The sequence below is a fragment of the Salvia splendens genome, chromosome 2 (assembly GCF_004379255.2).
Source record: "Salvia splendens isolate huo1 chromosome 2, SspV2, whole genome shotgun sequence".
NCBI classification, from domain to species: Eukaryota; Viridiplantae; Streptophyta; class Magnoliopsida; order Lamiales; family Lamiaceae; genus Salvia; species Salvia splendens.
Genome location: NC_056033.1, coordinates 5,207,822 through 5,350,645, shown reverse-complemented (window position 1 = coordinate 5,350,645; position 142,824 = coordinate 5,207,822). Strand labels below are relative to the sequence as shown.

Sequence of the window (142,824 nt, the reverse complement as noted above, 5' to 3'; positions counted from 1 at the left end):
TTCATATTTTGTTTAGATCCTTTTTCTATTATTATTATTATTATTATTATTATTATTATTATTATTTTGTTTAGATATATTAGGGATTTGCATATCTATTTCTATATCTTTATTTTCTTGTTCATTAAGTTAGTAGCATTATAAATAGGAGTTATTGTTATTACTTTATTCATTCAATGAATATATTATTTTCCACAAACTTGTCTTGAGTAACAAGAATATCATATTTCGTTTCCCAATTGTTGCTCGTCGGAGAACGTCCGAAAATCAGCAATCCGTGGTCTATCTTTCGAGAACGTCGAAGGTTCGATCACCTTATCTCTCCGAGAAGTTAGCCATCCGGCCTCGTTACGGAGGACGTCCGTAACATATTCATGCCATTATTTTCATTCTTAACTATTCCTCTAGTAATTTATAGTAACATAAATAAGAAATATTCAAAAGTTTAGATGCTAAGATCTTTCTCTATGGCTTTATTGCCAATCAAAGAGACGAGAGATAGAGAAAAATTCAAAATAATTATGGAAACCAAGCATCAAAATAGGAACCATGACTAATTTTGCAACATAAAATTTGTAACCTTTTGCTTTTAAATTAATAATAGTATTTATTGTTATGTGTTAAATATCTATTAGATCTACAAATTCAATAATTAAAAAATTACTCCGTATAATAAGTTTAGTTTATGATTTAATTATTAATTTTGTATGACAAGTTCTTTTAAATCTGAAAATTTTCAAAATTGTGTGTAAGGGCATCCATAACCTCATTCCAGGGTCAGGCTCCAAGGCCCTATTCACGTCATCACCCCCTTTTTCTGCGTCGGGTCACAACTCTCACAACCCTACGAGCCGTATGCAGGCCACAAATATTAAATTGCATTATTCAAACTACTTACTATTTTAGTCGTAAAATTAAAAATCGGGAACAATTTCAACATGAAAATTTAATTGTTCATTCAGAAATTAAAAATTACAAACCCTAGAAATTAAAATTTACAAGTCCTAAAAAATCCAAAAATTACAATTCCTAAAAAGTTAAAGAAACGAAAAAAATACTTGTTCTTCCTCATACTTTAGGGAATGTAGTCAATCATCTCGTTGTGCAACTTGAGATGAATTGTGAAGGATAGGAATGATGTAGAATAGAAATGAAAATGTTATGGAATAATATGATACTTTATAGCCAAAAATTCAAATTTTATATAAAAAGGGACTTGGGGTCTGGTCTGTGCGCCCGCAACGCCGAGACGGAACGCAAACGGGCGTGTCCCCAGCCCCCTCCACCGTCCCTAGTTGTGGCCTACCCCGCCCATGCCACCTCTAATGCCGTGAGCCTCGGGCCGAACCCCAAGTGCAGTTGGGCCCATCCTCCCAATTGTGGATGGCATGACCAAAACGTGGAACCAAATATTTTAGCATAGCATGTTAGCATTTTTTCCATCTTGTTTATCTCCTATATATCATAAACCACCATGTAACAATCAGTTTACAAATACTTCAAAGGGAAAGTAGAAAGTAGTACTAACTTGTATATAGGGTAGTGATAAAATGTAAACTCATATATTGTACAAACTCCAAAATTTTTAACACAATGTCAAAACAATGTAAAATTTCAAGATTTTTATGTCAACACAATTTCAACATAACATCAACCATTGACATTGTGTTGATATTTTTTATTGCTATCATTTTATCATCTGTTGATATTTTCTAACGGTCCATATCATAGTTTGGAGTTTATACAATATTTAGAGTTAGCATTTGATCACATCCCTAATTTGATATGTATAAAAAATTAAAATAAAAAGTGTTTAACTGTCTAATTTGATATGTATAAAAAATTAAAATAAAAAGTGTTTGCATCTAGGGGTGAGCAAAAAAAACCGGAAACCGAATATCTGAACCGAATCAAACTGAAATTTTGAAATTCGGTTCGGTTATTTCGATTTTTCGGTTCGGTTCGGTTCGGGCGAAGAAAAAAAACGAATAACCGAATTTATTTAATATAAATATAATAAAATATATATATATAACTCTAACCATAAAAAATTTCTGCATCCATTCCCAATCTACCTCTTCGCCTCCATTCTCAATTTCTCCACCTCCATTCTCAATTCTCAATCTCTCTTCCTCCACTCTCAACTCCGGTTTCCACTCTAAGTCTCTAACCCTAAAGGCTAAATCTCACGAGCTCTAAGCCTCTAACCCGTCGCCTATCTCTGTTCCAACCCATCGTCTCCAACCATCCACGCTGTCTCCGCCTTCCAATAGTGCAGCTGTGCTTCAGCCATCCGCGCCGCCTTTGGCCGTGCTCCAGCCATCCACGTTGTCTTTAGAAGAAGGAAAAATCTCAAACTTATCTATTTCTTCACGGCTCTCAAATTAGTGTTCAAAATTAAAATACTTCTAATGTTATTGTGTTTAGGCATTAATGTGTTCTTCACACGATAAGTATTTAGATCTGTTCTTTTAGGAACCATAAAAGAAGATAAGACAGATAAACTTTGATATTTAAAAATGAATATTGCAAGTATTGAAGCTGAATTCATATGCTTAAATTAAGTGTTATGATATTTAAAAATTGGATGCTCCCTTAATCATCCAGATCTGCTGCCCCAGATTCAATTTTTTTTTATTCTTATTTTCTCAACCTATCTACTGTTAGTAGCATTTCCAGTTTCCTTATACATTCATATATTCTATGCTTCATTGTACATAACTTATGGCATTATTTTATATTTCAGATTTTACAAAGTTGATTCAAAGCTTATGATAAAAATTATGGCCAAAAGATATGGCCAAAGCTCATCCCGTGGAACGAAGAAGATTGAAGACTTGGGAATGGATTTACATTGTTAATTTGTTATAATATGTTGTAAATTAATTAGATATCATGAAACTTTATTTTTTATTATGTTTTGGTGGATGTTATTTATGTTACTATGATTTTTTGTGTTATTTTCGATTTTAAGTTTTTAGGCTTTTTAAAATTGCACAAAATTTCGGTTTTTCAGTTTATTTCGGTTTTTTAAGTTCGGTTTTCGGTTTTTCGGTTTTCGGTTTCGGTTCGGTTTTGATTTTAGCCTAAATTCGGTTTTTCGATTTTGGCTCGGTTTGGATGAAAAACCGAACCGAAACCCGAATGCACGTCAATTAAACATATATTGTGTACTATATGAATTTTGATAGATGACATAGTAATAATATTAGTACGTGTGTAAACACTACATAAAATAAATACTTTTGATAAATAAATAATTAAACGGGATTATTTTATTGTGAAATGTGAATAAGTGTACTTGGCGGTGAATATTGACTTTGACTATATTAATTACATAGTTGTACTACTATAATTTATAAATATATACTCCATAATATATGTATAGTAAATAGGGAGCGAGAGCGTGTGATTTTTGGACACCGTCGCGAGGGGCCACCCTTAATGATGGAGGAGATAGTGGCGGCGCCGCCACTATAGAGAGGCAGAATAGCATGAACGTATGTATCTCGGGAGTTAAAAAGGTCGTAGTTTTTTATATAGAAAATATGGAAAATATAACTTTTTGAAATTATCAACCACGACGGCGTCGCCGGATAAACGGGATATGTCGGCCGAAAATGGTCACTCACACCGCTCCCCACCTTTTAAAAATTCTTGATATTTTTTAGTAAATGAATATTACTTCATTCCAATATAATTGAGGCATTTTTTTAGATACAAGATATAAAAAATTGATATGGTAAAGTTTAAAATGAAGATAGTAAATTAAGAAATAATCAAGTAAAAAAGATAAAGAGATAGAAAAGTATGAAAGAGAAAAAAGTTTTTCCAAAAAAAGAAAAACTCAACTACCTTGGGACAATCTAAAAAGAAATACTGACTCAATTACCTTGGAACATATGGAGTATAATATATTGTGTCAACTAGATATAAGAGCACCCACAATGGGGTGCCCGATGGCGTCTATCGTCCTCGGCGCGGACGATGGCACCATTGTGGGTGCCTGGCATCGGGCGCGCCCGATGCTCACGGCCGATACATCGTCCGCGGCGTATAGCGCAGACGATAACCTATCGTTCGCGCCATCGTCCGCCGCATTGTGGGCTCCGCGGACGATGACACGCGGTTTTATTTTTTTTTTAATAAATACCCTTCATTTTTAACATTTCATTTTGCGATTCCACTCTCGAAACTCACATTTTTTATTACTACGAAATGGATTCATCAAGTCCCAACAGTCCGTTGTTCAGTGGTGAGGCGCGTTGGCCGGGTACAGAACCCGGCGAATATCGATTATTCGCCGCCAACTGGGAGGATCCGATATTCGCAAACAACCAAAGGCAGATCGCGTATTGAGAGCGCATAGCCGAGCGCTACAATGAGGCGAAGCCGCCGAGAGCGTACAAGCGCCAACAGGAGCAGCTCCGCAAGCACTGGGACCAGGTGAAGAAGCAAATCAACCTGTTCTCGTCGGAGTACGAGAAGTGCGCGCGGGGGCAGGGGAGCGGCGAGAGCTTGAGCGACGTGCGCTCCAAAGCGCTGTTGTCGTACCAGTCCCTGTACGACGAGTTCAAGCACGAGGCCATCTGGGCGCTCTTGAAGGACAAGCAGAAGTTCCAAGGCGGGATTGTGCACACGGGGGGGGAAAGAGGTCAAAGGCCACCGAAGCTGGTGGCGGCACGAGCAGCGACTGCGGGAATCGTCCGGTATACCTCAACCGGACGTACATGGATGACGATAGTACCGGCACACCGATGTCCTCCCTGCGTCCCATAGGCGTCAAGGCTGCGAAGGCCTAGGGGAAGGCTACAGCGACATCATCCTCGACCGCCGCAACCCCATCGTCGTTCCCGTCCCCGGCCCCGACCCCGAAAGCCGCCGCCTTTGAGTCGTTGGCAACAGCCTCGATGGCGAGGACGTTGTTGCAGACGCACAAGGCCCTCAAGAAGTGTACGGACCCCGACGAAGCCGAATATCTCCGGGCGTTGATCGATGAGCTGCGCCGGAAGTTAGGAATTGCGTAATCAATATTCGCCGGTTTTTCTGTAATCAATATTCGCCGGTTTTTAATTACTCGTTCTTTTTTTGTTAATTTTCGTTTGCATACTATATTTGAAAACATTTAAATTAATTAAACAAAGCAATAGTACAACTGATGACGCGGCGCGCCTTAGGGCGCCCCACTGCAGGTGAAGGGTAGGAGGATAAAACTGATGACGTGGCGCGCCTTAGGGCGCCCCACTGCTAATGGTCTAATACTTAGTTTTTACAGTTACGCACATGCATTGCATATGACTTGAAACCCCGATGCATTGATTGAAATCAGAGACTATCTTAGGTGAGGTTGGATGGGATGGACTGACACTACTATTGGTCGTTAATTCAATAGACAATAGTATATAATAAAACTTCATTAATCGATCTCCGACCTCACAACATCTCTGCCTCCGCCTTAAATCTAAAATCTTAAAATAAGATACGCTTGGAAGTTTTAAAAATTAATGATCGGACCAATTTAAAACATTCATGGTCTGCCGTGTATAATTAGTCAAAATTCAATGTTAAAAAAATTCAAACTTTTTTTCTCTTGTTCTAAAAGTGAATTCATATCCATGCGACGATCAGGTGTATCCACAACACGGAAGAGAAACAACGATTGGCTTTTGAACCATCAACCGAAGGTTCCGATTTTGATCCAAAATTATTGGTTTTGACTGAAATCTAACAGCTTTTGCAAGCAACCCCTATTAACCCCTACATCGAACCACCAAAGTGGTAGTTAATCATCAGAATCGCCAGTTCAATATTATCGGGTTCGGTTTGACACCACATTGAACTATAATTGGTCCAGATAAATCGAGATCATAATTATGGTTGAACGTGAGAGCCCGATTCCGGTTCCGGTTCTGATCTAAAACCGAAGATTAATAGTTGGTCCGGTTATAATCATGCACGTCTAGCTACGGGCAAGGATAAGATATATAGATGTTGAGAATCATAGAAAACATATCTACTCAAAAATGTAGAGACATAACTCGTAATCTTAATTAAACATCCACCAAATATGATTTGGGCATGCAAACCACACATAAAAGAGACAAAATATACATAATAGGTAAGGCCACTAGAAAATGTTTAAATGGTATTGAATGGGATTAGTGGGAGTTGTAATGATTTAAGGAAATGAATTTTAGGGCACGAGGGAGGGTGGATCAAACTTCGGAATTGTGTTTCCTTAGTTGCTACTCTAATGGCCCCCCACTCCCAATATCATATTTACTTTCACTTCATTTCATCTACCAAGATAATGGCTTTCCTTTTCCCATGCATCCCATTTTCTCGTGATTATTGTTTTTCAAGAAATTAATTAATTGTTGCATATTTGGCTAATCATCATTACTAGTGTGTTTCGAGTTTCGTGGAAGGATTTGTTATTGGGCGTTTTGATGTGATTCGAATAATTTCACTCCTTGTTTTCATTATTTTTTGCATTTTCTTGATAGTTTAAGAATGACTCGTACATAATGTTGCCAAAATATAATCATAAGATTAAGATATTAAATTTTTAGAACAAAGAATTAAGATATAATTATATTTGAAGAATTCTTTTTTGTTGATTAATAGCTATTTGAATCATGAAATTTGGTAAAATTATAGTTAGTCTCATGAAGTTTGAAATCGAAATATTAAATCACAAACTTTCATTTTTTCTCAATTGTTCGGTTATATACAAAATGCCAATGATGCTCAGAACGACATGTTTCACTAAAATCAATATTCTCTCTGTCTCTGAATAGTATGCACTATTTCATTTTTCGTCCGTTCCCAAAGAGTATGAACTTTCAATTTTGGAAACTCTCTTCTCTCGTATCTAATGAGGTGAGACTCATTCTCCACTAACAATACTTAAAAAACTTTCTCTATCTATCTCTCTCTTATTTTACCAATAATGTATTAAAACTCATGCCGAACCCAAAGTTCATACTCTTTGGGGACGGAGGGAGTATTTTTTTCTTTTTTTTATTGAAACAATATTGTTTTGAACATAATTGAAAAATGACATTTTGTATATAAATGAGATAAAATTAAAAGTTTGTAATTTGATATTTTGATCCTAATTAAACTTCATGGGAATGGCTGAAATTTTATCAAACTTAGTCATTTTAATGACTATTAATCCTTAACTTTTTTTTCTTACTACTTATTATATGAAAGAACTTGTATGTAGGATGTCACAACTTAATTAAACTCACTTTTAGAAAATCTCCCCCAAAAATAAAATCATCACCAGAAAACGGAACTCGTGAGATCAATATTTTCTTCTAACCTTATACAACCAAGATGATATGCTATATGCAATGTATAGTATAACTTTACCACCTCTCCCTCATATCACACAATTTATCAACAAAAACCTATGAATCTTGCAGTTCATTTCATTCCAACACTAACCAACAACCTCCAATACGTAAATACATTCTATCCAATTCAAAAGGTTTATCTCCCAAAAATGCATCGTCTTTACACAAAACAAAGTTGAGAAAAATAATTTAAAATTCTGAAAAATGGAAAACATCTACTATATTTTTTTTTGCAACAATAATCCGCATAAGAAACTTTTTATAATTATAATCAGTTAAATGAAATAAAAGGTTTGCAATAAAACGAAAAAATCAAGGGGACAAATTTGAATCCCGATTCAATAGACAATTATGTGTCGATCTAATTAGAAATTTATAATTTTAAATATCTGTAAAATATTTGCATCATATATGTCCCTTAATGAAATATAGAAATCTATATCAACAGGTAAATAGGCTCGAATTTGTTATCGAAACGTCTTTCCCAATTCAAAAATAAATATTTAATGCAAACATGAAGGATTGAAGCGATGTCAAAACTATCACAAATTCGAAAATGGAACTGATATAGATCGTGATGTCAATTATTAGTGAATTTTACGATGACACGCATTGTTGTATTTGACTCATGGACAACCCCACTACTCATCACTTAAATAAATACTATAGCTCGTATGGCCGGGGAAAAATATCGAAAAAATGATATATCGCTCGTATCGTATTGAAAAATATCGAAAAATTATCGAATTTTTGATATATAGTAATTTTCGATACGATACGATACCGTATCGTAAGTTTTCGATACAATAACGATATGAATTTCCTTATATCGCGATATATCGTTTTATATCGAATATATGATATATATCGTATATATCGAAACATATTGAAATTCAATACATATTAAAATTTAAAATTATAAATATATATAAATCCATTCAATTGTACTTGGTTGTGTTGTATTTTGATTATGGAGATAAGAACACTATTAATTTTATTGTGTTGAAGTTTTATTAATTTTTGTGTGAATTTTAAGTTTTGAAATTATAATTTTCGATATACAGGTATTTGATACGATATCGACATTTCAATATATCGTACCGAAATTCGATATATCGATATATCGAAATATCGATACGATAACGATATTGATATTATCCATATAGAAGGTTCTATATATCAAAATTCGATATATCGAAACTATTCCTTATAAAAAAAAATGACAACTATTCCTTATAAAAAAAATTCGTATGATTAAAATGAGTGAAAGTACTACTTATAAGTGTATCATATTATATATTGCAAGACAACTGAATATATTTATCATTTTCTCCCAATAATTGCAAGAATTAGAATTTTTTCTTTAAGACCAAGAATAAATTGAAAGTATCCTTGGACAACAACTTAACATGGTACACGTCTCTTAAATGGAACAATATATGGTTCTAAATTATGAGCCAAACCAAAGTAAGAAGAGCATTAGATTTGGGCAATATATGTGCTTATGATTTTAAAGTGCATATACAAAATTGACAAATGCCACATTTTAAAAAAAAATAGTCAAAAGCATTTGATTCTTATTCCACCTCATCTGCATCATTTTCTCTTTAAGCTAGACATTATTAACTCACCTACTGTTGAGATAGAGGACCTAACTTTCATAGGTGATGACATTTTATTAGTGTTACTTTGAACTACTCGAGTGAATAAAATCATAGTAGTAGTATTTTACACTATGAAATTGAAGAAATATATGTTTAACATTGCCGGTGTTTGGTCTTCATCAGCATTTTTTTTATTGTGACCCACGAATTGAACATCGCCTATCGAAACATGATAGATCATACTGTAAGTGTAGGAATCGCCTTCCCAAACATATGAAGAAAATTAAAGAGGACAGATAAAAATTAAACTACAAGTCTAAATTGCATCAATCGATAATTTTCTAGAATTGAAATGTGCCTCTTATGTTGTATTAGTAAACAACTCGTTTAAAAGCAAGCATGATATAGCCGATTTAGTAAAGTGATATTTAAGATTGTAAGATCATCACATATCTCAGGTGTGTGTAATCCAGATATAGGTCTACAACCAAATTTCCAAGTATAACTAGATTGAAAAATGTATGTTGTTAGATCCTCCATACATATATGTCCGTATATATACTTCCATTGAAAAAACTTCATAAATACTACTATGTCTTTATCCAATTTAAAAGTACATTTTTTTTAACAATATGGAACCTATTTGGCTGCTTTATACCTCTGAAGGTCAAGAACATGATTAGCAGTATCTAAACAAGCTCAAACAATCATCAAAATCAATGATTAACCATCACAAAAGAAACTAATTCTATTCAAATTCCTTTTTTTATGGGGATTGCTTTTTTTTCTCTTCTCCCTTTATTGATATATGCAACAACTTGCACATGTTTTAGCCAAAGAATATTCATCGTTCAATCATAAATAAAGTATGGAGTACAACTCAAAACAAATAAAATAGGATTACATAACTTTCTATTCATAATATTTTAGCCAATTTAACAGATAAAAACACTTCGCTTCAATCCATAAATCATGAATTAGAGTTACTATAACAATAGGGTTAATGGAGAACCAAATAAAAACCCAAAAAATCATATAATCATACAAACAATTCATATTCAATACTCGATTAAACAATGTAATTAAAATTTTATAATATAAATATAACAGATGTGAAGGTTCAAACAAGCCTCTTAATTTTTTTAAGGATAAATGATTTAAATTTAAGGGTCATGTCACGGAGTATTCGAACCTGAAACCTTTGACATTAAGCATTAAGCTTTCTACCCCTTTTTTAATTCACACACAATTACAAGCCTTTTAATCTTAGGGACAAAAGGTGATTCGCTCACCCCAGGCGCCCCCATAACCCGGCCCGACATCGCTATGGAGGGGTTCAAACACGGTACCTCAGCGGCCCATTAGGTGGGAGGAGGTGATTCGCTCACCCCAGGCGCCCCCATAACCCGGCCCGACATCGCTATGGAGGGGTTCAAACACGGTACCTCAGCGGCCCATTAGGTGGGAGGAACTTACACTGGTAACCAGCACACAAGGAGCCACCACAGTGGTGAAACTCCCACACTGCGGCTGCCAGCATTCGATCCTGTCTGCTTAGGGACAATCTACCACCCAGGAACCAACTGAGTTAAGCCCGTGCGGGCATTTAACACTAGAATAATGTAAAAGAAAAGTAAATAAAAGTTTTAATAAAAGTTGTGAAGGTTTGTTCAACAAGTCGTTTAACCTTTAATACGACGTCACGTTAATATTTCACATGCCATTTAATTAACACTATAATAACGTAAAAAAATTAGAAAAGCAAGGTTGTTTTGTTTTTATTAGTGTGTCACAATCTCAAGATTGCCCTGCCCCCTTCAAATGTTACTGTTCTACTCCCTATAATTATGGTCCTCGTCCTAAAAATTACTTACTTTGTCCCATCCATGTTATTCGCATGTTTTAATTTCGACTCGTTACAAACTACTCACACTCTATCTATTTTAAGTAAAAATTAGAATATTTAATTAATATATTAGAGTTAATTAAGTGCTTTCTTATTAAGTGATCTCCCATTACACTTAAAATACTAGTAATTTAATTATATTAAAAAATTAATCCCAAATTTACGAACTAAAAAGAAAAATGCGAGTAACATGAGACGGATGGAGTACCACTGCATATTTATTCCCTCTCTTTCGAATTTCATTAATTGCTCCCTAATCATTGATTAACTAATAAAATTTTTATTTTAGCTTGAGTATTTTAATAGAATAACTTTTTTTTCATTTTATATAATACTCCATATTTAAAATTGGGGAAAAAGATTACTCCTATTAGAGGTACTATTATTGTGACAAATGACAAGTCGGATGATGAGATTTGGGATAAGTGGTGGATTTGGACCGCCCATATATGAAATGGACCTTGCATGCGGATCCGAATATTTACCAAACTGTCGAATTCGGACCCTACTATATAGGATCCGTATCAATCAAGCCCTATATTGCAACATAACCCAATATATTTGATGCCACTAATCTTCTTTCATAAAATTCTCTCCATTTTATTCCCCTCTTTAATATTATTCTTCAATATTGTTGATGGAATCGAATTTCAGTTCCGATGCCCAATTTGGATAGAGTCATAGATTCATTTTAATAGTTGGTTGTGTTTTGATTCATCTCATTTAGATAGACTTGTCTTCTCATTGATGTGTTAAACAGACTTAAATTATTGAGCACTTTAGTTTCTAGGCACCCTAGGAAGACATATATTCAAAGATTATGTAATTTATTGTGCGAGTTAATTACAACATATTGTATTGAGATTTGAAATGATTGAGAATAATTTGTAATGATATCCAATGACGAAAATATATTGTTGTTGCTTGACTGTTGTATGATTGTTATTTCGAATTTGGTGATTGAGTTAGACATTTTAGCTAGTTAATTCTTGATTTTAGAGACTGTTTTTTGCATCGAAGAAGAAAGATATGACTAAATTTAATGACGATTGCATCATTTTAACTTTTAACCTATATGTAATCAATTCCACCAAAAACATGAGCGTCCGCCTGTTGTCCGCCACTGTAGCCATGCGGACGATGCCTGATGCATCGTCCGTGGACGATAGGTGTTGGAGCACGCATCGTCCGCGGTATCGTCCGCCCCACCGCGGGCGACGCGGACGATACCGCGGATGATGCAACGCGCTTTACATTTTTTTTAATTCTTCAAAATTTATATATATAAACTCTTCCATTTTTCTTCCTTTTATAATGGCCTATTCTCTCCTTTCTTTGTTATACTAACGATGTGGGATAATGGTAAACATAAACTAAAATGGCTTATTCTCTCCTTTCTTTGTTATACTAACGATGTGGGACAATGGTAAACATAAACTAGCTTAATTATTTTTTATATATAGTTATTTAATAGCTACTCTATATAGGAACTTCTAAAAATACTATTTAATAGTTGTAATCTATTAATCTCGGATAAATTTGTAGTTGACAAAGAACTCTATTAAGATTTATTTAATCTCAACTTTATATCTACTGTACTAATATTTATAGAATCTAGGATTTTATGGAAATATTATTCTAAGAAAATAAAAAACGAAATTTAAACATGAAAAAGAAATTAACAAGCTAGGCTCAAACTATTTGCCAACATCTCATAAAATAAAATAAAAATTAATTTTATAAACTATGTAAAACAATCATATTAATCTATTTGTATTGTTTAAATTTAAATTTAAATTATGTCTCACCTTCAAGTTCACCTTCATTATTATTGATTTAAAATAGAGTTTTAAATCAATAATAACGCAAGTTGGGAATGATGTAGAGTATGCCTTTTTTATCTGTAGTGAACTTGTTTTTTATTTCTAAGTCTTGTAACTTTTTTTAATTAAGTAATATAGGACTTGCCTTTAAATCGTGGTGCTTTTTTTTATTATTATTTTGCATGACATATTTGAAAACATAAAATTAATTAACAAAACAATAGTGAAAACTATATGGCGAACTTTAGGGCGTCCCACTGCAGATGGAAGGGTAGAAGGATAGAATGATGATGTGACGGAGCATAGGGCGGACTATAGGGCGCCCCATTGGGATGACCTTATGTCGTCCGGGATGAAATTTCACTGTTCGTCTCCTACCGGTATCTACTTTGTGGAGCCACCGTTTTTATTCGAATTCTCTAATATTTGTTGGCCGGTTCCGGCCTCTTCCTCTTTAGAGCTACAAAAGGAGACCAAAAATAATTGGTTCACAATTTTGGACAGTAAACAAAAACCAGCCTGGGGCAACTGGCTATGAAAATTCATGATAGATGGAGAAACTAACCAAAAAGAATCATCAAAATTATTAAAAAAATCCATAAGATCAAATTCTTTCTACAAATTCAAAATTGAAATTGACATTGACATTGATTTTGTTATTATTTTAAAATATCAATAAGTTTAGATATAAATCATTCATATGGATGGTACGTATCAAAAGCAATCAATTCAAAATTGAACACGATACAAATAATTATTTGACTAAAAGATTGGACCGGAGATTTAAAATACGAGGATTTCATACAGGTTGGTCGATTTTTTAGATACAATCACTTTCCATGAATTAAATTCATTCTCATAAATAATAGCATTACCTTCGTATAGTCATATTTTTTCCATTTTCATTATTCATCAAATTACTAATATCTATCTACTTTTAGCATTTTTATTGTTTAATGAGATATGTCTTATTTTTTATTAATAATATTTTAATTATTTTTTCTTTATATTTCTTTCATTTTACTAATTTTACATTAAAATTCATATAGTATTACAAATATATCACGTTGGCTTTATTATATTTAAAAATGTTAGGCATATCACATATACATTCATGATCAACAATTACAAAATCATGTATTTCCATAATTATTTGAGAATATTAATAACAATGGCGTTTAAAACACAATGAAAGCAATCTTAAATTTGTAGAGTAATATTATCATCGTATTATTAAAATTAATACATTAAACTAACTCCCAGTCATTCAACATAATTGTTCCAAACAAATACCAATTCAACTAGGCGATTGGAAAGCTGCTCGTCAATGAGAAATAGTAGAATAAATAAATCTAAAGAATGGAAACAGGTAGAATTAATAATTTAAAATAATACACTTAGGGGATGTAATCAATTGCAAACTCTAAATAGTATCCAAACTTGAAACTATGATTTGGACCGTTAGAAAATGTCAATAGATGACAAAATACCAGCAATAAAAAATGTCAACACAGTATCAACGGGTGATATTGTTTTGAAATTGTGTTGACACAGTATTGGTATTTTTTATTGTTATAATTTTGTCATTTATTGGCATTTCAAACGGTCCAGATCATAATTTTGAGTTTGTACAATATTTAGAATTGACATTTTAACAATATCTTATTTTAGAAATTTAAAGCTGCTCTCAACTCAAAGATGAGATCATGAGATGCCTCTTCTTATTTTATTAGTGATTATGAATAGTATTATCTAAAAAAATCAGTTTGCTTTAATAGATCAAGATAGTTGGTCATCGTGTTCGGATAAATCAAGAAGAATCTATATGTGCTGCTATTTCATTCAATCATCATTTAATAATTGATCTCTTTGTCAAGATCATGGAGAATAAAATGTCAATCAACATAAAAAATTCTCACACAAAATTTATTGTCATAAAATAATATATAAGCTATGATCTTAACATAACATCATATTAATGTGATTCACATTATGTCGACAATATAAATATATTGTATAAAGATTAACGATTAGAATTACTTCTACAAATTCAATCTACATCGACTATAGAATATCGAACCACATGCCATGCATATTCTTCATTTTTTTTTCAGCTAGATTTCTCGAACTGAACGAATCAATAAATGCAAATTTTCTTTTGCACCTAGTGCCCAATATGAACAGACTACTTAATAACTTTTAATTTATTTAACGTGGAAGGGAAAATATGCGAGTTAATATCACCATATAATATAAGCTAGAATTAATAAGATTTAAATAATTGATTTTGCGTAATTATCTTTATTTTTTGATGGTTTAATAAACATAAACATAAATTTAAAAACCGTGACACGGAGGACTCGAACCCAAGACCTTTGACCTTAGTCATTAGTAACTTTTTTACCGCTTTGTCAACTCACACACACAAACAATTATTAATCTCTTTAGTCGCTTGGTCAACTCAACACAAAAACAATTCGTATTCTATAAGAGCATCTCCAATGGAGGCTAGCGGACCGACTAGCTGATTCCCGGCGCTGGCAGGTCTGCTAGTCGAACCATTGTAGGCGGCAAGCGGAAAAACGACGAGAATTTCAGCGAGCGCACGCCGATTTTTGAGCCCTGGTCAATGCGCTCGCCGATCGGCTGGTCGCCATTGTAGGCAGGCGATCGGCGAGCGATCGGCCAACACTTTTTTTCGAAACACTATATATATGCGATTTGCACGTCATTTTCATTCACACCGCTTGTTTTAACGAGTTATCTCTCTCACTTAATTTCTGTACAAGAGCAATAAAGCAAAATGTAGAACAACAACGAGTCTACTCCACTGACGAGCGGGTCTCAAACTCCCACGGTACCCGTGGGAGGTGGATGGGGTCCGATGGCCGGGTACTATAACATGTACCCTTGGCAGCAGATGATGCCCGGGATGGCAGCTGGGGGTAGTATGTCGGGATGGCAGGGCGGGCAGGGGGTACCGGGGATGCAACCCGGGATGCAGATGATGTCGGGGTGGCAGCCGGGGATGCAGCCCGGGATGTAGGGGACGCCGGGGGGAGGACAATGTCTATCGCCCCAGTCTTGATTTTTTGACTGCTTCTTCGCACACATCGACCCAATCGGAGACGCAGTTCACTGGGTGTGATACTTTCTCCTTAGAGGAGTTGGGGATAGATCTCGAGGATGCGGACACTCCCGTTCAAACGGGGGGAGTAGGGCGGGGTCGGGGCGCACCAAAGAAGAAGAAGGGCAAGGGGAAGGGCAAAAGGGTGGTCGGCGAGTCGTCGCATCCGGCTGATGACGACAGCCCGGCACGGAGGAAGTGGACGGATGCAGAGAACGTCGCGCTGTCCAAGGCTTGGGTGAGTGTTTGCGATGATCCCCTCCATTCGAACAATCAGAGGATCGTCAACTTGTGGGCTAAAATATCAGCAGCCTACAAGGCATTTTGCCCAGAGGGGAGGCCACATAGCGGGGAGGAGTGCCGGAAGGGGTGGGACCGAATCAGGGCTGCGGTCTCCCAATTTTCGGGCTTGTATACCAACGCCCTCCGCATGCAGACCAGTGGCCAAACTGACGAGGACTGCAGGAGGATAGCAGAGAAAGCCTTCCCCGTGCCCGGCCTTTATAAGGAGTTCATCTACTGGAACTGCTATGAGGTGCTGATGGACTCCGAGAAGTTTCGGGCAGGTGTCGATGCTGGCTGGCCGAAGAAGCAGCGACTGAACTATACCGGTGATTACAGCGGCAGCAGCGGTGGTTCCCACGACCTCCCCGAGGATGTTCAGGAGTTCCTGTCCCCTCCATCGTTTACTCGCCGCACTCGCCCGGTTGGTCAAAGGCGGGCGCAACGGGTAGCGAGGGGGGTCGCCCAGGGGTCCCAGGAGGTCCAGTCGGCATCCCCCCTGTTGGCAAGTCGCCAACCGAGCTCGCCTTCTTCGCGCGTCAACAAACGCAAGCTCAGATGCACAAGATCTTAGCTGAATGGAGGGCGACAACTGACCCCGTGGAGAAGAGGTTTCTTCACTCAATGCTTGAGAGTATGCGGGTCGATTTGGATGCCGCATCGGCACAGTTGGGGGGCTCAGAAGCGGGCTCAGATGCCGCAGATTTGGAGGTCCCGGATAGCGGCGACAACGGCGGTGACGACGGCGACGGCCATGAGGAGTGAGGCGGAGGCGGGGGCTCGTGTGTGGAAGAGGGTTGTTTTTTAAAAATTAATGTAAATTTTTTAATTAATGTACTTTTTTAAATTTTACTATTATTATTGAATTTTCACGTATCTGTGTCGTAAATTTAATTCTATATTTTGTGTGATTGTTAATTATTTGTTTTTTATAATTTTGTTTATTGTGGCTAGCCTATTGCTTGTCCAGTTGCTTGTGCTGATGATGTGACAAGAGGAGTTTTTAGTGTTGATGATTTGACATGAGAAGTTTATGGCTAGTCTATAGCTGGCCTATTATCATTGGAGATGCTCTAATTGGTAGTAGTAATATTTTTAACATTAAGTGTTGAGATCCGATATTACTAAAATTGTCCGACATTAGATTTTGTTGACGTTACAAATTATCAAGTCATGGGAAGCAAAAAATACATGCTTAAGGAGTAATATTTGGTAATTAATTAACAGTTGGGAACAGTGCCACCAACCGCGGCGGCGCCACCGATGTTTTCGGCGTTAACCACCAAGTTTATCAAGAATCTCAAAAATACCAATTTTCGTATTTTCCCAATTGGAAGAAATCCATATTCTAATCCAAATCTAGCCTCTCAACACTAAGCTCTCTAGAAATTTAAAATATACTCCTACGTACTCCGTAGTATTCTTTTATTGAAGATATTTCGCATATTACTATGACAAATTGCTAAAAAAATTATTGATTTGATCAAACTTTGTAGTAATTTTTATGGATGATTTTAAAAGTTGCATAACATACTATAATTTCACCAAACTTTATTGTATTTCTAGCAATTTATGTATCACAAATAAAAGTGATATTTTTAGTTTGAGGGCGTCTTAATATTTACAAGTAATAAAATCATATAGATGTAACTACATTTTATTACATAAAAAATTATCAATTTCGCATCACGTCTTCGTGTCGCTAAATTGATGCATCTCTAGTAGACTATTTTATTCTAGAATAAAGATAACTTGTAATCAAGGCGACCTTCCAGTTTAATGTTATGATTATTTTGGACCAAGAATATTATTGCAAGCCACTATGACATTTTTGCATGCTCGAATAATAATCTTGAGTGTCCTAGATTTAATTTTTATTTTTCATATTAAAATCAACAATTAGTTACTCCGATCGAGATCATATATAAGAAATTAAGTAGTGTCCCCCTAGCAACATCCTTGTCTGTGTAAAATATAGTACTACTACATTATAGTATTTCTTGTAATTATACCATATGATTTCTAACACCTATGTTTTAAATGTGTCAATTGTAACTATTTGACACTGTATTAAATGGTTTGATCGAATAGCATCTACAAAGTGTAATATTATTTTTTTAATAGTAATTCGATTACAAAAAATAATAAGGATACATTATATGGCGATTCATTATAATTGAATAATATTTTCCTTTTCTTTCTGTATAAGATAAAACAAAACAATACTAATATATAATCATTACATAACCATCAAATTCGAGTTAGATAAAAAAGTAAAAAACATACATTGAATTTAGTAGAGAATCTACATCAATCAATTGTTGCTTTGTCTTTATGATGGTAATTACTTGTTGTCTTCTCTCTCTTGTTAAAACTTTCTACATGGAGTATTAGTTAAATAAAGTTGCATCTAAATAAGGAATGGTACTACTAACTTTAAAATAATGAAATATCTACGGGTGATTTTTGTAGGTTTAAAAAAACTGGAGCTAAATATGCCTAAACATATGAAGAATCTTTGTTGAATAAGCATTAGATAAATATGCCCTAACTAGCTTTAAGTCTGCCTCGATACAATGTATTCATCTGTAAATTGAACAATATAAAAAAAATTGCGTAATTGTTTTTGGATTTTGAGAAATTTCCTAACTCATTATTTTCTTATTATGTACTCCACTATGTCCATATTAAGGAGTATCATATTAGGAGATGACAGCAATTTTATTTTCAAATGAATATATTTTCGTTTCAAGAAGTTTATGATGAAATTTGGAGGCTTGTCTATCTATTGTTTACACACTTTTAAGAAGATTTGACAAGAAAATTTGGAGCTCTCTTCTCTATGTAATCTCTTGGTCCATCTAGTTGTTCATAAAACCAACATGGGATGTCGAGAAAAACTCATTCCTTTAAAGCTTAGTTCATGAATTAAAGGGTGGTGTCCAGATTTTCCTTATTCACCTGAATAATTGTGCGAGAATTTACCTAAAGTTAGAAGATGGTCCTATTAAAGAGACAATTCCATGCTTATTGTTTAACGTAAGAATAGTTTATGCTGGATGTGTTTGCTTTTGTGTTCTAGTAGTAATTTTTTTTTGTTTTGGTGATTTTATTTTGTTTGTTTTAAATTGTGTAATCCTTTGCTTCCCATCTTTTGAGAGGTTTGAGTCTTTCTTTTATTGAAAAATCAAGTTATGCTATAATAATTTCTAGATTCACATTTTACTCGTCATTAACACAGTATATTTTTTTATCAAAAAAATTAACACATATACTTATTCATTTCAATTTTTTATGCAATAATTAGGCCTAAAATTGGGAAATTTGCACACTTGTCGAACTCTCCTGCTCGTCACTCTTTTTTGGCTTTGATCATTTTCTTTTACGTCTAAAAAAGTAAAATCATAAATGTGATAATGTTACTGTGTATGTCGAAATCTCCTACTCATCACTACAATTTGAATTTGAGCATTTATTTATAATCGAAAAGTTAATCGTACATGTAATATGATGGTTATCTGAATCCTGAAGCCACGCCGAAAAATATGCTTCCAATAGGCCAAACAACACCAAATTTGATATTCAAAAAAATGTCATTAATTCAATTTCCAATGGTCTTATATATTGACGTGGAAACGTAGATTTTGAGTGATCAGATTTTGTCTTCCGATTTTTGTTTATTTTTTTGTAAGTTACAACTTGCTTATTTTCCCCTTTATTTTGTCTAATAATACTTGTAAGTTATACTTAGTTATTTAGTAGTACTATATTTCATTAGATCCCTTGCCAAATCCATAGGTATACCAAAAATGCACGTAAACATAAGTAATGAATAATCAAATGAAATACCATCTCGTACGAGCTTATACTAACTGGAAAAAAAAAGTTTTCACCATTTATACAAGCCTCATCGAACCTAAAGATATAAGAGTGCTTTGTTCGATTTCTCAGTCCGTTTCCCAATTCAGATATGAATATCAAGTCATCCCGAGACTTTGACATCTCCAGCTTCATCGATTATAACTGGACCAAGATTGAATAAGGGAATTCATATCATCGAAAAAAGATAGATGGTTAGATATTTTGTTGTCTAGGATGTTTGATAAGTCTTATCTACGTTATTCTCTCTCGTATTTTACTATTTCTCAACTTTAATTATTTATTATCATTTTTATCAAACGAGTGCTTGAAAGTGACTAGGACTGCTAAAGCTGGACGGAGGGAGTATCTTTTTAGAGCATCCAAATGGATGCCCGATCTCACGCCCGATCGCTCGAGATCGGGCTCGGGCGCCGTCGGACATCCATTGCAGACATCGGTCGTCGTAAGGCCGAATGCCGAAGATTGCCAGTTCCTGATGGGGATGCATGATAGGGTGCACGGCTTTCCTGGAATGTTAGGGAGCGTTGATTGTATGCACTGAGAGTGGAAGAATTGTCCGGCAGCGTGGAGAGGCCAATTCACCAGTGGGTATAAGGGTATCCACCCGACGATGATCGTTGAAGCCATCGTTGACCACCGTCTTTGGATTTGGCATGCTCACTTTGGCGTGGCGGGGTCAAACAACGACATCAACGTGTTGAACACATTGAGTATCTTCACCGAGCAATGCAATGGCAACGGTCCGGTTATCCAGTTCACTGCCAACGGACGGGAGCATCATATGGGGTACTACTTAGCCGATGGCATATACCCGAGATGGCTAGTTTTCTTGAAGACGGTCTCCTGCCCAACGGATGCGAGGAGAGAGCTTTTTGCAGCGCGACAAGAGTCTGCGCGGAAGGACGTGGAGCGAGGATTTGGTGTGCTTCAAGCACGTTGGGCAATAATGAAAGGCACGGCTCATTCCTGGTACATGCATCATATCGCCAATGTCATGTACGTGTGCATCATCTTGCACAACATGATTATTCACGATAAAGGTCGAAGAGCTAGCGATTGGTCCGACGATGAAGTCGGTCCTAGCGCAGATCATGCAACTTCGCCGGTCGCTCGAGGCCTACCCTATGGAGTCAGCGAGAGATTACAAGCTCAGGAGAGCATGCACAACCAACAAGCTCATCTTCAACTCATGAACGACATGATTGAAGAAGTTTGGACACGTAATTGTTGTTGAAATTGTACCTCTTTTAAGTATTTTCGTTGTATTTTTTTTAAATTAAGTAATGTATGTCTTTTGCTAGTTCTTTAATTTAGAGTCTAATTTTGCTATTTATAATGGGTAACCATAAAAAATAAATATTAAAATTGAAATGAAAAATGGATAATCGATATAACAGCCACTAGAGCCAAACCATTGCAGAAAGAAGGGGCATGATGATGTGGCAACCACTAGGGCTCCCACTGAGGCATCTATTGTGGATGCTCCTACTCCATTTAGCTCGTTTTGTATTAAAAAATTATAGTATTGGAGTTTTCAAACAAAGAATCAGAGACACACATGCAGAGACTATGGGCTTAAACAATTTGTGGGCCCATTTAGATTTTGGAGTAAGTGTTCCCCAACCCTACTACTTAACTACCCATGTCTTTTTGTATTATTTTAATTTTGCTTACCTGTAAGGGCCCAAGCCCAGGCCCAATATCACTTCAGTGGGTCCCATTTTAATTATGTTCACAAGAAATTTGTAAGTTCGATATAAATATAGTGTGGGTTCAAAGTACTAGTTTTAAGGAGTGTAGTCCACATGGTGGAGAATGTACTTAGCCGAATCGAGTCGTATGGAATTGAACAACTCGAATTGAGTATAAGGGTATGTTTGGTACAATGAATTTGTAATTGTGTTATAATTACAATTTTTTTAATTTAATTTGAAATTATAATACTCTAATTCCATTTTAAATCTTTTGTTCCACAGAATTAAATAATTGATATAAATTTGTAGTTGTAAATTTGAAAAGGGAAAAGTAAATCTAAATTTATAATGCACGGAGTACCATTGAAAATAAAAATGAAAAGCCAAAAAACGAGAGGCAAAAATTCAAATCCGGGGAAGAGGCCTATGTGAGTTTTACTTTTATTATGTGAGTGTGCTACATGTTTTATGTGTGTAATTTGTGTGCTCGAGCCCAATATTCAACTTCCGACCTAAGCTCGAGCTCCTACATATAGTTTTGCAAAGCGAGCTCTCTAGCTCGTGGGAACTAGGCTCAACACATGTATAGTTGTGCTCGTAGCGCTATAAATTTTAACTTGTGCCATATTTAGAATACATTTCAATTTTATTAAAAGAGGGGTAATTTTTCAAAACATTTTTAAAGTTGAACCACAATAAGGGTCCGTTAATACTTAACAGACAAACTAGATCAAAATATAATTTAGGGGCCCAAAAATATTTAATAAAAACTTGACGTTAAACTACATACTAGTGTTAATATCTCAAACATTAAATAAGCTATTCCAAATTTGCAAAAGAAGCCCAAATTGAACTTAATAAAGTTGGAAAAAGTTTGGTACAGTTCAAATTATTCACGTTATAGGAAAAAGTTTGGCCCAATTCAAATAATTCACCATAATATAAAAGTCCAAGCACTCTAATAGAATTAGGACGTACCATGGTATTATCATGGAAATAAATTTATTGCACCTCTAACAAGGACAATAAATTATAAATTTTGAGGGAAAAGGAAATAAATAACGAGCTATCAATCTTATGTTGAGTTTGAAATAGCTAATTAAAATGTATGCACTAAATACAAACATAAAAGAAGTGAGAACATTTAATTATTGAAAAATAAATATGCACAGGACATCTATCTGTACCCAACATATACTACTAATATACTCCATACATTAATATAGTGAAATTACCTTAGATGACATACTATGCAACAAAACTCCCAGACTCACAGACATATAAATTTTAACTTATGTGAATTGTAAAATTACTGTGACTTGTCAGACTTTTCATTCTTTTTTTTGGTGAAGCTTTTAATTGGTAGCAAGAAAAATAGGAGACAACATGAGCTGTGCCAACGAATTTATTTTGAGCAACATAACATTATTAATCGATGCCAATAAATTTACCCCTTTTTAGGCATTTAACATGTTTACTGTTTTTCTCGAAATTTTGAATTATGACCTTAAATATTTAATTACAATATAATTATGGCTTTGTAGACTTTATTTTCTAGAGTCAGAGTCATGTTTCTCGATCATCAACAATATTTAGCATACTGCGAATCAAATATTGACTCATTATTTTTTTTCAGAATCACTGAAAAAAAACATGCTTTATCACCAACAACTTAATATTATTGTTAATTACCGACAAAATCATGATATTTTTCCAACAGCATATCATCAGTGATATTGTAAAGCCCGATATTGACGATGATTTGCCGACGGCATTTTCTGTCGATGATTTTCTAACGCCGATATCTGTTGGTAATATTTTTCATTGGAAGATGAAATACATCGGTAATCCGTCGGTAACATGATCCATCGACGAATTTGTCTCTTGGTAAGTAGTAGTTTTTAAACAGTGAACCATGGTAAATCATGTGTTTAAACATTGGTAAATCACCCCAAAGGATTCAAAATAGGAAAAAATTTACATATTCATAATATGCATAAAAATAGAAAAAAAACACACTTTATTTTAGATTCTCTCTCTCAACCACATGCCAAACCCTAGTCTTAATGCCACCAACTACTTTAGTGAGCCCATGTTGGCCAACTCTATTTAAATCCCTTCTTAGCTACACAACAACCTCACACATATTGATCCAAACAATCAAACTCCTCAACCACACTCTCCCCACCAAAAAATAAAATAAAAAATGCATGCTCGTCGGCATTTCGACCCAACGTCGAAATACACGACGAAGGGTCGACCAAACGACACCGTGGTGGCAACCCTAGACGGCACCCTCCTGCGGTCTAGGGATGCCTTCCCCTACTTCATGCTCATGGCCCTCGAGGCCGGAAGTGTCCTCCGCGCCCTAATCCTACTCGCATCCGTCCCAGTTGTGTACCTCGTCAATCTCTTCATCTCCGAATCGGTTGCCATCCGCATCTTCATCTTCATCTCGTTCGCGGGGCTGAGGATCCGAGACGTTGAGCTCGTTTCCAAGTCCGTCCCCCCCAAATTCTACGCGGGGGACGTGAATTCGGAGACGTGGGAGGTGTTCAATTCGTTTGGAAAGAGGTACATCCTTACATCCACTCCAAGAATCATGGTTGAACACTTTTGCAAGAACTATTTTGGGGCAGATAAGATTGTTGGAACAGAGTTGGATATCACAAAATGGGGCCGTGCCTCGGGACTTGTTAAGAAACCGGGAGTTATTGTAGGAAAATTTAAGGAAATGGCTCTTGTCCAAGAATTTGGTTCAAATTTGCCTGATTTGGGACTTGGAGACAGGGAGAGTGATCGCCATTTCATGTCCAAATGCAAGGTAGCAATAATCACTTCATTTTATATATTACACAATTGTTATTTGCACGTGTAGATTGGTTTTCCGATCTTTCGTGTATTTTCGTTGTTTTTGTGTGATTTACCTTTGCGTGTATGACTGGTGAATGCTTGGTCGTGTATTTTGTAATTGTAAATTTATCGGCTTAAAACTATTTCTATTTTCAACCTGATATTTTGCTACTCAATAGGAGTATTTATTTGGGTTAAGCATTTTGTAACACGTAAAAAATGTGTTCGATGTATATTTATATGTGATATAAAATAATGTTTATTTGAATTTGATAAATTGGCTATTCTAACTAGCTATATGAATTGTGAAGTTAGGCTAGTGGTTGAAAAGCATTTGATTTTAATTCCATTTAAATCTTCCTTGCTGTCAATACCTAGTGGTAAATTATTATAATTGTATTTATATCTTTTGGCTAAAAAGGGATGGTATGTAATTAATATACACCAATCATATTTACTTCAACTTTTTATCCAAAAGTAATATCTTTCCTATAACCCACATAATTCGGACCCATGTTCATTAATTGTACACCAAAGTAGTGATAGAGATTCAATTCATTTTCGTATCATTAAAAGATTTAAGCGAACCCCATGTCCATGTGTATATTTTTCAATGTGCATAGGCAATTTGTTATAGAAATGTAACAAAATATCTTGTAATAGAATTTCAATTTTGATTTAATAATTTTGTGTGAATTATGCAGGAGGCATACATGGTGCCAAGGACTAGAACCGAACCCCTACCAAGAGAGAAGCTTCTATCTCCGGTCATTTTTCACGAGGGCCGCCTAGTCCAGCGGCCGACGCCACTCGTCGCACTTGTCACATTTCTTTGGTTGCCGATTAGCTTCGTCTTGTCTCTTATGAGAGTTTATCTCACTATCCCTCTTCCCGAAAAAATTGTGTGGTACATCTACAAGCTTCTAGGTATCAAGCTCATTGTGAAGGGAAACCCACCCCCGCCACCCACACCAGGTAACGGTGGTGGGGTCCTTTTTGTCTGCAATCACCGGACCATCCTTGATCCGGTGGTCGTTGCAGTGGCACTTGGCCGTAAGATTAGTTGTGTAACTTATAGCATAAGTAAGTTCTCTGAGTTCATTTCACCCATCAAAGCAGTCGCATTGTCGCGAGAGCGCCAAAAGGACGCCGATAACATAAAGCGTTTGTTGGAGGAGGGAGATTTAGTGATTTGCCCCGAGGGAACCACTTGTAGAGAGTCTTTCCTCTTGCGGTTCAGCGCACTATTTGCCGAATTGAGTGACAGAATCGTGCCCGTTGCAATTAACGTGAAGCAAAGCGTGTTTTATGGGACAACGACACGGGGATTCAAGTTACTTGACCCGTATTTCGTTTACATGAACCCTAGACCTAGTTTTGAGATCACGTTTTTGAACCAATTGCCTCCGGAGCTCACAATTAGAGGCGGGAGGTCGGCAATTGAGGTTGCGAATTATATTCAAAGGGTTTTGGGTGGTGCGCTCGGGTTCGAGTGCACCAGTTTGACCCGAAAGGATAAGTATTTGATGATGGCCGGAACAGATGGGAGGGTCCGTTCCGACAAGGAAAAAGATTCGAAAGAAAATAAGTGAATGATATGTATTTGAATTGTTTAGTTGTGGAGTTTCTTAGTTTATTATTTAAAGAACCATGTACTCGAACACAAATTACGATAGATTGACAAATATGCAAATGGATGTTCGAGCTCTAGGTTCTTAGCAAAGTTTGTTGTAATTTGTTTAATTTACTTTATACTATATTTCAATAATATTCGTGTATATGCTCCTCCATGTATGTATGGTATACGTTCTAATTGTAAATTACAGTTTTATACAAAGAATTGTAAATAGCACATAGAGTTATAATCGTAATAATAGGTGGAGTATTATACATTAGCAATATAGAAAAAATTATTTGTTAAAAAAATTAGATTGATTTATTAAATGAATAGCAACATAGTGTATTCAACTTCCTCAACAACTCTCTCAGCTACATTATTGTGCGTTTGCAACACTTTACTAACTTATATTTAAAAGAGAAATGTCATTTCGGTGCATGATTTTTTCAAAAAATTATTTAATTGTCCTATTATTTACTATCATTTGTATCTCTATTCACTGCATCTATGTCACGTGAAAATATAAGTACTTAACACTATTTATATTCATTAGCTTTATTGGAAAATAGTTGTGCTACTTTTGAAAATATATTGAATGGGAAGATAGACCAAATGATATAGATTGCGTGGATCAACTTCAAGACTTTGAATATGATTTTTGAATTATTTTTTATATTCTTTGGGATCCATTGAAAGATAAAATTGAAAGAATAGAAAGAGTAAAGAAAGATTAAGAATAAAATGTAGAAGTGCGGTTGAAAGTGTGTGAAGTAGGTATATTTATGCGTAAGAAATGAATTTAATAATAAAAATCCAACTAGCCGTTTAAGGCCGTCGTGCATAAGTACGCCACTGCCCGTCGACTGACCATGCGTTGATGCTAAGTACGCAGAATCGTGCTTTGGTAGACGCTAAGTACAACCTTATTCTTATAATAGATGAACTTCGAATATTATGTCTTAAATTATTTTTTACTTTTCCAATAGTAGGGGTTGTTAGACTTGGTATAAATGCTAATATAATTTAATTGTATCGACTAAAGAATTGAGGCTGTCACGCGTTGTAGGCGTTAGTGCAATTAATTACGTAATAGTGATCTCTCGCAATTTATTTATCCACATTAATTAGTTACGCAATGTACAATTAGTGTACCAATTTAAAAGGAAAAATTCCATAATTGCACTTTGTATAGTGTTAAACTTAAACCTACTTAATTATTGTTTGTTAATTGATATCACTGTTACCCGATCAAGGTAGATTAATGTTCTTAATGTTTCCTATCTTCATGACACACACGTATATGTTTTTAGTTTGATATTTTGGTTTTGATCTATGTCCACTACTCACATATTATATGGATGATGTATATAGTGATGCATAGAATATTAGTATTTTAAATTTCAATTTTTTTTTGAATTAAAAGGTTTTGATTTATAAAGTTATATTAAATTATAATTATTGCACTTTAACCAAAAAAGTTAGAACTATAGAAAATACTATCGGTTAAATTATACGGACTAGAATATATTTAGCTAAAGTGTTTTTTTTTGTGATGTTTTTGATGAATTGTCTGTCCATGACTTTAATTGACATTTTTTTTATAATTCATGAGAATTTCTGTAGTGAATATATTTATTTTCTTGAAACATATATAGGCATTAACTTTTCTAAAATTATTCGTTACACTTACAATATATGCTCTCACTAATAAATCAGAATGAATAGTTAGTTGCAACAAATTCCAGGGTGTGTGCATTAATGTCTCTATAAATTAAATATAACATTTATTTGTCACATGTATGGTCAATTAATCTATTTTGAGAAAATCTTTATTAATTCGGTTCAATGGTTGAATGTGAAATGCTATCAATTTTGGAGACTAATAATTGAAATAATGTCCTTTAATCATACTGGGGAGAATAATTCATGTGTTGAAAACATCATGAATTAACTAAAAATAGTTAGAATTTTTTTTACGAGTCTTTATTTATAATTTTAATAACTACAATTTAATTTGTTAAAATCAACAATTCAAAATCCAACATGAAAACCGTTTCCAAACCCATACCAAAAAATTCGTGCAACATAATACTTGCTAGTATTTTTTTTATTAACTGATCTAAGTCGATAATTCAAAAATATAGGCATAGTTCTTGATGACTATCCATTCTTAAAAAAACAAACACTCCAATAATAAAATAAGAAAAAACTAAGATTTTTGAATATACGTTGGTAAATACTTTAAGCATATTAATGTATCGCTCAACCAATCCAAAAAAAAATCTCACAAAAATGAATTATTTACATAGGTTATTAATGAATCCCACGTGGTTCGCCAACTATTCGATGAATTGATTACCTAATTTCAGCCATACATTTTCTTCTTTGTTTTCCAGCCTCAAAGCTTAAACACCATGAATTCATGACTTGTATCAATCATACATCAAACGGGTCAGGGTCTTCCAATCGGGTCAAGCATTCGGATTCAAGTTCATAGCCATATCCGATGACAAATTGGGAATTCGTGAATCTCACTCTCATTGGATCCGAATATTTAACCTTTGTATATTTTGTAATTAAACTTTATTTTTGGATCTGAGTTATGGTTTGAAGTAATTTAGGATTACGGCATCACGTGTTGAAATTTTATGCTTGTAAGATCACATTTTAAATGGAACCAAATATTTTTTTTAAGAAAAATGAAAATGTATATTAAGTACACCATATTAACTACTCCACAATATTTATTATCTTTCGATTATGCCACGAAAATCCTAGTCCAAGCCTTCCGGCTTAGGCATGTGCATTGTGCAACTAATAAATGTAACTAATAAATGTGAAGAAACACAAGAGATGTAATTGATGACATTGACTTCTCCATAATTAATCATATTTTATAGGTTCAATCAATTTGAATCAGTAAATCACCGAAAAGATGAGTTATTGGACTGCTAATAGCATACTTCCGATTCTTTATTAAAAAAAAAACAGAATAAACGTGAAGAAAAAAAAAATGAAGAGTGCTAAATCTTATTTTGTTTGCATTTTAGAAAAAATAAAATAATGAGGCTTGGTCCCTAAACATATTCTTCTAATTTTTTCAATTTATCTCATTCTCACATGCTTCACCATTTTCGCATTAAAACAAAACACATATCGTCCACCAATAAAATTATTTTTGGTATGTGGTGGATGAATGAAGTACTTGTTCACAAATATTATGCCCAAAATCGATAATTACACAATTCAAACAAAATATTTCACAGTTGTTTCATATTGGTACTACATAAGTATAAGTATGCATAACTTATACAAAAAGTTTCATCCACAGTTTCAATTTAATACATTCCGTCAATATTTGTTTGAGCGTCAAGCGTTTACCTATATGATGTAGTATAAAATATGAAACAATGATGAAAATTTTTGTACCAAAATAAGATCTATTGTACTCCACGTAGACAAAGAATTAACGAGGTTTAAATATATATAAAAAAATATATTGAAATAAAATAATTATGAAACATTTTTTGTATTAATTATGTAATTTTCCCCAAAATGTTAATATCCTAAAATTTATCACAAATTTAGTGGCCTAAAAATAAGGCCCATTTTCATTTCATACCGGGCTTAAAAATTTCGGCCCAAGAAAAGTATTACATTATACTAGTACTGTCTTTAAGGCTGTTTCTGTCTCGCCTCCATCCCGTCTCCGTCGCTCGGAATTTCTCGCCGCCATCGTCGTCCACGTCCAAAACTTCTAGGTTATCTGCGACTTGACAATTGAGAGCTTCTCGTTAGAAGTTTTTTTTTCCGAATTTGGATGCTTGTATATTATACATGTAAATGGCAATTTTATGATACTACAAAGCAATTGAGTTTTACTTGCAATGAGATTTAGGTTTGTTGGGTATATTTGTGGTTGATCTGGAAGGCATACGTGGCTTCTGAGCTAAAGGAAACATAACTGAATGAATTTGTTCTGTATGCGCATAAACTGTTTGAAAAAATTACTGACTTAAAAAAAGCTTCAATTTTGATTTGTTTTTGTTTTCCTGCTTTTATTCAGGAAATCCTAGTTTCAGGAGTGAAGTTCTCAGCTTTTATTCAGGAAGTTTTGCTGCCAGGAAATAGCTCAATTGAAAGCAATGGGGAAAGCGTCGAGAGATAAAAGGGTAAATTCAGTTCCTATCCATTTTCTTGCTAACGTTTCTCTTTTTTTTTTTTCTTTTTTTTCTTTTTTAATACTACTATATAATATAAGTGATGCGTTGCCTATCTTGGATTTTGTTTGATTGGGTTGATTGGATTTTTTTCAGGATATTTACTATAGGAAAGCCAAAGAGGAAGGATGGCGTGCTCGGAGCGCCTTCAAACTGCTACAGATTGATGAGGAATTTAACATATTCGAAGGTTTGTAGGCACTGGATTGATCTTTCAATACATTCGGCATGTTCACTTATCTTTGTTTGATTAACTGGTGCAGTTTCATAAATACTTCGTCCGTCCACGAATAGGAGTCCCATTTAGTTTTTTGCACTTGTTTTATAAAAATGATAATAAATAGTTAAAGTGTAGAAATGGAAAAGTAAGAGAGAGAATAATGTAGACAAGAGTCTCGTGGACGGAGGGAGTATGTTATATCCAAGTAAATGATAATGTGATGTTAATATACAGGGGTGAAGCGAGTAGTAGATTTGTGCGCAGCACCAGGGAGCTGGAGTCAGGTATCTGTAACTCGCTGATGAGTTTATTAAAAGTTAGATGCTGATGGGATATATGAATTTCTTAGTGCTGGTAGCACTCATATATGTTGAGAGAAAATATAAAGACGTTTGTGCTTGCCATATTTGTGATGCTGTTACGTCTATTCAAAAGTTGTTCAAATGGTGATTTATCAGAGGCTTAAAGTTCAAACTATTTGTTCTGGAACTACATAACTCCCAAGGGTATGGATGAGTTTACTCTGAGTGGGACTGGGAATGCTTTGACAGAGAATTTGTGTTCGTGTGCATTTGTTGTTCATTTCTTTGATATGATATGTAAGTTGTTTGAAATTTTTCTCTTTCGTTAATATGATTTGTGTTCTGAAGTTATGCTGATGCGATATCTTTTATTTTGCTTACTTATTTAATACGACTTCAAAAGCTTCCTTCTTCCCCAACTTCTCAAGGCTATTGAATTCTATCAAAACTATACAATCCTAAGCATTATCTATCAACGATTTACACTTTATTGAATGTGTATTGTAGTTTATTTTCAGTAGATCTTATAATTGCTTTACTTTCCTTTTGTTTTTTTTTCTGGGCGATTCTTGCATTTTTATTCCCTTTCACTGAACCTTGCATGCCTTGTCTTCTGTCCAGGTTTTGAGTCGAAATCTTTATCTTCCAGCAAAGCTCTCACCTAATTCCAAGTATGCCTGAACAGTGTATTTTCTTACTATTGCGCTCATTTTTGTGTTGGGATGATTTAATCAATATTTTACACATATTAGTTCTGTATAGACACTGTGCTCATAAAACTCACCCTCCGTGTTTGTAGTCCCACTGATCCTTGATTCAACTCTCAATATGTAATTCGAATATCTAATCAACTGCTTTAACTGGTGTCTAACGATGAGTATTTTGTCGTCTTAATAACTTTGCAGTGATAGTGATCTACCACTTATTGTCGCAATCGATCTCCAGCCTATGGCTCCAATAGAAGGTGTTATTCAAGTTCAAGGGGATATTACCAATGCTCGCACTGCTGAAACGGTGTGCATTTTCTTCCTGATCTATCGGACTATATGTTGTTGAGCTTGTGCATGAGATTAATCTTTACTTCTTTTGTGATTGCTATTTCTCGAGGCCATCCATAGATTATTCCTTACTTTGAATCATGAATAGTTATGGGATTCAACTTTTAAATTTCGCTTTCCTAACTAATGATAAAATGCAAATTGGAATTCGGGGAATAACAAATATTTGCAAGGTCTGATTAAGCAAGAAGTAGGAACTACCAGTCAAAGTAGCCTTGTGCAATGGCCTCACCCACATAACTTATAAATCTTACTTTTTTCAATTTTTTTTATCATCCATGTAGATGTTATCTCAAATATTCCTGCTTATAGTCCTTGAGAAGCATAGAAACTTAATGCACTTATTCATTGTTTTTCTTGTTCATTTCTGCTATCACATGAACAATATGAATTTACTTGGTCTATTTGTATGGGTCCTAAACCCCAAAATCTAAAGTTCTATATTAATAGTATTTTTGTCATATTAATATGCCCATTATAGCATTAAGATTCTTCATTTTTCAATCACATCACATGCATGTAGGACCTCATTCCAACATTCCATTGTTTCTCAATCTTAGGTCATCAGACATTTTGATGGAGGCAAGGCCGATCTTGTCGTGTGTGATGGAGCACCTGATGGTTGGTCGAACGATCAACTTAGACTTCCTTCTACACATATTCCGCTATTATGATTATCATCCATCAATAAACCTGTTTCCTCTCCATATTTCAGTAACTGGCCTACATGACATGGATGAATTTGTTCAGTCCCAACTCATATTGGCGGTTAGTATTATTATCTTTTGTTTGCTATACTGGAGATTTTGGCATGCATTTCTTTCTGAAACAGCAGTATTTGTGTTTATTTGCAAATTGAAATCCTATGAATTTTATTGTTAGTAAATATGAACAATATTTGTGATGGGAAGCTTAATTTGAATAGTAATCATGAAAAATGGAACAAATGCGTTTAGTCAGTTTTCCTTTTCACTTGCAATGTATTCTACATGTTTACTATAATATGGTGTATGCAAGTTCCTTAATGTCTCTTTGCTCGTAAACTCTTCTATACATAAGATTTTTATTTTCAAGCCATACTCTGATGTGAGGATTCCCAAACATACTCGCAGGCGTTGACAATAGTTACACACATACTTAAGAGAGGTGGAAAGTTTATCGCAAAAGTATTTCGAGGGAAAGATACTAGTCTCCTTTACTGTCAGGTGGGTTATACTTGTATAGCTCACAAATCTATTGTGTTAGTTTATTAGTAATCTGTTCTCCTGATTCCTTTACTGACGTCCGATCCTTTAATTTTCTTTTTCATATTTTTCAGCTCTACTCTGACCTTCCTATCAATTGTCATTATGGAATCTGGAATTGTTAACATTTCAGAGAATAATGATGTCCAGCATGTTAACTATTATCTATGATACAATTTTTGTTTCATTTTTTTTAAATGAATAGCTTTTTATGTAAACGGTAAACCATGTGGCATGCTAAATAATTCTCCTCTGTTTTGCCCCTTCCTGACAGTTGAAATTATTTTTCACGGAAGTAACATTTGCAAAGCCAAAAAGCAGTCGCAATTCAAGCATAGGTAATTGAAATAGACTCCATATGTATAAGCATAATTCGTGCATCTTCGTGCTATTTGAATGCCTTACTCGTTTCCTTGTACAGAGGCTTTTGTGGTATGTGAGAATTACTCGCCTCCTGATGGATTCAACCACAAAGATTTGCATCTTCTCCTGGAGAAAATTGGTAGTCCTTCTGGTGCTGACGATCTAGGTAATTCTGATGCCATTTTTTTGGGTTGATCATAGTTTGTGTCCCAACTTTCAGTGTTTTCCAAAAGTGTAAAAGTTCAATTTATACCATATATTACAGAATCCGGAAACAGAACGATGAATACCTCACCGGATTCTTAGGTGTTTCATACGCGGATTTTTGTTGCTGCTATTTAAGAATCCTCCTAAGAATCTAGTGAAGTGGTTCATCATTTCATCACTGGATTGTATCATGCCTGAACTTTTTCAACATTGGGGGTTTTTTAATTGAAAAGGTTTGATAACTTTTTTTGAGAAACGCTGGTTGAGGATACAACTATGATCAACCCTTTCTAAATTGAAAACGAAGATGCTAATAAGTGACAAAGGTAGGATGATTATAGTACTTTAGAATGGAACTCTACAGTCTACACACACGCATATACTTGCGATTCTTGGAGAGGAATAAACTGCCGTAATTTCCATGTTGTGAAAAGCCAGCACCTCAAAGAGTAGCTTCGTGGAGTATTTTATTTGTCCTGTAACGTATTCTCTGACCATAAATTTTGCAAACAGATTGCAGCAGCGGGTGGCTTGAAGGGCCTAACAAGGTGTATATCCCATTTTTGGCGTGTGGTGACCTCAATGGGTTCGATTCAGATCGTTCATATCCACTTCCCAAGCGTGCAGATGGGTCGTACCAGAGCTTAGATCCTGTACAACCTCCTATTGCGCCCCCGTACAAGCGAGCTCTGGAGATGAAGAAGGCTTCCTGCCATGGAGTTCAAGGTCTTGAAAAACTTTCCCTTGATCCATGAGAAACCATCTTTGTTAGATGAAAATATACATGCAATTATGCAAATACAAGTGGTTTCTGTATGATGGGTTCAAATTAGGAAGTGATTCTTGATATTATCTGGAAATTTTGTACTATCACATGTAACTTATTAGTATTGTCAACCTTTTGAAGATTTTAGCCCCTTGGGGATGGCCTCTTGATGGTGGATAAACAGCCTTACGATAGAGAAGTATTAACTTAATACGAGTCATGCTAATGTTATATGTATCATTTTTCGTTTTATGTATGACATATGTGCGCAAGAGTCGAGAGCTATGCTAGTTCTCTTTGTATCGTTCCAGTTTTATTAGATGTCTCTAAAGGGGATCGGAGCGCAGTAAAAGTAGTGCCTGTGGACTCCCATCAACTAAAAAGATAAAGATATTCCAACTTTATTTGAAGTCTGAGAAATAATTGTGATTTTTCAATGATTAATTAGTGGAGCACATAGCAAATTGTGGACGGCCGTGCTCAAATTATGGATTAGTAAATCGAATTACAACTTTTTTTTGTGGAATTACTACTTCCAACTAAGAAATAAATTTAAAATAACAATAACTATTAGTTAATTAATTATAACAATACATGATGTGTTGATATCCCAACACAAGCTTTTTCTATTTAAATAATTAATAGCTCCCGGTCCGGACCAACAAAGACCATCAATTCAAAAAATAGTTTTACAATCAACATCACTCCATTATATAGTACCCAGAAGAAATATGACTCAGCTATATATATATTGGGATTGGGATTGGGATGGAGGGACAACTGTTTATTATGATTGGTCATAGTCAAATAGTTTTCTTAATTTCAACTTAATTCGTTCATTTTATATTTGAAAAATCATGAAACAAATAATATTTCATCGAGGCTATCAAAGTAGAAAACTAGAAGTTATCCTGTCCATGCGTAATCAAAGCACAAATACACATCTTGAGAATATTCTAAAGAAAAACAAAACATTATTTTTCGTCTCTATTTGATTTTCTTACATAAGTAGTAGTAGTATGATCTCTACTCTCTAGCAAGAGCTGGAAAGTGAATTAGATCTTTGCAAAGAAGAAGAAGAAGAGTTGAAGAACTCGATGCAGTCTTCAATGGCTTCAGCCCTCCTGGAATCATCAAGCGTTTCCGCATATGATCGAGACCTCCCCAAACTCGCCGACGAAGACACTTTGCACGAGCACCTCCGCCTCCCCGCCGCCGCCGGCAGAGCTCTCGATACCTTTTCTCCGATGAACTTGAACAACCCTTTAAACGCCCATGTCTTCATCATCACCTTCTTCTTTTCTTCGCCTACTTTGCCACCCTGGTTCACACACACTCTTCTACTCATCATCATCTTAACTGTCTTTGTGTAAAGAGAGAGAGAGAGAGATATGAAAAAGAGGAGACAATGGTGAAATAGGGAGTGGTATTTATTGGAGAAAATATGTGAGGAAAAAGAATTACTAAATGAAAAAGGTAAATTAGAAATAAAGACAAAGGGTGGATTAAGGTTGTTGACTAGAAAAGTACTCCTTGAACTTCTAAAATCACCATACCTTACCTTATCTATATATCTAAGTTATACATAAATTTCACTTTTTACTTACATTCAATATACCTACTATCTTAGTTTAATTTCATATTGTTACTTACATTTCAATATACTATCTTAGTTTGATATACCTTCATTTTGATACTATGTACATCGTAATTTTACAATAGACCAAAAATATCGATGTGCAATGATACTCAATATTATTAAATTTGCATATAGAAAACTTTGACTTAATAGTTTTTAACGTATGCATGATAACATTCTAGACTACATAAACAAATATAAGGACTTTTCTACTTTTTTTTTCTTCTTAGAAAGACTTTTTAACAACTAAACACCATCACAAAGTATGGGATCCCTAGCTAGTTTATTTTGAATGTGTGTTATTGAGTTTAAAATTAGTTACTTGCTTCACAAATTAACGTGGGATATGAAAGAGATACTTTCACTTCAGTCCCTAGCATACGATTAGTTTTAGAGTAGAAGTAACTCCACGGTAAGATTGTTTGAATTTTACCTTAGACGTTGGTGCTACGTTTTCATACATGCATTGTTTTCTTACCTACAAATATAAATATACTAGTACAAATTTTACTCACAAGAGATTAGGAAATCTTTGGTAATATGCGAGTTTTTGCGGTCAAAAGAAAAGAGAATATGGAGGGGCCCTTGAGAGCAACAATACATTTAGTATGTCACCTTTATTTCACTATATTACCATCACAATAGGGCAAAAAAAAGTGATGAATGGGATTTGGGTGAAAGCCAAGAGATACCCTTCTTTCTGTCTCATGTATCATAATTAATCTTATTTTATTGCTATTTTAAATTAGGGAATATGTTAGAGAAATATATTGGTGAGTTTGGATTTGTTCTCAATTACTGTAGATAGATTATTTTTGTAAAATTGTAGGAAGTGATATGGAAGCCAAAAATCATGTTTAGACGTCATCGCCATCATGTTAAACTGTGTCGTCGTATTCATAAATAAAATGATGGTGTTTTGTTGATAAATATCAAACTTCATGATTTTTCGACAATTTATCATTCTAATTATTACTCCTAAGAGGTAAGTTTGTAGCTATTCAAAGTGTGCGTTGAATAATCTCATTCATATGATCATATCATAATAAAACTTGCAAATGACACAAGAGAAATATATTACTACTTGAAAAATCAGGTGCAAGAGAATCAATTTATTTGCTTTTGTTATTAATTACTAGTATCAAAATATAAGCCATAAAAATATTGTCTTTTGTTGATAGTATTTATTTTGAAATTTTGGGACCATGATTCAGCAACTTTATGTGTGCCCATATTTCATCTTTTGTTACCTTTATCTACCTTGAATCACAAACATTAATGTCCTCCTCTGCATTGGAATTAATGTTTATGTTTGAATGGGAAATTTCCTTTTGACTGGAATTTTCTGCCTCATTTAACATTTGGTTGAACAGGATGATAACTGTAACTTCATTATGGTTGTGCAGTTTTAGACAGTGAAAATTAAAGGAAATAAATTCTTTTTAAATTTATTTTCTGAATGGTGTAGGTCATAACACTAAAGGGACATTATCATGACATAGGTAGACATTATCATGAATTTATTTATTTTTGCTATTATTGTATATCGATAGTGCGAATTATATGTCAGCATATGATCTTAATCTTGTATAATAATAGTATAATATTTTTATCAGTAATTTGAAGGTCATTGAAAACAGTGGCGGATCCGGGGGGCAGGTGGGGGCGGTCGCCCCTACCCGACCGTCCGGAGAGCCTAAATTTTTCATTGAATCAAGCCGAAAATAGCATATCCGCCCCCTCCGTAGAGTGTAGAAATATTTTTATTTTCAATAAATGTCATATAAAATGTAGTAGTTCAATGGTTTGTTTGTTGGATTTTTAACTAAGATGTCTAGGGTTCAATCCTCAACAAAAATATATTTTTTTTCATTTTTCATTTTTTATTTTATCCATTCATATTTCTTCTTATTATCAAAATAATACCTTTAAATACTTTATGTAATCTAAACTTTTACTAAGTTGCATATATTATGTTGTTATATTTATTCTTTAGTTAAAATCATTTTTAATCTTGTGTTAAAGTCTTTTTTATCCTATAGTACTTATAATTTGATCCATGCATCTTAATTATTCTCTATGTAACAAAATAAACATTTTAAATATTTTTGAAATATAAATATTTAGTGCTCTACTTATATCACTTTTGTATATAATATTTACAGTGATTTAAAATGTACACATATTTACAATAATTTTATATTTTAAAATGAATAATACATATTTGCAAGCTAAAGCATGTTTATATTTATATATTTTTTTATTTTAAAATGAATAATACATATTTGCAAGCTGAAGCATGTTTATATTTTATTAATGAAGTTAGTGCTACTTAAATATTAATATAATATTTATTTATTTTATTATTAAAAATAATATTAAATTAAATATTTAATATTTAAATATAAGTTCCGCCCCCGCCATTTTCGGGTCCTGGATCCGCCACTGATTGAAAAGAACATTCAATAGCTGAATTTGATTCAGCCAAATGCAGATTTTATACTTTGTATTTCAATAACCTAATAAAAAAACCAACCACTGTAACACAAGGTCCAATTGTCACATAATTTTTGAAAAATTAGAAATGCATAGTGACACATTATAAATGGTTAGCTATTATTTGTGTCACAAAATATGTCATAAAATTTAATCATATTTAAAGTCTAGCTAATGTTTTGTAATGTAAAGTGAAGTTAAATGTACGTCTTTGTTCGTGAATTATAAGCTGGTGCCTCAATTTCCCATTCTAAACTCACCACTTCATTTGCACAAGATTTTAGTAATATCAGAGTCTGATTTGAAGGCTATGAACATGTTCTTTGCTGCTCTCTCTCTCTCTCTTTGTGTGGTGTTATCTGTTTTGGTATTCAGATTGAATTTATGTAAACCTTTGCTGCCTTGGAGTTATTGCACTTTCTTTTAGAAATAGCCTTGATGAGATAAATGATATTTCGTCTGTCCACCATTAACGAATTATTTACCATTTTGAGTTATCCACCGTTTAAAGAACTATTTACTTTTTTCCATTTTTGATGTACGGACCCTACATTTCAGTAGTCTTTTACGCTCATAATCTATTATAAAATTAATGCTAAAAATGAGTTCCACATTCAACTTACTTTCTCCATTTATTTTTTTATCACAAAGTCAATTAATTCTTAAAATCCATACCGAGTCAAAATGGTTCTTCAAAATGGTGAACATAGAGATATTTTTGTTCATTGGCTTAGAGGTTGTTAGTTTATGCTGGGTTTGTTTTCAGGATTTCGAGCTTTATATTGGAACATGACCAATAGACAATATTGGATTAAGATTATGAGCTATTGATTTTGTAAATATAAAATATATTCTGAGTAAATTATGTAAGAAAAAGTACGTACATTCTTTATGGACAAAACAAATACAGGCCGATTTAGTTTTGAGTGCCAGAGGCCCATATTATCACGTTGAAAATATGTGTCCAATAAAACAGACAGATTCTAGATTTGAAAATGAAATCAGTGCAAACAAACCCTAGATATTAAATTAAACTAAGAAAATCAAATTTTAACTGTGAATTGTATATGAAAAAAAAATGGATTGAAAACTAAAACAAGTTTGAATATTTTCCATTAAAAAAAATAAAAATCTTGAAAATCATAAAAGCAATAATATCATATAGACCCCAATATTTTGAATATTCTCCAAAACATCCCGAAAAACCGTTGAATAGAAAAACAGTTATCTTCCGGATATACTCAGCACCTCAGAGCAAAGAATATGCCTTGAGATGTCTCACATTCCTCTCTCTCTCACTCTCAAACACGCACCGAAAATATCCAAGCTCCACTCTCACTGATTGACTACAAAGAGCACATCAACAAAGAACCCCAGAATAATTTTAATCTCACCATGCCCAATTCTTCTCTCTCCCTCCCCACTTCCTCTTCTTACTCACTCCTACCCCCACTCTTCAATTCCGGAGTTTCTCGGTCTTGTGCATCCAGAAAAAGAAAGCCCATCACTCTAAATTGTGTAAATGCTCGATCTTTGCAGCATACAAGGCTTAGGAGTAGTGCTGAATTGAGAATTATGAGAGTGAGATCATCTAATAATGAAGGTAGCAGCAGCAATGTAACAATTAGGGAGCATAATGAAGGAGAGGAAGAGGATATTTCTCCTACTCCTCCTGAGAAAGAGGCCAATTCGAGGCCTAGGCGCATCGCCCTCTTTGTTGAGCCATCTCCATTTTCGTGGGTGATTAAGTTCTTGGTTCTTGATTGTGCCCATCTATGATGCATTCAATCTGTTCGATGAAATGTCTGTCTGGCTGATGAAATTGGGAAATTTCCATGCATTGTGATGAATTACCTTTTCAAGTTGCTGTTTCATATCCTGAAAATAAGAAAACAGTGCTAAATTAATAGCTTGATTTTTTGAACTCTTTTTGGCAGTTTGCTTTCTGTTTAGATGTTATGAGTTTAAGATGCTTGTTATTTACTAGCTGAATGCATTCGTCGTTTTGGTTGTACCTTGATGCTGAAGAGGTAATCTCATTTGGATTCTTATGTCTAAAGTTCATGCTGCAAGAGATTCTATTAGTCTGATTACCTTGGGATGTTTAGCATTTTCTGATATGCGATTTGATAAGATACTAGTCTTCTAAATTCACAAACTTATATGTTCTGTCTTTGCATATGTTGGATTGATTACTTCCAAATAAAGCTAAGAATGTTATGCTGTCATTGTAATGGTTTTGGCTTTAACCTCTGTTCCGAAAACCAAATGTTAGCTTGATTAAAGTCCAATTATTTTGGAAATGTTGCTCAATTGTTATACTACTTCGATGACCAGTAACTTACTCATATTTTGGGATTATATGCAGTTATGTCTCTGGATATAAAAATAGGTTCCAGAATTTCATTAAATACTTGCGCGAAATGGGTGATGAGGTATGTTGTTATTCATTTTGATCAATTTCAGAACCTGAGTTGGGAGGAAAAATTTGTGCCAAATAAGCTCTGCAAAGTTTGGCAAATTCTATATCGATATATTTTAGGAGCTAATACCCTACATAATCAGGCCGATAAACTGAGTGGACTTTGAAATTCAAAAAAAGATTTAGATGGCCGTGTATGTGGTTACAAAATGATTGCTTCTAAAATTTCCACTATTTTGGTGTTCGACAAACAGGTCATGGTTGTAACGACCCATGAAGGACTGCCTGAAGAGTTTTATGGAGCTAAATTGATTGGATCTAGAAGGTGAGCATTTGGTTCTTTCTTTTTCAGTAATAATACGACATTAATAATTGTCATACATAAATTAGTCTCAAGTCTCAACTCGTCTCATTTTGACAAAAAAAAAGAAAAAAAAATATTCTGGTTTTGAGTGCCTTGATCTGATTGAACGATGTCCTGGCAGCTTTCCTCTTCCCTGGTACCGGAATGTGCCTTTGTCACTAGCACTTAGCCCAAGAATAATCTCAGCGGTTGCAACATTCAAGCCTGATATCATACACGCATCATCCCCTGGAATTATGGTATATTCAATAACCTTGTTGTTTTACCCCTCTAACCCTCTTTGATACTCAAGGTTTACACTTTTGCTGTTGAGACAAGTTAAGATACATAAACTGCATTGAATTGTTTCCACTGCAGGTGTTCGGTGCTCTCCTCATTGCGAAATTACTATCCGTACCAATAGTGATGTCATATCACACCCATATTCCTGTGTATGATTTATGTCTCAGATCTCTTTGACATCTTCTCTTCTCATCTTTATGTTTGATGTTGGTAGATTTTGGCTGTTTGGCTTTGTGGAGATCTATGTCAAAACTCCAACCATATTTTTAGTAAATCAAAGCTATATTTACAATATAACCCCATTCACCAATAGGTAGGCAACAGTCCTGTTATATACGGCTTATTTCAAATAGTAACCACAGCCATTGGTCAAATAAACATATTATAGAGAAAAATATAGTTTATTGATGTGAATATCTGAACAATTTTAAATTACATTGTAATATAGCTGAATGTTGGTATTTTTTTTAATATGCAGTACATTAAATATTTATGTACTACACTTTTTTGAACTGTTTGGTGATATGTGTTAATCAGTGTAGTACTGCAAAAATAGCCACTTGGTGTACTATATATTTCATAAATGGATGTTATAATGTGTAGATAAAAATATAATCGAGATATCATTTGGTTTCATCTTTTTGTAATGTCTGTTCACATTCATGAAATGTGGATGCTGTGCTAATTTGTAAGTTTGTATAGTGCAGATATATCCCAAGATACACTTTCAGTTGGTTGGTAACACCAATGTGGTTGGTTCTAAGTATGTTAATTTAATCTACGTTATTACCTCCCTCAATTTTGTCACGTTGTTCGTGGATCATAATAACGATTGGATTATATGTTGCAAGAATTTCTGCATAGGGCTGCTGATCTTACACTGGTGCCTTCGGTTGCTATTGCAAATGATCTAGAAGCAGCGAGAGTGACAGCAGGTGCGGTTTATCATCTTTCTTCAGTCGGACTGATAAATCTCCTATTTGAGATTAGGATCTTTTGTCACTCATCTCTGTTTTTGAAGTAAAACTTTGTTTCTTGAATTTGAAAACTATCAGCTAACAGAATACGGCTCTGGAACAAGGGTGTTGATTCCGAGAGCTTCAACCCCCGCTTTCGCTCCCATGAAATGAGACTAAGATTGAGGTATGTACGCTGTCTATGACTATGATCTTAATTAATTTTTGTCAGTTTGAGTCGTGATGATTGGTTGTTTATTCTTTATAAACAAGCAATGGAGAACCAGACCGACCGTTGATAGTTCACGTAGGGCGTCTTGGAGTCGAGAAGAATTTGGATTTCTTGAAAAGGTAGTTTCTTGTTATCTGCCAGAATTGTTTTGGAAGGTGCCATGCATTGACATCGGAGATCTCGTTCCTGAAACAGTGTCATGGACCGGCTGCCAGAAGCTCGAATAGCCTTCATCGGAGACGGGCCATACAGGTGAGTTTTAGACACAAGTACACGATGAATACAATTTGCCGTCCAATTTTGATGATTAATTTGGCCTGTCTAGGGCGGAGCTGGAGCAGATTTTCCACAGCATGCCTGCAATATTCACTGGGATGCTACAAGGAGAAGAGCTCTCACAAGCATATGCTAGTGGAGATATCTTCGTCATGCCCTCAGAGTCGGAGACTCTGGGGTTCGTCGTCTTGGAGGCCATGTCGTCTGGGCTTCCCGTCGTGGCTGCTCGTGCCGGAGGAATCCCGGACATCATCTCCCAAGAGCAGCAGGGAAGCACGGGCTACCTGTACAACCCCGGAGACATTGACGACTGCTTGAGCAAACTCAAACCTCTTCTGCACGACCAACAACTCCGGGAAACCATCGGCAAGGCAGCACGTGCGGAGATGGAGAAGTACGACTGGAGGGCTGCGACTCGGAAGGTCAGAAACGAGCAATACAACGCTGCGATCTGGATCTGGAGGAAGAAGAGGGCGCAGTTCTTGCGACCTTTCCAGTGGCTGCTCCGACGGCCGCTTCGCTCTCCCGCCGTCCAAACGTAAGCCTACATTTTTGAAACCTAATCCTACAATGCCTGTCTGATTTTGATGGTGATGATATGAAGATTGCAGAAAGGTTGTGTTGTGTAGAAAAAGGTAGCTTAACTGTATAGCAAATGTTGTGTAAGATAATGGATTAGTTAATAGAATCGTCTTTGGTCTATTATTCTTTGTTAAAGTTTGATAACCAATTTGTTACAAGTATCATAGTAGTTCAGTAAAATTGTAAGTATAATAAGTGAATATATAAGAGAAGATAAAAAAAGGGTTGTATATTAAAAAATTGGAATGAAAAGAATATGAGAATAGGAAGTGAAAGTATAGATAATTATTGAGGGTACAATTAAGTGGAGCAAATTATTTTCACTCAACAAACAAACAAACAAACAAAATTTTCAGCAGTTGGGCAAATCTTTAGGCGGCGGCAAAACTGACTGATTTTTGCCCTTTCCATCGTCCACTTGGAACGCCATTTTCAGGCCCCAAGTGGTGTGCACTTCCAAGTGGCAATGCATGAACCACACACCTGTCCAATTTCAATCGTTAACTATACTATTCATATCATAATATAATCATCACAAAATATATTTACCGGGATTGTCGGCGGTGAACCGGATTGCCACCCACCCACCGGACGGCACTCCCACCGTGTTCCTCTCGACCGGATCGACGAGGTTGAACCTTTTCGGATCCGTTTTGGGGTTGAAATTACCGGATCCTTTTCCGACGACGAAGAAATTGAATCCATGGAGATGGACCGGGTGGTTCTCCGGCGCGATTATCCCGGTGTCCTGCAAAACCACCTGGACGGTGGCGTTGAACGGCAGGCGGTACACCTTCGTGGCAGATACGGTGGCCATGTTTTGCGGCGGAGCGCCGGTGTAGTTGAAAGGCGTGGGCGGATTCCCAGGGAAGTCGGTTGTGTAGACTCCTTTAATGTTGAACAAGTGCGCTTGTAGCAAGGCGGTTGTTGGCATGACGAATGTGATGTTGTTGACGCTCGCCACTACCCGGCTCCCGTTCGCTGCTCTGCACGTGGGGCACGGGTTGATCCCGAGCCCCACCGCGAACAGCAGCGACCGGTCAACCGTTTTTGGGACTTTTGCTGGGAAGGCCTTGGAGTTGAGGCTGCGGAGGGAGTTGGAGAACGTGTCGGCCACCGGGGTCGCGTTGCGCGCGGGGACGGCGGCGACGGCTGTGGGTGTGGCCGACAACGTGCCGGAGTAGTGCAGCGTCGCGGTGGCGGTGAGGTTGTCGATCGCCACCACGGGAGTGTCCATGAAGGTGGAGGCCGCGATGGCGAACTTCCCGGCGCGCTTGCTAGCCGTTAGGACGACGTTGGTGGTTTGGCCCGGGGCGATCACCACCGTGTCGGTCGTGAAGGGCTTTACGTAGGTGGCGTCGACCTCGACCACCGTGAATTTGTGACCGGCGATCTTGAAGAAGAGCTCTTCATTCAGGGCAGCGTTGATTAGGCGGAGTAGGTATGACTTTCCCGGTGTCACGTCCAGTTGGTAGCCATCTATTTGTACCAAAGCATTATTATGTTAAATCCAATCTCCATCTTCATGTTGTTATAATAAGTCATATCATATCTAAGTTGTTGTTACCTGTGGAGGAACAATTAGGGCTGCCTCCCGGGTACCCGTTGATAGTGTGGGCATCTGAGACATTCGGGGCGAGCCCGGACTTCATCGCCTCGTTGATCACATCTTCCGTGTCGGATTTCCACCATTCAGCTAATGAAGCGACACGACTTTTAATTTTAAAAAGTGGATAAAATATTTCAAATAGAATAGACCAAAATAGAAAATCAGAACTATTAAATAATGTACTACTCCATATAAGTTTCGAGCTAACCTAGAACGATGACTCGTTCGTGGTCGGGTTTGGGGAAAGGGTAAGGGACGCCGAGCTTAGGCAAGATGACGATGGCACCGTGCACGGTGGCCCTCAGCCACAGAATGTGAGCATGCCACAAGAGTGTGCCTCTCTGGCCAGTGATGGTGAAGTTGTAGACATAACTCTGCCCCGGCTGGATCGGACACTGGGTGATATATGCTGGACCATCAGCCCACCCGGTGCGAAGCTGCCGGATTCCGTGCCTAATTCATCATCGCCAACAATAATTGTTCATACTATTGGAGTAGTAAACAAAAATTTAGTTTGTGTCAAGTTATTTAAATGGCTTACCAGTGGATGGAGACATTGTACTTGACATGGTTGACAACCTTGACCAAAACGGTGTCGTCTTCTCTAGCATATAGAGTTGGTCCTGGAAAGTTTCCATTTACTGTAACAATTGGTTTCGTTGAGCACAAGCGACTTGTATTTTTCATCACCACCTGTCACATAAACGACAGATTAACATCTCAACTTTATTACTCCATATTTTGTTAATCAAAATATGGAGTATTCGTTAATTGATAGATTACGTTACAAATATGGTTGAACCTCCCATTGGTTTGTAATTTGACTAGTTACCAAAATTAGTTTGAAATGTAGGCCAACAACTGGAATTAATTTGAGAGCGATTAGGAATGTAATCATTGTCCAGATTTAGAGACTACATGCTGCCGATTTCGTCATATGATCCGAACATGTTAGAAAAGTGATCAAATTACTAAGAGACCGATGAGCTTTTTTTGACACGTGAATAATACATTTAGAAACACAAATTAACTGTCGTCCGTAGCTGTTTTACTGTTTCTTACAATACAATATGAAATAGTAACTTTGTAGTAACATTTTTGAAAAAAATAGTTTCATAGGATGATAAAGATATGGTTGAAAGTGGAAGACTTACATTGAACTTGTAATGACGAACTCTGGATTCAACCATCATAGGAGAGAAGCAAGATAGGAGGATGAAAACCCTAATCATCCAAGAATGAGAATCCATTTTTTATGTTCACACACTGAGTGTGTGTGAAAGTGAAGTGAAGATTTGTTGAAAGTGGGAAAGAAGATGGTAGTGGGATAGGAATGAGAAAAGAGAAGGAGGAAATATATAGGTGATGAGAAAGCTCAGTTGCAGCCATGACGTCCTTGTTACTTCGTTAGGTGAAACCATAAATCCTTCACTCATAAGCCTCTCTTTCCCAATTCTAAGCTATTCTATCCCTCTCTCACACACACTATACACACATTCTATACCAGAAATGTGAAAACAAAAGGAAAAGGGAAACCAAGAAGAAGGAAGAAGAAAAGTTAAGAAAAAAACATGTCCAAAGATAAAAATATATAAACATAAATAGGTAATTTATTAAAATTGAAATAATTAGTAATTGTTTATTTCAAACTTACTTTCTTCGTATACCCCTCTATCTACGAAGTAAGAGTGTAGTCTAGAAAAAAAAAGTGTAGTGCAGAATTTAAGTTGTATACTGTGCAACTTTTAAATTTATGTTTATTTGTCAAGTAAAGTAAAAAAAAAGAGTGTAATGTAGAAGGTAGGATAGATTTTTAAGAAAATTTTTAGGAGATTCATTTTAAGTGGAGATGGATACTGGTGTTGGATAACAGGATAAGTGATGAAAAAATTAAAAATCGAGTGTGAATGAGGTAAACACAAAATGTAAGAGGTACTGCATATGGTTATTTTAATGCATATTTAAAAAGTAAGAGAAAAATTAAAAAAAATAATTACAATATTTTAATGGAGAATTGGTCATGCTTTATTTATTAAATTAAAATGAAAAGACTTTCTAAAATTAGAAAATGTATATTTTTATGGAATAAATTAAAAAAAAAAGGATAGAGTGCAATTTTTTTGGGACAAAAAGATCAATGGGAACAACATTAACAACCAATTTAGTCAGTTTTGATTTGATGGGTAGTCAGCGGATCGTACAACAAATTTAAATTTATCATTACTACTCCCTCCGTCCCGGGCTACTCGCTCATTTCCTTTTCGGCTCGGAGATTAAGGAATTAGTGTATAGGAAAGTCAAAAATGACGGCTGTAGGTGAAATTTTTTTACTAAAAATGGAAAGAGTGCAAGTAACTTGGGACGCCCAAAAAGGAAATAAGTGCGAGTAGTGCGGGACGGAGGGAGTATAATTTTATTTATAGTAGTACTATGTTTTATGCATACTATGATTGTTTTAATTACGGTTTACTAATCATCAGAGTTTATAATTTTGATCGGTTCAGCAATTTTCAATTAATAATTGACAGTTAGGTTAATTAATCTTTTTTTAATTTTCAATTTAAAGAAAAAAATATATATGGATCCCATTTCTTCTTGAATACGTATAGATCAAATATACACACATATCCAAGTGTAAATTTGTCACAGAGGAAGACCTCAAAAATTAAAATTATCATGCATAACACACTATCTCGAAATTAAGTTGCAGGCCGAACACACTCAACCAAATACTTGTAGAAAATACAGAAATATTACTTGTAGAAAATAGAACAAACATTTTTGTAATCGTTAATTGGGAAAATGGTATCGTTTAAAATGTACTACAAAACATGCAAAGTTGTAATTAAATTAATTGGGAATCTGGTAATTGGAAATATATACATAAAATTAATATTGCAAATGCAACTTTTTGTTATTAAAATTGGAAACTAAGCTTTGTTGCCAACAATTTAACCCAAGAAACAAATTGCAGGTGTGATATTTAATGGAGTATTTGATATATATATAAAATCTCATGATCTATGCAATATGCTACTACTATTTTCTAGTCTTTACTTAATATAGTTATATTAGACAACTGGAAAATGGTTTAGCAAATTAATAATGACTAAGGTTTTGAAATTTAGTGATTATCATTAATTGTGGATTATCAATTCAACTGATATGACAGCTGCACATGCTGAATAAGAGTAATGTTAAAAAGCTAGCTAGTATTCCTTCCTTCCGAAAAAGCAAAACATCTCTGTATTGAAAACAAATTTAATTATCAACCAATTTCTAATATCACACAAAATACATTAATGTAATGAAAACTTCTAGTATTATTTATTTTGCAGACTAATTAATCAATTAACCAAATTAAATTTAGAATGAGGTACTACACATCATAGTTCATATAGGCTTCATTCAAAATGGAATGTGATTATGATCTAATGTAAGATGCATAGAATATTGATGAAAGTAACAATACATTCTGTTTTTTCATTTTGAATCATCCATAAAGTTATCCGTTTTTTTTTTCATTTGGTAGGTTTCTTTCTCTAATAAGATGATCTTGTATTTACTCTATTTTTCTATTTTTTGTATTTTACTAATTTTACATAAAACTCGTGTCATCCACTATAAAAACTAATGGTAATTTACAAAGCAATAGGAGTATATAATAAATGGAGAGTGCTACTATCAAAGTTTGCTTAGAAGAAAGCGTAGTTGGAAGATTCCTTTAGCGTATATTTGAATAGCTGAAAATGAGTAAAGCGCTATCGTGCCAAATTGTGGTTCCATTTGGTAACGAACAACTTAGTCTTAATTACAAGTCTTGCTACATTGTTTTCAGCTAATTTGGAAAACACTACTTCTTACCATCAAAAAGCATACATTTGTCCTAATTCTTGGTCCAACCGTGACAAACATTCTAGAATTCAATGGCACTCTAACTAATATTTTATGCATGTGTGTATAACATAATATGCCACCCTATATATAATTAATAGTTTTATGAGTATATACTCACTTAACCAGCCCTAGTATATAAAACAGTATTGATAGAGAAAATTGTGAAATAAATCATAAAAAATAGTCAAACTTTTGGATTGTCCCATGCTTTTCAAAAACGGAATCATAAATTATGAAATTTGCAATTATTCCATTGGTCACTTTTTCAGTCAAATGTAATACTACTTCAAATTTGAGGAAGATAATTAACATTTCTAACATAGCATAGCCATAACATTTTCATGTATTTAGGCCGGATTGTCACATCATCATATATTTTACCAGAAAAATGATAGGTGGAGTAATTGCAAAAATTACAAACTTCTATAATCTAATTGAATGTCACATCATCATATATTTCACCGGGAAAGTGGTAGATGGAATAACTGCAAAAAAATTACATACTTCGTGATTTATAATTCAACTGGTTGTCACATCATCATATATTTCACCGGAAAAGTGATAAATGAAATAATTGCAAAAATTACTAACGTCGTGATTTATAATTCAATTATTGAAGGTGTGGAATGAACCAAAATTTTACAATCATTGGTAATTTATTTAAAAATTTGTCCTAATTAATTAATATGGTCTATATATATTAATTAAATTCCATGATTTATGCATACATATACACGTATATAATGCTGCATCTCTTTATTTAATACCACTATGTGTGTACTATATAATATGTTAAAACAATTATGCAAATTCCAACTTATAATTAATACAATCTCATGAATATAAGAGTTTACAAAATATGTAGGCCAAGTTTACTGAGTTTTGCAAGAATTTACATTATGCAGTAGTATGATTAGCATCAAAACTATAATATGATAAATTGTCGGTTACTAACTATAATTGTAAATAACTATATATGCATTAGTGAAATGGTATATGTTTTAAAATAGAAAAATGAATGTAAATTAAATAATCCAAAGCGATGCGTTACTTTATTTCATGATGGTTACAACCAATTAGCTTCGCTGTTGAAAATTTGGGTGCACCTTCCCACTTTCTAGTTTCGATGGAACTTAATTTTTGGTAGCTTTCAAAGAAATATTATAATGTGTAAGCAAAAAAAATTAGGTGTCTGGGTGTTTGTTTAGGTTATCCATCTCATTCTTTCCCATATTTCTTTAATTTTACTAGTGCATGTTATGTACATTGAACGTTATTAAAAAATTTCAAACCTTTCAGTTATGCCTATTGATTTTGTCAAGGATCCCAATATTATTTTAAACTGGGTTATAGGCGTTTTTCTAATTTAATATACACATATTTGATGTAGTGTAATTTTGCACATGAAATTTGAAAGTTTTGAATAAATACATACTATTATTATAATTTTTCACAAGTTAAATGTTGGCGAAAATTAGAAGCATGCATTGTAGTCGACATCATTTTACTAATGCAATATTTTTTTTTTAAATCTTGAATTACTGTCGTAGAAATTCTAATAAAATTATGTAGTTACATTGATACCATCCCATGTTTGGGCATAGGAGTATATTTAAATTGGATTCAGCAATTCTCCAACAGTGTGGACCTTAAGCTACGTGCAAACTTATAGACACCAACTTTGGAAATCAAGAAAAATGGACTAGTCCCCTCCATCCGTGAGAATATAAATTATTTTCTTTTTGATCCGTCCTCTAAAAATAAAAACTTTATTTTTAGAAAATCTCTTTCTATATAATGAGGTGTTATCCATTTACCACTAACACATTATTTTTAATCTCTCTCATACTTTATCAATTTTGTATTAAAATTTGTGCATTTCAAATGTATCTATTTTTAGCGGATGAAGGGAGTATAATTTTTGCAGAATTTTCTTTTCAAGAACTACATGTTTTACCTTATGTATAGGTTTCACAATTACATTTAAATACTGTAACTAAATACTTGTATATATTACAATCTATGAGCAGAGCACTATGAATCTATGATACACTTCACTTCTACTATTCATTTTTCCCATTTCATATTTTTCAAAACAAATATAAACTAAAAGAAATTAAAGTTATTTACGAATTCAACAGTGCATACATTAATTGATTTTAATGATTTCGTTTCGAAACTGGTTGAATTAGTCGGAAATTATGAAGATTGTAATGTAGAGGTACAATGAATTAAACGAAGGAAATGAATTATTTGTAGATGAAAGATATTAAAGGAAAAAAATAAAATTGGAGAAGAGTGTTGATCCCTTCTAGGGATGTCAATCGGGCCAGCCCACCGGGTTTCGGGCCAACCCTATTCGGGTTGCGGGTCAATCGGGTGCGGGCTAATCGGGTTGTGATTTTTTCGGGTTATAAAAGTTCAACCCTAACCCTAAAGGCTCGGGTTTCGGGTTAGCCCATCGGGTTAATCGGGTTGCTACCAATAAAATTAACATGCGATCAATCCAATAAATAATGGTGAAAATTAGTTATATTTATAAAATGTAAAATATTTAATTATGATAAATTTGAGATATATGCTTAAACTCAAACATAAATATGATCAAATACTAATATTTGAGATTTTTTCAAAATAAAACATAAACATCAAGAAATTTTAAAGCATGTTTAGAAATTTAAATATATATTTTTAGTGAATTTGAAGTTTCTAATTCATTTATTTATTATTATATTAATAAAAACTTAATATATAATTTATATATTTAATATATAAAATGGAAAATTATTTTTTCAGTAATCTATATTATAAAATAATCAATGAAGTGTCGAATTAGAGTCAAACAAATAGAACAATAGAAATTTTATCGGGTTTTCGGGTCTGGCCCTAACGGGTTGCGGGTTAGTCGGGTGCGGGCTAATCGGGCTGTAATTTTATCGGGCTGAAAATTTTCAGCCCTAACCCTATAAATTTGGCGGGCTATTCGGGCCAGCCCATGGGTTGCGGGCTAAATTGACATCCCTAATCCCTTCAACAGCTAGGAAAAAATAAATAAATGAATAAATCGGCCTTATTTTGACTTATCGTTGACATTCCTTATTTGTAGCCTGCTTATCGTTTCGATACAGTTAACCGTATCCAAAATTATTCAGAACTTAATCATACTATTCTGATTTAATCTATGGAGTAGGACCAAACAAATTATTGTGAAATTAGTAATAATGATAATCTGATGGGCTTGGGCCATGAAATTTTATATAAATATATATTGTTGTTCCTAAATAGGTAGATTCTATCGAATCACAATCTAGGTTGCGCTGACAACTGAGATATTCTGTTTCAGTCCAAATCAAAATCACCCTTTTTTAAGGTTTGTTTTTCCTTACATTTTTGTTTTTGCTTCGATAATTACTTGTGATTACAATTCGCTATCATCAGTCAATCAGGTTTGTCATCATCATTCTTTTGATTGATTTTACAATGAAGAGTGCTCCTGGAGAGTCATTGCATTTTAAGACTTTGGTTATTTTGCCATTGGTTCTTGCTTTTTATGATTATTAGATTAGATTAGATTAGATTAGATTAGATTAGATTCCTCTTCCATTGTTGAGTTGAAGGAAATTGTGTTGTTTACTGATCAACATCTCTACTAAACGAGATAAGTGAGTTCCTTTTTGTTTTTGTTTTTTTGTATTGCTCTTTCGATGCTAACTTTGATATTTAAACGAAATTGAATTTATTAATTTCTCGAATTTCACCCTTTTTCAGTAAGAGATGGATGAAGATAACACATACACGAGCGATGGAACAAGGGATATCTACAAAAGGCCTGCTAACAAAGAGAAAACTGGAAATTGGAAGGCTTGCCGCTTTATTCTTGGTGATTTATATTTATTTTCCTATATCAAATTGAACCATTTTGTCTAAGTAAAATTGTTTCATTCAATTTAATTATATGAAATTTTGCAGTAACTGAGTGTTGTGAGCGATTGGCCTACTATGGCATGAGCACCAATTTGGTGAACTATCTGAAAATTCGTCTTAACCAAGACAACGTTACCGCGTCGAACGTCACAACTTGGTCGGGAACTTGCTACATTACGCCGCTAATCGGCGCCTTCTTAGCTGATTCTTACCTCGGCAGATTTTACACCATTGCCACCTTTAGCTCCATCTATGTCCTTGCAAGTTCTTACAACTTTTCTTCCCTTTATTTTACTACATTCATTAGTATAAAATATCATGGTTTTTCATTTATGTAGGGAATGGCACTCTTGACTTTATCCGCCTCGGTCGGTGGTTTAAAGCCCGAGTGCGAAGCATCGGGTGTCTGCCACCCGACGCAGGCGCAATCAGCCACTTTCTTTGTGGCGTTGTACTTGATTGCATTGGGTACCGGTGGGATCAAGCCGTGTGTCTCCTCGTTCGGGGCCGACCAATTCGACGAAAACGATGAGAACGAGAAGAAGAGGAAGAGCTCCTTCTTCAATTGGTTCTATCTCTCGATAAACGTTGGCGCCTTTATTGCTTCATCGGTCCTTGTTTGGATACAAATGAATGTGGGGTGGGGTTGGGGTTTCGGGATACCCGCCGCCGCTATGGCCCTCGCCGTTGCCGCATTCTTTGTCGGGAGCCGCCTTTACCGCGTCCAGAGGGCCGGGGGAAGCCCCCTCGTCCGTATCGCGCAGGTTTTGGTTGCATCCGTCAGAAAATTGCGCGTCAATGTCCCGTCCGATGTTTCACTCCTCCACGAGACTTCTGACGTGGAAGAGTCAAACATCAAGGGGAGTAGGAAACTCCAACATACCGACAAATTCAAGTAAATATTCATTTTTATTTCATTTTCATTTTCATTTTCATTTGCATTTTACGCAATTACACGATTACCGATTATATATACTAGTAGCACATTACATGAACCTTTGACAGGTTCTTAGACAAGGCGGCTGTGAAGACGATAGAAGATGTTGACCTAAAAGAGGGCTCGGCCGTATGGCATCTGTGCACGATCACGCAGGTCGAGGAGCTCAAGTCACTAGTCCGACTACTACCCGTGTGGGCCACGGGCATTGTTTTTTCAGCGGTTTACAGCCAAATGAGCACAATGTTTGTGTTACAAGGGAGCACAATGGATCAACACATGGGGCCTAATTTCAAGATCCCTTCAGCCTCACTTTCTCTATTTGACACAATCAGTGTGATAGTCTGCACCCTCGCCTACGATCTCGTCCTCCTACGTGCTGTCAGGCGCTACACAAAGCACGAGAGGGGGTTCACGCAGCTCCAGAGGATGGGAATCGGGCTTGTGATCTCAATCCTCGCGATGGTTGTGGCCGGTGGGCTCGAGGTCTACAGGTTACGCTACGTGAGGATCCACCACCTTTACGACCAAGAGACCATTCCTATCTCGATCTTTTGGCAGGTTCCTCAGTATTTCCTTGTTGGATGTGCCGAAGTCTTCACATTCGTAGGGCAAATCGAATTCTACTATGACCAAGCCCCCGATGCGATGAGAAGCTTGTGCTCCGCTCTGTGCCTCACCACCATAGCCCTCGGGAACTATCTGTGCACGTTTTTAGTCACGGTGGTGACTGAGGTGACCACCCGAGATGGTCGACTGGGATGGATCCCGGATAATCTGAACCGGGGCCATCTCGATTACTTCTTCTGGCTGCTAGCACTCCTTAGCTTTGTGAATTTCTTGGCCTACCTGGTGGTTGCGAGGTGGTACACTTACAAGAAGGTGGCCGGATCGCCGTCGCCGGCTCTGCAGCAGTGAGCCCTCTTCTCTCTTGTTCTTTGCCTATTGTAGTAATGGATTTCTTGATAGTAGACTGTTTGAACATCATGTGACCTTATTTATCTACAAAATTTGTGCCTAACATTCTTGCAAATAGGGAGGGTATGTGACAAATTTTGACCAATCGAATTATTGAAAACACGAAAAGAAATTTCTCATTATTGAAATTCCAATAACAGTATACCCCAATGAAAAGATACAAATGCATTGCAATACAAGAACTAAACCAAGCAGTTGCAGATGTGATCAAGCAACAAATGCATCAAAGTTAAGACCTCAATACAACCTCAGCACGCTCCGTGCAACAGAGCTCGAGCCGTTGGCCTTGATTTTACCAAGGCCACCCGCACCTCCGCCCCCTCGCCTCCTCATAGGGGTTAAGTAGAAACGCAAGAGGCCATTATCCACATGGCTAGGAGGCGAACTCCTAACACTCCGGTTCCTCTCAAACGAAAACCCGTCCCTGCCACTCCTCCCCGAAGGCTTCCTCATACTCGCACCAAGCGATCCACCATGCCTCATACTCACACTGCTATTGCTCCTAAACATGTTTATATTCAACCGGCCCCCGACATCCCTGTTCTCCACGCCCCTCAAGTCCTGCCACGACACAGACAACGACCTCTCCACCCCGTTCACCCTGCTATACTTGTCCTCCTCGTCCCCATCCTTGCTCGCGCCACCACCACGCCTATGTATGAATCCCCAAATCCTCCAACTCCACCTCCTAGACGACGACTTCTTCGCCTCCTTCCTCTCACCCCCTATCAAAGAATTGCTACAATCCCTATAACCACTACCCAATTCACTACTCTCTACACCATCAAAATGCTGCAAACTCGAGTCTTTTAGCAAGTCTCTCTCTCTCTCCCTCTCCACCACAACTTTGGCAGGATTAGAGTAATCTGCAGTTGTGGGCGAGACCTTGGCATGGGACATCATCTTAAGCTCATCAATCTCAGCCACAACAGAGGCTGCAGCCTTCCTAATCGAACTCGACCTATCAAGACTCTTCCTCCTCCGAGAGGACGAATCCGAGTAATATTCCCTAGTCTGCAGTGTCCCACCAGGAACAACCTCAACACCACCCTCATTCACACAATGCACCACCGGTGGCTCCTCCACCGGAATCTGCATATCCGGCCGTGAAACGGGCACGGCCGGAGCATCCTCCATCACAGAGACCATTGGTGCCATTCTTGGAAAGCTTCTGCCAATCAAGTAACCATCCCATGAAGCTCGGGGCTCATCAAAGGAATATCTTGCATCGTCGAAGCTCATCCTCCCGGCATCGAGGGAGAATCGAGGATCGGTATCGCAGGATCTCCGGCCGAAGCCGTAGTCAGCAATCTCAGACTGTGTCTCTCTATACTGCCGAGAAATGGGCTTCTCCACAGGCAATGTGGGATTGTTTTCCTTCTTCATCTTCTGCTTTCGCCGCCATTTGTGCCATTTCTTGCTGAAAACAGAGGCCGCCGCCCAAAACCCGCCTCCGCCGGAGCTCTTCTTCTCTGGGCTGTGGAGATCAATGTGCTCCTTTATCTTCTTCACATTACTCTCTTCTTCAACTATTTCGCCTTCATTTACCTCGAATTCAACTTCGTTTCTTGAATTCTCCAAATGGGATTCTTCAATTTCATCAATTTCTGCATTTTCTGGGTCACGGAAATCGTCGTCGTTCTCGGTCTCCTCGAAAACGGGCCTCTCCGCCGCTAAAGATCCGATTTTTTTGCCGTTTGGGGGATTTTGGCTGGAGGAGGCGCCGCCGTCGTCGAGGGAGAAGAGAGACCAGAGAGTGTTTCTCCCTCTAACATCGCAAGATTTCCTCTGGGGCTCGAAGAATTGGCTCAAAGCTTCGTTCTTGGACGCCGAGAATGACTTTGTGCGGCGGAGCTCGGGGAAAAAGGAAGTCTTCGAGGGCTTCTGAGGCGGGAATAAGCTGCTGCTGCTGCTGGTGGCGGCGGGTTTCGCAGCGGCGGCGGAGGAGGAGGAGAAGAGGGCTTTGATGGCGGCGGAGGCGGAGGAGGGGCGGCGGGAGGAGGAGGGGGTGTTGGCGGAGGAGTTGCCGTCGAGAGTGGTGAGGCGCTCGCAGAGGCAGATGGGGCAGAAGCCGGTGAAGTTCTCGGCGGGGTGGCGGTCGCAGCTGAAGGAGGATCGCGGTGGCTGCGACGGCGGCTGCGGCGGCGGCGCTGTTGGGTCTACGGAACTGGGCTGATTCATAACCGTTGGAAGCATGTATCCCCGCCAATTAACAACATTGCGCTCCGCAATGTGAAGCTTTCTTCATCGGTGACTCTGTGTGTGTGAGAGAGAGAGAGAGAGAGAGAGAGAGAGAGAGAGAGATAGAGAGAGAGAGAGAGAGAAATTGAGGAGACAGGAATTAAAGAAGACGAAGGGAAGGAGAAATGTTTTTTACTTCTCTTTCTTTTTTAAATTCCCACTTTTCCACTTTTTTCCGTTGGCACACTGGAAAGTACCATTTTGCCCTTCCATCATTGAATTTTCCGATGCATGTGTTGTTGGATTAATTAATTCCACTCATTTAAATTAGTAATTCTTGCATTTGATTCATTCATTGACTGCATATTTATTACAAAGAAAAATAGTTTTGTGTAGCTTTGTCCATAAAATAATAAGTACAAAATTTAATAAAAGTAAAATAAAAAGATAATTAATTAATAAAGAATAATAATCTGAAAAGTCTTGGGTTATATTATAAAAAAGAAAAAAAAAACTAGTACTAGTAACTATATTAGTTGTTGACGGATCTCTCATCTACGTTACCATCTAAAAAATCCTTAAATTTGCAAAAATATTGATACTTCGCCCATGGTAAATATTAATGTTTTTTTTTTATTTCTTCACCTTCTAATTTCAGTTTCTCGGGTGCATTTCAATTTTTACTAATATCTCAATTATAATATTTTATATTTTTCTTATTCTATCAATTTTATATTGAAAATCGTTTTGTCTATTATACCAACAATCTTACTAGTGGCCAATGTAGTATTTCAGCCTTATTTGTCTTATTTTGGTGACCGAAATTATGAATGTATCATGTTTAATTAATATTTTTTTGTTAAGTATATCTTGTATCGTATAAACATAAATCAAATTTTTTATAAAATAGAGATTTTATGAAGAGAAAGGAAAATTTAAGACATAATTATTCCTGACAAAACACTGAATTGAATTTATGCGTTTTAAAATTTTAATCTTTAATCGTATACGTATAGTATTTAGTTATTTATCACTTTTATTGCGTAACGGACGAGTCGGATGACGATGTTATTAGCCTTCAAAAAATTGAATATGACATAAATATTTAATTAGCATCTATCATTAATTTGTCCATAATCGTGTGTGCATACTAAGATTTGTCGAAATTTATTATTAGGCGCCGACCATTCTATAAATCAAGCATGCGACAACGTGACATGAATTGACCAATAATATTCCGATATCAATATATAATACTTCATCTGTCTCACTTTAGCAGTCTCAGTTACTTTTGAGAACTCATTTTATAAAAATAATAATAAATAATTAAAGTAGAGAAATGGTAAAGTAAGATAGAGAATAATATAGATAAGAGTATTCTCTACACTCTTACTTTACCATTTATCCACTTTAACTATTTATTACCATTTTTCAAAATGAGTGTTCAAAAGTAACTGAGACTGCTAAAACGGGACGGAGGGAGTAACTCAATTGAGCTTCTAGTAATTAAGTAGTAGTAATACTATGTGATATTAAATTACATTGAACAATTTGTATAACACTTCGATTTAAAAGTGTGCTTTGTTGTGCTCGATAATTACAAAAACTAAAGAAGTACTCTATTCGTCCATAAAAAATAATACTACTAGTTTTCATTGATAGACGTATAATTTTATGCAAAATTAATAATATATTATAGAAAAGTAGATAAAGTAAGTAAAGTAAGATGGATAAATAGATAAAGTTTATAAAATATAGGAGAAAAAAAAGGTACTATTGAGAGTGACTTTTCATTTTTAGTGTAAGACTAATTTTAATGGACCGGCCAAAGAAAATGAAAAGATAGAAACTATTTTTATGGACAAACATAATACTAGTAGTAATCGAAGTAAATTGCTTTGAACAATTTGTGTAACGCGTTTGTTATAATGAAGGTGTGGGCTTCGTTGTTTGTCACTGAATTCTTGAAAATTATAATTATGGTTTGAATGTAACCTTAACTTATATGAATACTCCATATTTATAAGAATTGAGAACGGTTTATACTTTATATATAGGACATTAAATTTTGCGTAAATGAAATTCACGGATAAACATTTGGTTCGAATCATATCAGTGTAAATGGAGAATGATGCATACATAAGACATTCAATATTGTGCAAATGAAATTTACAAATAAACATCAATTCTCACATGAAATGTAATTCTATATGTATCTCGTCTCTCTATATAAAGAGAGGGATATAATCGAATAATAATAAAAATTTATTACATCACGAATAACTATTATCGTTCTATCGGGTTGGAATATTTAAAAGAAATGTGACAGTAAATATTCTTTTAAATTTAAAGTGTAAGGGTAAATATATTATGTGAACAACTTTTGGATACAGTATTACCATTTTGATTCGATTAACATAATTAACATCATTTAATGTTTATCTTTCATAATTCACAGTGTTTTCATATTTATTTACTTATCATGATCAAAAATATTTTTTATCACAATGTTTACAAATCTTCATTAAATAGTATATTTTATCACATCCTAGATTATAGATAGTGAGTATATTTGATCACAAACTTTGTTTACCTAATCTTACATATGTTTTAGAATTAATATTTTATTTTATCATAAATTCAGATATGTCCGTAACTTTCAAAATCCTCCTGGAAATCTATAAAATTTGGTTTTATTCTTAATCATCACATTGTGAAATTTCCTGATGAATTTGTATCTAATATGATAATAAAAAATCAAATGTTGGTGTCGATATTGATGAATTTAAATAATGTTGTGTATTCATACGTATGCGAGAATATTTGACTAGCATGTAAAAAAGACTGGAATATTTCACCATGGATAGTTGACATAAATCCAATCTTCATAGTTTTTTTCTGTCTATTTTTTTTAAATGTGAAATAAAACAAGAATTTAGCCGAACTGTATAACTTTTTTTTAGCAATTTACCCAAAATTATATATAAATGTTTAATATGTGTGAAAACATTACTGCCGTCAGACCATGTTTAATTGTTTATTAATTTTTTGTACTGTACGCAGTGTCTAATGTCCATCAATTGCTTTAAAGTGACTTAAAAACTCCTCTTTATTTTCATCTTCATTACTTCCAAAAAAAATGGCAAATATAATACTCCAATTTTTGTAGGAGTATTTAAAAATGATAATTAAATTTATTTCGAAATTTGGATTATGAAGGAACTTTGGAATTAAAAAGATTCCTGTCGGAGAGAAAAAGAAAAGGCCACCACGCTCTCTTTCTCTCTCTGAATTTGTTGCATTCTCAAATCCCTTTCTCTGCTATCTCTCTCTACTTTTCCTTTTCTCGTTTTGTGGTTTCTTTTTGTTTTTGGAGTTTCTTTTTCCGTCGCTTTTGCAATTTGGTTTTCCATATTTTTATTTCTTTCTTTTTTTGCCTTTGGATTTTTATGCTCACACTGTTCCTACTATGGAAACATATCTATATTTGGGGCTCAATCACCTATTGAGACTTCTAAGGCCATCCACAACGCTGTCTCTATACCGTCTCTTAACTACTATTTGAGCACTATTTGAGGGCCCCACTGTCCTTTTTTCCTCCATCTCTTAACTAAGAGACGGAACCTGCAACGCTCCGTCTCTTAACCGTCTCTATACCGTCTCTTAATTACTATTCATTCAATTTAATTTATAATTTTTTTTAAAACCCAATTCAATTTAAACAAACACACTTTATTAAAATTAAAACAATATTACAACTTAACATTAAAAAAAAACGAAGACATAATTAAAATTCTAAAAAAATAAAAATGACATAATTTAATCTTCTCCGCAAATCGGGTTATCGCAGAAGTAGTCGCGTACTAACCGTGCGGCGGCTTCCTCCCGGTTCCGATTGATGTACTTCCGGGAGCGTCTTGGGGGTGGTGCGGCTTCCTCCGCCTCTCGTCGTCGATCTTCTTCGAGTGATTGTTCCATTAATTGGCGCATTTGCTCAAAAGGATCCATTTGTTTGAGTATGGAATAGAATTATTTATAGAGTAAAAAAATTAAAAATTTAAAAAATGAAAATAAATATTTAACGGTAATATTACCGTTTGAAAAAAAAAAATTTATTAAAAATCGATTTTTAAAAAAAAAAATGAATTATTGCGTCATCAGTGACGACGCCCACTCGCGGGCCAGCGAGTGGGCGTCACGCACGCATGGGGACGTGCCACGTGTCCCTGGCGCGTGGCGAGACAGCTCGTCTCGTGTCTCTCCGAGACGAGCTACGCGACGAGACGGTCGCGAGCTGGAGACGAGATGGGCGCTGCAATGCGTCTCGCGGGGGTCTCGTCTCTCCGAGACGAGACGCGAGCCCGGCGCGAGACGCGTTGTGGATGGTCTAACATTTTCAAATCTTAAATTTCTTAAAATAAATAAAGACAATTAAATACTCCAAATTCTTTTTTCTTTTGCATGACATGAGAGTATATATTAAGAATAAATAGAGTTTTTGTAAATTAATACTTCTACTTTATAAGATCAAGATGATTTATACAAGCTGGAGTTTGTAAAATTTTGGGTATAAGAATTTAAAGTCATATTTAAATTAGAATTCCAATTAAAAGTAAAGAATATTTGCTAGTATTATTTTCCAACTACCAACTAACTTTCAATATAATGAAGCTACTAAATGCACTCACACAGAGGATTTTATGGCATTTATGTATATTAATGGAGTAAGCCATTGATACGAACCTATATTATTATTATTTAGTTTAGTTATTATTATTATTATTATTTAGTTTAGATATTATAGGGATTTAGCATATCTCTTTCTATATCTTTGTTTTCTTGTTCATTAGGTCAGTAGCATTATAAATAGGATAGACTGTTATCTTTTTTAATCATTCAATGAAATACAATATTATTTTGGCCAAGTCCACGTGTGATTCTTTGAATCCCTAATTCCTTACGCTACCTGCTGCCCGACGGAAGGTCTCCGCGCACAGCCGGAACGTATATCTGATCTGTAGTCGTTGCCCGACGGGTTGGAACCCGCGCACAGCCGCCCAGATCTTTATCTCCGCCGACCCTCACGGGCGCCGGATTATCTTTATCTCGTTATTGCCCGTTTTATCGGATCGTTAGGGATTTAGGTCCTTAACAACTGGTGCTTTCATTGAGAGCTCAGCATCCTCCGTCTGCGTTCATCCATATCCCTAAATAAATCACCACCATTTCTACCGCAACCACGATTCAGTTCGTCAACATGTCATATGACTACTCCGGCTATCGTCGTCGTCAATACGACTTCCCTCAGGCCACACAGCTATTCCGTCCCTACCAGCCGGCCCAACCTCGCCGTGTAACCAGTTGGGACCCTCCGAGCAGCCCCGTGGAAGTACTCCGTCCGCCGTCGTGGCCTGATCCAGAATCGCCCTACGTCTCACACCACTTGGATCCACCTGATCGTCGCCCACGGCCGAGATACCAGCCCATCGGGTACCACGATCGCGTGCAAGACGCCTGGCCCCGACACCGCGGTGGCTACGTCGAGAGGGGTGGCCACCTATCTGATCGCGGAGATCATCAGACCCAATTAGGGTTTGATCGCTACCCGACAACCGCAACACAGCGGCACCGCCCAACGTGCTGGGACCCACCAGCGCAACAGCAGGACCGCGGCTACCCGACCGTTGACTGGGCCAGGCGCTCGGAGACGTGCTGGGATCGACCTCGCCCTCGGGAGGAGGTAAGAGCGCGAGTCCAGCCCGCCTCCCACCAGCCCCGCTACTCCACCGAAAAGCCAATGCGGGACCTGTACAGTCTGCCCGCACGTGTGACCAGTCAAACTCCGGAGCAACCACGCCTGCCGCTAATACGGGTCTCCCAGGCGGAGAAGTCAGAACGGTCCAGGTTGGGTCTCTGCTGGCACTGTCCCGAGAAATGGGTGATGGGACATGTGTGTAAACAACGCATTCTCTGTTATGCGGATGATGGGGAGGAGTTTGAGGAGAACATTCAAGATGAGAATTTAGCCGAAGAGAAAACTGATAATACTCCCACGATAGTATTCGGTGATGATGTTCCCAATGACATTACCGATGTTCACAATGATGGCGCTCACAATGATGGCGCTCCTCTTGATGTTCCAAACAACGAGTCCCCTGGAGAGTTCGTCAAGAACAAAGGGATTGTCATGAACGACAATAAGTCACCGCAAGTGCTCGTTGGGGTATATGATGAGAAGATTGGTGAAAAGGAGGAGACATTGCTAGAAGATAAAGAGGAGGATGGTTCTATTGGTGAAGTGGAGAAGATAATCGCCTCACTCAATATTGTTCAAGTGTCATCCAAAAATGTTGTTGGAAATTGTTGGGGCAAGAAAGGAGATGGTGCTTACACCGATTTGCCCGTAATTGCTTGTGTCTATGTGGATTAGAATGTCGGTGATGTTCCAAGTATGAATCATCGATCAACATCGCTCGACAAAGATGCAAGGTTTATCCCTCCGAGTAATGACATGCCATGCTTGGGCATTCTGGGAGGCGTGGACAAGCTTTTCGATTTGGCAAGAAATTTTTCCGACAAAGTTGGGTCTCCTTTGTTGATTTTTTATGGAAGTGAAGAAGGGAGACGTTCATCTGTTCGGTGTGTGTTTGATCCAGGAGGAGTTGCCTCGCCGAAGCTTCTGCTTTCAACTCTCCTTTTTGCTTCGTGGTTCCCACCTTGAGGACAAGGTGAATTTTAACCGTGGGGGAGTTGATACGAACCTATATTATTATTATTTAGTTTAGTTATTATTATTATTATTATTTAGTTTAGATATTATAGGGATTTAGCATATCTCTTTCTATATCTTTGTTTTCTTGTTCATTAAGTCAGTAGCATTATAAATAGGATAGACTATTATCTTTTTTAATCATTCAATGAAATACAATATTATTTTGGCCAAGTCCACGTGTGATTCTTTGAATCCCTAATTCCTTACGCTACCTGCTGCCCGACGGAAGGTCTCCGCGCACAGCCGGAACGTATATCTGATCTGTAGTCGTTGCCCGACGGGTTGGAACCCGCGCACAGCCGCCCAGATATTTATCTCCGCCGACCCTCACGGGCGCCGGATTATCTTTATCTCGTTATTGCCCGTTTTATCGGATCGTTAGGGATTTAGGTCCTTAACAGCCATATGCACACATGAACTCAGAAAAAAAAAAATCGTGTGCATTTCTCCATCTCATTTGCTGCAATTCATTATTTTTGCATAATCAATTAATATATAGTCGTCATTACTGTTAGTTTACATCTAAATATATAATCATATTTATTCGATTAATAATTTTTTTGGTATAAATAAATACGCACAAGCTTCGCGTAGTAGTGCATAATAATGGCTGCAGTAATTAAAACAAAATTATTATTTTGTTAGTACATATGATCACCACATGTGTGACCATATGAGTCCACATCATACTTTCATATTAGTAACGAAATTAAAATGACCCAGAAAATAGCTCTTAAATTAACTACATTCCCAAAAAGATTAATGCTTTTAGTTTTGGCATAGACTACTTATTTATATACAGTATATATGTAGTTACAATGATGGTACTGATTACCATCATGATAAGAAGATTATCAAATGATACATGAAATTAAACCAACATTAACAAAGGTAAATACAACCAACTTTTGAGTTGGGAATAATTGCATGCTTTTATGGAAAGAGGTGAACATAATTTTCAACTTCATAAATTGTGCGGTGCAAAGGTTCTATTACAAAAAAATAAAAAGGGGTCAATTACAAATATTTTCTTATAGTTTCTAGAGTGAGATTCAGTGACCCACGTAAATAAATACATAAATAATAAAAATCTATATTAAATAAAAAATTTCTATTTTATAGGAGTAACTAATTAAGGTTGAGTTTGGGTACTACATAGGTGTGTCAAAAGAGTAGCAATATAGGATAACTCCTAACCCGTCGGGCATGGGATACCTGCTACCCGCAAAGCAAAACGTATAATATGAATAGTATGTACAAATAAGCAATGTGGATTTTTCAAGTCTTTATAAAACTAAATCTTCAAGAAAAAAGCGAGTTTTATAGGTAAGCATCTAAATTTTGACCTAAATCGAAAACTCATTCATAGTTTAATACCGATCAGGTTGGTACAACAATATGGAAATATCAATTAATTTATATTGTGCATTGACATTAATAATGCAACCCCAATACATGCATAGCCATTCAATTATGCATTAATCAGTCGCAGCCTCTACAAAAGCTACAACTATAATTCGATTATTATAAGAAAACATAATAATATTGATTATTGAGTACTTTATTTAGAAAAAGTGTAATACATGAATATATGTTTCATTTTTCCCGTTAGATAATGATTCTTCATACACATTGTTTTTTTATTCGTTTAATTGGTAAGGAAATATGTACAATAATGGAGTATAATTTTTGTCAAATAAAATACTCCTATTTTATTAACTTTTTATAATAAGAGTGCATGTGTGTATTTAACCAATCACGTAAATGCGTGCATGTTAACTGTCAGTGTGTGTTAGTGTGCATACGATGAGTCACACGTACTTTATTATTACAATATGCTATAAGTCTATGGCTGCCAATTTTCTGACGTGATCTCTATATGACTATATCTATATATGTATATATCCATATGATTTCTTTTAATAGTACTACTAGTTTGTAATATGATAGTTTAAATTACAATCAAATTGTAACATTTGATTCACGGGTCACCGCAATATACAACCAACACGGAGAGTTTGCCATTATAGTTTAGGTTAAATTCCGAAAAAATACTCATAAACTTTCATCAAATTATAATATATTCCATAAATTCAAAAATTAATAAAAAAAACCATAAAACACATATCAAACAAATCTAGAGGTGGGCATTCGATTTTTGCCCAAATTAAACTGAACCCAAAAAATCAAAAATTCGAACTAAAATAAAATCGATCCAAACCGAAAAATTAATTAACATTAAAATATCCTGGAAAAAAATTAAAATATAGAGACAAAATTAATTAATACGGGGTACTAGTAAATTATATCTAAGTTCAAGAATACATTAAATATATATAAAAAAATATATTTTATTCAAAATAGAAAAATAGTTTTACTACAATAATTAATCTCTTTCTAAAACTATATTTTAATAAATAATTATTACGTTTTAGAAAAATAAAATATCACTTCTAATTTATTACTTATCTATATCTATTTTTAGTAAACATGCTTATATTTTTAATACTCAAATTTCAAATGTATCTACTTAATTTTTTACTATGATCTGTTTTAGGTATAAAGCGAATTAAATTTTAGATTTTGATTTCGTGCAAATTGAATAGTTAGTTTTCGGGTATAGTACTATTATTTATATTTTTTAAACCAATCAATTTATTTTCTTCTAGAAAAAATCACATCATCTAATTTACATGCGGAGATGTTCACATATGATATTTGGCGATCATGCCAGTTCAATTTCACAAAAAAAATTTGACATGGCATAATTGCTAACAAATTTACGAGTCATATTTTTTTCCCGTTGACTTTAAAAATTACAAGACAATTTATTAGAGGCATTATTTATTGTTTTGTTTATCGGCTTTATTTTTAGCTACAAAATAACTAAATTCCAAGAATATTAATTACATTATTTTATTACCGTGCAGGAAAAAAAGAATTTGTCACACGGGCCGTGAGTCAGCACTATGACTCACGAGACGATTTTGTACTCGGGCCGTAGGGCCCACTCTTCCAGTTGTGCATTCACGAGGGCCCATTCACTCTCATTTATTCCCCTTACATGTTTTTAATCTATTTAAATTCCAAAAAAATACAAATTACCCAAAGAAAAGAAAAGAAATAGGAAAAGACACTGCCCACTGTGGATTGTTTGGGTGATGTATAATATTTTGTGATTGAATGGAATTAGACGTAAAGTGGGTCTCTGTCTTTAGCTTTTACTTTTGCCAATTTTCTCATTTTTAATTAAGTAAAAATAATAAACGTATAAAATATTTGTCTTTCTATCTCTAGGGCTTGTCATTTCATGTTTTTTGTTTGCTTTTTTCATGTAGGATTTAGACAAAAATTCTCTTCCCTGTTTTTGGGGCCCAGTCTAGCCCCCGTAGCCTCATTTTGTTTCCACTTGAAATAATAATTACCCAAAATAAATAAAGGAAAGCAAAATTAATGAATAAGGAAGATTATTATCCAATATACAATCGTGTGTTCTTATTAGTTAGTACTCCTATCCACAAACCCAAGCCTAATCGAACTAACTTTAAATTGTAATTTTTTATTAAGTCCAATCTCCAGCGACAAAGCTCTCACTTTTAAGTAGTTTGAGATCAAACTTAATCACGTATTTTCTTATTTTTTGTAAAAAATACTACTTAGAATTCACAATTGTGTGCCCTTATTAGGCAGTAGGTACTAGTATTAAAGTCAGCAAATCCCAAGCCTAATCAAACTAACTTTGAATTGTCATTTTTAAGTAATTCCAAGACTCCAAAAGACAAAGCTTTCTCTTTAAAGTAGTGAAATTTAGAGATCAAACTTAATCACTTAATTTCTTTTTTCTTTTTTTTTTAAATGCTACTTTGAATTCACTATAGCCAAAATTGGGTTCATTAATATTTTTCAAGCTAACCTAAAATTAAATTCGGAGTACTAATATTTAGAAAACTAAAATTGGGTTAATTAATATTTAATGGTATCTCGTAGTCTATTTAAAAAATTCTATATTCGAGCACTTGAATACATCATTTAACTAGTTTTTTTTCGTATGATAGTGCGCAAACTATAGAAGAAAAATAGTACTCATATCAATACACTCAATTTAAATTCTAAAGAAATGATGAGATACAAGTTCTTGTTTTATTTTATATTTATCTCAAATTCAATGTCCACATCTATATACTATTAATATTGTGGCGACTAGATCTTGTAGGGACATAAAATATAAAAAAAAAGTTAAAAGAATAAATAAATTCACTCATATTGCAATACATGAATGAAATAATTAATAAATCAAAGGCACACACATGCACGCGTGCGCGGCCTTCCACCAATTTCGGGAAAGTCATCATCCCAAAAATAATGGTGTTTTATATGAGGGGATATGTAATTATTGACCATAATCATAAACATGATAATATTCAAAATTATTACTGTATAATATTATCCTTCTTAATGTTATTAATTGGAGCAATTATTGTCATTAGTCCTCGGGATTACGGAGCACAATCGAGTCAAATTAATCAAGCAAACCATGACTAAAATTTTAACATATTTCAGCCAATATAGGGGCAAATTATCAGGAAAACCTTACATTATGGTCAAATTTTGGTATGTTTCATATGTTTAAAATCAGTGTGAAAAAATTACACAATTTTTGGTCAAATTTTGGTATGTTTCATAAGTTCTCAATCATTCCATGGTTAAAAAGGTGATGTCAACGTATATTTTCATGACTTCCAGATTAGATACATTTCACAATATTTTTTTATCAGGGATAGTTGCGCACAAATCCAATTTTAACTAAAGTTATGGCAAATTAGATTTGACTACACTTCATGATTTTTCCTGCAATTTTTCCTAAAAGATATGCCACATCTTATTTGAATGCAACTAATATCTAAAATCTTCTTGAAAGAAATATAGAATTTGTGATGCAAACCGGGTAAAGAGGTAAAATAGACCAAATTTAAAGTTACTTACGAGTGATTAATTTGATTTCACTTACAGGCTTAACTATTGCTACTAGAGCTTCCATGATTGCAATGAAATATTGGACCATTGATTTGGTCCCCCTTAGCCCCACAAAAAATGCATTTTGTCTCATAAAGAATAATGTGGTGAGTGATATCCCACCATCTACAAAAAGAAGCCCTCATTTTGGACCAAAATTTTGCCTATTCAAAAACCAAATATTTCATGCTAACCTAAAAAGAGAAATTGTATCTTAGTGTTGCATTATTTTTGGACTAACATTAATTTATTCCTAAGACATATGGGAACTAAAGCAACATAATATACTATTGCATTATTGTAACAAAAATTCTTAAGTGGACATATCATTGATAGTGATAGATAAGATGAATTCGAATACCACATGTATCCTCAAAAAACTTGACCTAATAAGATTTAAAAAAACCTTGATTATGAAGTTGAAGCCCTCAAACCTCCAACAATATGCATAGATATTCGGGTAAAGATCCAATTTTTCACATGCAATGATTCTATAAACCCAAAAAAGTATTGATTTTTGGTTTGAGTTTTCTTCCTTTGTGCATGCAGAAACCCTAATAATCTTGATTTGATGATCCAGCAAAGGCATGATTCACAGCTTTTGTTAATCTCCAAAACATGCATGATTATTATCCAAGATTGAGTGAAGGAATCCCAAGAAAGAATGTGGATTTTGGCATGTTATCAAAGCCAGACAAAACCTATGCAGCAGTCAGAATTTTTAGGTATAATACTAATTCTTGGGGATTGACAAATATTCCCACAAACCCTATATATTCTGATCATGGTGTGAATGATTTTAGATCTTCTACAAGTGTGTGTTTGTGTGTTTGGAGAGAGAGATTTGATTTTCAAAGGTAGTAGAAAAAGCAATGGCCATCTTCTGCTTTTCTCCATTACTTTTTCTTTGAATAATGCATTGAAGAGATAAGCCATGTGTGGGAAAAAAAAAAGAAAAAAAAGAGCCTATACCTGTAGAAAAAAAGACTAAATTTTTTTATTTCTCCTTTAGTCCATGCCTCTTTAAATAATCATACTAGTATTGCATATCCATTTTTGATGAATTATTGAAAGTTTATCTGAAATATTAAAAAAAATGAAACATCAGTAATATGCTCGAACTCATGTCTATATCTCAATCATTTTATATTATTTTATTTTTGTGGTGCATTGAATAATTAATGGACCCAAGAATAGCTTTACAGGCTGGGAATACCAATATGCATGTTGAAATAGACCAACTTTTAAGCCCAATTTCTTGAAATATGCACACAAAATCTTTCAAAACATATTAAATTCAGTGCCAAAATGTGCTAAAGTGTACTCTAAAAGATAATGATTCCTAGGCTTGTATCACCTACCAGAAATCTCAGTTACTCAGTTTTGGCATGCAAATTAAATCCATCAAGTAAAAAAAAGTTGGAGAAAATTCATGAAAGCTAATAATAAATTTGGAGTTGAAGTCGTATAGCAGAAAATAAATTAATTTGTGATAAAGTATACTCTGAAAAGTAACTTTTCTTAGTTAGGTGTCCTGGGGCTACTACTACAGTATATATTGATGATATATTGAATGTCACAAGAATTAAACAATCACCAAGACCCAAAATAAATATAATTGGGCTCTACCTAAACCCAATATAGATCTCGTTAATGAAAAGCAAACTGTATCTTTGGCCCAGCATAATTGGTCTGTCTTTCATTCGTTGGTAAAAGGGATTTTTTTTAAATCAACGTTTTTCTAATTTTTGGCAAATTGGTAAACATTTCAATAATGTTAGGATTCCAAAGTCCTTATCTTTTCTCTTAAAAAATAGAGTACTAACATTTACATTTATTTTAAGGTGATTTGAACTCCAGTTTATTGATCGGAAGAAATTCGTCTCGTACCAATTAAGCTCAATTAATCATCAATGAGACCTATTGTATATAGTACTACTATATATTGAAAAGTCCACGTGCTTGGCATTCATTCCAGGCTACATTCCATAAAAGATGTCACATTTATGGAATGGTACAAGATTTATGAGGTTATGTTTTATATGTTAAGTGAACAAAGAAAATATAATTTTTATATTGATATAGCAATGGCGGATCCAAGAATTAAAAATCGTGGGATCGAACGAGAAAATAAATATAATACTCCATCCATCCCTGAAAATTTATCACATTTCATTTTCTACACTAGTTTTGGAAAAATAATAATAAATAGTTAAAGTGAAGGGAGGGTAAAGTAAGAGAAAGAATAATATAAAGAAGACTCTTATCTACGTTATTCTCTCTAGTGCTTTACTCTCTCTCCACTCTAACTATTTATTACTATAATTTTTGTAAAACGAGTGCAGAAAATGAAATGTGACAAATTTTCAGGGATGAATATATTTTTAATAAAAATACGTTACAAATGAATATATCTATCTTATAATTGGCTCTTACGTGTACGATACAAATTATTCACATCAAAACTATTAATATATTTTCATAATCCGATATCAACTTTAATTTTTTTTTTCATCGATTTCAATCTTGTCTAAATTACCATCAACTATCCCACGTTTTTTTAGTCGTTATCCTTCTTGTTTAACATTGGCTAGAACAACTAACAGAAACTCAATGTCTTTTCAAGAAAATTTAATCCATCCATTAATATAAAATGGAAGGTAATTAAATTTAATAATAAAAAATATATTGATCATATTTATTAAAATTAGGGCAAAAATCCAAAAATATGTTATCATGATATATGGCCAAATTATTATAATTTACAAATGATGTTACATAAAATATAGCCAGAGTATAATTTTTTTTTAATGTTGTTAACATTAAATAATATATATAAAATTGGTAGCCTTTTTAGTGTTTCGCGTAGTATTACATTCTAAGATATTCAGTAAAAATTAATTTATTTGATCTGTTTTTGTAAATAATGATAATTAGATTAAATTAGTATTAGGCATATTCTAATTATTCAATACTTCAGGAATTAATTGTACAAGGCTCAAGCCCAACTGAAGTCTTTCTTCCCCAATTAGCCATCTCTCATTTTCACAGATTCACCGCAGACACGAAATCTGTGAGGCGACACCATGAGCCATGGCGCCGTGACTGGCTCCGGCACCGAGTCAAGAGCAGAATTCCAAAGGCCGTGGGGTCGGGACGGGGTGGGGTGGGAGGAATTTTCCGGCTGTTCTCTGACCCCACCTCCCTCCGCCGCTTGATATGAAAGGGAACTTTTTTTAAAAATTGAAAATATGATATTTTTTTTGGACAAACTAAAAAAGAAAAAAATGTGACATATTTTTTTGGGCAGAGTGACTACTATTTTAGCCCTGAATATTAGGGAGGAACGAAATAGTACGTTATCAATTAAGTTGTACATTTTGTAGTTTAGTAAACTTGTGATAATTTAGTAAAACCATTTATTTGTTTCGTTGTAGTAATTACATTTCAACCATCCCATAAAAGAAGTGCACAAGCACAATCAAATAAAAAAGTTTTAGGGGGCAATGCATTTTTAAAAAAAGAACATCTTTTCTAGTACATCAATTATCCCAAATGAGCAAATTTGATCCGTAATATTTCATAATATCATTTAAGGTCCATCAACTATAAGTTAATATCAATTCAACTACTTTTTGGTTATTTCCAATGTTTTCATGACCAAAGTACCCTTAAGCCAATGAGGGCAATTCAATTTATTTACCCTCTCATTTTCATTAAAGTATGTAATTTGGGATAGTTGATGTACCAAAAAAATATTCTCTCTAATTTTATCTTCAAAATAAAAATACCTTAATGATATTAATATTCTATTACTATTAATTATTTACGTTTAGTTTTACTTATTTGTAATATTTTAAATCATTGTGATATATTTAATATTAATAGTGCCATAACTTAGATATAAATATATGTAAACATTATACTTATACAGTATTTGTATATAAAAGTAGTTCAATTTATTAGATGAAAGATTAATTTTTCAATCGTAAAGCTATACATAGAGTATGTTATTTTTAAGTGCAATACAAAATTGATGATTAAAAATAAATTAAAATTTATTAACATACATAGAATCTTAAATAATTCAAAGAGCTAAGTTTTATTTTATCTACTCTTATGTAGTAATTGTAGTCTAAAAAAATTAGTTGAAATTATCAATAATCAATTTAATAAAAAAAACAATGACATTCTTAGTTTAATATATGATTAATTTAAATCTATGATTGTTTAACTAAATAAAAAATCAATAGTTGCTATCAATTGTTTAATATCACAATGTCGCATCTTAATATTTTCATTAGGCCATTTACAACATCATGACAACTATTCGTAGTTCTCGTATCTATTTCTTTGACTATTCGTGAATTATATTTTTTCTACTTTAATAAATTTTTATTTCAATGTATTACTATATAGTATTATATATTATGATTAACATAAATTTTCAGTTTAATAAAATTACGAGATATATTAAAATAAAATATTTATCTTAGTTTTATCTAAATAATTGAGAATGTAACCATATAAAAGTATTAACTAGGACTAGAAAGTAATATCATAATATTCAAATAAGGTATAGTATATATTAATAATAATAGTATAAGATCTATTAAATTTAATCCTAAATAAATTAGGGAAAGAAAAAAGTGGATGAATAAATAGATTGAATTGCCTTTCATGGTCTTAAGGGTACTTTGGTGATGAAAATATTGGAAATAGTTAAAAAGTAATTGAATTGATATTAACTTATAGTTAATGGACCTCAAAAAAATATTATGAAATGTTACGGACCAAATTTGCTCATTTAGGATAATTGATGTACTAAAAAAGACAGGAGTCTCTTTTCAAAATTAAATGACTCATACATTGTTTCTATACAATTTGACATTAAAAAGGGAAATTTCATTTAAATAAATTTTCTTTTTTTTTCTTCTGACAAGAATAACTAACAGAACGATATTAACTGGAGTACCTAATATCCAAAAATATAAATATAGATTTTTTTTCTTTTTTTTTTCCTTTTTTTCCTGAGCAGCGACCTCCATTTTCCTCTCTCTCTTAGGCTTCACTCAGCTTGATGGCATGCGTTACGACCTACGCCATCGCAATTACAGCTAAATTCAATAAATTGCAAAAACAGCTAATGCTATTAGTCAACTTCCCATTTGGGAGAAATCAACAAAGCACGAAATCTCATTACTCCTCCAAAAAAAAGACTAGTTTTCCTTTCATTTCCCCTATTTGTTGCAGACAATGGCAGGAGGAAGGGAATAGAGCGCGATCGCCATGGCGGCCGAGAGGTTCAAGGTGGTGGCGCTGGTGGCGGTTGTCATGTGCTTGTGCAGCGCTGATAGAGTCGTCATGTCGGTCGTCGTCGTCCCCCTTGCCTCCAAAAATGGCTGGACCACTTCCTTCTTGGGCATTGTCCAGGTACTTATATTGTTTGTTTGGATTTCAATTTTAGTGAAATAGCTTTGAATTGATTCATTGCTTGGTTGTGAATTTGTTGCGAAATTGGATTATTTCATTTCATTGCTTCTAGGTCATACACAATTGCCCCCCAAATCCAAATCAGAGTTATGATATACATTGGCTATTTCTGAAAGTTCTGTGGTTGACCATTGTAAATTTGAAATGCAATATGAGATTGCTTTGTGAAATGCCGAAAACATTAGTCAAATGATCTGGCATTCAAGGTCTATTTTTAGGAAAATTGAATCTAAAAATAGATGTTTTATCCCAAAGATTGCATATGTGTCACTCTTGACTGTGTTGCTGTTGAAACTTGGTTGAAGATGATCTTACATTTTTATGAACAAAATGTTTATTTAGTACATTGCTAATCACATGTTGTTTCTTTATAGTCATCCTTTCTATGGGGATATATGTGTTCCTCAGTTATAGGAGGAGCTTTGGTAGATAAACATGGAGGACGAAAAGTTCTAGCAATCGGTGCAGCTTTGTGGTCTCTCGCCACTCTCTTCACTCCATGGGCGGCAATTCACTCCACAAATGGTCTCTTGGCTGTTCGTGTCTTCTTTGGACTCGCTGAAGGTGTAGCTCTACCCTCGATGAATAATATTCTCTCGAGGTAATAGCTTCCCATGTTGGCTGAAAAGTAATCAGATATCAGTGAATGATTTCTTCTTGATTTTATGCTTCTCAGATGGTTCCCGACTAATGAAAGAGCCACTGCAGTTGGAATATCAATGGGAGGTTTCCAGCTAGGGAACGTCCTTGGATTGGTTGTAACACCTCTGGCCATATCGTCTGTAGGGATCTCCGGTCCTTTCATTCTCTTCACATTTCTCGGATTTCTCTGGTTGGTTACATGGGCATATAGGGTCCCGAACGATCCACAAGAGAGCACTTGTATCAGTAAATCGGAGTTGAAGTTGATCCAAGCCGGGAAATCGGATCCTTGCCAGAGCAAGGGCAAGCTTCCACCTCTATCCCTTCTTTTCTCAAAAATGCCAACCTGGGCAATAATTTTTGCTAATATCACCAATAATTGGGTTTGATTTCTCTTCTTATTCAGTTGTTTTTCACATTCTTGCTTTGATATCAAAGTTGAAATCCATGGTATATTATTCACTTTAAGCTCTTCGATGCAGGGCTACTTCGTTCTTTTGTCGTGGATGCCAGTTTATTTCAATACTGTGAGTGGCATTATGTTACATATATACTTCTCTTTTCTGATATGGCCAATTCATCAATAGAAGTTTACTGGTGATGTGTTAGGTTTTTGGTGTAAAATTGAAGGAGGCGGCTTGGTTTAGCGCAGTTCCATGGGGAACAATGGCCGTCTCGGGCTACATTGCTGGCGCGATGTCTGATTATTTAATCAAATCCGGTTACTCAATAACATCCATCAGGAAAATCACTCAGGTAAATCTCCGATCTTGAATGATTCCAATACAACTTTTTCATTATTTATGTACAAAATCAATAAACTGAGGTTGTGCTGTTAGTGACATTTATGTTGTGACATGAACAAGAAAAGAATTATAGTAGGAACTAAAAACATGACATAGAATATTGAGAGTATTTTCATCAGTTTCTTTGCTAAAGATGCTTGTCCATACCAGTCAATCGGTTTCATTGGGCCCGGAACAGCATTGCTTGGCTTGAACTACGCCATGAGCCCTGCAGTCGCAGCCGTATTCATGACAATGGGTCTCAGCCTGAGCTCCTTCAGTCAAGCTGGGTTCTTATTGAATATGCATGTGAGTTCACAACCTTAAAACAAAACATAGTACTTACTTGAATTCAATCCTTATGTAATAGTAATAATGTAATTGGATTGATTGTTTGGTCAGGATATAGCACCACAATATGCTGGATTTCTACAAGGGATATCAAATTCAGCAGGAACAGTAGCAGCAATAGTGAGTACAATAGCAACAGGAATGTTTGTGCAGTGGCTGGGATCTTTCCAAGCATTCTTGACTCTAACGGCTTCTCTCTATTTTGCTGCAACTATCTTTTGGAATCTCTATGCTACTGGAGAAAGAGTCTTTTAGCATTCTTGTTTCTACAAACCTCATTATATACCGATGAAACATTATTCTATTTGGTGATAAAAAAAATAAGTCAATACAATTTTCATGAGTTGTGTATCAACGGGGTAATTATATCATCATACATGCAAAATAGTATTTCAACAATATTTCAAATCAGTATTAAATTTTTTTTAGCTTATAAAAAGTTTATTGAAGTTTAAAGTTAATATAAAATGGCCACGTGAAGATAATTAAATACTACATCCGTCAGTGAAATGTTGTCCAGTCCGTCTATGAAAAGTTGTCCACTTTGCTTTTTTTTTGTAAATGGACCCTAATTTTCACAAACTCTTTACCCTAACATTCTATTATAAAATTAAACTAATATATAAATGTGAGACTTTCATTCCAATAACTTTTTGAACTCATTTTTTTCTTCACATTTCTTAAAACTCGTACCGAGTCAAACTTGGACAATATTTCATGGACGGAAGGAGTTCTACTTAATTTGTAAAAAAATATTGATGAAATGGTAAGTATGATGTAATTATCTGGATTTAACATTTGTATTACAAGAGAGAGTACTTCTTTTATCCCACGATAAGAGTCTTATTTTGCATTTCCATCCGTCCCACGATAAAAGTCTTATTTCACTTTTATTATAAATGGTAAGTAAATTCTATATTCCATCAATTTATTTTACTCATATTTTATTAATATAAAACTAATATACATAAATGAGACTAGGGGTGTCGAAACGGGTAGCGGGTATTGGGTACCCGCACACCCGACCCGTTACCCGTCGGGTTTCGGGTACCCGCTACCCGACATAAGCGGGAACGGGTTCGGGTACGGGTATTGAGTTTCAGGTTTTTGCGATACCCGCTTATATACCCGTTTAAATATAAATATTGTATTAATTTTTTTAATTAATATCCGTTTAAGTCTTTTGTCCATTACCGTAATTTTAATTAATACACGTTTTAGGATTAACTCTGAAGCCTTTTGTCCATTACCCTAAATTGTCTGCTCTTCACACCCGCGCCGCCACCCGCCGCCCGCCACCACCCACATCAGCCGCCAACCCCTGCCGCGAAGAAGGTAAGGGCTCAAGTCAATAACTTCCAGATTGCTGCCCCAATTCCTAAGAAACTGCGTTGGAAATTATTAAAATTGAAACAAGATTTTGTTCTGTGTTTACAAAATATTGCATACTCTTTCATGCAACCTCTTTATGCATTAAAATATAAATTTAGGTGGCAAGTATTTGGGGATGAGTTTTAGAATTATAACACGTAACCTATGTGCTCGATGAGTATTGGGTAAATTAATTTTTTATCAAGCTGATGCATGGTGAGTTGGTTGTCAGCAATTGATACTATTCTATTAATATAAGAATATATCATGGAAATTATAATATGTGTTATGAAACTATAATATTATTAGTGAGAAGTTGTTGGTGCTAACTTTGAATTTCAGTTTTGAATGAGGTAGGGTAAGTGTTTGGGCAAATTCGAATCTGAATGATTTTTATTAGTATGTAATTGAAAATACCCTAAGAATCTTGTTTGGATTTTCCTATGTGCAGTGGTATTTTCGGTAGTTGATTTATGTCCAAATCTATACAGTAACATATGCCTATTATTCAGATTGTGTGACCATATTCAGATATAAAGCCAACGTGATGAATATATTTTAAACGGGTCGGGTAACGGGACAAAGATTTTGGCTACAAACGGGTACGGGTACCTGGTTCTCCGGGTACGGGTACCCGTGGGTACCCGTTTCGACACCCCTAAATGAGACTCATATTCCACTACCTTATTCAAATTCAATTTTCTTAATACTCCCTCCGTCCCCAAAGAGTATGCACTTTGGGTTCGACACGAGTTTTAATGCATTATTGATAAAGTAAGATAGAGATAGATATCGAAAGTTTTTTAAGTATTGTTTGTGGAGAATGAGTCCTACCTCATTAGAGAGAAAAGAGTTTTCAAAATTGAAAGTGCATACTCTTTGGGACGGATGAAAAAGAAAATAGTGCATACTCTTTGGGGACGGAGAGAGTATTTTTTAGAGTGAACTGCATGAAATATCTCTAACTTTTGCACTTGTTACACCCATGACCCCTAACAAAAAAAAATAGCACCAAAAGGGTCCAACATAATATACAATCACAAATCAGGTGTTTTTAGCCATTTTTTGGACGAAAATGCCTAAATGGCTTGGAGGGCAATTTTGTCTGATGACAGCCAAACCTGCACAGCTCTGCACACCTACTCTGCACAACTACACATACTTGCAGAGATTTGTCAAATCATGCAGGATATTAATTACATAGCAATGATTCTATTAATTTATTCATTTTCCCCTTTATTAATTACACTCTACTTAAAATCAATACTAGCACACTCAACTTATACTAGCACACTCAACTTTAAGTCAAGAAATGTAAAGAAATGTAAAATCTATACATTTAGTAAATAAATGTAAAAAGGTAGAAAATGATGGCTCACTCAGTCAAATCATATGTTGTTGTGTCAGGTTTCATGCAGGGCAGCGTCATTATTGTGGATAATTTAACAAAAATGCCCTTTTAGGGCCTGAGGGTGTTATCATCCGAAAAAACCTCATTCGTAATTATATATTTTGTTAGACTCCTCTAATACTATTTTTTATTATTATAAGTCACTGGTTCAACAAGCACAAAAATTAGGGATATTTCATGCAGTTCAATCTATTTTTTAAAATACATACTCAATTCAAATAAAACCCTTACGGAAACAGTGCGAGTAATATTCAAGAAACTAGGAGTACATTTTTTTTGCTTATCTCTGATCATTGACCAAGACAGGGCACGTGGACTTATAACAGTACTTTATTTTATGTTTTGAGCTAAAGAAAGAGTGGTGAGTGGCCAATCTCTGACTCACATGCCAAAATTCTATCCCCAAAATATAATTTCAAGCATTTAATTCATCATTTATTATCTTTTATTCCTTCATAATTGAGCCTCCATCTGATCCTTTTTCTTCTTGAAAATTCCAAGTCTAATCATAGAGATTCTTCTTGATGGCATTAGTTTCTTGATAGTTCTATTTGGGCTCTAATGCTTTCTTGCAGAAACAGAGATCTTGATTCTGTGAGCTATCCTATGCAAATCTGAGTTCTCAGAACTCGAGAATTCGATTTCGTGTTTTCTGGTATTGGATTGTTCTTGAAAACTGTGGCCTTTTTCAATCAAGAACCGATTTTTACTGAGATTTTGTTTCTTGAAATACCTGTGGTGAAATTTGCTTTCTCTTCCATTAAGTAATCCAAATTTTATTGAAGAATCTGATCTGGGCTTCAGCTTATATCTGCTTTAAATATTTCAACGAAAGTCAAATCATCTCATCTTCCTTCAAGAACCCAAATTTCACTGAAAAATCTGATCTTGGCAATCCTTGCCCCCATCAAAAACCTCTATATTTCCCATTTTTTGCTGGAAATCTGATCTGGGATCTGTTTATCTATCTCCAAAATCATGAACATCAGCTCAAACTAACCTCTCTCTCTCCCAATCCCAACTGGGCCAACCTCAAATATCTCAAAAGACATGAATTTCAGGAGCATGGAGGAATTCTGGCCCTTCTACATGAACCAGCACTCAAAACCAGCAACTAGGCGCTGGCATTTTGCAGGCACAGTATGCAGCTTTGTGTGCTTGATATACTCATTGCTCTTCAATCTGTGGTTCTTGATTTTTGTGCCCTTGTTGAGGAATGGGTTGAGTTGCTACAGCCATTTCTTTGTTGAAGGGAATCTTCCCACATCATTTAGGCACCCAATTTGGTCTCTGTTTTGTGATTTGAAGATGTTTGGGCTGATGCTTACTGGCCAGATGGATAGAGAGATGAAGAGGCTTGGTAAAAGGCCTGTCTTGCAAGCATATTGATACATAGATTCTTGATTTGTTTCTTTACATGCATTCATTTTGTGTATGGATTGTATATTGGGTTATATCTTGGTGCCATCTCCCAATTTCTATTGTCTAGATAATGTTATCACTTTGGAATTTTAGACCAAGAGTAGGTAAATAAGATGTTTGAATATGATTGGTATAGAACCACACTTGTATACTTATGTTGCGCCTTATTAGTATGAGTAACATTTCTTGAGATGATCATTAGAAAAGAAAATAGTTACAGATACATACATCTTGAGGAGTATATATCAAATCTATTAAGTTTTGCTCGAATATGCAATATCATGCTTGCTTATTCATGGAATCCTCCTCATTTGGTGTTTTACGATTCATTTATGTCTCTCCCTCCTTCATGTAGATAAATTGAATGCTACAAGCACTTTGCTAGATGTGAAAAGGAAGAAATTGGATTGGTTGTTGAGTTTGAATATAATGTCTTTTCTCAATGTTAATCAGACTCGTGAGTTTGATGACAATAAGGACATAGTCCAAACAATTGACACAAATTTACTATAAATTGAAAATAACAAATGAGAAATTATTGAAACGCTGTAAAAGTTGGACACTTTTACAATAAAGATGGAATTTAAATTGCAGTAACCTATATGAAAATTATATATTACTCCTCCGTTAATAAACAATAGTTAGAGTCAATAATAACTATGCTGCAATAGTTATTATTGACTCTAATAAATAGTACACTTCTTTGAGCACAAGTAAAGGAATTCTCTTACTCTCTCACGCAAACAATCTGACCAATGATGACCCAAGTTCCACTAAAGTGGATATTCACAATAACAGATTGATTTAAAATTAAAAAATTTAACCTAAAATCTACACTTCTTTTGAACAAATTTACCAACTACTACTATTCAAGGCAACTGCAGGTGAAAACAATAATATACAAAACGACCATCTTCCTATAACTAATCCTATCACCTAAAAAATCTGTCAAGAGAATAAAAGAAAACAGGAGATGATTTTCGACGTAACCATGACATGGCGCACCCACAGACCGGTTTATATCCAACAATCCTAGCTTGCAGAATCTTCCCGAGGTTCCATTTCGTATTAGGTGCTGCTGAAAAGTAGTTTTTCTCCAGAAGTTGCACTTCTTTAATCAAACAACTTCTTGTTCACCTACGGCGTGATGCATTGTGCCCTTGGCTTTCACTCTGTATCCTATCAGAGTACATCGGAAGGCGGATGATCTCTTTGATCTCGTTCAACAATACATCTTCAGTGATGTTGTCCGTGATACTTTTCATGACCTGTTTTTAGTTTTAGAAAAGCATGATTTGGCCTGGGGACAGTTTTAATAAAAAAATGTGGCAAATTAAAATGAGATGCGGCATGTACCTTAGTGTATGTTCTGAAATCATTCGGGGTCCCTTTGTCCACCCTGACCCTCATACAAACCCACACTTTTTCCTCAGAGTTCCACTTACACTCAATAATTTTACCATTATATATTGATACATCAGGATCATCTGCGGAATGGGAAGTAAGAAAAAATCAACCAATGTAAGCCTTCATTAGGATTAAGAACGGAAAATGTACACGAGTAGAAGCAAGATCTTCTGCTCCACCAATGTTTAGCAAAAGCAGAATCAAATAGACATGCTACAGATTAAGTTAGTAGCTGCAAAGGATCATGCTATTTTCACGATTGGAGTATTTTGGTAGCTTCCATTTGATGAATGGCAAGTATGATAGTGATATTTTTTAGCTGAGGGACACATTGGAGGCAATTTTTTCTGTATTTACTCGATTCCTTGGGAGAAAGAAGTGATTTGCATAATGGGAACGAAAAAGGTTTGACCAGAAAAATAAGGCAAATAATAAACATCAGATATTGCATCAGGTAGATTGCCCCACATGCTCTACAAATTTAAATAAGCCAATCCCTGTTAAATGAAATGATTCTCGAGTCAAACATCAGTTTCATTTGAAATTACTGGAAGTGATTCCAAACTCAGAGCCACTAAGACAATGATATATGAACACTCAGTACTCTAACAAAGGAACAAGAACAAAAATACAAACTTCTATTGTTCCACAGAACGTCTCATTCATTCAATTTTTTTGAGTAATAAAAATCAGATTGACATACATTTCTTTTGAGATCAAACTAGTTGTTTTTGTCCAACTAAGAAAAAAAAGAAAAATGCATCCAAATTCTGGTTTTATGAAAATAAACTCCCTTTTGAGAAAATATAGTTTTCATAAATAATTGATTAATCAAAATTGCCTTTATTGAACTACTGACCAGGAAAGACAACCCTATTGTCCATCAATTTCTTCTTCCCGTGCTCATGGAGATAGAGTAGCTGGCGACTTTCAACAATCTATAAGCGTTGAAGAAGATAACAGAACAATATTAGACATGATCGTAAAAATAGAAACTAGGTGCTTATTAATTCTTCATGGAAAAATTATAGAAGAAATACCTCAAAGAGAAAGTCCACTGAATTCATTTCGGGATACTTCCACTTTAAGAGACCATTGTGCGTCAGTGTAACATAAGGATCATCCCAGCCCTGCCATGAAAATGGAAACAATGAACAATTATTATGAATATGATAAGCATATTCAAAGTCACAACTTAAAAGAACATTGCATAATACTTTAGGTGCAAAGCACCAACATGAATTAATAATAGACTAGTCAACAAAGTGTTGATGGTAATGTATACCAAGACTTAACTCCTAGGACACGCATCACAATTCACAAATATTCACTAACAATGTGATACTCACTCGGTCATCCTTCACATGAGAAATTTTCAATTCTTCTAAGTAACAAATTTAATAGGTGAGCATCATTAATCAATATAAATATCAAAATAAGTTCAAGTCCAAGAATTTTAGCGAAGTGAACATTTAAGCAAGACTATCACTGCAAATAAAAAGGCCATCAAAAGTTAGGGTTCTTCTAAGCACCTGGAAAATAAGACCATCTGCTTCGTGGGAAAGATTCGGAATAAACCCCTTCAACAGCTTTGTCACAGTAGAAAGAAGCCAAAAATCTTTCCTCCTTACCTGTCACACATAAACAAGTACACGGAAAAATAAATATAGGAATTCATTTGCATCAAAGTGCATACAGAGCTAGTGCGGAGTAGGGAGGTAGAATAACATATAAAAGTAAGATGATTACATACCCTAAAAGGCTCCAATTCATATCTATAGTAGGGGTTTTGGCTTTTATATATGTGTTGTCTCTCAAAATTCCGAGGCTCAATGATTTCCTTCTCAACCATTTTCCAGCGTTCATAAAATGGCAGCTGCAAGTAAGCAGATCTATTTAGAGAGTAGTACACTCATCTAAAACAAGCGTAATGAAAAAAGTAAATAAAGAAAAGCTATCAGCAGTATAAAAGAATATTCCAGAGACTAGCTTCCAATAACAGAACATGAATGGATATACAGCTAAATGCCAAACAAAAAGCTTGGATCACTAAAACAAGTAAAACATTTTTCTCAGCAGTGACATATACTTAAACTAATAGATTTGAACTGCAAAACAGAAAAACAAAGTCACTTGCCAATAGTGATATACAGTTAAATGACTGAACCAAAAGGCTTGGACCAGCAATAAGGGTAGAGAGCAGTCCTTTGCCAATAGTTCAAGATATATTAATCGATAGGAAGTGTCAAGAGAACAAACCTGTTAATCCTTGAGATGCATTTTTCATTATATGAGAAACAAAATGCCATGCCACAAAAGTTAACAAATTATAATTAATGGTTCATGCACCACAATTTCAATATATCTCCTTTCTCCAAGAAAAAACCAAGATAAAGTTTCCAATAAAGAAACAAATAGTGCAAGCTGATACCCTTCAAACTGTTCCACTTTCACGTATTTTGATTGCAAAAGATCAATATGAAAAAAGTACTATCAAATTCCATATTCACTAGTAGTACTTAATTGTCAAACTAAATCCAGGTATTTATAAAAGTGGCCATTTTGATTTTTAAAAAATGTCTCTTCCAATGCTGGAAGCAAAGGGAAATAAAAAGTAGACAGTGGTAGCAAGTTCTCGTAGCCACAAATACAGAAAAGGAGAAACCTAAGTAAATATAAAGCACATGTGTCAGACACAAATCTGTGCAGCAGTGAGTCCATACCTCATCTTGATCAGAACTAAGCCATCAACATATATTCTTGGTCATACTCTCATTTAAAACAGAGACATAATTCAAGTGAATAGCCGAAGATACAGTTTTCATCAATTGAACAAAAACTTATTTTGATGATTTTGTTGACGGAGGAAATATCCACATATTCAAGGTTTGTTTTAGGGGGATCCCCATATCAGATGTTATTGCTTCACACATCATGTCATTGCTGTTACAATTATAGATTAAATGCTGGCCAGTAAAAACAGAAGATACAGATGTCAACTGCCCCACTGTCAATATTGTATTAAAGACATAAATCAATAAATGTAGTACATAAGTAGGCTTTCCATAGATTACCTCTACAATGCATTCCTGATTACAAACCATCATATCATAGACAAGGTATCTTCTTTCTTGCTTATGTGTATCAGGCATCGTATCAATTACCATCTCCCCATCAAGTAAAGTAAAATGATGATACATTTTCTCAGACCCTCCCTTCTGAAGAAATAAAATTGCACAAGTGAAAAACAATATTACACCTGCATAAACAAAAGCCAGAGAGATATTCAAAGTACACGGAGTAGATTCACGTACTTCATTAGTGTGCCTGCAAGGGAATCGCATTTGGACTCTGCGAAAGCTAAAATTCCTATCTATCAAATAACAGCCATCCATAGTGATAAGCATCATGTATCTAGTACCATCAGCTTTCCATGTTGCGTAATAGTAACGTTGCCTTAACCGTTGTAAGTTCTCCCTGGTTAGATAGACAAACAATTAGGTCAGCACCTCATGGATAATGAGTCAATGACAACACCAATTTACCACAAAAGACAGGTGATAATGTTCAAGATAGGTAGAAAACAGAATCAAGGTTAATTCAAGTAAATGTCTACTTCAATCAAGTGCGATAAGATTTTAAAGTTTCATGGATGTTGAAACTATTGTGTACCTATGTTAGCAAAGCATAAAAATAGGTTCTGCTCAGTCATTTCCTCTAACTATGTAGGCCAAAGCACATTTGCAATTATCACTAGTAAATTGTTTCAGCAGTTAAATCCAAGTGAAACCTCCCATTTCTTATTACAAGAAGTGTTAACAAAATAAATATCGAAATTGCAGGGCAAAGGGTTTGGCTCTTATTCACTTTGCAAAGCTCCTAAGAGTTTTCGAATAAATGGCTAGAACTGTAGTAATAGTTGAATGTAAGATGTCACCGTAGCATCAATCTTAAAGAGGTAATCAAGATCGGGAATGGGAATATATTGGAGGACTTATTTCCCTACTAAAGAACAGATTGATAAATAATGGCAAAAAAGTGACTGGTGTAATATTTGCCTCCAAAACCAAACAGTTTAATATAGAACCCTACAGAACACAGACTACCACAGTTAGATTATCTAGAAAACGTCTAAGACCTGTCGAGAGAAACTGGATGTGAACCAGGAAATCGTGAAGATCCTCTAACCTGTAGATGAACAAAAACACTTTCTATCAGCAACACTGTAGCATATACAACAAATAAAAACGTGATACTCCAGGAGAACATACCCATCCAGGCATCTTCAGGGACTGGTAGACGAATTGCCGCATCACTACTTCTTGGTCAATAGGAATTTTATCTCCCAGAACGTCATCATTTGTCAGTGTTGTCCGTGTCTCATTAGTCTCCTATATGTTTACATGCTCAAGGTTAGATGGGCAAGACTATTGATGAATAAGACAAGGAAACTAGAGGCACTAAACCTGAGCTTTTCAAAGTGACAGATGTATCTTTGATGATTTCGTACAAGATGTAAATTTTGATTTTTAAACGAATATATATACACACACACATATACCATATATAAATATACGTGAACACATGCACATACATCTGGAAGAACTGTAGGGCCTTCAACACCATCATCATCATCATCTGGCATTGCGTCACCATTCAGATCCAGTTCAGAAGATCTTTTCCACTCTGGGGTTGGAGGGCAAACAACCATCTCTGGTTTCTTCTCATGATAAAAATTATACAAGGCATCAATGTAATCTGGTTTGTAAATTCCTGGTGGACGTGCTTCGGAAAATGTCTTGATTGCCTGCCAAAAATTCAACAAAGTTGAGACAATAGTCAAACGCATATCCAGCTTCAAGATTCTGAACAAATCAACAACTATCTGACCTGAGTAACGGATATAGGCATTGTACGCATGAGATAGTGGGCGATCATATATCCTGTACGATTATGCCCATGTGTGCAGTGAACAAGAATATGCTTTTTCGGTTGCCTTTGCCGAGCCAGGAATTGTTGGACCTAATAAAAGCATGCAAGTAATTTAAAATGTCGATATCTTTAAAATACAAAGATAAAAAAATTCTACATAAAAAAAGAAATTGATATATAAAAAACTACCGATACTTCAAGGTGGCGACTCTAAACTATTTTATGGTTGAACCAATTAGTACATACGAATATCTCACATGTAAGAACATGTTCAGATTACTAGACTAGTAAAAACATGTTCCGTGATCCTGGTGAACTACTTCAACTTAGCACTTCCAATTTGTAATGGGGCTGTAAGTAAACAAAGAAGATTAATAGTACTAGTTTCCAGAGCATGTAAAAAGCCCAAGGCTAGGAACTAGAGAAATTACTAATTACAAGGCTCTATTATTTAAAAGGTCACAAACTTATTCTGTGGTAAAAGATCTCGCAGTTCACCAGGATCATACAATCTGTCCTATAACCTAAACTGAAGACTTTCCGCAGCGCTGCATGAATGGACAATGCAGACACACAAGATCCATTTTTTTATTCTTTACTGCTTTTACTACTATCTAAAACAGATAAGCTACAATGGGGAAAATAGGGTTTCACATAGCATAAAAGGTAGAAGGTCAACTTCTTGATGCCAAATAGCCACAATATCTAGTTAGACCAGTTTGATTCTCTAAAGTTGAAGAACAGTAAACTTAAGACTATCACCTGTAACTTGTTGCAAAGAAATGAGACTGAGACATAAAACATTTAAGCAGATTCTACATCATTATGGGTCCTAAAAGATATTGGTACCTCATAAACAAACTGATTTACGTCCTCATTCTCAGGCACGGAATCACGCCCCTTGCATCGAATCTAGAGAGGAGACAATGAATTAAGAGTTGAAAGACTAACAATTTAAGGAGTAATTCAAACAGAAAATAAACATCCAAGGACGCTGATAGAGGAAATTACACACCTTGACATGCTTGATACCTTCATCAGTCCAGTTCTTGCGATCATAGTATCTATCTGAATTGGTCAAATCAATCACCAAACCTATCTGGAAATAGAGAGTAGAAACTTATATTCTGCTTTTTCCTCCTTGGATTAAACTAGCAGAGATTATAACATCTTACTGCTACTAGGGCATTTGTCTATAGAATTCAATTTCCCCACCTCCACCAGCCAAATATATACAAGAAAGAGTAGACTAATTCTATTCTTAAAAATTAGATGATACAATAAGAATATCAATAAGAAGGAATACAGTCGCACACCTTTCGATTTAAAACTCTTTGTTGATGGACCACCTGCTTAAATGAGTATCTTTTACCAGGTGGAATTTCTTCATTGAATGCTTCACCTAGAGGAACTTTTGACGGGATCAGAAACCCTAATATCTCATGTCCATATGCAGGGCAGTCTAACCAACCTGCAGGGGGCTTATATTTGCTGAATAAACATAGCACTACCAAGAAGGAAGAGAACTACTATTTTTAAATATATTGTAGCAATGCTTCTAATTGGAGTATTGTACAAGAAAATTCCGCGGACACAAAAAACAGTGTAATATCAATCTTTTCAGGTTCCCTTTTCTCTTATCCTAAGAAGTAAATATTGATTACCGGTTTACAATTTAACAGTTTCCACTGAACATAAAAGATCTTTCAATCCAAGCACAGCAAGAAAAACATTAGTTCTTTCCACATGCGCAGGATAGTATATAGAGAATGTGGCCCAAGAAATAAAGAATAGTAAGTAAAAAAATAGAAGAGTCGTCCTTTAATATCATTTCTATTTGCACTCATCGTATTGCTAACCCGCCCCAAGATGAGCTAGTGAAAAAATAATCGGCATATAGTTCACCTGGAGGAAGTCTACTATTAGGTTTCTGCCTTTTAGCTTGATATCCATCAGCATGCTGACTTGACTGATATCCATTAGATGGTCTGTCATTGGGATGCTGTCTGCGCATCCTTAGGGTCCTTTCCTCACGTTCCTGATGCAAAAGAATATGGGGAGAGAGAATTTTCTTAGTTTTTACGTTTAACTCTAAAAAACATCTATATATAGAAAAGACATTCAGAAATAAGAAGCAAGCGTTTTAAGAGATCTCCTCTGTGTTTCTTCACATCTTTATCTGCAGCAAGCCAGCAACATAAAGGTGGACCGGGTAATCGGCAAGCATGCAAAACACATTAAGGTGAATCCATAGGATAATCACAATTACCAGATTCTAAGTATGTTAAAGCTTCCAGTGAATTATACAATATTACAGTTACTTCTGCTATTGTGTAAGCAACCACACTTAAGAAAATGAGTAGAAGTAACATAGGGTCAGACCACGATCTGCCCCATTCTGGAGATTCAACGATACAAGAGCTAGTACTGAAATAATCAAAACATTATCTTGCTGGCTCAAAATAAGACAGAATGATACCCGGCGTGCAACTGAAGCACCACTCTGCTCCTGGTCAAAATGTTCATTGTATTCAATATGTTCTTCCTGCGCACTATCTTCTTCCGACTGTGGTGCAGGAAAAACCTCATCTTCTTCTGGTTCAGGGGAGGCATTTAAGTCCATGCTGGCAATCATTCAAGTTCCAATCAGAAGCATTTCTGAATGCAGCAATGGAGATTGTATTTTTGTATTCCTGCCAAATAAATCATTTCAGAACTTATTGCCATACCTAAACATTGAGATACTATCCAACCATAAATGTTATCTGAATTAAAGTTCTTTCAGCCACTTCATTTCTCTCATGTTAGATAATCATAAGCAATTTGTCTTATTTAGCATTTTGTGAGACAAAGTACCTTGGGAAATGACTAAAGTAAAACCAAATGGAGGAAAATAATATCAAAATAAAAAAGAAGGAAAAGATTAACCAATGAGTTCCATTCCCTCCATAAGTACCTACTGTTAAAGATGTAGATTATATTTTTAGCAAAAATATATCCTATTTCCCGGTATAAACTAGAGCTATCTATGATTTAACATGTGAGACCAAACTACAGTTCCAGTGGAAAAGGTAAGCAATCAGATGCATTAAGAAATCAGCCCCAGCAACATATATCGAGAGCAAAGTTCAATTGCAGCAAAATAATGCAATAGATGATGTAATATAACCCTTCATGTTCCAACCAAAGTAAGTGTGACTTCTTCACAACATTGTGAACAATAATGTGCAACTGACAAAAAACGCAAACCAAATCGCACCCAGCATCATGGAAGCAAAATATTAACTTATTAAGGGCACCTCCGAGTATGAGTTTGGCAATATCAATAAATTTAAATCAATAAACATTCAATGAGAAGGTGCCACATCTTCAACAACAACAGTAAGTGCACTAATTGGAATCCACATTTAGTAGCTTTGTCCAGATGTATGTTTACACAAAGTGGTCGAGCATGCAGTGGAAGTGTGAAACGTACAAAATTGTTCACTGTACTAAGCAGATACAACAAAAGACCTAAAGCAAATGTTTTCCACCCTTGTAATCATAAAAGGATTTGATTTCCTCTTCCCAACATTGTAAGATCCCAATCAGAATCTGAAGAAGATTGGCCATAAGGAACCATATTAATTATAAATTGCACCTCAAAAGACATCTAATCATCCAAATCCAATAGCACATTCAAATCCCATTACCAAATATCGCCAGTCTCAGAGTTCACCCTATAACTTATGGAGTCTAATCACTTCCCCAAGGCTGCAAATTACCACCAGTATCACCTCATTATCAATTCACTCCGTAATATCCAAGAACAGATCCCAGGAAAATCATCCAAAAGTTTCTATCTAGTCCCATGCTCTCTCTCTCACACACATACACACACATAGTGCTGAACAAACAATGTGAATGTTGCTGCATACAACTTCAAATACGGTCCAATGCAGCACTTCTGCTCTTAATTTCATCGCAAATAGCAACTAACAAATCCCACAAACTAGATTCTTTTCCCATAAAGCAGAATAATCAACAAAACACCCGCCAAAAAACAAATAAAACAAAAGTCAGGAATCAAAATCATTCATAAGAACAAAACGAGCTCCAACCTCGACAATAAAGGCACACCAAAATCGAAACGAGCAGGCACCGAACCACCCGTTGCGACGGCGACTAAAACCCTACAAATCACCGAAAAAAATCGAATCGCACTACAACTCCTCCAAAAACCCTAGAGAGAGAAACAAGCGCCCGTGGTTTTAGAGCGAGAATGATCGCAGACAAGGGTACAATTCAATCCATGAGGAAACAGCTACGAGCACGAGAAAAAGGTTGTTATTACGCGAGAATTTCGCTGGGAGAAATTGATACCGATATGTATATTGCATAGCTCTAATATATATAGAGGTAAAATCTGTGCGATTAGTTCTAATTGAAAGTGTAAATTGTGAGAAGTTGAGGGGTCGAAATCAAATTAATAGTCGTAACAAAAGGAAACATGTGGCGTATGCTGTAAATTCAAGGTTATCTTAGGTAGTAATTATTTTGTGTGCGTTAATTTTAGCCCAATATTATAGCTCTAGCCACTAGAGCTCGTGTTAATTTCTCCAAATTGGATTATAGATAGATTACTTCTCATTTACGTGTGCATTAAGGAAATTTAATACAGAATTTTCAACTTTACGAATTAATTAACTAATTTTATAATAATTGAATTAATTATTAATGTAATAACTAAACTAAGATTTTTTAATCACATTTTTTATTCAAAAAATAATATTAATATTATTATTAAAATATAATTAATAATTGTGAATTATATCAACATTTGTTTAGTAAACGAGTACATAATAATCGTTATATAATATTATTATTATTGTGATTCATAGCATTTAATTCGATTATCTACCAAAACCGATATACGAATGCATTTTTCTCATTCGAGCCTCGAATAATAGTGCATAGTTCTATTTATTTAGGTGTCATACGATTGGAATAACTAATTATCGTATAATAATTCATATAGAATTTAGTCTATATTAAGTTGTGATGTCATTTAAGTTGGATGAGGTGGATATGACTAGTTATCACGTGATTATCCATTTGAGATTAAGCTATGTGATTGTTTTAATTGGATGGAGTGAATTTGATTGATTATTACTCATACAAGATAATCCATCTAAGATTAAGTTGTGAGATTATTTTAGTTGTATAGGATGTATATGACTAATTATCATATAAGTATCTATTTAAGATTAAATTATGAGATTCGATCTAATGAACCAAACATAATATATATTTAATTATTAGATATATTCTTGCAAATTGAATAACGTTGAACAGTTCTCATAAATATAAATTTTTCCATAGAAGCAAGCATATATCACGTGTAATATATGCGCCAACACAATGCAGTATATGTAGTTATTAGAGCATCATTAACGCGCGGGGCCGGCCGCAATGAGTGAGTCCCGTCCCGTGCATGGCGTTGGAGGCGAGAGAGTTCCGGCCCAGGCGTTGGAGAGCTCCCGGGGTCCGGCCTGGCCGGCGTTACGTGTGCCCGGGCCGCAACGAACGCGTCCCGGCCCAGCGTTAGATGCTCTCCGGGCGCAAGTCCCCAAATATTTTTTTTTTCGAATTTTTGTCTATAAATACTGAACATTTGTGCACCATTCTTCTGCACTTTACCCATTTCAATCCTCTTGTATTCTCATGTTTTCGGCTTCTATGAAGTGGTTTAACAGCGATGAACGTCAGATGAACGAGTTCGTCAACGCCAACAATTGGTACGTGCCGCCATCACCCCCATCGCATACAACGCCTAGTCCGGGGATGGCTAGCAACATCGACATAACATCGTCAGTTAGCACTGATGAGTACGAGATCAGTGATATGGAGCCCGCTGAAGGGAGGACAAGGGCAAGGTTGCGGATGATGAGGGCCCGAAGAAGTATAGTCCGCAAGAGACATTGTGGCTGGCCAAGAACTTCGTTGACGTCTCCGAGGATCCTATCATCGGCAGCCAGCAGAGCGGCAAGGTGTTCTGGCAGCGGACTGCGGAGAAGTACAACGCTGGTCGTCCTAGAGGGTCGTTTGAGCGTAGCTACGTGAAGCTGCGCAAGCATTAGAGTCGGGTCCAGAAGGAGATGAACAAGTGGAATGGCAAGTGGACCAACGTAATCCGGATGTGGCCGAGCGGCACAACGAGATGGACCTCGTGGAGAAGGCCAAGGCGGAGTTCTTCGCTGAAGGGAAGAAGCACTTCAAGTACTTCGACGTTTGGAGGATTGTCGAGAAGAGCCCGAAGTACACCGGTGGTGCCGAACCGACGGCAAGTGGGGCGCCGAAGAGAACCAAAGTTTCCGCTGTCGGAAACTACTCTTCGAGCGAAGGAGGTCAGACGATCGACCTCAACGTGACGGACGACGACGTCTTCTTCTCATCCCCTAGCACTCAAAGCAAAGGGGAAGGCAACTGCGAGCTACTCCGCTATGCCGCCACCGCCGCCCAATCAGTCTTTGGATAAGATCTCCGACTCTATGTCGGAGATGAGTATTACCTGGCGGATGAGCCAGCTGACGGAGTTGACATCGAGGGATACCTCGACAATGTCGGAGTTCGATATCGAGTTGCACCATGAGATGATCGCCTACCTTCGCGCACAAATGAAGAAGTAGTAGTTTTATCCTTTTTTTAAAAAAAATGTATGACTTGTATTTTTATTTTCAAGGATTTTTAATTTGTTTTGTCTAGGATTTGTAATTTTAATTTCTACTGAACAATGTATTTTCCCGGTTTGAATTGTTCAACGTATTGTATTTACGAGTAAAATAGGTTGAAGTTGTGAATAGTGCAATTTATTAGTTGTGGCCTGCAGGGTTAGAGCAGTTGTGGCCTGAGACTCAAATTTATGAGAATGATAATATGGGAGGACTTGGGGCCTGAATTCGGGCCAGGGTCAAGGATGCTCTTAGGTACACCACCTTCATTTTTTAAAGGTGTGCCTAATTCGACACTTACTGTTTGAATTAAAAGTGTTTGTTTGATAAAATAATTCTAGATAATATATGGCGCCACCTACTATACTATTACTAGGTATGGTTGGTGTATCTCAATTCGGATTCCATAAATTTATAATTGTTGTTTAGTTGTCAGAATACATCAGTATATATTTTTTGATAATAATGTAGACAACGTTTCACATCTCATTAATAAGAATCAAGGTGCGTTCCATGCTACACGAAAATAGATTATTTCGAAACTAAAATGAGCGAATTAACTAATAAATTATTCCAAAAAGAAAGAAAAACGATCCATTTTAAAATGTAATCTATAGCGAATTAACTGTGGACCTAATAAAATTTATTAAGGTTTCGAAGACAACATAATTAGTCTATTACAGACCTCATTAAATATGCTTGATTTCCCCAGCAACTCAAAGTAAAGATAATCTATTCCTTAAAAATGGGGAACAAGCAATAAGATTGAACTAAAAATGACCATAATCCGGGGGTGATAAAAACGACGAATCCAAGAAAGTACAATGGCAGAGCGGAAAAACCGATACATATGACCTTCGCCAACGGCATTGAGTGCTCGAAGAAAGTGGCTTCCTGATTCTTGATGCAGCTTCATCGATGCCTGAATTAGTCGACAAAGATTTTCACGAACATTGTATTGCTAGCTAGCTAGGGATGAAACAATGGTGGTGAATATAAAGATATGCAGACTTACATCAGACGAAGGTACGGTGATTGGTGTCCTGGTTTACTTTTATTTGAGAATCTTCTTCCTCCTCTTGATTAAGACTCCCATTTGAAGATTCTAATATCTCAGCTGTGAGTCTTTCGTGCTTTTCTTTCAATTCTGGAAAAGTTATGGCGTCCTCGATAGTTTGCTTCATTTCTGCAACCAAAGATAGAATCTTAGCTTTGGAGTCTTCGTCTGGTGAGTTCCCAAGTATCTCCATCTCTGCCTTCAGCAGCTCGATCCTTTCTTTCAAATCTGATGAATTGACAACATCATCGATAATCATGTGGACTTCTTCATTGAAGGCATTTATCTTTTCCAAGGCGGCGTCTTGGTTTCTAGGAACCACCTGCAGCCCCAGGGATTTAAGAACAGTCTTAAATTCTGACTCCAACTCTCCATTCAATTGCATGACCTTCTCCTTTATCTCCAGATTGGAATCGAGATCTGACGCTCCTAATCCTAAATTTGCAATTTCAGCCTTGAGCGTCTCAACCTTGAGTTTCACATCAGGCCGATTCATGAACTCACCAAATCTCTTATTAATTTCGATTTTCAGTTCATCTTTGTTGGTGCCCGACTTGGATAACTCTTTCAGCATTTCAATCTTCGATATCAGGCTGTTGTAATTGGGAGCAAAAGGGAGATTTTTGGCAAGTTCACCCTTTAGCTGTTCAATCTTTTCATCCAAAGCAGGTAGATTTCTCCCCTTTGCAGCTTCTTCTCTCAGGGTCAAAAACTTGTCCTCCATACCCAGAGCTTTTACAGCTTCATCGTATTCATAGTCGATCTCTATCTCCAACTTTTCCATCATCTCTTTCAAACCCCTCTGTGGGCGTGCTGCTGTTCCGGATGACTTACTAGCTTCCAATACCTGATGTTTCAGCTTTTCAACCTCGTCCCTCAACTCCGATTCAGAAGTCATGCTGATTGGGACTATAGGATCTTCCTTCTTTTTCATGTTGACTTTTCTAATTGGATCAACCGGGATTCCTTCTTGGAATCCACCAACCTCAAGTGTACCCATTTTACGGAACTTCTGAGCCCGATGCTTTAATAAAGTTTCGGTATCCATTTTCACGAGTTCCTGCAGGCACCAAACATCCGAGGTTTATTATGAGTATAGCATACCTACTAGAATGGATAAGAATGAATGTACTACTTACATCCATTGATTCAATAATTGCAGTTTTAATTTGTTGAGAAGTCCAATGCGGATCCGTATGTCCACCGCCGAGAGGTTCCTACAAGGAATGGGCCAAAGATCTTAGCAGTGCATTACAAAGATGTGCAGAAATCAGTATATGATTTTAAATTTAAAACCAAACTGCAAATGATGCAAATTCCCAGTATGTGTAGTATATATGACCTTTCTATATCTTCCAAAATTAGTTATTTCCGAGAAGATAATAACAGGCTTATAGATGGCTTGGCAGTTCACCAAATGTTTTGTAGTTATTAGCATGAAATGAAATAATAATTGAAGGACTAGAACTACAAAAGAAAACAAATGAAGAGGAAATATTACAGGGATGGCACCATCACAAATTTGTAGCTTAATGAGCTCTGTAGCTGTAATTTTTAGCTTCTCAGCAGCCTGTTAAGAAACAGAAGCAGATCATGTTATAATCATGGAATCTACTCCTTATTTGAACACCGGGTCTAACATTCTTGAACCAACCTTTGGAGAAGCTTTTGCTGTCTTCCATAAGATGGCAGCACATGCTTCAGGACTGTCGCATGGAAATGGAAAGGACAGATCAGAATTAGATTAATTAAGCAAGGATTAAATGAATATGCAAATTACTGTCATGATGAAAATAACTGAAGAAGCCATAAAAGCATGTAATGATATAACAAAAGCATTAACTGTTGCAGTCAAAGCACCTGGCGACATAGAAAACTGCATTTTCAAGCATTAAAAGCTTGTTAGCACAACCAATGGCCAGAGCTCCACCCGAGCCTCCTTCACCGATGACAATTGACACAATTGGTACTTTCAAACCAAACATGGTCCTCAAATTAAATGCAATGGCTTCTCCCTATTGATGAACAGTGAGAAATTAGCAAATCAATATCTCATTTCACAATAAGATAAATTTTCACTACAGAGATGTGGTCCAATACTTGGCCCAATTCCTCAGACTTGAGATCAGCATAAGCCCCGGGAGTGTCAATGAAAGTGACAATAGGAAATCCATGATGATCTGCATAGTACATCATCCGCAGTGCCTTTCTATAGCTGTTGAAAAAATATCCCACCATTAGAAATTAATACAAAAATAATTGTCTCATTTTAAATCTTACTGAAATGTTGGGAAACAGAAACTCAATTGTTTGACACAGCATTACACAAGCTTCCAAAGCAAAAAACTCATGATATACTATAGTAAAATAATCTCTTCCCAAATCCAATATGCATACCCATGAGGAGTGGGCATCCCAAAGTTCCTCTGGATATTCTCTTTCGTGTTCCTGCCCTTCTGATGACCCATGAACATGTAGCTTCTGCCGTTAATTGTACCAAGTCCGGTGACGATGGCAGGATCATCATATCCAGCTCGATCACCATGGAGCTCCACAAACTATGCATATGGGAATGACAAGATTAAGCATTCCATAACACCCTTCATTATTTATTTTGTGAACTACCCACTTTTATATTTAAGATAATTTTATGCAGAATTGCATATAAAGACTAGAGGCTTGGAGCAGAATAGCTGTCATACCGTCTCTGTGATGTTGAAGATATGATCAAGGAATGTTGGTCTGTTCGGATGCCTTGCAATGTTCACACGTTGTATAGGAGTCAAATGAGTGTATAGGTCTTTCAGAGCCTGCAATCAATGTGGGAAATAAGATGAATTACCAATGACATTGATTGGAAATAACAAGAGCCCGCCGAATTGCAGTCTAAATCTCAAATTGGCCCCAAACGGTTTATCATAACAAGTTGATAGGCATGCAATTGTGGCTTAAGATGGAACATTAAGTGAAAACATTATTGAACAGAAAATGGCAATGACAGTAAGAACCAGATGCTACAGGCTAAACCTGATGGTATTTGTTCTCCAGTGAGATAATCTGATCACTGAAATCCAGACCAGTTTCATTTGCCATCTTTTGCACCTACACCAAGAAAACCAATAAAGATCAAATCAAGACATCAAAATTTCAATGTCTAGGCTTCAAGCGAAGAAAATACTAATGCTCCCTTCATCGTGATTATTTGGTCTATGTTGGACTCACACATAGATGATTACAGGCAAATCAGCTATCATAATCTTCAATGAAGCATTTCCCAAAAATTCAAGTACTCGAATATTTTAATTTCCAAGACCACATTACAGTGCGTTTATAAATTACTACTGAATATAGAATGATCAAACAATCAGGGTAGATGGAGTACTATAGAGGATTAAAAGAGCCATACATCAACTATTTTCTTTTGCAAATCCATGAGAGGTTTCTCAAAATCCAAAGTCACTGGTTTTGGTTTCTCTTTCAAAGGCTTGAAAGGTGAGAGGTGGCTAAGCACTCCACCCTTCACATTGAGATCGGGATCTTCTGGCCATGGATATTCGTGCTTCTTCCCTTTCTTAACCTTTGCCACTATGGAAAAGTCTCTTCTTTTCGCTCCAAGACGGGATCTTCCAAGGGCCTTGAGGGGTACATCACAAATGCCATTACACAAACTCCCAAGAAGATCTGAAGCAGTAGGTTTCGAGGCCAAGTTCCCAGCTAACAACGCTGGAGATTGTGCCATGCTAGCCATGTTTCTGATGCAACAAAAATAATTAGGTGTGAGTCGATAAAAAACTCACAAAGATACTAAAAGTATTAAGAAAAGAACTCATGGAGCCAAATACCAACCAACCAAAATTCAAAAAATGAACACTTTAAATACTTCAAACAAATCTGATTGATGAATCACATAGAACCCATAGGTTTGAAGGCTTAAAGATTTAGATCATAGTATAAGGTATTAGCTGCAGCAATGGAACCAAACACAACCGTACCAGATAGTTTTCAGTTTACAACAAATAAGCTTAAATTGCAGTCCCAAGCTTACACGGTGACCTATAGGAGTACTTCAGTAATAATCTCGAAATCAAATTAATACACGGATAGGCAAATGCAGCTTAATCAAACAAAATCAAAAAAATTATGCACAAATAATAAACCAACAACGCTAAAAGCAGACGGATCTCCAGCTCCAGGAATCCAGGATCAGAAAGTTTCACCTCAACAACCTTATTTTTTCAACAACAAACACAAGATATTGTGTCGTAGATTGGTACCTCTCGCACTCAGCTCTATATTTAAAACAGGAAAACACTCCGAGAATCAATCGCAAAACACCAAATTACGCGCTCATCCAGGCATTTCAGGAAATGACCGCAAACGAAAAAAAAAAGCAGGCGAGAAACGAACCTAGATCGAATGCAGCAGCAATCGGAGAGATCCGATTAAGAGATTCGAGTATCGGATGTGAGCTCTCCTGCGCTTTAGATAGAGGGAGGGAGAGAGAGAAGGAGCAAATGGTATTAGAACAGCTGAAGCATAGGGCAAATCGTCAGCGAGAGCTTTGGCTTTGTGCTAATTCACACACAGGTACACACTGAAAATAACGATGCAGTTTTTCACACATATACAAATTCATGTCCTTTTTTTCGATGGTTTCTATGCTTCGAAATCTAGCTGGGTTTTCCTTTTTTTTTTTTCTCATTTTATAGCAACGGACATTTCGAGAAATAACCTAATTTCATTCAAAGTGAAATTAATTATCTAATCTTTACCTCAAACTATATATATAGTAAATAAATAAATAAAAAATTAATGTATGGTCAATTTCTCATAAAATAAATTTTGTCTACATTGAATCTAAAATGGCATATTGAAATGACCAAATTTGTATTGATTTAAGATGACATGTCGAACTATATAACTAGATCAAACAATATCGTACATTACAAAAATCAAATTGAGTTTACTCAATTGAATTAAAGCTTATAAGTGTATATGATTGCTCTTGCATTTATTTGAGTTCTAAAGTTGAGTTAAATAATTTGTTTGCTCCATAACTCTATAAACTTAAAGTTTAATAGTAGAATTCATATTTGGTTCAAGTTTGACCTAGTTTTATGTATTTATTGGGGATGGGCCAAGGAAAAATAAATGAATAATGATAAGTTTACGAGTAATGATATTTTTAGTTTTTATTTTTGATAAAAGTTAGATTCCACTTACCCCATTTAAAATAATATTGTCGCATTTCATAAAATAAATTAATAGTCACAATGTTACTAAATACTATTAACTAGATCAAAATTGTATTATTGCCCGTTTGTATCATTCTTTCCAATATTTTGGTTATAAGTCTAGTGCACTAGTGTGTCTTCAATTTTATTAACCAGGATTATTAATATTATTATTGTTGTTGTTATTGTTATTATTATTTTGGAATTTTTTATCAACACGCATGTGAGTCAGTAGTCATACAAGTTATGAGTTAGGTGATATTTAGGTAGGATTTATTCTTTGATTAATTTCTTTTTGCCGAGCAGTTGACAACTATATTAACAACAAATTGATTGAGCTCATTTAAATTAAATAGTCGCATTTCTGATAAATTATTGCTAGGTAACTATTGAGTTAAGTGATAAATTATAGGTGCGTCTTATTACTTTTTAGTAAACTTTGTTGAATTATACATAATATAAGTAATATAAATAAACCACAAACTATTTTAAATTTATTGCCGTAAATTAGTTGTTTTTTGATATAAAGTTTTTAAACCTACTGATGTGTATTTTTCGAGCTTTTATATCAATGAACTACCAACACACAAGTAAATCAAATAGCTCTAAAATTACAACATTTCTGCAAGAGTACAGATGTAGTTGTAGTAAAAGAGTGTCGAACCACATGGAGGCGTATGATTATTTAACAAGGTTTGACAAGATTCAAAAACAATTTAAAAACTAAAGTACGAAAATAGAGAAACTCAAGAGATAAAGAATGTTGCTCCTAACAACATTCGGATGAATCACTATTGTATTGATTCTATATTCAAATTCATAAGCTATTGACAACGATGATCAATTTTACACTCTAAAAGTACTGAACATACTTAAAGAATTATAGTACTGGTACTACCTGAACACATAGCCAAAAGTACCTACTCATTAGACTATCATTCCCGCGGAAGCGCAGTAAATACTAGACTAACTTTTCAAAGCCAACAGATATTATGGTTAGCTGAACACTTAACACATAACTTCTTCTCATCAAACTAAACTCCCACGGAAGCGTAGTAAGTATTAATTCAACTTTGAAGACTTTTTTACACCAATATTCACTTATGCATTTTCCTCTGAACAAGGTAAAATTCATAAGTTTTTCATCTACGTTATCATCCAATTTCTAAGTTAAAGAGACATTAGAAAGAGGCGAAAAATATACTACATTAGATGCATCAAAATATAGCATATATAAAATCTGAACCATAGACAAAAATCAAAGCGAATGACTAAATATAAAATCTCTACAATCAATTCATCCTACTAGTGTTAGAAGCAATGAAGACAAACTAGCCACACATGCTAAAGAAGAAAAACCATAGACTAATGGTGTTCCCCGATAGCCGGCGGTAGTCCGTCTCCGAGATGATGAAGATTGGATGCCGGACCCTCCTCCCTTCTTCCTTTTCTTCTCCCTTCTTTTCTCTCCAATTTCCCCCGTGCAAAAACGTCCCCAAAAACTCCCTTTTCTACCTTTTTCCAAAACCGCCCAAAACGAGAAACTGCCAATTTGCAGTTAAAGATGAACCACCCGGTCGGGTGGATTTTGAAACTGAACAAATCACCCGGCCGGGTGATAGGAATTTCATCTTCTCTGGACTCTTTATGCTTTACGAATCTCACCCGACCGGGTGATTTGTTGGTGTAAAATTCACCCGGGCGGGTGGTTTCCACTGGAGTCTCCACGCCAAGAAGAAGCGGCCCGGGCGGGTGGTGCGTTGGCTGCCCGATCGGGTGGTTGTTGCTGCTGTGTTTGGAACTATTAATCAGTGCACACCAATTGTTCGATGAAATGCTTCAAAGATGATTCTGCACTTGTATTTTGCATAGCTCACCAAGTGTTTGATAGAATGTTTGAATGAGCTCCAGCCAGCTTTTCACATCCTAAACTTCGATGAAAACACGATTTGATGAGTTATAATTTACATACAAATGTGTAGTCTAAGGGGAAAAATATAGAAAATATGCTTCGCATCAAATACCCCCATACTTGAGCTCTTACTCGCCCTCGAGCAAGATTGATTTTAAGCACAATAACTCAACAAAGTCTAACCCAAAAAAGTTTTCATCACAAAGAATCAAGTAGGGACGTGAATGACAAAATCTAAACCTCAAACATTTCTAATCAAAATTTCCCACTCTCAAGAACAATCACTCATCCACCTAGAATTTCAAGTCAAGGTGCACGTCAAAGTAAGTCCAAGCATAAGATCATACAACTCAAACCGTCGTCATTGACTCGTCAAACATTACTAATCACATAGACTCGCGGATTTCAAATCAAACTTCTTTAACTCTACCAAGCTATTTACAAAACATCCACAATGTATCAACAATAAGGTTCAAGGTCTTAATTAAATGTTGTAATGGGGCTAGGGATGAGGTAGGATAAATATGGATAGTGAGCTCAAAAGCTACACATTTGAGTGCCAAATTCTTTCCTCCTACAACTTCCTTCCAAGGAATCAAACAATAACACTTTACAACCAAACTTTCACTCCCCCAAACTTGAGATCCATTCTAGACAAGATTACATCTTAAAAATAGAAGCTCTATCTTTATTTCATCAAACTTTATTTTTTTTCCTGTTTTTCTGTTTTTCTTTCTTCTTATTTTTTTTGAATTAAACCTCGACTTTTGCAAATTTGGAGGTCATCTTTTTTTTTAAGAACTTCATTCTCAACACCTATAGATTAAATCAAGTCTCAAAATGTCTACACTTTTTTACAAGACACCACCCAACACTCAAAACTCAAACAACAAAGCTCAAACTTGTATTTAGCACCCAAATAGTAGCAAGGTTTATTGATGAGGCTAAAATGGGGCTTATTTAAGTAGCTAAGTGATTGGCTGAGTGTTTACACAAACAAAGGGGATTTAAGCTCAAAGTGGCTTCTAGGGGATCATTTGTTGGACTAGGCATGTGATCATTTGGTCATGGAGTTCATCCTAGTGCCTTATCTTCCCATATCATTAACACAAATGAATGCAATCACACAACACGATAAAGCAAATCGATCCAAGATAATTTCCACAAGACATGTGACTTTCATACTCTCATCAACTCAAGAAATCGGTTGTAATCACAAAATACTCTTTCAAATAAATTCATGCACAAATTTCATCCATCCTAAGCTTCAAAGATCAAGAAAAATCAAGCAAGATTTCCCAACCAGAAAGCCGAAGATAAAGCATGTACCCGTCAATTACATTGATTCAAAACACCTTTAGCATACAATACACCCAAGAAACATGCATCATGCATAAAAATCATTCAAACTCAACGACCCCCCCCAAACTTGAATGTTTCATTGTCCTCAATGCATGCAAAGAAGAACATAAAAAGTAAAGGGATAGAAAACTCCCACAAACTTGGCATGATGTCCATAGTGCATTCGGGTGGGAGGGTGGATGTACATTCCTTTGCAGGTGTGCTACCCTATAGGCTCCAATGTGAGTCATATCTCCATGTTGCTCATACACGAAAAGAAAATTAAAACAACATAAAAAATACTCAATTCATTAAAATACATCGAAGGAAAGAATTGAGTAAACAAAACCCTCGATTTATTAAGAGAAAAAAAAACTAAGAACTCATTGGGTTGCCTCCCAACTAGCGCATTTGTTTAAAGTCGTTGGCTAGACTTAGTCTTTTAGCTACAACTCTGAAACAAAAAATAAAATGTTAAAAACTATACAAAAATAAAAACAAAAAGAATCCTAAATTAAATATCCAGTTGCCTCCCCGGCAACGGCGCCAAAACTTGATGTGTATTTTTCGAGCTTTTATATCAATGAACTAACAACACACAAGTAAATCAAATAGCTCTAAAATTACAACCTTTCTGCAAGAGTACAGATGTAGTTGTAGTAAAAGAGTGTCGAACCACATGGAGGCGTATGATTATTTAACAAGGTTTGACAAGATTCAAAAACAATTTAAAAACTAAAGTACGAAAATAGAGAAACTCAAGAGATAAAGAATGTTGCTCCTAACAACATTCGGATGAATCACTATTGTATTGATTCTATATTCAAATTCATAAGCTATTGACAACGATGATCAATTTTACACTCTAAAAGTACTGAACATACTTAAAGAATTATAGTACTGGTACTACCTGAACACATAGCCAAAAGTACCTACTCATTAGACTATCATTCCCGCGGAAGCGCAGTAAATACTAGACTAACTTTTCAAAGCCAACAGATATTATGGTTAGCTGAACACTTAACACATAACTTCTTCTCATCAAACTAAACTCCCACGGAAGCGTAGTAAGTATTAATTCAACTTTGAAGACTTTTTTACACCAATATTCACTTATGCATTTTCCTCTGAACAAGGTAAAATTCATAAGTTTTTCATCTATGTTATCATCCATATTCCAAGTTAAAGAGACATTAGAAAGAGGCGAAATATACTACATTAGATGCATCAAAATATAGCATATATAAAATCTGAACCATAGACAAAAATCAAAGCGAATGATTAAATATAAAATCTCTACAATCAATTCATCCTACTAGTGTTAGAAGCAATGAAGACAAACTAGCCACACATGCTAAAGAAGAAAAACCGTAGACTAATGGTGTTCCCCGATAGCCGGCGGTAGTCCGTCTCCGAGATGATGAAGATTGGATGCCGGATCCTCGTCCCTTCTTCCTCTTCTTCTCCCTTCTTTTCTCTCCAATTTCCCCCCGTGCAAAAACGTCCCCAAAAACTCCCTTTTCTACCTTTTTCTAAAACCGCCCAAAAACTGACGAGAAACTGCCAGTTTGCAGTTAAAGATGAACCACCCGGTCGGGTGGATTTTGAAACTGAACAAATCACCCGGCCGGGTGATAGGAATTTCATCTTCTCTGGACTCTTTATGCTTTACGAATCTCACCCGATCGGGTGATTTGTTGGTGTAAAATTCACCCGGGCGGGTGGTTTCCACTGGAGTCTCCACGCCAAGAAGAAGCGGCCCGGGCGGGTGGTGCATTGGCTGTCCGATCGGGTGGTTGCTGCTGCTGCTGTGTTTGGAACTATTAATCAGTGCACGCCAATTGTTCGATGAAATGCTTCAAAGATCATTTTGTACTTGTATTTTGCATAGCACACCAAGTGTTTGATAGAATGTTTGAATGAGCTCCAGCCAGCTTTTCACATCCTAAACTTCGATGAAAACACGATTTGATGAGTTATAATTTACATAAAAATGTGTAGTCTAAGGGTAAAAATATAGAAAATATGCTTTGCATCACCCACTTCCTGGATTTTATTCCTCAATTAAGTATCTATGAGTATTTATTTTTTAGAGCACCCACATCGGTTTGGACTAGCAACAGCCCAACCTAAAACTCCCTCTGCCACATCATCATGGACTAGCAAAAGCCTAATCAATGCTCTAGCCAAGCAAAAGCCCAGCCAATGCTCTAGCCTAACAAATATAAAAACGACAAATACGAAATAAAACATCCGAAAAAAACATAGTTTATAGAGTTGGAATAATAAATAAAATAATTATAAAAATTATTAAATCGGCTAACCGATTTCTTCCATGCCCTAGCTCTAGGGCTTTTTTTGTCCTACCTGTTAGCAGCACGCAATGGTGGACAGCCGAACGCCATGCCACTCTCCGATGGCTAGGGCGCCGGCTAAGCTACTCCACCATTGTGAATGCTTTTAACTAATATGTCCTGTGTCATTCACAACCATATCTCTTATTCATCCCTTATCCATCTCATTTTTTCGTTATTAATGGGCTCTACAACACTTTTTACTTCATTCTTAATTAAGAAACAACACATACAACCCTCCATCTTTTATCCATCTCTTCCCTTCACTATTTATTTTCTTCAATTTAAAATGCAACTAATAAAAATAAATATTTAATTAAAAACACTTCATTTAAAAACTGAAAAAATACAAATTAAAATCTTAAAAATTAAAAAGTGCATAAGTTAAAACAACCATAATTAAAATTATAGAAAATAAAAAATTATATAATTAATATACTAGAAAATATATTAAAAAAATTACATAATTAAAATCATAGAAAATTACTCCATCAGCGACTGCATATCATCTGGAGGCGGTGGCGGTATTGTCTGACCAGGGGAGACCCAATTGAGCCATCAGAAGCTTAATCCCGTCAAGGTGTAATTGTAATTGGAATTGCGTCATACGGGGAGAAAGTGTTGGTGTGTGAAAATTGAAGTGATGAAATGAGGTTATTTACATGTTATAATTTTTTTTTAAAAAATAGTTTTATAAATATTTAAGTTCTAAAAAAATCTCAAATTTCTGATTTGTTTTTAAATAACACTTTCGTGTCCCCTAAAAATAGAAATTTTAGAAATGACACGGATTTTAATGCAAAATTGGCAAAGTAAGAGATAGATCAAAAGAAAAGTGTGTTGGTGGAAAACGAGTCCCACCTCACTAGAGAGAAAGTAATTTCCCGAAAATGAAAGTTTTTATTTTTAGGGGATCGACAAAAAATGAAAGAATTTATATTTTTAAGGAAAGAATGGAGTAGCAATACTAAATTGCGAAAAAATGATGCCCACTCACGGGTCGGCGATTGGGCGTCACGCCCAAATGCCAGTGCGTCATGTGGGGAGGGGCGCGTGGCGCGCTGGCTGGTTGTCTTTCCCTCACGCAACGACCAACAGAACGAGTCACCGCAACACGAGCTCGTCATCATCTCGTCTAGTTTTACTAGTTTTTATAAATAATTTTCAATTTTTTTTGTGATATTCATCACTATATGCCTTATTTATTTTTACTAGTTCTTATAAATCATTTTCAAATTTATAAACTCACTTCACTCCCTTCGTCCCACTACAAGTGAGGCGTTCCAAATCGGACGTTGTTTTGCAAAAATGATAATAAATAGTTAGAGTAGAGATAAAGTTAAGTAAGTAAGATAATAATGTATATACGACTCTCTTTTATATTATTCTCTCTTTTACTTTAATTTATCTCTACTTTAACTATTTATTGTCATCTTCGCAAAATAACGGCATAAAAGAAACGCCTCATTTGTAGTGGGACAAGAATGACTCATATTGTATTAATCTTTTGTATTTATTTTTACTTTTATTTCTTAAAACTCGTGGTGAATCAAAACGAGGCAATCAAATCTCGGACATAAGGAATAGTGGTGATTATAATTTTTTGGAACAACATATGTTAAAAAAATGAGGCTGAGTTTGTAAATCAACCAAAGTTGGAGGACTTCAGTTAAAACAAAGGTTAAATAGAAAGAGGACAAAGGTAATTAGCGTGTAAATACATTAATTCGCATTCTGGATCTAAATAATTAATTCTAAGCTTTTTTTATTGTTTCACTAACGAACAATTTTTATCAAATTGAAACTGATGTGATGAACTACACATGATATATAACCATATACATGGCGAAAAATACAATCTTTCAGAGTATTGCATGTAAATACATATCCCCTATTAAGTTTATTTTCTGAATCTCAATGCATAAGCTTTGAGATTTTCTAATATATCCTAGTCGGATAGCTTCAATCAAATTACGTGTCTCTCATTAGTTATCCACTTTTGTCATTTTTGTTATCCCTCATTAATTGTTCGGTATCAATTTTTACTATAAATGGTAAGTAGGCGGTGGATTCCACTTACATTTTAGTATAAAACTAATACTACTGACGCATATTCTACTAACTTTTTCAACTCACTTTCATTTACATTTCTTATAACTCATGTCGAACCAAAATGAACAATTATTAGGAGACAGATGGAGTAATATTTTGTGAGTCATTGTAATTTAGATCTTGTCTGAATTCTGAAATGTGTTGGTTTAACTTTTCTAAAGATATTAACTCTTTTATGATGTGCATGTGGCACCATTCATTAATTGGGAAAACTTTGCATGTGAACTCCACAAGCGGTTTAAATGAGCTTCGCTTTGAACGAATATGAAGCATTATGTGCCACTACGAAGCTTATGGAGACAATAACTTGTTTCTTTGGGGAACTAAAACCTTGTTTATAGTTACAAATAAAAGATCCAAATACCGTAAGATACTAGCCATGTCCGTACTAAACCAAGCTAATATTATATATTCCGCCTCCTCCATTTCTGGATCCTGGATCCGCCACTGGTTGTAGATCACAAATAAATGGAGTAGACTTAGGGTGTGTCACCTTCCTTATTTGCCACGATTAAAAATAAATGGAAACTGAACTCCATCGCCGCAATTTCTTTATCGGTTCGAAACAGAAATTGGAGTTTTAGAGAGAGAGAAGATGAGCAGTAACGCAGAAGTCGGAGGGGGAGGGGCCAGCAATGGGGGATTGTTGTACCACGAGGTACAAGAGTCGAAGCTGTGCGCGGTGCATTGCGTCAACACGGTGCTGCAGGGCCCTTTCTTCTCGGAGTTCGATTTGGCGGCGTTGGCATCCGATCTGGATCGCACGGAGCGCCAGATGATGCTCGGCTCCGTCACCGGAGATTTTCTCCCTGAGCTCTCTCACAACGTCTCTCTTGATGGTGACTTCAGCATCCAGGTCTGATTTCTCCAAAGTTCGAATCTGCATATTTCTGTTTTCAATTGGGCGAAACATACGTTATTCTCTTTGCGGGAGAAGAAATTGAATTTACTTTGATCGGTTTTAGGTTAAAGAATTCATTTTTTTTAGCTTCTGATTCGTAATTTTATATTGGGTGATATACGAAGGTTTTAGCTGAAAATGTTTATTGAACCGAACAAGTAGCAAGATGTGAAATGCTTTCCTTGTTTGCTTGTATAGATTGTTTATCTAATTTTGAGTTATAGTGTTTATATCTTGTGAGATTATATTTCTACTTAATTTGCACCATCCTACTGTTTTTTAGGTATTGCTAATCTTTTAGAAACTACTGTTTTTTAGGTATTGCTGATCTTTTAGAAACTACAGTACATTTATTCATTCTTTTTGAAATGGGGTTATGAGAATTATTGGAAAAAGCCATTTTCATTAATGAAGCCGTGGAATTGCAGCTTCCCGTTCTGACCACGTATGCTCTGTTTTTCAGATTCATACACGTGTCGCTTGTTTCATATGAGTAATTATGACAAGCTCGGGTGATATTTGGAGGTCTAATTGTTAAGGTTGCTAATTTGGAAAACCCCATTTGTAGTGCAATGTGGCATTTTCTATGTCACTTCTTGTTTGTTTGTTTCTTTCTTTCTTTAATCTCCGAGAGTGATGAAGAGATAGAATTGAGTGGTACACTCTTGTGATGATGAATAAGCTTTAAGTTATATAATGGGACAGTAGTATTTGGAACTCTAATCGGCATATGAGTGATTATGACAAGCTGGGGTGGTATTTGACACTTTAGCTGTTATAGTTTCCATTTCTAATTTGGAAAACCACTTTTCTAGTGCAATGTGGCGTTTTTTATGTCACTTTCTATGCACATTTTGTTTGTTTGTATCTTTAATCTCCGAGAGTGATGAAGATACAGAATTGAGTGGTACGCCCTTGTAGCTGATCTTATGTAAATGATTCGCTGACTAGTAAATATAACTTCCTGGATTTGGTATATGTGCTACCCACGTTCTTAGCCAGCTGCCTAATTCGTTTTCTTCTTTGCACTTAGTTATGAATTTACACTGTCCATTGTTTCAAACAATCAGTTACAGAAGTGTTGCCAGCAATGAACCATAGGTGAATGTTTCTTCCGTGCTAAACCAGAATATCTGACCTTAGACCCCAAGAAGATAGATAAGGAGCCAACCAAATAACTTTAGGCTTTAGACTTGTATGAATATTTTCTTGTTCATAGATGCTAGAATTGCTTATTTGTCCTAGCCAATTTTCAAAAGCAAGATAGTAGTAGTATATAAGTTATGTACAAGAATTGCAAATAAAATGATTACTTTCTTTGTGTATATGGTCTACTCTGCTTGTAGGTTCTACAAAAAGCTTTGGAAGTGTGGGATTTGCAAGTCATCCCTCTCGATAGCCCTGCTGCCGAGCCAGCTCAGATTGACCCAGAGAAGGAAAATGCCTTTATCTGTCACTTGCAGGACCATTGGTTCTGTATCAGGAAAGTTAACAGCGAGTGGTACAATTTCGACAGCCTCTATCCAGCACCAGAGCACCTCTCGAAGTTCTACCTTTCAGCCTACCTTGACTCACTGAAGGACTCCGGGTGGAGCATTTTTCTAGTGAGAGGAAATTTCCCTAAGGAGTGGTCCGTTGCATCCTCTGAGGCCTCCAACGGGTTCGGGCAGTGGCTTTTACCCGAAGACGCAGAGAGGATTACCAAATCGTGCAGCATTGCATCAAGAACGCAGAAGGGAATTGGTCAGCAGCAGCAGCTGTCTGAACCCTTCATGCAGTATGATGATACACAAATGTTATTTGATGATGAAGATGAGGATTTGAAAGCTGCAATAGCTGCCAGCCTGATGGAATCCTCTCAGCCAGCGGCAACGACTGCTGCTAGTGAAACGCAACCAGGCTCGTCAGAGAATGAGAACAAGATCAGTGAGGAAATGAAGGAATGAGAGAGGCCATGGTCATGGAGGTGAGATCCTCATCATTGTTGAATGTCTTGCGTGCATTCTATGGTTGTTTTAAAGGGAACTGTAGAAAACTTTATCCATCAAAATTATATGTTTGATTATATTCTTTATGGCTGGAGTCTAACATGCCATAAACATATTCAAAAATAATTCATTAGCTTTTTTTTGATAAAATTTCGAATGATTGCTTATGACGTAATCGTTTTTAAGTCTATAATGGTTACTGTTTTTATCATTGCTTAACATTTTCAAAAAATAATTCATGGTTTCCTAGCAATCACTATCTGTTTTTAAGTCGATTGAACAATTGTTTTTTTTTTGTTTCTGACATCATATTAGTGAGTGAAATTTGATTTTTAAACAGATACTCGTATATTAGACAATAAATTTATCATAATATCTAGTTCTTATAATCCATTAATAAATGTTCACAAGCTTGTGATATAATCTTGTACAGACTTTTAGATAAACAATGAATGTGTCAACACATTTATTCAATGCACGTAATTGATAAACTAAACTATAGAGAATGGAATAATAATTTTTTAAGAATTAAAGTAGAGAGAGAGAGAGTTCTCAAGAAGTTTCATCCAACTACATTTTTATGAGAGTCAGATATGAATGAGACAAGAGTTGTGCATTCCAACTCTTTCCCAGTGAGTTCAGATTCATTTATTGAAAAGAATGGCGCTTGAAGCATATTTGATGGCTCTCTCACCTCTCTTGTTTGTCTGGCTTTTAAGACGACTCCAAACTTCTGACGAACTTTTTAGCCTGAAATCAAACAATTAGCAGGGAGTTAGTGTAATGTATGCATTATATGTTGCAGATGCTCACAAGTTCATATTGATGCAGAAGAATTTACCTGCTCCAATGTCAAAAACATCAATACATTCCATGATCCGAGCCGTCCAAAGTTGGGGATGAAGCCTTTGTAGAACGCCAAAGGTCCCTGTGGATCATATCATTGATTACAATGGATCGATTTATCAAACAGCTAGTAGCATGCAAGCAAATACTATTACATTTCGTGTATCAGTTCACACTGCAGATATCTCTTCTTCGAGAGCATAGAAAGTAAAACCATGGGAAATATGTGGAGATTTGACAAGGAGAGGTAAGGTCATAAATAAACTGACTAAGTCAATTTAGGCTGTGAACATTTAAAAGGCAGTGGACAATGACAAATCTAAGACAACTATATGAATGGCAGGAAAATGGCTGAATCATTCTTGAACTAACCAAATAATACTCAATCCATTGACTATTAGCAAAACTTTTGGTGGATTAGAAAATGAACTTACATCATTCTTCAGAGTCTTGACAAAGCAGTCCAATGTGCTTTTGTATGCAGAATCCCCCATCATTCTAGACTTCACCTATCAGAGAAAGCCAGTTGAGTCAATTAGCAGGCCTCCCAAGATGCAAAAAAGCTCTTTACCAAAGATAGCTCTCCTTCCAGGAGAGACGCAATCAAATAATCTCAGTGATTATACAAAATGTTAAATTAAACAGGTGTCTTAAGTTACCACGTCAACTGGAGAGCCGATGCAAACTGCAAAAAATCCAGCTCCTAAACCAGAAAGAATATGGGTGACAACATTGTCTGTGAAACCTGGGATTTTCAGAATTGTCTGTAAAAAATACAAAATTAGACAACAAGTCAACAACACAAGACATCAACCAGTTTGTAGCTAAAGATGATAAAATGTTAAACAGGAAGATGATTAAGTATGAAAATACCTCCTTCACTTGATCATAACTGGCTAATTCAGCAGCATTTATGATAGCATTGCGTGCAACATTGGGTCCAAGTCCAGTCCACAAAGCTTTAACTCCTTCCTATATTTTCAACAAAAGTATAACCATGAGGCACCAAGTTGGATATGGATTTTGCAGGGAGCTGGTACAAAGACATGGATTTAGTGATTGTAACCTGTCTCACGATCGTAGAATATGCACTGACAGCTCCAGAGTAACGCCTAGGGACACCAGGAGGCAGTTTTCCCTCAGACTGAAGTCGTACTTTAACAAGATCAGTAGGATTGGCAATCATTATACCTAAGGCGCCTGATAATGTTTGAAACTTTCAGTCAATATTTCAAAAGCAAATATTAATCCAAGACCATGAGCATCGACAATAAAGCATTAAACAGGATAAAAAAAATCCCCACTTTATATGTTGAAACTATAAATGAAATGAATAACAAAAATGGAAAATCATCTGCATTATGTTCTCACCTGTTGTAATACCAGCAAGTATTTTCTTTGATAATGGCACATCCCCAACATGATCTTTCCCCACATAGAAATTCCTAACCTGTCAAACAGAGGCACAAAAGTAAAAAAAAAACATTGAAGCAGATAAAGCAAAATTAATACTCCACAAAACTCAAGGAAAAACGTACAGGTTCATACAAGCCAATCCTTAGACCTCCAAACAAGAACTGACGATGTAGCCCCGGCACAATTCCCTTCCACAGGGAAGCTAACCCCTCTTCTCTTGCAATAGTTCCTACAGTTCCTAGCATTCCCTTATATTTCGGCAAAGCCTCCCCCGCCACAGCTTTCTTTTGCAATTGAAGCCGGACCTTGGCAGTGTCCAACGGAATAGTACAAATCTATTCACAGACAGATAAATTAGCTCAAACACAAATATCAGTGCCAAATTTATTGCCTTTCTAAGATAAATTAGCTCAAACACAAATGAGCACAGCACTCAAGTCAACAAATTTGAATATAAAATCAACCAGGCATAAGAACATCAATTTTTAATCAAAATCTCAAATAAAAAAATAGTCCATCCAAAAAAATTCAAAAAATCAACAAAATCTTCGAGCATTATACAATTCTCCAATACTAAAATTACGGATCAAACAAGTCAACAGATAATCACATCGACCTCAGCAATTTCAACATTCAAACTCAATTCAATCCACTACAAACAGAAGATCGCAAACACATTGAAGCCTAAATAAGCGATTTCCTAAATCAACAACTCAGGAAGACAATCAGATCAAACGACCAACAACACCGCACCGAATCACACCAGGAAAAAAAGGAATAAAAAAAGGTATACCTCAGCGAAGCAAGCCGCAAAAGCGCTACTGGCAAACGTTCCAGCGAACGAGATGTCCGATTTGGCTGTGCCTTGCCCCACCATCTCCGGACCGCGATAAACCTCAAACGGAACAGAAACTCTTATCAAACGGCCGAAGATGATGAAAAGTGATAGCTGGCGGCGGAGATAGAGAGATTAAAGCTAAAATGCGGCCGATGCGGAACAGCCAAAGAAGAATCTCTTGAAAAGCGAAGGAGAGTCAGCGAATCGCGAGTTAGAGCCTCCACAACCATGCTCTTGCCAATAGCATGGTTGTGGGCCCGACCCACTTTTTCGGTCTGATCTTAGGCAAGAGTACAAGGGTCCCACCGTTCTATTATTCAAATTAAATAAAAATATTTCTATAATATTAAAATTCATTAAAAAATAAAATAATATTACAAATTACAAATAAAATAAAAATTGCATAATTAAAATCTTAAAAATTTAAAATTACATAATTAAACTCATACAAATTTAAAATTACATAATTAAACTCCTAAAAATTAAAAATTACATAATTAAAGGCTAAAAATAGACTATTCATCTGGTGGCATTACCCCCAATTATTTTTGGAGACCCAATATCATGGCCTCATGCGATCGAAATTGTGCGGGGATCATAGTTGACCTATCGGCCATATTGAGTTGGGCCAAAATCGCCCACAACGAGTTGGTGGTGGTGGAGGTGGCACATAGGGAACGAGAATGGGAGCGAGTTCGGGAGCAACGCCGGATGGAGTCGCTGCGCGACGGCGGTTGGCCGCCGCCTTCTTCCTTCCTTGCGGTCGGCGTTGGGAACCACTCGGGCGGCGTCGGGGCTACCCAAGTTAGCTCTGGCAAATTGGCTAGCCACGTCTTCGGAGCCGGCGTCGGATAGGGATACCGACCTTGACCGTTTGAAGGAGCAGCTAGAGGAGGATGTTATGCCTCCCCTATACTTCGGATGCGACCGCGTCTCCTGCCAAATGTTGAGGTACTTGAACGGCTTGTAGTTCATGGATTGGTAGGTCGACAAGGCGGAACTGATGATGTCGACCTCGCTCCGGCCGCTCCCCGCCGACCGCTCTTCCTGGAGGTAATACCCCTGAAACTTTTGGATTTTTTCGTTGGCTCTGTATATGGCGTTGCGCACCATACTCTCGTTGCGCTAGATTGTTCCCGCCGGCCGGTTTTCATTGTACCGGCGACAGATGCGTCACCAATAATTATCGTCGGATTGGTTCGTGCCAACCTCCGGATCTTCGGAGATTGACAAGAACGCCTTGAACAATTGCTCCATCTCCTTCGGAGTGTACGGTGTGCGGACACCGCGAGTAGGAGGAGACGGAGTTTTGGAGCGGCCGCTCGACCTCGCTCTAGGCTCGGGTGTCCACCCGTATAGCCCTTCGGGGGTATCTTGGTCGTCGATCGGGTAAGGCCGGTAGCCACTCGGAACTCCCGAACTTTGGGTTTGAGGAGGAGCCGAATATTCCGTTTCCGGACTAGGAAACGGTTGTGAACCGAACCAATCAGGGTTCCAACCGTGGGAGCCCGGGGGTGATCGCCGTGGCCGAACATTATTATGTTGTAGGAGTGGAAGAAAGATTGAGAATGGAAATGAGAGAATGTAGATGAGAGAATGTAGATGAGAATTGTGTAATGTGGTGTGAATTTTTGGGTGTGAAAGTGGGGGTATTTATAGATGAAAATGTGTATTTTTGGGGGAAAAATGATAAAAAAAAATTAAAAGTGGGTAGAAAACGGATATAATTTTTTTGGGAAGTGGGAAAATATTTTTTATTTTTAATCGGTTTTTTAATTAAAAACCGATTTAAAAAAAATCAAATTGTCAACGGCTATGCCGTTGGCCAATCAGCGTCTACCACGTCACCTGCTCGCTGGCACGGACGTGCTCGATGCATCGAGCAGCGCCGTGCCAGTGGCGCGAGCGCAGCGGCGGACGAGGTCTCCGTGCCGCTAGCACGGACGGACAGACACTGTCATGCTCGCCGTTGTGGATGCTGTCAGGGAACGCAAATTGGTGAGCCTCTGCTTTCATTGTCAGTCGTCACCTCCATATTTATTTCGGAATTTATTGCCTTTTCCAGTCCTATCACACTCACTTTTTAATATTCCACCATTCTTATTTTTGGTGATTCAATTTTTCACCCAGAATATTTCAAATCTTACGTCATATTGATAAAAATATAGCCTTTTCCAGTGCAATCACATTCGCTAATTAATATTCCACCATTCTTATTTGTGGTAATTACACTTTTAAAACAAAATAAATATTTCAAATCTTATTTTATAATGATATAGGAGCATAAATTTTAAAATTTATAAATAATAGTGAAAAAATGTATATTTCATATTTTATTTTAATACAATATGCCATCTTTTTTATACTCTTTCACAATATAAAGCAAAATAATGATGAAACTTTTTATACTAATGTGAATACTAATGTGAATGAAGCAATGATAAAACACGGATCGAAACTTTTTATAACAACATGAAACAATAGTGAAATATTTTATATGAATAAAGTAATTATCACTTCTTATTTTTTTAATCCATTTTTCTATAATCATTAAGTGTTTAATCAAATTCCACCTCAATTTACTACAGTAAGTACTTTGTATTTTATAGCTATGCTTCCCACTTTTGAGTTACTACTACTTTTATTTTCATTTATATGCATAGAGCACATTTATTTCATTTATAGGCATAGACTATAGAGCATTTTTTAGGCATCCACGGTGGGTGCCCTATAGTCCTCCCTATAGGGCGTCCTATGCCCCGCCACATCAGCATTTCATCCTCCTACCCTTCCACCTGCAGTGGGATGTCCTATATACCACTCTATAGTCCGCTCTAAGCATTTTATTTATTTGAATATTTAAAACACTACAAAAGTTGGAAAAAAACTTCATTTCATTAAAATTCAAACATTACACTACGAAATAAAAAAAAACTACAAATTCTCAACGGCGGTTACGGTCCCAAACTTCTTCAATCATGTCGTTCATGAGCTGATCATGGTCTTGTTGGTTGCGCATCGAGGTCTGTCTAGATAGAACCTCATTGAAGCCCATCGATAATCCTCGAATGTGGGGCGGGGCCGTCGTGCTGGAGCTAGATCCACCTTCATCATCGCCCCAATCGGTGACTCTTCCACCTTCGTGTTTGACTATCATGTTATGCAAGATGATGCACGCATACATGACATCGGCGATGACGTCCTTGTACCAGAACCGCGCCGGACACTTCACTATTGCCCACCGCGCTTGGAGCACACCTAATGTCCGCTCCACATCCTTCCGCAAAGCCTCTTGCTTTTGCGCGAATAAAACTTTCTTCTCACCCATTGGACAGCTGATCGTCTTCAAAAAAATAGGCCACCTCAGGTATATGCCATCGGCCAAGTAGTACCCTATATGATATTGGCGTCCGTTGGCAGTGAAGTCGATGGCCGGGCCGTTGCCATTGCATTGCTCGGTGAAGAGGTTGGATGAGTTGAGAACGTTGATATCGTTGTTCGACCCCGCTACACCGAAGTAAGCATGCCAGATCCAGAGCCGATGGTCAGCGACGGCTTCGAGGATCATTGTCGGGTAGCTGCCCTTGTATCCACTAGTAAATTGGCCTCTCCACGCCGTCGGGCAATTCTTCCACTCCCAATGCATACAATTGATGCTCCCTAGCATTCTAAGAAAGCCGTGCGCCGTCTCGTGCATGTTCATCAGGGCCTGGCAATCCTCAGCAGTCAGCTTTCGCAAATAGGTGTTGATATAAGCCTCCACAACTCCCCTACAAAAATTCTTCAGGCACTCGCGGCCAGTTGTCTCCCCGACGTGAAGGTACTCGTCGAACATGTCCGCTGTGGTGCCGTAGGTCAACTGTCGGGGTGCAACCGTGCACTTCTGCAACAACGTAAGTTCGGGTCTGCCGATGCCATCTTCCTGATACTGGAAGTATTCATCACGTGCCTCCAACGTTTGGACAATGCTGAGAAAAAGATCTCGCCGCATTATAAAACAGCGGTGAAAAACCGTCGGCCCCCACCGTGGTTGCTCGTCAAAATAGTTTGCGAACAGACGTTGGTGAGCTACGTCATGCTCGCGGCGGACAAACGTCCGACGTCGAATCGGAAGTGGGATCCGCACCGCTTGGGCCTACTCCGCCGCTTCGCGCCCCATGAACGCAATCGAATAAGGCCCGAGTAATGCCCTTCAAGGTACTCCAGTCGTAGCCGGGTCTCATTTTTTTCGGTTAGAAAGATTGGAAGTGAAATATTGGTGTGTGGGGAAACTGAGAGATGAGAGAGAATTATTGGTGTGGGAAATGGAAGAGAAATAGGGTTTAAATGGATAAAAATTATGAAAAAAGGAAAACGCGTTGCATCGTCTGCAGTATCGTCCACGTGACCCGCAGTGGGGCGGACGATGCGTGTTCCGACGCCATCGTTCGCGGACGATGCATCGGGCATCGTTCACATGGCTACAGTGGCGGACGATAGCCCGCACGATGTATCGGGCGGAATATCGTCCACCCCTGTGGATGCTCTTACAATGTACCAACCACAATAGGAAATTATCGGTCCAGACAAGAGCCAAAGTACATTGCACTGTAAATTATGGCACATTTTCTATCTTAAGTTGTCCCATTTTTAATAGGACAATCCCAAAAAGAAATCAATTAAAGCCCTATTTTCCCTTTTATTGTATTTAAACACTGCAATGAGAAGAGTATTCAGTAATTAAAAATAAAATTTATATGAAATACCTCGAGACTAAACTTTGGAACAAATAAAAAAAAAAAAAACTTTGGAACAAATCCACCAAACGAAAAACATTTTTATTCCTTAATCGTGTAAAATTTACAAAAGCGGACTTATTAGAAGTAATTGCTTCATCTCTTATGTTTTTTTCTGGATTAATCTCATGACTAATGAAGCATTACATATTTAATGCAAGCAAAATAGTGTCAAACTTAATTGGAAAATTGAGACAAGCATTTATACGGAAGCATAAGGACAAAATATATCGGCGGGTGCATTAAGTGATTATTTGTAGACTTATCAATAAGGCTATGAGATTAGTTATTTGAATTTTTTTCATTGAACTCATGTAAGCAATAAATTTGCAAACAAACGAGAGGATAGAAGAAATCAGAAAATAGCAGATGTGAATGTAGACACAAACAGATGTCTTTTCAGCTCAAAAAGATTGATTCATGAATTCATGGTGCAAAAAAACAGAAAATAGGAAGATACGGAATATAAGCCTAGATAAAAACTATAAATAAAATCCTTAAGAGTAGTACTGGGCTGTAGTCACCTAATGCTCCAAAAAGTGATCTACAAGTCGCCAACCACTGCAGAAATAACGAATGAATTCAGAAAAGATCCAAAAAAACTATGCAAGCAAAGTGATGCAGTTGTAAGAGAACTCAAAAGGGGAAATATGGACAAGATGATATCAACACCAACACTATTTAGTTAAGGGTAAACAAATTGAAATGCAAAAACATTAATTAATGGACTAAAACAAATTGATATGCCAAGCATAAACAAAGGAGGACAGAATATGTGAAACTCAATCCTAAAACCAGAAAAAGATACGCAGTCCTGTCTGAATTTAAAGAAATGCAATGCAAGACTGATATTTTCAGCTCTGTATGATGTAGTGTGATTTTCTAAAAAAATATCGGCTTTCAACAAACCTTAGATGATTTACATCAATATATTGCAGAAAGCAACATGACTTGAATTTGGAATTTTACCTCAAATGTTGCTCGGGTACATCATCACCCTTACCCTAGCTCCCTGTTTCACAAAGTATATAATGTATAAGCTATTAGTAAATCCAATACAATAAACCTTGAATATTCCATGAAAGCTTAAATGAAATGCAGATAAGGTGCACAAAACATAAAACCATTCAGAATCAACATAATGGAGTATACTAAAAATATGATTACTTCATACACAACTATCACAAGTTCTGGATTTCCAACTCAAGACATACCAAGTTTATAACACAAGAAAAGTATTGTTAACAAAAAGTCTTCCCCAGGTATAACCACAAGAAATGTGGATTTTTCAATTGATAAAAAACCAGAACTAACAAGAATTGGAGCGTACATAACATAAGCAGTAAAAAAAGATTGGTTCACTAGTGCATTAGCTCAGTTCATCCCTAGTGAGTATTATAAGTCTCCAAAATGATTGGATTTCTGTTTATCTTTATCCCAAACCTAATACGCACTGCATTAAGAGAACTATGCAGCCATTCAGTTCTAAGTCATTTATAGATCTTATAGTAAAGGACAATCAGATGAACTACAAACAATTTCCACTGATTCATATGTTTGTCAAAACCAAAATATAGACATAAACCGAGGCTCATATGGAACATACCATGGATTTGGGGGGAAGGTTCGACTTGAACTTGGCGCGAACGACGCCGCTGTTGCCATGGGGGCGCGTGACCTTGCCCCAAATGCATCGGTAATGGGAGCCGTTCTTCTTCACCTTGGCCTTGTAAATGTACGCCATCTTCTTCCCGCGGTACCACGCTACTTCCTCCTGTGTGTTCACTCCCTCAATCTGTATCAGCGAAGTGTTTGGGTACTGATTCGACTTCGACCTATCACCAATAATCGATAAGTAAATCCGGAAAATCATCACATTTTCCTCAGATAAAACGCATACTCGCACAGTTAACCAAAAGACAGAACAAGCGCGATCTGTTTTCATACCTTTTGTAGCCGAGGATTGTTCCACGAACATACAATCTGAACAAAAAAATAAAATTAAAATCAGAAATTACAGTAGGATAGAGCAACTGTACATATAAAGAAGATAGAAGCGCGAAATCTAACCTCACTCTCTCACCCTGTCTTCCTTTCACCATTTTCGCCGGCTGCAGAGGTCTCGATCGATTTGAGCTGAAGACGAAGACGACTGACGGAAACCCTAATTCTTGCCTTTATATGGGTTTTTAGGTGTAGTTTTCTGGAGATGAAATGGTCTAAGATATGGGCCTATGTAAAAACCTTCATTGTAGTGGGCCGTTGCTCATGCCCCATTGAATTAGACTTTCTTCTTAGTTCATTAGTGTGATTCTATATCCTCAATTTATTCAGAAACTTATCCCGTAAAAATTGAAACTTTGAAACAATAAAAGTTCGTAATACAAAATTGGTAACGTAATAAAGATAAAAAAGAAAAGGGTGTTATTGTTGGTGAAAAAGGAATCCTACCTTATTAGAGAGAAGTAAATTTCATTAAATAGAAAGTTTCTTTTTTTGGGAGATGGAGTGAGCAATAATGTAGTATGAATTTTATATTTTACCCTTAATAACCCATATATTAATTTATCATTTAAATTTTGCTTTTCCTTTGGAACTATACCCGGTGTTATTCAATTTCTTAAAGATTTCTTGAAATTATATTTAAAATTTCTTGAAGATTTCAGCTTTACTTACTTTGTTACTTCGGATCTATACTGATAGATGGAGTGTAATGGGTTCGTAAAAGAGATAGTACTTTAATTATCCGAATAAAAAAGATGATTACATAAAATCAATATTAATTAATTAATCAAAGTGAAAAATGAATTTTCTTTAATTACTTTCGCTAAAGAGTGAACTACATAAAATGACCCTGACGTTTCCATTTGTTTCACTCCAGACCTCTGACTTTTAAAAATATTGTCACAAGTCTCTGGCCTTTAACATAATCACGTATCAGGTTTTTTCGGACAAAAAGACCCTTCAGCCCTAAAAGGGCATTATGGTCATACCACATGGATTCTGCAGTGGCGGCCCTGCATGCTGCCCGCAACCCTGGCGTGATTTGACGGCCGCACGTCAGCCGTCAGTTATAATGGGTGCGTCAGCGGCGGTTCAGTCGACATACCACACATACAAACCACGTATACCATACTCCATTTGTGATTTAACAAATACATTTCAAAAATTTCACTCTGCAAAGGGACAATCTAATCTAATATGTAAACGGCCAAGAATTAAGGTGACAGAGAAAAATATAATTCCAAACCTTATATTGTATTTTCAAAATTTTGAATTATAAATACAATAAGCTAAATATAAAAATGATTAAAGGTTATACCTCGGCTGCTTACTCAAACCAACAATATTACTACGCCTTTATTTAGTTTATTATTTAATTGATACTACGCCTTTATTATTTAATTGATGTAAACTGGCGTAGAATTATTGCTGCTGAGAGATGTAAACTGGCGTAGAATCATTTTATACTAAAGTAAAAATGTCGTTGTTCAACCATAACAAAAAGTCAAAAACCATTCATTTAGTGGTGATTTAGTAAATAAAAATTAATTTATTGATTACAATTTGTTTGAATAATATAAAATTCTTATGACTCTATTATTTATTAGAGTCAAATCATTATCTCTATCTAGAATGAGTAGCAATACATAATAATGTTAAATGTTTAAACATTAAATAAGATTATTAATTTATTAGTACTATATTGTTTTGTTATTTTTATATAAAAAAATAGTGTCACTCCTCATTTTATGGCCAGCCGGCTACATATACATATTTTAAAGAAATTCGATATTTCGTAAGAATGGCGTCCTCAATTATAATTCAATTATGTTCCTCTATTATATATAAAAAAAGGCGTCTTCTTTTCTTATTTTTTATAATTACATGTTAATTACGTTACGAAAAATATGATTTAGTAATGATTTGACAACATGGCCCATCTAATCATACAATTAAGTGAATTCACTATGCCCATATTTTAAAACATTTAAGAATGGTGCAAAACTAAAACGATTGATTAACCAATAAACATCAATTTTGATTTGACAAAAGTGCAGAGGTCATGTCTGCAACACAGAGTAGGCCTGCAAGAAAGAACAATTTGTCTGAAATGCCTTGCAAGGCATAAGGGCATTTTAGTCTGAAAAATGACTATAAATATATGATATGTGATTATGTTAAAGGCCAGAGCCTTGTGGCGAAATTTTTAAAAGTCAGGGGTCTAGAGTGAAACAAATGGAAACGTCATGGTCATTTTATGTAGTTCACTCTTCGCTAAAAATAAATGTTTTCTTTATTATACCCCATGGAGTTTTCGGATTTCCCTTGTAAATAAAAATAATCCTGGCGAATTATGATCCAATGTTAATTTTGGTGAATTGATTAACACTTTGAATTTGTTACATCGTCTTATCATCCAATTATTTGATCATATAACTTTGACAATATATTGCACTATTAGTTGAATAAGAGGAGGGAAGGGAAATAAAATCATTCAATAATTAATTATTTATTTTTTCAAGTAAGTGCTTTTATCAGTACTGGTGTTATCACCCGTGCTATGCACGAAATATAAGATTTTCAATTAATGAAGATAAATTACAAAAAATAAGTAAATTAAAAAAGTGAGGATAATAAGAATATAATGATGCAAATAGTTAAGAATATTTGTTAACTACAATAAGTGTTCACGACATTATAAACACCTAATAACATTATAAGCAATATTAACAAAAAGAGAAATGTACTCCTCCCAACCCATTACAAATGAAATATTTCACATTTGGCAAACGATTTTATAAGACTTTAATTTATGATATGAGTGAAATAAAATAAAACAAAACAAATGACAAAGGGGAGATGTGTGAATAAAGATCAAAGAGTATGGTTTAGTTAGAATTAAATATACTACTCTTTAAATATCAATTCCTTAAATCTCGTGCCCAAAAGAAACGTTTCGCTTATCCTGGGACGGAAGGAGTATAACAAATAAAGGAAAATGTGTGACTAACCATTTTTTTCTTTTTATTTTTTTTCCTGTTTTATTTTTTACACCAAAAAACCATTTCTTTCGTCCTTTAAATTTTGTCACATTTTTTTTATTTCCGTTCGTCCCACAAAATTCGTCACATTTCACTTTTTGCCATTTTTGGTAGTGAACCTCATATTCCACTAATTCGTTCCAACTCACATTTTATTATAAAACTAATAGTATATAAAAGTAGGACCCCCTCTCTACTAACTTTTAAACTCACTTTCCATTACATTTCTTAGAACCCGTGACCGATCAAAATGTGACAAAATTTAAGGGAAAGAGGGAGTATGTTTCACTTATTCGTCTCTAAAACATTCTCATTCTCCACAAAGTCTTCGATTTTAGGATTTAGGTTCTTGTCACTTGTAAATTGTAATTTTAGGATTTCAATTGTGGAATTTCAATTTTATGAAAATGTCATTTTAATAATTTAAATATAATTTCAATTTAAATTAAATTGGTTGAAAAAATAAATGAAAAAGAATAAAATAGTGAGATCCATAAATAATAACTAGAATGGATGTATTGTCTCTTAAAGTTGGGGTAAAAAATAGTGTGAGATCCATTAATAGACGGATAGTGGATGGAAGAGATAGTCATAGTTACAATTGACTGTTGTGAGATGATCTTATGCGTATAAAATAAGCATGTTTTGTTTCAATTTTCTTTGTCATTTTTATAAAATACGTCATTCTTAAAGATATAAATTGTCTAATTATTTAAATTATAAATACATTACTACTCCACAATGCAATTTTATATGCCACATAGTTTTAAATAAGGAATTTCATTGAATCACATTATTAGCCAATTATTTATATCGTAATGCAGTAAGATAGTATTTCTTCTAAATATATTGTATTTTACATGACGTATTTTTTCTAAATATATTATATTTATCTTTAATTGTTAGTGTTACACAACACTATATTATTGTTTGTTTATCTCAATATATTTATTTTTTAAAATCGTGAAATAATATCAAACTCAAGATAGTCATAATTTTCATATGTAACATAATAATAGTACTCCGCAATAAACTTAAGTTATCATAACTTTGTACGTCACATGTATTTATACATGTTATAAATCAAATTAAAAAACTTATCAGAATCAGTAATATAAAATACATATGATATATAGTATTTAACTAAAAATTGAATTGTTTTAAATCTTTCAACAATTAAAAGAAACACAATTTGGCTAAAATATTCATGCATAAAATTTTGAATTCTTGCTTTGATTTTAGCCAAGAGAAATATAAATCCCCAACCCAAAATATAAATACTCATCCTAGTTATCTTCATTTTTTAATCCCAAACCCTAGTGATCTTCCCTCTCTCTAAACCTCTCGTAGCGACCCTTCTCTCTCAATATCTTTTTTCTCTTAGAACATCAACAGTGACGCGGAATTTCCGACGGAATCCCCAAAAACACCTTCTGCCACGTTATACGGACTTCCCACTGCACTGCCACGTCATAAGAAATTCTCACTGCACAGTGGCGGACATCCCCAAGGACATCCCGAAGGACTTCCCACAATTAAAAAAATTTAATGCAATAAACGAGAATTCCGTGCAGACGTCCGTGGGAGTCAACGCAATGGCGGACGTCCGCACGCCCGTCGCGACGGAATTTCAGGTAACGCCGTGGAACTGCGGTGTCCTTGGCGGAATTCCGTATCCGTGCATACCATGCACAATGGCGGACGTCCGCCACGAAATTTCGGCACGCCGGTCGGAATTCCGCCGGGACGGGCGCCATTGCTGATGCTTTTAACCTCTCCAGTTATCTCTCTCTTCCGGATCTCTCTCTCGGCCATCCCAAGACAACGCCATTGCCTACATTCGCCGGTCGCCGTCAGCCACAGCACCACCTCAGCGCCGTCAGTCATCCCCGCCATTGCTGCGCGCGGCTTTCTTTCTGCCTTGCCTCGTCGCTTTGCCGCCCACCTGCCATCCTCTCTCTCCGCCTCTCCCCCCTCATTGCAGCGGGCCGCGTTTCGCGGCTGGGCTGCGGATTTTAATTTTTTTTTTAAATTTCGAAAATTCTTTATAAAATACTACACTTCCATTCCATTTTTTCAACTCCATTTTACTTCCATTTTCCTCCAATCTTTCCAATATTTCCTTCCAATTTCAATTCAACCTTGCAACTATGGATTCCGACGATGAACAATTCCAACAAGCGGTAGATCTGGAGTTCCAAAACCTTGTTGCAGCGGTGCAACGTGAAGTCGACGAGGCGGAAGATGCGGCGGCGGCGGTGGCAGTCCCTCGGCCATTCTATCATCGGCGGTATTTCGACCGTGATCATGCCGGAGCTGACCGCCGGTTGATGGAAGACTACTTCAACGAGAACGCCCGTTATCCGCCAGAGGTTTTCCGTAGGCGATTCAGAATGTCGCAAAATCTCTCGTCCATATAGCGACGTGTTTGGAGCAGCGGTTCAAGTGCTTCAACTTGCGATATGATGCCACCGGCCGACCCGGCTTGTCGACATACCAGAAGTGTACGATGGCAATTAGGCAGCTTGCCTATGCCGGGTCCGCTGACATGTTCGACGAATACCTACAGATGGGCGAAACGACTGCCCTACAGACGTTGAGGCAGTTTTGCAGGGGCATTAAGGATATCTTCAATGACGAGAGCCGGGGTGAGGGTCCGCAAGTTAGATTATGGCCAACGGCACTCAGTACAACATGAGGTACTATTTGGCCGATGGGATATACCCTCGCTGGCCCGTGTTTGTGAAGACGATCCGACAACTCGTTGGGCCGAAGCAAACCTACTTTGCGAAAAAACATGAGGGTGCTAGGAAGGATGTTGAGCGAGCTTTTGGTGTACTCCAAGCGCGATGGGCCATTATACGGTGCCCGGCTCGACAATGGCACGAAAATGATGTCGCAGACATCATGACTGCATGTATCATATTGCACAATATGATAATAGATGACGAAGGAGTTGCTGCAGAGCGATGGACACCGGAAGATGGTGCTAGTTCGAGCTCGGGTATTGCCATGGAGCCCCTGCAGATGGGTGTACCACGTAGTAATGAATACTTGATCCAGCGGTACACCGATATGCGGAGCCAAATATCGCATACATCACTGCAGGCTGATATGGTTGAAGAGGTTTGGAACCGTAGAAGGGGCGCCGCAGAGTAATATGGGTTTTCGGGTTGTTGTTTTTAAATTAGAAAACTTTCGTTGTATAATTTTCCTATTTTAATATAATACAACGAAGTTCTTGTTACATTTTGTTTTTAGGTTGTGAATTTTTTTATTTACAATCCAAATTATTTTATTTGAATTAAATTTATAAATATCATAAATTTAAAGTCTAACAAAATTTAATATAGTTAAATTAAAAATAACATTAAAAAAAGTGAACAAATTTTTTTTTAGAGGGCAACATTTGATGGCCCTTGTTATTTTTCTTAAATTTTGTTAATTACCATTGCAGAGGGCCACAAGAGAGCCACGAATGGTGGCCGGGCCACATTTGGTGGCCTTCAAGGGCCATCATTGTGGACACCCTAATAATTTTATCCAATTGTTACTTTTTATTAGTATAGATTTTATCATTTTTTTCGAAACCAAATCATTGTATCACTGCGACAATGTTTTAGAACATCAAGAATAATGGATTGCCAAATTGGAGAGAGAATATATACCTCAAAAGAAGAAGAAAATGAAAAGCAAAGAGAATAATAAAGTTGTGTTAGGTTACAATATGTTCATGTAACATCACTAAGTGATAGACCTCTAATTTTTTGACATCTTTTAAATGAATATAGAATAATAATAATATTGCAAAATAGTCGTGCACTGAGCTACACGAAACGTGCAGAAAGGGTAGAAACAAATCGACATTGTCCCATTACCAACCCCATAAAACTATGCCGACAATTCTAATTTTTTTCCTATCTCTCACAAAAAAAAATTTCAATTGAAAAGAGATAACTGCATTTTAGTCTATGTACATTGCACTAATATAATTTGTGATCCCTATTTTGTAAAAATATTTCAGATATCCTTGAACACAGATACAATATCGTTAGTAGAATTTTTACATTTTTTGTCATATACTTTTAGGACGTCTCTGGAGGAAATAAAATATAAATGAATGAAGTAAGTACAATTAAAGTGACAGTTCTCCCTCTCATTAATTAGTCATAAGTTAAAAAAGTTGTTATAGTTAAATGGTATTTTAGTCCAATTTTTTTTTAAAAATGCAAAATTTATTCCAAAAATATATATCGATGTTCATTAATGTCTGAAAATATTTTTAAAGTACGAGAAACAACTAACAAATGATATCAGTGAAATGACTAAAAATTTAGTAACCCCAACTAAAAAGTATGATGTGTTGGCGATATTTTTTGATCTATCATCTTTTAGTTGCTACACCACCAACTAAATCATTCCATTAAAACTTAGACCAATTCGATGACATGTCGTAGATGTCTCGAATCATATCACCCCTAATTGGAACGAAACCCAATTCCTAGAAAAGAAGTCGTGCAATTATTATAAAAAAAATGCTTATTTATTTTGAGAGTGTGTTGGACTTTCCATGAAATTTATTTATCATCATTCTATGATTTGCAAAGTTGACCCTGCATCCTCCGACAAAAAAGAAGTAAAAATAAAACTGGCTTACATTTTTAAAATAAACTATATAATAATATAGGATTAAGATAAATACGCACGTAATATGACATTAATGTTTATGCTAATATATGTTGATATTAGATAAATACTGTGCTATATATTTCACATTAGCATCATTATTTTTTAGCTTATAGAAAACGCAAATCGATAATTAATTATTATGTAATTTTTTAAAGGTAATTGTAATAATGGAGTGCTCATTTCAGTTGGAAGAAGCTCGGCTAGAAAGGAGTTCGGTAAGCTCGGCTTACCGAGCTGGAACTAGCCTGGAACTAGCCGAGAAGAAGAAGGCAGAAGTCGGTAAGCTCAGCGGTAAGGAAGCTCGGTAAGGAAGCTCGGCGTTGAGCTGGAATGAGCCGAGAAGGAAGAGTTCGGTCTTGAGCCGAGGAAGGAGTTCGGTCTTGAACCGAGGAAGGAGTTCGGTCTTGAACCGAGAAGGAAGAAGCAACCTAGCCGAACTAGCCGTTGGAGCAGCAGTTAGTTAGCTGAGATGTAGCGGTTATTCTTCTTGCTTTCTTGATTCTTCTTGTAGTTAGTTAGTAGCAGTTGCTACTTGATTGTAGAGCTTTAAATAGCTCACCGTGTATGTAGTTTAGAGTAGAGTTTAATCAATAAAGAGTTTTCCAGTTTTCTCTCCAAGATTATCATCTTCAATACTCAAAGTGTGAGTGTGTGTGTTTCTGCATTGTGTGATCTCATACAACAGTGAGTGTGTGTGTGATCTTATTGAGTGTGTGAAAGCCTTGTGTGTGAGTAAATCCCAACAAGTGGCGCCGTCTGTGGGAAAGGGATATTGAAGCTGATTTGCAGAGGATCAAACGGTTTCAGAGATGGCAGCAAGGCTTGATGCAGAAAAGTTCACAGGCAAGAATGATTATGGCCTGTGGAAGATGAAGATGAAGGCGGTTTTAATTCAACAAGGCTTGGCGGCAGTTCTTGCAAAACCAGAGGAGAAAGGAAAGGCTCCAGTGCTTGATGAAAAAGCTCAGGCAAAGATGGAGGAGATGCAGCTCAAGGCACATTCTGCAGTGATTCTGTGCCTTGGAGATAAGGTCTTGAGGGAAGTTCAAGAAGCCAAGACTGCGGTGGAGATCTTGGACAAGTTAGATGAAGTTTACTTGGCCAAATCCTTGGCTAACCGACTGTATCTCAAGAAGAGGCTGTATGCCTATAGTTTTTCTGGAGATAGGTCCATCATTGAGCATCTAGAGGAGTTCAACAAGATCATTGATGACCTGGGATCTGTTGATGTCAAGATTTCAGATGAGGATAAGGCCATTCTCACATTGAATGCCTTGCCTAGCTCGTATGACCAGCTAAGTGATGCAATTATCTATGGAAGAGATAAACCTATCACCTATGCAGAAGTCTATTCAGCCTTGATGGCCAAAGAACTCCAGAAGACAGCCAACAGAGGCTCTGCAAGCTCCAATGTTCAAGCTGCAGAGGCCTTGAATGTGAAGAAGTTCAAGAAGCAGAACTTCAAGAAGAAGTTTGAGGGCCCTAAACCCTCAAGTTCTGATGCTCAGAAGGAAACTAGAGCTTGCTATTGGTGCAAGAAACCTGGACATTTGAAGAAAGATTGTCATGCATGGAAGAGAAAGATGGCCTCTGAGGGACACAATCAATCTGATTGTGTGGAGAGTGCTGATCCCCCGGCTCAACTCATGAATATCAGTGATAGTGGGGTCAGTCATAGGTGGATAATGGACTCGGGGTGCAGCTTCCATATGTGCCCCAATAGAAGCTGGTTTCATGATCTTCAAGAAGCATCGGGTACGGTTGTTCTTGGTAATAATCACATTTGTCAGATCAAAGGAATAGGGAAGGTAAAGCTAAGCCTACAAGATGGCTCTATAAAGATCCTAACTGGGGTGAGGTATATTCCAGAAGTGAAGAGGAACCTCATCTCATTGGGAATGCTGGAGCAGAAAGGGTTCACCATATTGATGAGTCAAGGAAAATTGTTTGTGAAATCTGGAGATGCAGTGATGATGGAGGCTGACAGAGAGCATATTCTCTATTATCTGAAGGCTAAGGCTGTTGATGGAGAAAGCAATGCAGTGTCAGATGATTCCATAATGCTATGGCACAAGAGATTGGGCCACCCAGCTGAAGGAAGCTTGAAAGAACTCATCAAGAAGGGTCTGATCTCTGGAGATTTCAACAAGATGGACCCCTGTGAGCAGTGTATACTTGGAAAGGCTAAGAAGGCACCCTATCCTACAGGTATTCACTCTTCTACAGCCCCTTTAGACTACATACATAGTGATCTTTGGGGGCCTTCACCGGTGTGTTCAATTGGTGGAGGAAAGTATTATCTAGCTATCATTGATGACTATACAAGGAAGTTGTGGGTATATATTCTTAAAGAGAAATCTGAAACACTCACAAAGTTCAAGATATGGTGTAAGGAGGTTGAGCTAGAGAAGGGTAGAAGTGTTAAATGCTTAAGGACAGACAATGGCCTAGAGTTCTTGTCTGCTGAGTTTGATCTGTTTTGTAAAGAGAAGGGTATGAAGAGGCACCGGACTGTTCCTGGTAATCCTCAGCAAAATGGTGTTGTGGAGAGGATGAATAGGACAATCCTAGAGAGGGTGAGGTGCCTACTTCTTGGTTCTGGTTTGAGCAGCAGATTCTGGGGTGAGGCTGTGTATACAGTAGCCTATCTCATCAATAAATGCCCATCTACTGCCCTGAAATCTGAAACTCCTGATTACATGTGGTATGGAGCTCATAGTGACTACTCAAAATACAAGGTGTTTGGGTGTGTGGCCTATGCTCATGCTAGGCAAAGTAAGCTTGAAGCTAGGGCTCTGAAATGTATCTTGCTGGGATATCAGAGGGGTGTTAAGGGGTATAGGCTCTGGTGTATTGAGCCCGGTAAGCAGAAGGTCTTGGTGAGTAGGGATGTGGTGTTCTTGGAGGATCAGATGCCATTCCTGAAAGATAAGCTGGACTCCAATGAAGATGAGGGTGATTTCTTCAAGGTGGAGCCTGTGGGGGTTGGCCTAGGAGCAGGTGGAGTTATTGACTCAGGGAGTGAGTCTGATTCAGATAAAGAAGAGGCTCCAACTCAGGGCAACCAGGCTGGTGAGTCTATATCAGACTCTATCAGAGACTATCAGCTTGCAAGGGACAGAGTTAGAAGAGAAACAAGGCCACCAACAAGGTTATCTGATGTTGTGTATTATGCTCTGTGTGCAGCTGAAAGTATTGATGGTGCAGATCCACTCACATATAAAGAAGCTATGCAGAGCAAAGATAGAGAAAGATGGATTGAAGCCATGAATGAGGAAATAGAGTCTTTACTCAAGAACAAAACATGGATTTTGGTGGACAAATCCAAGCTGAATACAGATGAAAAGGGGAGAGTGAAGGTGATTAAGATTAACACCTTGCACAATCCGGCTGACATGCTAACAAAGTCTCTAGGTAGAGACAAGTTTGATCATTGCAAGAAATTGATCAATGTTTGTGCAAGAACTGAGATGAGCCCTCAGGTGGAGAATTGTAATAATGGAGTGCTCATTTCAGTTGGAAGAAGCTCGGCTAGAAAGGAGTTCGGTAAGCTCGGCTTACCGAGCTGGAACTAGCCTGGAACTAGCCGAGAAGAAGAAGGCAGAAGTCGGTAAGCTCAGCGGTAAGGAAGCTCGGTAAGGAAGCTCGGTAAGGAAGCTCGGCGTTGAGCTGGAATGAGCCGAGAAGGAAGAGTTCGGTCTTGAGCCGAGGAAGGAGTTCGGTCTTGAACCGAGGAAGGAGTTCGGTCTTGAACCGAGAAGGAAGAAGCAACCTAGCCGAACTAGCCGTTGGAGCAGCAGTTAGTTAGCTGAGATGTAGCGGTTATTCTTCTTGCTTTCTTGATTCTTCTTGTAGTTAGTTAGTAGCAGTTGCTACTTGATTGTAGAGCTTTAAATAGCTCACCGTGTATGTAGTTTAGAGTAGAGTTTAATCAATAAAGAGTTTTCCAGTTTTCTCTCCAAGATTATCATCTTCAATACTCAAAGTGTGAGTGTGTGTGTTTCTGCATTGTGTGATCTCATACAACAGTGAGTGTGTGTGTGATCTTATTGAGTGTGTGAAAGCCTTGTGTGTGAGTAAATCCCAACAGTAATGATATCTAAAATTATAATCAAAATAAATACATGGAGTATAAAATAAAACAAAATAAGACTAACGTACGTGGCCTAAGCGACTGTAGTATTCGTGGATGATGTTCAACATATGCAATAATATATATGCACTACAACAAACTCATCTAATTAATTGCATTGTTTTATTTTAATGGCCAAAATTTAGTGCGCAAAGAAAAATATCTTTTAGTCTTAGACACATTGACCAATACCTTAATATTTTGTTTTTTAGATGCTTTCATTTGTGTTTCTATATTTTTAAATGAGCCGACGAGATTGAAGACCTTTTAGAAATATAGTTAATATATTTAAAAACACAAATTAATGTATTTAATTGATTACTGTTTATTATTATTATTATTATTATTATTATTATTATTATTATTATTTTGTGGTGAAGTAGTATAACATAATACTCCATTTGTCATGAATTGTTAATTTCAAGAAGTCTATTTCAGTAATCAAGTACTATCAAGTAGGGGTGTCGAAACGGGTAGCGGGTAACGGGTAATTCCGAACCCGACGGAATCGGGAAACGGGGCGGGATTAGGTATAATAATTTTGGGTTTTGCGGGTATCGGGTAATCCCGATAGTCCCAAAAATACCCGATATTTATATTGATATTTTATAATTTTATAATTTTTTATTTTAATACTTGCTCTTCATGGTGTAATTTTTTTAAGATTTTAATATTTTAAAAATCATAATGTAATTTTTTATTAGTAATACTCTCTCCGTCCTGGGCTACTCGCTCATTTCCTTTTCGGCTCGGAGATTAAGGAATGAGTGTATAGGAAAGTCAAAAATGACGGCTGTAGGTGAAATTTTTTACTAAAAATGGAAAGAGTGCAAGAAACTTGGGACGCCCAAAAAGGAAATAAGTGCGAGTAGTGCGGGACGGAGGGAGTATATTATAAAATGTATTTTTTAAGTTTATAACTTTTAACTAGGGTTAGGGTTAAGGTTTTAATACTTGTCGTAGAATTGGATGCTACGTTTTCCTTCCTTTTACAAGGAAATGTATTTTCAAGAAATACCGCGTTTCTTGACTCAATTATTGTTCCCACGGTCACAGTCGGTATTTCAGACTTGTGGACAACAAATCGATATGCACTACTATTAAGTGCATATCTAATGAAGATGCAATCAACCGTTTTAGGTCTGATTGTAACTTCTTTGGGCGGAGGAACCATCATCTTTGCCAAACACCCCCACACTTTGAGGTATTTGTAGGATGACTTCCTTCCCTTCCACAACTCATAAGGAGTACCATCTTTTCCTTTTAGAGAGATTTTATTCAAGATATAGTTGGTTGTCAAAACAGCTCCCCCCACATGTTATGTGGTAATCCTGAAGTCGGAACCAGTGCATTCATCATCTCTTTTAGAGTTCGATTTTTGTGTTCTGCAACCCATTAGATTGGGGTGAATAGAGAGCAGTTGTTTGATGAATTATACCACTTGCGTTGCATAACTCCTCAAACGGGGCTACATATTCGCCTCCTCTATCGCTTCGAATTGTTTTGATTTTACAACCAAGTTGATTCTCAACTTCGTTCTTGTAATTTTTGAACGCTTCTATTGCTTCATCTTTACTTCTTAAAAGATAAATGTAGCTATACCTTGTGCAATCATCTATGAAAGTGATAAAGTACTTTTTACCACCTCTAGTTTGCACCATCTTTAAATCACATACGTCCGTGTGAATTAATTCAAGGGGTTTATTGTTTCTTTCAACTGAATGAAACGGTAACTTAGCCATTTTAGCTTCAAGACAAATCTCACATTTATCTTTACTATAAACTTAATTTGCCTTTAGTAAATCAAGATTTACTAATATTTTAATGGCGTTTATATTTATATGTCCCAATCTACAATGCCACAAGTTTGAATATTCAATCAAGTAAGAGGAAGTCGACGCATTGTTATTGATAGCCAACGGCTTGAGACCATGGCACGTAGCCACACTAAGCTTGAAGAGCCCATCGGTTACATAACTTTTTCCGAGGGATTTTCCAAATTTATACAAAACAAACCTATCGGATTCAAATACAAGTTTAAAACCCTTATTAACTAGTATAGATCCAAAGACTAGGTTCTTTCGGATGTCGGACACATGCAGCACATCCTTCAGCGTGACAGAGACGCCATATGTCATTTTGAGAATCACATCTCCAGTTCCTTTGACTTCGGATGATGCTTGATTCCTCATGTTGATCTTCCTCCCATCAACAGGACTGTAAGTTGAAAACTTACTCCTATCGGCACAAACATGAGCAGTTGCTCCAGTGTCGATGTACCAGCCTCCCTTGTTTTCAATCAAGTTGGCCTCTTCAGTGACCACAGCAATGAGGTCATTTTCATCCCAGTCTTTGAACTCCTTCTCAACGACGTGGGCTGCCGGCTTCTTCTTCTTGCTGCGGCAGTCTTTGGCAAAGTGGCCTGTTTTGCCACACTTGAAGCATTCACCTTCAAATTTCTTTGCATGCTGCTTTCCCTTCCCTTTATCCCTTTGACTTGGGCGAGGGCGTTTGTTGGAGGGACCGCCCCGCTCCAACAGATTGGCTTTGGCTTCAAGTGGGCTAAAGCTATTAGCCTTTTGGTCGCTTTTGCGCACATCAGCCTCAATGCGCAATTTCACGATCAAGTCTTCAAGGGTCATCTGTTTTCGCTTGTGCTTGAGATAGCTCTTGAAGTCCTTCCAACTGGGAGGAAGCTTGTCAATGATCGTGCACCTTAAGAATTTGTCGGGCAAGGTCATCCCTTCAGCCACTAGTGCGTGGATGATCATTTGGAGCTCTTGAACTTGCTCCATGATGGGTCGAGAGTCGACCATCTTGTAGTCCATAAATTTGGATGATACAACTTGTTCAGCACCTGCAGCATTATCTATGCTATACTTCCTTTCTAGGCTTTCCCACATCTCTTTTGATGTGGTTACAACGGAGTATACATTGTACAAACTATCATCTAAAGCACTAAGAATGAATTTTTTACTAAGATAATCTCCTTTTCTCCAAGCTTCATAGTCTGCCATGACTTCGAGCCTAGTCTCTTGATCGCTTGGTGCGGGCGGCTCGTTTTCCGTGAGGAAGTTGGCGATGCCCAATGTTGTCAAGTAGAACAACATCTTTTGGTACCACCTTTTGAAGTCAGATCCTCCAAACTTTGGTGGCTTCTCGGCATGTGGCATCATTCTTGGTGCCAAAGGTATCGTACTTGGTCCATGGAAGGAACCAATTTCGTTGCCCCCGAAGGAGCCAACAACGTGGTTGGGCATAGAGCCCCCACCATTCATGTTGGGCATAGAGCCCGCCATGGTCGTACCAGTCCCGAAGGAACTAGCACTCGCGTGAGACCCGATGGCCCCAGCATTCGTGTGAGACCCGAAGGCCCAGCACTCGATCCATTAAAGGATCCGAAGGAACCACTAAAAGTGGAACCAACCGATCCACTCGAGGTGGATCCACCAGTGGGCCCAAGGGGGTTAACAAACTCCTAAAGCGTTGTTGATGAAGATGGATAGCGCCCGGGAGTGGGCATCATCATTGGAATCGATGATGTGTTGACCGGTGTAGTGGTCGACATGGTGGGTAGCGACGATGTTGGATTCATTCGACATCTCCAGCAAAGGTATTAAGTTTCGAAAGTGATTAATTCAGTTTGGAGGTCCAGATTCCTTCAAATGCAAGTTATATCTCGTCTTGCGACTGTTGGGATCCTTCTTATTGGAATTACATGAGATAAACAAAACCGGGCGTAATACAACCCAAGAAGGAAGAACTGAAAAACTGAAAATTACACGAAAATCGAAACTGTCAAAGGAAATTAAACTTAGCTGAGTCGAGGAGGCCTCTTTCCGCAAGATGAGATATACCCCGGTAGTGCTCTCGGTTTGGCGTGTCGTCCCCAAAGATAAAACGGCTACGTCTCTGGTGAAGCAACACCACAATCAATAGAGCTCCGGCGAACTGGAAGAGGAGAGTGCAGAGCTTCAGGAAGAAAGACAATGCAGAAAGAGTATGATGCTTGTGAGTATGTTCATATGTTGTTCTGTATGCTAATGCAAGGAATGACTAGCCTATTTATAGGCTTGGTCCACTACGGGGTCAACTCAGCCTTGATGGCTGTCATCATGGCTCATCATGGCGGGCCTGTAACCACCGGCCGTTACGAGTTTGAAAGCTGGAGTGGTCGACGTTGAATCTAGACGTTGTACACGCCCTAGTTCAACCGTCACATGTGGACTTCGTGAAGCTACTTGATCAAGACACTGATCAAGCCATCGCTCAAGGCGCAGCAGGCCGAGTTGATCAGGCTGCTGATCAAGGCGCAGCATGTCAAGTTGATCAGGCTGCTGCCCAAAACTGAGGTGGTCCAAAACATTAAGTCTGGATCCAGGGACAAGCCCAAGAACCAAGCCCAAAGACCACCCAAAGACTAATTGCCAAGATCCAAGTCCAAGGGCACGGCTCGGCTCGGCTCGGTGCGCGTGTGCACGCGTGTGGGCTCTTTCACCCATCTTAGTCCACGATAATTACTAAGTGTAATAATTCACTTAATAAATACACATTTAATGATGTGCCTCATCTCCTATGTGGAATAATTAACACTAGTTAATTACTCCCTACACTTTCAACTCATAGCTTTATCAAAAGCTACAATGTGATCAACTTTTATCCACTATTTCTCACTCACCGGGAATCGGATTTGAGAAAGTGAATATACTACGGTCATCTATGCGGAACGTAGATCGACGCTATATCATTTAATTTCCAAAAATTAAATATCTCGTCACATTTATTATTGGTCAAACTTTGTTGACCAGACATCTTAAATTCAAGATTCCAACAAACAATTTAAACCTGTATTGTTTCTGCTTAACAAATTAATTCAGAGACTTTGAACTATTTAGCAATTGTAACCGATGTACTTGCAATTCTATTTTTACCTTGGAATGAGAATTGTTTGATTCTTCATCGTCTCCTGTTCGTGTTTGTGATCCGTCACCAGATTTGGGGCTGAGCAGATGGATTTTGAGGGTTTTGTTTGTTGATCAAGAAATGTTGTAGCAAGTTTCCACCTTTTGAACACCAATCCGTGACTTTAGTTGCCGAAGCACCAAACTTTTGTGGGCAATTGTGTTAGTCGACTCGAAGTCGACGGTTGAATATTTTTTGGTTAAATCTTCAATCGTCGATACTGTCGATGTAATTTTGTGTCGGTGGGTGTTTTTTGTAGAAATCGGACTTGAAAATGAGTAGTTCTTCGATTTTGATTTCTTGGTTGATTGGTGAGCTGGTGAGAGTGTGACCGATAAGGGTTTCAATGTTGGTGGAAAAGACGAAGTCTCTCTCTCTTTTTTAAAGAGTTAACTAATAAATGGTACATGATATTTCACTTTCGTACATAAATGATACCTAATCTTTGGTGGCATAATATTTGTCGTAAGGTTTTGATTCCGCGAATGTAATTGATACCGTCTGATCCAAGGCTACCATTCAGATTCTAACGACGCCAATTTCCATTGGTTGTGTTATATGCAATGACCATTAACAAAAGTCAAGGCCAATCTCTGTCCCATGTTGGATACATAATTAAAAAAACCGATCTTCAGTCATAGACAACTTTATGTTCCTATATCTAGAGTCACAAGTTGTGAAGGTTTGAAGATTTTAGTTTGTGGGGATGAATATGATAGTAGAAGTGATTCTACTCTTAATGTTGTGTACAAAGAAGTCTTTCAAAATGTATGAATTACTGGTATTAGAGGGATATTTGTAACTATTTTGTTGAGACGATGTTTGATTTCGATGTTTTGTTGATCGAATTTATAATGAAATATTTATTTTTTCAAATAATTTTATTTATTTACTTTGGTATTTAGTATTTCTTAATCTTTTGTTTGTATATCCTATTTCATTTATATATCTTTCCCTCATGTCCTTTCGTTACAGTAGATTGATAGACTGATGGATGTAGAAGTAGAAGTATGTTTTTTAAATCTTTATAATCTTATGAATACAAAATTTAAATAGTTTCTATTCATGATTTGCAGTAATTTTTACATTTTTTCTATATATTTTTTATTTGATTTAATTCGTTTTAAATATATTTTTTTATTTTTTGAAAATCATTTGGCCGGTACATAGCATGGGAGGTAACACTAGTTAATATATTTACCCACTCACTAGTTACTAGTACATGTGTATGAGCTACATAAACACATCGATCGTGTTAATTTCACATTGTTATATATTCATTTATAAATAGTTTTCAACGTCATATATCGTTGTCTAGATGTTAATATCGGTCTTTCAGAACGACAATATGTGAGATTTCATACTTTCGTTTTGGATAAATGATTGATTTTGTGATATTATTTAAATCGATTATACAAATATATTCCACCGTTTAGATAATTAACATTAGTACCTATTGATCAACTGCTTTGTTCCACCTTGCCCTATACTATCTATATATATAATGATGAAAGCATAGAAGATTTGCAAGAAATTAAACGTGCTTTCTCTCCCTCTCCTTTCTCTCACTAGTTTTGTTTGCCCCGAACCTTACGCTTACGGCAAGATACATAAAACGAGTAACCCAAAACCAATTTCCTGAGAAAAAAACCCCCAAAAAATTAAAACCCCACAATTTTATAAAAATCTATTTTAGCAAAATTAACAGAAAGAAACGGTTTTCCATCCATGCCTTGTTCCCTCTCTCTCCCACCATCCAACTTTCTCTCACTTCTTTGATTTCACCTCCGTCGTTCCATGTCAAACGGCGGTGCAACCGCCACCACCACCACCTATTATACTCATCACCGCCGCCGCGCCACCGACGCTGCGTCGGAAAACGAGAATCCATCGGGATCGGAAACGGAGGCAGCACCAGACGAATTGACGAACATGGAAGGCAGACAGAATCTCCCGCACCACCACCACCACTACGGCAGCAACCGCCCTCCGCCGCCGCCGCAGAAGTGGTTCTTGAAATCTCTGGCGCCGAGGAAGCGCGGCTGCCGAACGGTTTTCGTGATCCTCCTTTTGATGGTGGCGCTCTCCGCCTATCTCCGATTCTTCCTCTTGCTCCGCGGCGGCGGGGCGGTGGCGGATAGGGACACGATGATCGTGCGCTTCTTCAAGACCGATCTCTCCTCCTCCGCGCACAAGGCGCTTTTCGAGACAGAGCTCCGCTCGCATCCCGCCGCGGAGAGACGGCGCCGACGCCGGAAAAAGAAAATTCCGGTGAGTCCAAAGTTGCGTTCAATTTTGTTCAAAATTTACTTCCTTCAAGTTTAATATACTTAATTACTAGTAATCAATCATATTTAATTTTATTTTTTACTATACTATACTACGTTTAGTTTACTACTAGTGGGCCTTGGCATTAAATCAATTAACGGCGACTTGAATAATCAAACTTAACCTGAAATTAAATTCCGGTCACTATTACATTCATTTGGTCAAGAAATTTGGTATGAATTTGTGTATGATCATTTAATTTGTACGAACGATATTGTACTATTTTGGTATTTTTGCTTATTGAAAATAACGCTTTAGCATTAATCGGAGCTATGTTTGTAGTTGGTTAGTTTAAATTTGGGCGACGATGGTGTTTAGTGGGTGTGATCAAATAATGGTTGAAAATAATCACATTTATTTTTCTCACTCAAATCACTCTTAAACGTTGAATTCTAATGATTAACCGAACGTTGCGCACTTTCTTTATTTAAATTTTTAAACAAACAGAAATAAAACATAATTCATCTTTTAAAAAGTCTGTTTTTTAATATTCAAATTTCCCTCCAGATTTCAGAAATATGGAGAAAACCCTACAGTGGCGATTTATACCCTTGCACTGTACGGCCAAAGAATCGCATCAGTACGTAAAATTTCTCCCTCTCCCTTTCCCTCTCTCTCTCAATAATCAAAGACTGAATCTTTACATTTTGATTTCAGGGACATCAAATGCAACGAATGGGTATGTTTTGGTTCAAGCAAACGGGGGACTGAATCAGATGAGAACAGGAGTGAGTCTCCATCTATGCAAAATCAAGATTGAATCTTTTTTTTCGATATATATCTAAGAGTAAGTATGAAATTGCAATAGATATGCGACATGGTGGCGATAGTGAAGATCATGAATGCGACTCTTGTGCTTCCTTCGCTCGACCACTCAAGCTTTTGGACTGATCCTAGGTATGGTTTTCTCTCACTTTCACTTTCACTATATATATACTGATCGATCTTCACTTTGATGATCGATTCTGATATATCTATGGAGCAGTGACTTCAAGGATATCTTCGATTGGAAGCATTTTATTGAGGTTCTAACTCTCGACATTGAGATCGTCGATAAATTGCCGGAAAAGTATGCAACAGTGAAGGCTGTCAACAAAGCTCCCATCTCTTGGTCTAAGGTAATCAATGAGTTACATAATAATTCCCCATTTCTCCCCTTTGTCTAAGTTATACAAGCTACAATAGAGGCATAAAATATGTTAGATTTTACGGGGTAGGTAAAGTTTCATCCATTATAAGATAACTCGCGTGTGAATATCTCAATACGCTCTTCCCTATGCAAGTCTCTCGTATTTATTAATATTTGAACATGATCACAGTTATGGTGTTTGAGTTATTTATTGATTTTCCGTGGTAGATACAATTATCTCATTTATCGAACCAACTAAATACTACTCCCTCCGTTCCACAATAGGAGTCACATTTGGTGTCTCGTCTCGAACATGTAGACTACATGCTCTGATACCATGTTTAAACATTGACCAGAATCATGAATTAGGCCTAAAATCAAGATTGTTGAATTTGTTGCCTACAGGCAGGGTACTACAGAGACATGGGTACTCTGCTGAAAAAGAAAAGAGTGATGAGATTCACTCACACAGACTCACGCCTCGCCAACAACGGCCTAGCCCCATCCATCCAGAAGCTCCGGTGCCGCACAAACTACGAGGCCCTCCGCTTCGCCCCGCCCATCGAAGACCTCGGCCGCAAGCTCGTGGCTCGCCTCCGCGAACAAGAAGAAGACTACTCCCCCTACATCGCCCTCCACCTCCGCTACGAGAAGGACATGCTCGCCTTCACCGGCTGCAGCCACAACCTCACCGCCGGGGAATCCAACGAGCTCCGCCGCATGCGCTACGCCACCAAGCACTGGAAGGAGAAGGAGATCGACAGCCGAAACAAGCGCGCCCGCGGGGGCTGCCCCCTGGCCCCGAGGGAGGCCGCCGTCTTCCTCAAGGCCATGGGCTACCCCTCCGCCACCCGCCTCTACATCGTCGCCGGAGAGATCTACGGGGAAGGGAGCATGGACGCCCTCCGCCGCGAGTACCCCAACGTGTACTCGCACTCGACCCTGGCCACGCCCGAGGAGCTCAGGCCGTTCGTCGGTTACCAGAACCGGCTGGCCGCGCTCGACTACATTGTGGCGCAGGAGAGCGACGTGTTTGTGTACACATACGACGGGAACATGGCCAAGGCGGTGCAGGGGCACCGGAGGTTTGAGGGGTTCAAAAGGACTATTAACCCTGACAGGTGGGTAAACTAGTCTTTTGAGATATGAGTTATTTGTTTTTTTTTAATATAAGGATGAGTTCTACTGTTTAATCTGATTTGGTTCGTTACGTGCGCAGGACGAGTTTTGTGAAACTGATAGATAGAATGGACAGTGAGGAGATTTCGTGGGAGGAATTTGCGGGGAAGGTGAAGAAAATGCACGAGAGGAGAGTTGGGGCGCCGTACCAGAGAGAAGCAGGGCCGACGCCGAGATTAGAGGAGAATTTTTACGCTAATCCCTATCCCGGTTGCATATGCGATAGGTATCTCAACTGAAGCAGGGGAAATATGCCTTATTCTTTTTTTTGTTTTGTTTTGTTTTTCATTTAGATGAGTAGAGATTATTTGATTCTATTGTTACGCTTTGATTGATCAGAATGTGACTTTTGTCGAGAAACATTGCAGAGAAAAAAAAATGGTTAACACGTTCTAACAAGAAAACCTAGATACTTATGCGTAGATATTTTATGTTGGAGGGAGCAAAAAGATGTTTTGCAAATTTGTCGATACTGTTTCTGTTGAAATTTATAAAAAAATTCAAACCAAATTTAGCATAGATTTTTTTAAAATAATCTACTTTTATTACAAAATTTTGATGTTAATCTAGGAGGAAATAGAAATATATAAAAAAAATACAAAGGAATTAGCGATGAGTTTAGGGTTAGTTACAAGTTACAGCACTTACTCATTCATACAAGCATATTATACGTTGATTTAATTATCACACTTGATTGATGACGATGTTCATGAATATAACTTTTGTCAAGATGAACAAATGAGTAATACAAGTACGTTCTAACATGATAAGCTAGAGCTATTTGATGTGCATGTTTGAGCGCAATTCATCATTATTTTTGCAATTTTGGCGACGGAGTTTTTTCACTAAAATCAATATGCATATTAAATTCAAGTTTTCCATAAATTTAATCAATTATGAAAAGTCCTACTTTTATTGCATATTCATGATGTTAACCTTGGATCAAAGAGGATTGTATACAATAAAACA

General features: G+C 36.2%; 14 protein-coding genes across 17 annotated transcripts; 8 read left to right on the top strand and 6 right to left on the bottom strand.

Annotated features, from left to right (window-relative positions):
* Window positions 1–23,789: 23,789 nt before the first annotated feature.
* LOC121763942 (glycerol-3-phosphate 2-O-acyltransferase 6-like) lies at window positions 23,790–26,313 on the top strand. Its single transcript, XM_042160037.1, has 2 exons — window positions 23,790–24,506; window positions 25,240–26,313. The coding sequence occupies exons 1-2, from the start codon at window positions 23,889–23,891 to the stop codon at window positions 26,125–26,127; spliced, it is 1,506 nt and encodes a 501-aa protein (XP_042015971.1). The 5' UTR covers window positions 23,790–23,888; the 3' UTR covers window positions 26,128–26,313.
* Window positions 26,314–29,798: 3,485 nt separating this feature from the next.
* Window positions 29,799–34,789, top strand: LOC121785083 (putative tRNA (cytidine(32)/guanosine(34)-2'-O)-methyltransferase). Of its 2 annotated transcripts, none has more exons than XM_042183436.1 (12): window positions 29,799–29,914; window positions 30,220–30,325; window positions 30,470–30,563; window positions 30,828–30,877; window positions 31,517–31,566; window positions 31,801–31,909; window positions 32,514–32,574; window positions 32,669–32,721; window positions 33,066–33,158; window positions 33,472–33,535; window positions 33,619–33,726; window positions 34,281–34,789. In XM_042183436.1, the coding sequence occupies exons 2-12, from the start codon at window positions 30,299–30,301 to the stop codon at window positions 34,520–34,522; spliced, it is 951 nt and encodes a 316-aa protein (XP_042039370.1). In that variant the 5' UTR covers window positions 29,799–29,914; window positions 30,220–30,298; the 3' UTR covers window positions 34,523–34,789. The 2 variants fall into 2 exon arrangements, with proteins under 2 accessions (XP_042039370.1, XP_042039378.1); XM_042183444.1 differs by having other exon boundaries at window positions 29,856–29,992.
* A 5,119-nt stretch (window positions 34,790–39,908) lies between these two features.
* LOC121785081 (sulfoquinovosyl transferase SQD2-like) lies at window positions 39,909–43,902 on the top strand. Its single transcript, XM_042183429.1, has 11 exons — window positions 39,909–40,404; window positions 41,037–41,103; window positions 41,345–41,415; window positions 41,576–41,693; window positions 41,812–41,885; window positions 42,444–42,499; window positions 42,588–42,671; window positions 42,792–42,879; window positions 42,966–43,043; window positions 43,120–43,176; window positions 43,250–43,902. The coding sequence occupies exons 1-11, from the start codon at window positions 40,064–40,066 to the stop codon at window positions 43,740–43,742; spliced, it is 1,527 nt and encodes a 508-aa protein (XP_042039363.1). The 5' UTR covers window positions 39,909–40,063; the 3' UTR covers window positions 43,743–43,902.
* A 94-nt stretch (window positions 43,903–43,996) lies between these two features.
* LOC121785077 (laccase-4-like) lies at window positions 43,997–46,710 on the bottom strand. The gene is made up of 6 exons (XM_042183419.1): window positions 46,546–46,710; window positions 45,933–46,084; window positions 45,600–45,844; window positions 45,350–45,478; window positions 44,332–45,261; window positions 43,997–44,265 (listed from the first exon to the last, which is right to left on the bottom strand). The coding sequence occupies exons 1-6, from the start codon at window positions 46,639–46,641 to the stop codon at window positions 44,135–44,137; spliced, it is 1,683 nt and encodes a 560-aa protein (XP_042039353.1). The 5' UTR covers window positions 46,642–46,710; the 3' UTR covers window positions 43,997–44,134.
* Window positions 46,711–52,589: 5,879 nt separating this feature from the next.
* LOC121785064 (protein NRT1/ PTR FAMILY 8.1-like) lies at window positions 52,590–55,170 on the top strand. Of its 2 annotated transcripts, none has more exons than XM_042183407.1 (5): window positions 52,590–52,658; window positions 53,057–53,168; window positions 53,258–53,466; window positions 53,551–54,107; window positions 54,218–55,170. In XM_042183407.1, the coding sequence occupies exons 2-5, from the start codon at window positions 53,063–53,065 to the stop codon at window positions 55,065–55,067; spliced, it is 1,722 nt and encodes a 573-aa protein (XP_042039341.1). In that variant the 5' UTR covers window positions 52,590–52,658; window positions 53,057–53,062; the 3' UTR covers window positions 55,068–55,170. The 2 variants fall into 2 exon arrangements, with proteins under 2 accessions (XP_042039341.1, XP_042039340.1); XM_042183406.1 differs by having other exon boundaries at window positions 53,258–53,472.
* A 47-nt stretch (window positions 55,171–55,217) lies between these two features.
* On the bottom strand, window positions 55,218–57,473 carry LOC121785054 (protein OCTOPUS-like). The gene has a single exon (XM_042183397.1). It carries the CDS (start codon window positions 57,321–57,323, stop codon window positions 55,365–55,367), a length of 1,959 nt encoding a protein of 652 aa, XP_042039331.1. The 5' UTR covers window positions 57,324–57,473; the 3' UTR covers window positions 55,218–55,364.
* Window positions 57,474–74,136: 16,663 nt separating this feature from the next.
* Window positions 74,137–76,704, top strand: LOC121761200 (probable anion transporter 3, chloroplastic). The gene is made up of 7 exons (XM_042156814.1): window positions 74,137–74,526; window positions 74,961–75,187; window positions 75,263–75,611; window positions 75,711–75,755; window positions 75,838–75,984; window positions 76,185–76,322; window positions 76,416–76,704. The coding sequence occupies exons 1-7, from the start codon at window positions 74,383–74,385 to the stop codon at window positions 76,617–76,619; spliced, it is 1,254 nt and encodes a 417-aa protein (XP_042012748.1). The 5' UTR covers window positions 74,137–74,382; the 3' UTR covers window positions 76,620–76,704.
* A 3,492-nt stretch (window positions 76,705–80,196) lies between these two features.
* Window positions 80,197–80,535, top strand: LOC121761553. The gene has a single exon (XM_042157196.1). It carries the CDS (start codon window positions 80,197–80,199, stop codon window positions 80,533–80,535), a length of 339 nt encoding a protein of 112 aa, XP_042013130.1.
* Window positions 80,536–81,270: 735 nt separating this feature from the next.
* LOC121785046 (mRNA-capping enzyme-like) lies at window positions 81,271–91,287 on the bottom strand. The gene is made up of 18 exons (XM_042183386.1): window positions 91,008–91,287; window positions 89,387–89,600; window positions 88,813–88,945; window positions 88,224–88,378; window positions 87,923–88,006; window positions 87,757–87,819; window positions 86,866–86,997; window positions 86,570–86,782; window positions 86,247–86,366; window positions 86,114–86,163; window positions 85,290–85,452; window positions 85,050–85,193; window positions 83,729–83,851; window positions 83,508–83,606; window positions 83,016–83,105; window positions 82,835–82,913; window positions 81,925–82,055; window positions 81,271–81,836 (listed from the first exon to the last, which is right to left on the bottom strand). The coding sequence occupies exons 2-18, from the start codon at window positions 89,540–89,542 to the stop codon at window positions 81,702–81,704; spliced, it is 2,070 nt and encodes a 689-aa protein (XP_042039320.1). The 5' UTR covers window positions 89,543–89,600; window positions 91,008–91,287; the 3' UTR covers window positions 81,271–81,701.
* Window positions 91,288–94,214: 2,927 nt separating this feature from the next.
* Window positions 94,215–99,340, bottom strand: LOC121785036 (acetyl-coenzyme A carboxylase carboxyl transferase subunit alpha, chloroplastic-like). Its single transcript, XM_042183374.1, has 12 exons — window positions 99,082–99,340; window positions 98,081–98,426; window positions 97,702–97,776; window positions 97,377–97,484; window positions 97,072–97,232; window positions 96,775–96,889; window positions 96,535–96,689; window positions 96,329–96,380; window positions 96,176–96,244; window positions 95,814–95,891; window positions 94,633–95,734; window positions 94,215–94,539 (listed from the first exon to the last, which is right to left on the bottom strand). The coding sequence occupies exons 2-11, from the start codon at window positions 98,420–98,422 to the stop codon at window positions 94,634–94,636; spliced, it is 2,256 nt and encodes a 751-aa protein (XP_042039308.1). The 5' UTR covers window positions 98,423–98,426; window positions 99,082–99,340; the 3' UTR covers window positions 94,215–94,539; window position 94,633.
* An 8,631-nt stretch (window positions 99,341–107,971) lies between these two features.
* On the top strand, window positions 107,972–111,446 carry LOC121785024 (ataxin-3 homolog). Of its 2 annotated transcripts, XM_042183362.1 has the most exons (3): window positions 107,972–108,483; window positions 109,875–110,494; window positions 111,322–111,446. In XM_042183362.1, the coding sequence occupies exons 1-2, from the start codon at window positions 108,223–108,225 to the stop codon at window positions 110,472–110,474; spliced, it is 861 nt and encodes a 286-aa protein (XP_042039296.1). In that variant the 5' UTR covers window positions 107,972–108,222; the 3' UTR covers window positions 110,475–110,494; window positions 111,322–111,446. The 2 variants fall into 2 exon arrangements, with proteins under 2 accessions (XP_042039296.1, XP_042039287.1); XM_042183353.1 differs by lacking the exon at window positions 111,322–111,446 and having other exon boundaries at window positions 107,980–108,483; window positions 109,875–110,666.
* On the bottom strand, window positions 111,016–113,825 carry LOC121785015 (mitochondrial uncoupling protein 1). Its single transcript, XM_042183341.1, has 9 exons — window positions 113,572–113,825; window positions 112,901–113,113; window positions 112,734–112,812; window positions 112,429–112,562; window positions 112,236–112,334; window positions 112,022–112,126; window positions 111,797–111,871; window positions 111,358–111,444; window positions 111,016–111,266 (listed from the first exon to the last, which is right to left on the bottom strand). Exons 1-9 carry the CDS (start codon window positions 113,653–113,655, stop codon window positions 111,231–111,233), a joined length of 912 nt encoding a protein of 303 aa, XP_042039275.1. The 5' UTR covers window positions 113,656–113,825; the 3' UTR covers window positions 111,016–111,230.
* A 4,944-nt stretch (window positions 113,826–118,769) lies between these two features.
* On the bottom strand, window positions 118,770–120,613 carry LOC121759992 (60S ribosomal protein L35a-3-like). The gene is made up of 5 exons (XM_042155594.1): window positions 120,462–120,613; window positions 120,339–120,374; window positions 119,998–120,226; window positions 119,361–119,403; window positions 118,770–118,952 (listed from the first exon to the last, which is right to left on the bottom strand). Exons 1-4 carry the CDS (start codon window positions 120,491–120,493, stop codon window positions 119,362–119,364), a joined length of 339 nt encoding a protein of 112 aa, XP_042011528.1. The 5' UTR covers window positions 120,494–120,613; the 3' UTR covers window positions 118,770–118,952; window position 119,361.
* Window positions 120,614–138,768: 18,155 nt separating this feature from the next.
* Window positions 138,769–142,254, top strand: LOC121762844 (O-fucosyltransferase 19-like). The gene is made up of 7 exons (XM_042158857.1): window positions 138,769–139,490; window positions 140,055–140,127; window positions 140,205–140,275; window positions 140,356–140,444; window positions 140,533–140,665; window positions 141,082–141,797; window positions 141,896–142,254. The coding sequence occupies exons 1-7, from the start codon at window positions 139,017–139,019 to the stop codon at window positions 142,092–142,094; spliced, it is 1,755 nt and encodes a 584-aa protein (XP_042014791.1). The 5' UTR covers window positions 138,769–139,016; the 3' UTR covers window positions 142,095–142,254.
* The last annotated feature ends 570 nt before the right edge of the window (window positions 142,255–142,824 follow it).

Bases quoted from the DNA above. Each gene is read 5' to 3' on its own strand.
- LOC121759992 (XM_042155594.1), bottom strand. From the start codon at position 120,493: ATGGTGAAAGGAAGACAGGGTGAGAGAGTGAG. The intron at 120,375-120,461 runs GTTAGATTTCGC...TTTTTTGTTCAG, and splicing joins AGACAGGGTGAGAGAGTGAG to ATTGTATGTTCGTGGAACAA. The intron at 119,404-119,997 runs GTATGTTCCATA...TTTGTGAAACAG, and splicing joins ACCTTCCCCCCAAATCCATG to GGAGCTAGGGTAAGGGTGAT.
- LOC121785083 (XM_042183436.1), top strand. From the start codon at position 30,299: ATGGGGAAAGCGTCGAGAGATAAAAGG. The intron at 30,326-30,469 runs GTAAATTCAGTT...GATTTTTTTCAG, and splicing joins AAGCGTCGAGAGATAAAAGG to GATATTTACTATAGGAAAGC. The intron at 33,536-33,618 runs GTAATTGAAATA...TTCCTTGTACAG, and splicing joins CAGTCGCAATTCAAGCATAG to AGGCTTTTGTGGTATGTGAG.
- LOC121763942 (XM_042160037.1), top strand. From the start codon at position 23,889: ATGCATGCTCGTCGGCATTTCGACCCAACGTCGAAATACACGACGAAG. The intron at 24,507-25,239 runs GTAGCAATAATC...TGAATTATGCAG, and splicing joins ATTTCATGTCCAAATGCAAG to GAGGCATACATGGTGCCAAG.
- LOC121785015 (XM_042183341.1), bottom strand. From the start codon at position 113,655: ATGGTGGGGCAAGGCACAGCCAAATCGGACATCTCGTTCGCTGGAACG. The intron at 113,114-113,571 runs GTATACCTTTTT...GTCTGTGAATAG, and splicing joins TTGCGGCTTGCTTCGCTGAG to ATTTGTACTATTCCGTTGGA. The intron at 111,267-111,357 runs GTAAATTCTTCT...GTTTGATTTCAG, and splicing joins TGTTTTTGACATTGGAGCAG to GCTAAAAAGTTCGTCAGAAG.
- LOC121785046 (XM_042183386.1), bottom strand. From the start codon at position 89,542: ATGATTGCCAGCATGGACTTAAATGCCTCCCCTGAACCAGAAGAAGAT. The intron at 88,379-88,812 runs GTGAACTATATG...AGCCCCCTGCAG, and splicing joins TAATAGTAGACTTCCTCCAG to GTTGGTTAGACTGCCCTGCA. The intron at 85,194-85,289 runs GTACGTGAATCT...TTATTTCTTCAG, and splicing joins CTTGCAGGCACACTAATGAA to AAGGGAGGGTCTGAGAAAAT.
- LOC121785036 (XM_042183374.1), bottom strand. From the start codon at position 98,422: ATGGCTAGCATGGCACAATCTCCAGCGTTGTTAGCTGGGAACTTGGCC. The intron at 96,381-96,534 runs GTGCTTTGACTG...TCCATGCGACAG, and splicing joins GCAGTTTTCTATGTCGCCAG to TCCTGAAGCATGTGCTGCCA. The intron at 96,245-96,328 runs GTTGGTTCAAGA...GTTTCTTAACAG, and splicing joins CAGCAAAAGCTTCTCCAAAG to GCTGCTGAGAAGCTAAAAAT.
- LOC121762844 (XM_042158857.1), top strand. From the start codon at position 139,017: ATGTCAAACGGCGGTGCAACCGCCACCACCACCACCTATTATACTCAT. The intron at 140,128-140,204 runs GTACGTAAAATT...TTTTGATTTCAG, and splicing joins ACGGCCAAAGAATCGCATCA to GGACATCAAATGCAACGAAT. The intron at 140,666-141,081 runs GTAATCAATGAG...TGTTGCCTACAG, and splicing joins CTCCCATCTCTTGGTCTAAG to GCAGGGTACTACAGAGACAT.
- LOC121785077 (XM_042183419.1), bottom strand. From the start codon at position 46,641: ATGGATTCTCATTCTTGGATGATTAGGGTTTTCATCCTCCTATCTTGC. The intron at 46,085-46,545 runs GTAAGTCTTCCA...TTTATGTGACAG, and splicing joins TTCGTCATTACAAGTTCAAT to GTGGTGATGAAAAATACAAG. The intron at 45,479-45,599 runs GTTAGCTCGAAA...TCGCTTCATTAG, and splicing joins CGAACGAGTCATCGTTCTAG to CTGAATGGTGGAAATCCGAC.
- LOC121785081 (XM_042183429.1), top strand. From the start codon at position 40,064: ATGCCCAATTCTTCTCTCTCCCTCCCCACTTCCTCTTCTTACTCACTC. The intron at 42,500-42,587 runs GTATGTTAATTT...ATATGTTGCAAG, and splicing joins ACCAATGTGGTTGGTTCTAA to AATTTCTGCATAGGGCTGCT. The intron at 42,880-42,965 runs GTATGTACGCTG...TTTATAAACAAG, and splicing joins GAAATGAGACTAAGATTGAG to CAATGGAGAACCAGACCGAC.
- LOC121785054 (XM_042183397.1), bottom strand. From the start codon at position 57,323: ATGCTTCCAACGGTTATGAATCAGCCCAGTTCCGTAGACCCAACAGCG.
- LOC121785024 (XM_042183362.1), top strand. From the start codon at position 108,223: ATGAGCAGTAACGCAGAAGTCGGAGGGGGAGGGGCCAGCAATGGGGGA. The intron at 108,484-109,874 runs GTCTGATTTCTC...CTCTGCTTGTAG, and splicing joins ATGGTGACTTCAGCATCCAG to GTTCTACAAAAAGCTTTGGA.
- LOC121761200 (XM_042156814.1), top strand. From the start codon at position 74,383: ATGGCGGCCGAGAGGTTCAAGGTGGTGGCGCTGGTGGCGGTTGTCATG. The intron at 75,612-75,710 runs GTTTGATTTCTC...TCTTCGATGCAG, and splicing joins CTAATATCACCAATAATTGG to GGCTACTTCGTTCTTTTGTC. The intron at 75,756-75,837 runs GTGAGTGGCATT...GTGATGTGTTAG, and splicing joins TGCCAGTTTATTTCAATACT to GTTTTTGGTGTAAAATTGAA.
- LOC121761553 (XM_042157196.1), top strand. From the start codon at position 80,197: ATGAATTTCAGGAGCATGGAGGAATTCTGGCCCTTCTACATGAACCAG.
- LOC121785064 (XM_042183406.1), top strand. From the start codon at position 53,063: ATGGATGAAGATAACACATACACGAGCGATGGAACAAGGGATATCTAC. The intron at 53,169-53,257 runs GTGATTTATATT...GAAATTTTGCAG, and splicing joins GGCTTGCCGCTTTATTCTTG to TAACTGAGTGTTGTGAGCGA. The intron at 53,473-53,550 runs GCAAGTTCTTAC...TCATTTATGTAG, and splicing joins TTAGCTCCATCTATGTCCTT to GGAATGGCACTCTTGACTTT.